This window comes from Pimephales promelas, chromosome 2 (assembly GCF_988280905.1).
Source record: "Pimephales promelas chromosome 2, fPimPro1.hap1.1, whole genome shotgun sequence".
Lineage (NCBI taxonomy): Eukaryota > Metazoa > Chordata > Actinopteri > Cypriniformes > Leuciscidae > Pimephales > Pimephales promelas.
Genome location: NC_142770.1, coordinates 22,731,796 through 22,875,974, shown reverse-complemented (window position 1 = coordinate 22,875,974; position 144,179 = coordinate 22,731,796). Strand labels below are relative to the sequence as shown.

At 42.3% G+C, this 144,179-nt stretch overlaps 1 protein-coding gene, 10 long non-coding RNA genes and 1 pseudogene across 15 annotated transcripts; 10 read left to right on the top strand and 2 right to left on the bottom strand.

The window, feature by feature from the left end:
• The first annotated feature begins 33,469 nt into the window (after window positions 1-33,469).
• On the top strand, window positions 33,470-43,786 carry LOC148995866 (uncharacterized). 3 transcript variants are annotated; one of them, XR_016145802.1, is made up of 8 exons: window positions 33,470-33,789; window positions 33,951-34,078; window positions 36,612-36,648; window positions 38,719-38,909; window positions 39,118-39,228; window positions 39,357-39,708; window positions 42,608-42,767; window positions 43,603-43,786. It is a non-coding gene; the product is annotated as an uncharacterized LOC148995866 (long non-coding RNA). The 3 variants fall into 3 exon arrangements; XR_016145801.1 differs by having other exon boundaries at window positions 33,470-34,078; window positions 38,719-38,968; XR_016145796.1 differs by having other exon boundaries at window positions 33,472-34,078.
• A 6-nt stretch (window positions 43,787-43,792) lies between these two features.
• LOC148995865 (uncharacterized) lies at window positions 43,793-46,215 on the top strand. Its single transcript, XR_016145805.1, has 3 exons — window positions 43,793-44,972; window positions 45,501-45,615; window positions 46,111-46,215. It is a non-coding gene; the product is annotated as an uncharacterized LOC148995865 (long non-coding RNA).
• A 2,502-nt stretch (window positions 46,216-48,717) lies between these two features.
• Window positions 48,718-52,829, top strand: LOC148995864 (uncharacterized; annotated as a pseudogene). The gene is made up of 8 exons (XR_016146402.1): window positions 48,718-51,082; window positions 51,274-51,344; window positions 51,414-51,599; window positions 52,090-52,172; window positions 52,235-52,297; window positions 52,363-52,425; window positions 52,515-52,667; window positions 52,771-52,829. The product of XR_016146402.1 is annotated as an uncharacterized LOC148995864 (transcript).
• Window positions 52,830-57,810: 4,981 nt separating this feature from the next.
• Window positions 57,811-63,015, bottom strand: LOC120475701 (uncharacterized). The gene is made up of 5 exons (XR_016145789.1): window positions 62,671-63,015; window positions 61,745-61,824; window positions 61,485-61,594; window positions 61,107-61,210; window positions 57,811-58,179 (listed from the first exon to the last, which is right to left on the bottom strand). It is a non-coding gene; the product is annotated as an uncharacterized LOC120475701 (long non-coding RNA).
• Window positions 63,016-73,592: 10,577 nt separating this feature from the next.
• LOC148995863 (uncharacterized) lies at window positions 73,593-75,306 on the top strand. Its single transcript, XM_089119158.1, has 3 exons — window positions 73,593-73,669; window positions 73,713-74,224; window positions 74,383-75,306. The coding sequence occupies exons 1-3, from the start codon at window positions 73,593-73,595 to the stop codon at window positions 74,829-74,831; spliced, it is 1,038 nt and encodes a 345-aa protein (XP_088975284.1). The 3' UTR covers window positions 74,832-75,306.
• Window positions 75,307-76,130: 824 nt separating this feature from the next.
• On the top strand, window positions 76,131-76,770 carry LOC120461297 (uncharacterized). The gene is made up of 3 exons (XR_016145795.1): window positions 76,131-76,335; window positions 76,416-76,490; window positions 76,583-76,770. It is a non-coding gene; the product is annotated as an uncharacterized LOC120461297 (long non-coding RNA).
• Window position 76,771: 1 nt separating this feature from the next.
• Window positions 76,772-77,974, top strand: LOC148995862 (uncharacterized). Its single transcript, XR_016145791.1, has 5 exons — window positions 76,772-77,044; window positions 77,174-77,286; window positions 77,374-77,488; window positions 77,625-77,741; window positions 77,823-77,974. It is a non-coding gene; the product is annotated as an uncharacterized LOC148995862 (long non-coding RNA).
• A 134-nt stretch (window positions 77,975-78,108) lies between these two features.
• Window positions 78,109-80,015, top strand: LOC120461271 (uncharacterized). The gene is made up of 7 exons (XR_016168860.1): window positions 78,109-78,288; window positions 78,411-78,527; window positions 78,607-79,097; window positions 79,227-79,339; window positions 79,425-79,539; window positions 79,676-79,792; window positions 79,874-80,015. It is a non-coding gene; the product is annotated as an uncharacterized LOC120461271 (long non-coding RNA).
• A 140-nt stretch (window positions 80,016-80,155) lies between these two features.
• On the top strand, window positions 80,156-80,816 carry LOC148995861 (uncharacterized). The gene is made up of 3 exons (XR_016168859.1): window positions 80,156-80,358; window positions 80,483-80,599; window positions 80,685-80,816. It is a non-coding gene; the product is annotated as an uncharacterized LOC148995861 (long non-coding RNA).
• Window positions 80,817-80,957: 141 nt separating this feature from the next.
• On the top strand, window positions 80,958-81,597 carry LOC120461267 (uncharacterized). Its single transcript, XR_016168854.1, has 3 exons — window positions 80,958-81,146; window positions 81,283-81,399; window positions 81,481-81,597. It is a non-coding gene; the product is annotated as an uncharacterized LOC120461267 (long non-coding RNA).
• A 150-nt stretch (window positions 81,598-81,747) lies between these two features.
• On the top strand, window positions 81,748-86,528 carry LOC148995860 (uncharacterized). 2 transcript variants are annotated; one of them, XR_016145787.1, is made up of 11 exons: window positions 81,748-81,965; window positions 82,086-82,196; window positions 82,285-82,379; window positions 82,528-82,642; window positions 82,754-82,848; window positions 82,997-83,096; window positions 83,172-85,282; window positions 85,375-85,558; window positions 85,629-85,796; window positions 85,899-85,956; window positions 86,157-86,528. It is a non-coding gene; the product is annotated as an uncharacterized LOC148995860 (long non-coding RNA). The 2 variants fall into 2 exon arrangements; XR_016145788.1 differs by lacking the exon at window positions 85,899-85,956.
• Window positions 86,529-126,740: 40,212 nt separating this feature from the next.
• On the bottom strand, window positions 126,741-132,126 carry LOC120477152 (uncharacterized). Its single transcript, XR_016145786.1, has 2 exons — window positions 129,678-132,126; window positions 126,741-128,403 (listed from the first exon to the last, which is right to left on the bottom strand). It is a non-coding gene; the product is annotated as an uncharacterized LOC120477152 (long non-coding RNA).
• Window positions 132,127-144,179: the final 12,053 nt, after the last annotated feature.

Below are 144,179 nucleotides of genomic sequence, written 5' to 3'. Positions count from 1 at the left end.
GCTCTTTTAGTGGTGTTGTTCACACACTCTTAGCTCTTTTAGTGGTGTTGTTCACACACTCTTAGCTCTTTTAGTGGTCTAGTTCATACACTCTTAGCTCTTTTAGTGGTGTTGTTCACACACTCTTAGCTCTTTTAGTGGTGTTGTTCACACACTCTTAGCTCTTTTAGTGGTGTTGTTCACACACTCTTAGCTCTTTTAGTGGGGTTGTTCACACACTCTTAGCTCTTTTACTGGTGTTGTTCACACACTCTTAGCTCTTTTAGTGGTGTTGTTCACACACTCTTAGCTCTTTTAGTGGTCTAGTTCACACACTCTTAGCTCTTTTAGTGGTGTTGTTCACACACTCTTAGCTCTTTTAGTGGTCTAGTTCATACACTCTTAGCTCTTTTAGTGGTCTAGTTCATACACTCTTAGCTCTTTTAGTGGTCTAGTTCACACACTCTTAGCTCTTTTAGTGGTGTTGTTCACACACTCTTAGCTCTTTTAGTGGTGTTGTTCACACACTCTTAGCTCTTTTAGTGGTGTTGTTCACACACTCTTAGCTCTTTTAGTGGTGTTGTTCACACACTCTTAGCTCTTTTAGTGATCTAGTTCACACACTCTTAGCTCTTTTAGTGGTCTAGTTCACACACTCTTAGCTCTTTTAGTGGTGTTGTTCACACACTCTTAGCTCTTTTAGTGGTCTAGTTCATACACTCTTAGCTCTTTTAGTGGTGTTGTTCACACACTCTTAGCTCTTTTAGTGGTGTTGTTCACACACTCTTAGCTCTTTTAGTGATCTAGTTCACACACTCTTAGCTCTTTTAGTGGTCTAGTTCACACACTCTTAGCTCTTTTAGTGGTGTTGTTCACACACTCTTAGCTCTTTTAGTGGTGTTGTTCACACACTCTTAGCTCTTTTAGTGGTGTTGTTCACACACTCTTAGCTCTTTTAGTGGTCTAGTTCACACACTCTTAGCTCTTTTAGTGGTGTTGTTCACACACTCTTAGCTCTTTTAGTGGTCTAGTTCACACACTCTTAGCTCTTTTAGTGGTGTTGTTCACACACTCTTAGCTCTTTTAGTGGTGTTCACACACTCTTAGCTCTTTTAGTGGTGTTGTTCACACACTCTTAGCTCTTTTAGTGGTGTTGTTCACACACTCTTAGCTCTTTTAGTGGTGTTGTTCACACACTCTTAGCTCTTTTAGTGGTGTTCACACACTCTTAGCTCTTTTAGTGGTGTTGTTCACACACTCTTAGCTCTTTTAGTGGTCTAGTTCACACACTCTTAGCTCTTTTAGTGGTGTTCACACACTCTTAGCTCTTTTAGTGGTGTTGTTCCCACACTCTTAGCTCTTTTAGTGGTCTATTTCACACACTCTTAGCTCTTTTAGTGGTGTTGTTCACACACTCTTAGCTCTTTTACTGGTGTTGTTCACACACTCTTAGCTCTTTTAGTGGTGTTGTTCACACACTCTTAGCTCTTTTAGTGGTCTAGTTCACACACTCTTAGCTCTTTTAGTGGTCTAGTTCACACACTCTTAGCTCTTTTAGTGGTGTTGTTCACACACTCTTAGCTCTTTTAGTGGTGTTGTTCACACACTCTTAGCTCTTTTAGTGGTGTTGTTCACACACTCTTAGCTCTTTTAGTGGTCTAGTTCACACACTCTTAGCTCTTTTAGTGGTGTTGTTCACACACTCTTAGCTCTTTTAGTGGTCTAGTTCACACACTCTTAGCTCTTTTAGTGGTGTTGTTCACACACTCTTAGCTCTTTTAGTGATCTAGTTCACACACTCTTAGCTCTTTTAGTGGTCTAGTTCACACACTCTTAGCTCTTTTAGTGGTGTTGTTCACACACTCTTAGCTCTTTTAGTGGTGTTGTTCACACACTCTTAGCTCTTTTAATGGTGTTGTTCACACACTCTTAGCTCTTTTAGTGGTCTAGTTCACACACTCTTAGCTCTTTTAGTGGTGTTGTTCACACACTCTTAGCTCTTTTAGTGGTCTAGTTCACACACTCTTAGCTCTTTTAGTGGTGTTGTTCACACACTCTTAGCTCTTTTAGTGGTGTTCACACACTCTTAGCTCTTTTAGTGGTGTTGTTCACACACTCTTAGCTCTTTTAGTGGTGTTGTTCACACACTCTTAGCTCTTTTAGTGGTGTTGTTCACACACTCTTAGCTCTTTTAGTGGTCTAGTTCACACACTCTTAGCTCTTTTAGTGGTGTTGTTCACACACTCTTAGCTCTTTTAGTGGTGTTGTTCACACACTCTTAGCTCTTTTAGTGGTCTAGTTCACACACTCTTAGCTCTTTTAGTGGTGTTGTTCACACACTCTTAGCTCTTTTAGTGGTCTAGTTCATACACTCTTAGCTCTTTTAGTGGTGTTGTTCACACACTCTTAGCTCTTTTAGTGGTCTAGTTCACACACTCTTAGCTCTTTTAGTGGTGTTGTTCACACACTCTTAGCTCTTTTAGTGGTGTTTTTCACACACTCTTAGCTCTTTTAGTGGTGTTGTTCACACACTCTTAGCTCTTTTAGTGGTGTTGTTCACACACTCTTAGCTCTTTTAGTGGTCTAGTTCATACACTCTTAGCTCTTTTAGTGGTGTTGTTCACACACTCTTAGCTCTTTTAGTGGTGTTGTTCACACACTCTTAGCTCTTTTAGTGGTCTAGTTCATACACTCTTAGCTCTTTTAGTGGTGTTGTTCACACACTCTTAGCTCTTTTAGTGGTGTTGTTCACACACTCTTAGCTCTTTTAGTGGTGTTGTTCACACACTCTTAGCTCTTTTAGTGGTGTTGTTCACACACTCTTAGCTCTTTTAGTGGTGTTCACACACTCTTAGCTCTTTTAGTGGTGTTGTTCACACACTCTTAGCTCTTTTAGTGGTGTTGTGCACACACTCTTAGCTCTTTTAGTGGTGTTGTTCACACACTCTTAGCTCTTTTAGTGGTCTAGTTCACACACTCTTAGCTCTTTTAGTGGTGTTGTTCACACACTCTTAGCTCTTTTAGTGGTGTTGTTCACACACTCATAGCTCTTTTAGTGGTCTAGTTCACACACTCTTAGCTCTTTTAGTGGTGTTGTTCACACACTCTTAGCTCTTTTAGTGGTCTAGTTCATACACTCTTAGCTCTTTTAGTGGTGTTGTTCACACACTCTTAGCTCTTTTAGTGGTGTTGTTCACACACTCTTAGCTCTTTTAGTGGTCTAGTTCACACACTCTTAGCTCTTTTAGTGGTGTTGTTCACACACTCTTAGCTCTTTTAGTGGTCTAGTTCACACACTCTTAGCTCTTTTAGTGGTGTTGTTCACACACTCTTAGCTCTTTTAGTGGTGTTGTTCACACACTCTTAGCTCTTTTAGTGGTCTAGTTCACACACTCTTAGCTCTTTTAGTGGTGTTGTTCACACACTCTTAGCTCTTTTAGTGGTGTTGTTCACACACTCTTAGCTCTTTTAGTGGTGTTGTTCACACACTCTTAGCTCTTTTAGTGGTCTAGTTCACACACTCTTAGCTCTTTTAGTGGTCTAGTTCACACACTCTTAGCTCTTTTAGTGGTCTAGTTCACACACTCTTAGCTCTTTTAGTGGTGTTGTTCACACACTCTTAGCTCTTTTAGTGGTGTTGTTCACACACTCTTAGCTCTTTTAGTGGTCTAGTTCACACACTCTTAGCTCTTTTAGTGGTGTTGTTCACACACTCTTAGCTCTTTTAGTGGTGTTGTTCACACACTCTTAGCTCTTTTAGTGGTCTAGTTCACACACTCTTAGCTCTTTTAGTGGTGTTGTTCACACACTCTTAGCTCTTTTAGTGGTGTTGTTCACACACTCTTAGCTCTTTTAGTGGTGTTGTTCACACACTCTTAGCTCTTTTAGTGGTGTTGTTCACACACTCTTAGCTCTTTTAGTGGTCTAGTTCATACACTCTTAGCTCTTTTAGTGGTGTTGTTCACACACTCTTAGCTCTTTTAGTGGTGTTGTTCACACACTCTTAGCTCTTTTAGTGGTGTTGTTCACACACTCTTAGCTCTTTTAGTGGTGTTGTTCACACACTCTTAGCTCTTTTACTGGTGTTGTTCACACACTCGTAGCTCTTTTAGTGGTGTTGTTCACACACTCTTAGCTCTTTTAGTGGTCTAGTTCACACACTCTTAGCTCTTTTAGTGGTGTTGTTCACACACTCTTAGCTCTTTTAGTGGTGTTGTTCACACACTCTTAGCTCTTTTAGTGGTCTAGTTCATACACTCTTAGCTCTTTTAGTGGTGTTGTTCACACACTCTTAGCTCTTTTAGTGGTGTTGTTCACACACTCTTAGCTCTTTTAGTGGTGTTGTTCACACACTCTTAGCTCTTTTAGTGGTGTTCACACACTCTTAGCTCTTTTAGTGGTGTTGTTCACACACTCTTAGCTCTTTTAGTGGTGTTGTTCACACACTCTTAGCTCTTTTAGTGGTCTAGTTCACACACTCTTAGCTCTTTTAGTGGTGTTGTTCACACACTCTTAGCTCTTTTAGTGGTCTAGTTCACACACTCTTAGCTCTTTTAGTGGTGTTGTTCACACACTCTTAGCTCTTTTAGTGATCTAGTTCACACACTCTTAGCTCTTTTAGTGGTCTAGTTCACACACTCTTAGCTCTTTTAGTGGTGTTGTTCACACACTCTTAGCTCTTTTAGTGGTGTTGTTCACACACTCTTAGCTCTTTTAGTGGTCTAGTTCACACACTCTTAGCTCTTTTAGTGGTGTTGTTCACACACTCTTAGCTCTTTTAGTGGTCTAGTTCACACACTCTTAGCTCTTTTAGTGGTGTTGTTCACACACTCTTAGCTCTTTTAGTGGTGTTGTTCACACACTCTTAGCTCTTTTAGTGGTGTTGTTCACACACTCTTAGCTCTTTTAGTGGTCTAGTTCACACACTCTTAGCTCTTTTAGTGGTCTAGTTCACACACTCTTAGCTCTTTTAGTGGTCTAGTTCACACACTCTTAGCTCTTTTAGTGGTCTAGTTCACACACTCTTAGCTCTTTTAGTGGTGTTGTTCACACACTCTTAGCTCTTTTAGTGGTGTTGTTCACACACTCTTAGCTCTTTTAGTGGTCTAGTTCACACACTCTTAGCTCTTTTAGTGGTGTTGTTCACACACTCTTAGCTCTTTTAGTGGTGTTGTTCACACACTCTTAGCTCTTTTAGTGGTGTTGTTCACACACTCTTAGCTCTTTTAGTGGTCTAGTTCATACACTCTTAGCTCTTTTAGTGGTGTTGTTCACACACTCTTAGCTCTTTTAGTGGTGTTGTTCACACACTCTTAGCTCTTTTAGTGGTCTAGTTCACACACTCTTAGCTCTTTTAGTGGTGTTGTTCACACACTCTTAGCTCTTTTAGTGGTCTAGTTCACACACTCTTAGCTCTTTTAGTGGTGTTGTTCACACACTCTTAGCTCTTTTAGTGGTCTAGTTCACACACTCTTAGCTCTTTTAGTGGTGTTGTTCACACACTCTTAGCTCTTTTAGTGGTGTTGTTCACACACTCTTAGCTCTTTTAGTGGTGTTGTTCACACACTCTTAGCTCTTTTAGTGGTCTAGTTCACACACTCTTAGCTCTTTTAGTGGTCTAGTTCACACACTCTTAGCTCTTTTAGTGGTCTAGTTCACACACTCTTAGCTCTTTTAGTGGTCTAGTTCACACACTCTTAGCTCTTTTAGTGGTGTTGTTCACACACTCTTAGCTCTTTTAGTGGTGTTGTTCACACACTCTTAGCTCTTTTAGTGGTCTAGTTCATACACTCTTAGCTCTTTTAGTGGTGTTGTTCACACACTCTTAGCTCTTTTAGTGGTGTTGTTCACACACTCTTAGCTCTTTTAGTGGTCTAGTTCACACACTCTTAGCTCTTTTAGTGGTGTTGTTCACACACTCTTAGCTCTTTTAGTGGTCTAGTTCACACACTCTTAGCTCTTTTAGTGGTGTTGTTCACACACTCTTAGCTCTTTTAGTGGTCTAGTTCACACACTCTTAGCTCTTTTAGTGGTGTTGTTCACACACTCTTAGCTCTTTTAGTGGTGTTGTTCACACACTCTTAGCTCTTTTAGTGGTGTTGTTCACACACTCTTAGCTCTTTTAGTGGTCTAGTTCACACACTCTTAGCTCTTTTAGTGGTCTAGTTCACACACTCTTAGCTCTTTTAGTGGTCTAGTTCACACACTCTTAGCTCTTTTAGTGGTCTAGTTCACACACTCTTAGCTCTTTTAGTGGTGTTGTTCACACACTCTTAGCTCTTTTAGTGGTGTTGTTCACACACTCTTAGCTCTTTTAGTGGTCTAGTTCACACACTCTTAGCTCTTTTAGTGGTGTTGTTCACACACTCTTAGCTCTTTTAGTGGTGTTGTTCACACACTCTTAGCTCTTTTAGTGGTGTTGTTCACACACTCTTAGCTCTTTTAGTGGTGTTGTTCACACACTCTTAGCTCTTTTAGTGGTGTTGTTCACACACTCTTAGCTCTTTTAGTGGTCTAGTTCACACACTCTTAGCTCTTTTAGTGGTGTTGTTCACACACTCTTAGCTCTTTTAGTGGTCTAGTTCACACACTCTTAGCTCTTTTAGTGGTGTTGTTCACACACTCTTAGCTCTTTTAGTGGTGTTCACACACTCTTAGCTCTTTTAGTGGTGTTGTTCACACACTCTTAGCTCTTTTAGTGGTGTTGTTCACACACTCTTAGCTCTTTTAGTGGTGTTGTTCACACACTCTTAGCTCTTTTAGTGGTGTTCACACACTCTTAGCTCTTTTAGTGGTGTTGTTCACACACTCTTAGCTCTTTTAGTGGTCTAGTTCACACACTCTTAGCTCTTTTAGTGGTGTTGTTCACACACTCTTAGCTCTTTTAGTGGTCTAGTTCACACACTCTTAGCTCTTTTAATGGTGTTGTTCACACACTCTTAGCTCTTTTAGTGGTGTTGTTCACACACTCTTAGCTCTTTTAGTGGTGTTGTTCACACACTCTTAGCTCTTTTAGTGGTGTTGTTCACACACTCTTAGCTCTTTTAGTGGTGTTGTTCACACACTCTTAGCTCTTTTAGTGGTGTTGTTCACACACTCTTAGCTCTTTTAGTGGTCTAGTTCACACACTCTTAGCTCTTTTAGTGGTGTTGTTCACACACTCTTAGCTCTTTTAGTGGTCTAGTTCACACACTCTTAGCTCTTTTAGTGGTGTTGTTCACACACTCTTAGCTCTTTTAGTGGTGTTCACACACTCTTAGCTCTTTTAGTGGTGTTGTTCACACACTCTTAGCTCTTTTAGTGGTGTTGTTCACACACTCTTAGCTCTTTTAGTGGTGTTGTTCACACACTCTTAGCTCTTTTAGTGGTGTTCACACACTCTTAGCTCTTTTAGTGGTGTTGTTCACACACTCTTAGCTCTTTTAGTAGTCTAGTTCACACACTCTTAGCTCTTTTAGTGGTGTTCACACACTCTTAGCTCTTTTAGTGGTGTTGTTCACACACTCTTAGCTCTTTTAGTGGTCTAGTTCACACACTCTTAGCTCTTTTAGTGGTGTTGTTCACACACTCTTAGCTCTTTTAGTGGTCTAGTTCACACACTCTTAGCTCTTTTAGTGGTGTTGTTCACACACTCTTAGCTCTTTTAGTGGTGTTGTTCACACACTCTTAGCTCTTTTAGTGGTCTAGTTCATACACTCTTAGCTCTTTTAGTGGTGTTGTTCACACACTCTTAGCTCTTTTAGTGGTGTTGTTCACACACTCTTAGCTCTTTTAGTGGTGTTGTTCACACACTCTTAGCTCTTTTAGTGGTGTTGTTCACACACTCTTAGCTCTTTTACTGGTGTTGTTCACACACTCTTAGCTCTTTTAGTGGTGTTGTTCACACACTCTTAGCTCTTTTAGTGGTCTAGTTCACACACTCTTAGCTCTTTTAGTGGTGTTGTTCACACACTCTTAGCTCTTTTAGTGGTGTTGTTCACACACTCTTAGCTCTTTTAGTGGTCTAGTTCATACACTCTTAGCTCTTTTAGTGGTGTTGTTCACACACTCTTAGCTCTTTTAGTGGTGTTGTTCACACACTCTTAGCTCTTTTAGTGGTGTTGTTCACACACTCTTAGCTCTTTTAGTGGTGTTCACACACTCTTAGCTCTTTTAGTGGTGTTGTTCACACACTCTTAGCTCTTTTAGTGGTGTTGTTCACACACTCTTAGCTCTTTTAGTGGTCTAGTTCACACACTCTTAGCTCTTTTAGTGGTGTTGTTCACACACTCTTAGCTCTTTTAGTGGTGTTGTTCACACACTCATAGCTCTTTTAGTGGTCTAGTTCACACACTCTTAGCTCTTTTAGTGGTGTTGTTCACACACTCTTAGCTCTTTTAGTGGTCTAGTTCATACACTCTTAGCTCTTTTAGTGGTGTTGTTCACACACTCTTAGCTCTTTTAGTGGTCTAGTTCACACACTCTTAGCTCTTTTAGTGGTGTTGTTCACACACTCTTAGCTCTTTTAGTGGTCTAGTTCACACACTCTTAGCTCTTTTAGTGGTGTTGTTCACACACTCTTAGCTCTTTTAGTGGTGTTGTTCACACACTCTTAGCTCTTTTAGTGGTCTAGTTCACACACTCTTAGCTCTTTTAGTGGTGTTGTTCACACACTCTTAGCTCTTTTAGTGGTGTTGTTCACACACTCTTAGCTCTTTTAGTGGTGTTGTTCACACACTCTTAGCTCTTTTAGTGGTCTAGTTCACACACTCTTAGCTCTTTTAGTGGTCTAGTTCACACACTCTTAGCTCTTTTAGTGGTCTAGTTCACACACTCTTAGCTCTTTTAGTGGTGTTGTTCACACACTCTTAGCTCTTTTAGTGGTGTTGTTCACACACTCTTAGCTCTTTTAGTGGTCTAGTTCACACACTCTTAGCTCTTTTAGTGGTGTTGTTCACACACTCTTAGCTCTTTTAGTGGTGTTGTTCACACACTCTTAGCTCTTTTAGTGGTGTTGTTCACACACTCTTAGCTCTTTTAGTGGTGTTGTTCACACACTCTTAGCTCTTTTAGTGGTCTAGTTCATACACTCTTAGCTCTTTTAGTGGTGTTGTTCACACACTCTTAGCTCTTTTAGTGGTGTTGTTCACACACTCTTAGCTCTTTTAGTGGTGTTGTTCACACACTCTTAGCTCTTTTAGTGGTGTTGTTCACACACTCTTAGCTCTTTTAGTGGTGTTGTTCACACACTCTTAGCTCTTTTAGTGGTCTAGTTCATACACTCTTAGCTCTTTTAGTGGTGTTGTTCACACACTCTTAGCTCTTTTAGTGGTGTTGTTCACACACTCTTAGCTCTTTTAGTGGTGTTGTTCACACACTCTTAGCTCTTTTAGTGGTCTAGTTCACACACTCTTAGCTCTTTTAGTGGTGTTGTTCACACACTCTTAGCTCTTTTAGTGGTCTAGTTCATACACTCTTAGCTCTTTTAGTGGTGTTGTTCACACACTCTTAGCTCTTTTAGTGGTGTTGTTCACACACTCTTAGCTCTTTTAGTGGTCTAGTTCATACACTCTTAGCTCTTTTAGTGGTGTTGTTCACACACTCTTAGCTCTTTTAGTGGTGTTGTTCACACACTCTTAGCTCTTTTAGTGGTGTTGTTCACACACTCTTAGCTCTTTCAGTGGTGTTGTTCACACACTCTTAGCTCTTTTAGTGGTGTTCACACACTCTTAGCTCTTTTAGTGGTGTTGTTCACACACTCTTAGCTCTTTTAGTGGTGTTGTTCACACACTCTTAGCTCTTTTAGTGGTGTTGTTCACACACTCTTAGCTCTTTTAGTGGTCTAGTTCACACACTCTTAGCTCTTTTAGTGGTGTTGTTCACACACTCTTAGCTCTTTTAGTGGTGTTGTTCACACACTCATAGCTCTTTTAGTGGTCTAGTTCACACACTCTTAGCTCTTTTAGTGGTGTTGTTCACACACTCTTAGCTCTTTTAGTGGTCTAGTTAATACACTCTTAGCTCTTTTAGTGGTGTTGTTCACACACTCTTAGCTCTTTTAGTGGTGTTGTTCACACACTCTTAGCTCTTTTAGTGGTCTAGTTCACACACTCTTAGCTCTTTTAGTGGTGTTGTTCACACACTCTTAGCTCTTTTAGTGGTCTAGTTCACACACTCTTAGCTCTTTTAGTGGTGTTGTTCACACACTCTTAGCTCTTTTAGTGGTGTTGTTCACACACTCTTAGCTCTTTTAGTGGTCTAGTTCACACACTCTTAGCTCTTTTAGTGGTGTTGTTCACACACTCTTAGCTCTTTTAGTGGTGTTGTTCACACACTCTTAGCTCTTTTAGTGGTGTTGTTCACACACTCTTAGCTCTTTTAGTGGTCTAGTTCACACACTCTTAGCTCTTTTAGTGGTCTAGTTCACACACTCTTAGCTCTTTTAGTGGTCTAGTTCACACACTCTTAGCTCTTTTAGTGGTCTAGTTCACACACTCTTAGCTCTTTTAGTGGTGTTGTTCACACACTCTTAGCTCTTTTAGTGGTGTTGTTCACACACTCTTAGCTCTTTTAGTGGTCTAGTTCACACACTCTTAGCTCTTTTAGTGGTGTTGTTCACACACTCTTAGCTCTTTTAGTGGTGTTGTTCACACACTCTTAGCTCTTTTAGTGGTGTTGTTCACACACTCTTAGCTCTTTTAGTGGTCTAGTTCACACACTCTTAGCTCTTTTAGTGGTCTAGTTCACACACTCTTAGCTCTTTTAGTGGTGTTGTTCACACACTCTTAGCTCTTTTAGTGGTCTAGTTCACACACTCTTAGCTCTTTTAGTGGTGTTGTTCACACACTCTTAGCTCTTTTAGTGGTGTTGTTCACACACTCTTAGCTCTTTTAGTGGTGTTGTTCACACACTCTTAGCTCTTTTAGTGGTGTTGTTCACACACTCTTAGCTCTTTTAGTGGTGTTGTTCACACACTCTTAGCTCTTTTAGTGGTGTTGTTCACACACTCTTAGCTCTTTTAGTGGTGTTGTTCACACACTCTTAGCTCTTTTAGTGGTCTAGTTCATACACTCTTAGCTCTTTTAGTGGTGTTGTTCACACACTCTTAGCTCTTTTAGTGGTGTTGTTCACACACTCTTAGCTCTTTTAGTGGTGTTGTTCACACACTCTTAGCTCTTTTAGTGGTGTTGTTCACACACTCTTAGCTCTTTTACTGGTGTTGTTCACACACTCTTAGCTCTTTTAGTGGTGTTGTTCACACACTCTTAGCTCTTTTAGTGGTCTAGTTCACACACTCTTAGCTCTTTTAGTGGTGTTGTTCACACACTCTTAGCTCTTCTAGTGGTGTTGTTCACACACTCTTAGCTCTTTTAGTGGTCTAGTTCATACACTCTTAGCTCTTTTAGTGGTGTTGTTCACACACTCTTAGCTCTTTTAGTGGTGTTGTTCACACACTCTTAGCTCTTTTAGTGGTGTTGTTCACACACTCTTAGCTCTTTTAGTGGTGTTCACACACTCTTAGCTCTTTTAGTGGTGTTGTTCACACACTCTTAGCTCTTTTAGTGGTGTTGTTCACACACTCTTAGCTCTTTTAGTGGTGTTGTTCACACACTCTTAGCTCTTTTAGTGGTCTAGTTCACACACTCTTAGCTCTTTTAGTGGTGTTGTTCACACACTCTTAGCTCTTTTAGTGGTGTTGTTCACACACTCATAGCTCTTTTAGTGGTCTAGTTCACACACTCTTAGCTCTTTTAGTGGTGTTGTTCACACACTCTTAGCTCTTTTAGTGGTCTAGTTCATACACTCTTAGCTCTTTTAGTGGTGTTGTTCACACACTCTTAGCTCTTTTAGTGGTGTTGTTCACACACTCTTAGCTCTTTTAGTGGTCTAGTTCACACACTCTTAGCTCTTTTAGTGGTGTTGTTCACACACTCTTAGCTCTTTTAGTGGTCTAGTTCACACACTCTTAGCTCTTTTAGTGGTGTTGTTCACACACTCTTAGCTCTTTTAGTGGTGTTGTTCACACACTCTTAGCTCTTTTAGTGGTCTAGTTCACACACTCTTAGCTCTTTTAGTGGTGTTGTTCACACACTCTTAGCTCTTTTAGTGGTGTTGTTCACACACTCTTAGCTCTTTTAGTGGTGTTGTTCACACACTCTTAGCTCTTTTAGTGGTCTAGTTCACACACTCTTAGCTCTTTTAGTGGTGTTGTTCACACACTCTTAGCTCTTTTAGTGGTGTTGTTCACACACTCTTAGCTCTTTTAGTGGTCTAGTTCACACACTCTTAGCTCTTTTAGTGGTGTTGTTCACACACTCTTAGCTCTTTTAGTGGTGTTGTTCACACACTCTTAGCTCTTTTACTTGAGTTGTGAACCTGGCTCAGTGTACGCGCTTCTTGATCTAGCTAAATGGCTCGATTTCGAATCCTGGTGCCAGGATCCAGAGAGCTTTGGTGGATGGAAGCCTCAGAAAGATAGAGCCCGTTCCCGAGCGGATCAACAGAAGGAAACCGAAGCCAGGGTCAGACGGACCATACCATCCTTCATGGCTCAAATGAATTGTCTTCCTCAGTGTGCTAGCCTTTTCCTTGTCCTTTCTTGCAAAAAGCGATCACTGTCGGCTGAGCTGGATATAGCTTGACGCGTGCAGGTGATGAGTGAGAAGAATGATCCAGCTTATCCAATGAACATTTATTGTTACTTGTATGAAAGTCACAGAAAGCAAATAAAACATGAATAGAAGTCTCTTATATGGCAACAAACGGCTTGTCACGTCATGGAACCATACGGCACACCACCACACGGTCAAAAGACTGTTTGCCCTCTCAGCCACCCCGGATACTGTGGCTTCCTGTCTTTAAAGCCCATCCCCTTGGGTTCCACCTTCAGCCTCTCAACCGTCCTTTAGGTGGCGGTAGACATACCTGTGGTCACATATAATCACTCACTCACTCGCTCACTCATTCATCCACAAACACACAACCCACTATTCACCAAAAAGAAACATTAAATCAACTCAAAAGCTCAACTTGGCTCCTACATACCGGCCCCTAATTGTGTTTGTAGAGGCAAAAACAATTACTTTTTTTTTTTTTAAATCATAAAGGAGCCATTTCCATTTGCAGTTTAACGTAAAAAAAAAAAAAGAAAATACACATATATTTTAATTTATATCTGATAGTAAATTCAAACTTATCTTCGATGTTCTAAAATGCTCAGGACCTCTGTTCCGAACCTTCGTCACACTCTAACACCAAGCAGATTTTGGACACTGGCCTCTCTAGTATACTAGTCTTTGTTTTCAGCTTCACAACCCGGACTTGACCTCTGGCGTCAGGTTTGGCCTCAACAATTCTTCCCGGTAGCCACGAACTGCGAGGAGCAGTATTGTCTGCGATCAAGACAATGTCCCCTGGGATGAAATTTCTTCTTGCTCTTGACCATTTTTGTCGTTCTTGAAGAAGAGGGAGGTATTCCAGAAGCCACCTTTTCCAAAACAGCTCGGCCATATACTGGACCTGTCTCCAGCGTCTTCTGTGGTATAGATCTGACCTTGAAAAGACTCCAGGAGGCAGAATTGGGTTAGTTCTGAGCAACAGAATATGATTTGGTGTTAGGGCTTCTAGATCTTGTGGGTCACCAGATACCGTTGTAATGGGACGGCTGTTAAGGATTGCCTCAACTTCACAGAAAACAGTCTGTAGACCTTCATCTTCTAAGGTTTGTTGTTTTAAGACCGAGCATAAGACATGCCTTACCATTCTAATAAGGCGCTCCCAGAACCCACCATGATGAGAGGCTGTAGGGGGGTTGAAGCTCCACTGAACTCTTTCCTTCATCAGCGTTTGGTGGATCTTCCTTTGATCTAAAGTTCTGAGTGCTTCTCTTAGCTCTCTTTCTGCACCTACAAGGTTAGTTCCGTTATCTGATCTTAGGTGTTGTACCTGTCCTCTTCGACACAGAAACCTTCTGATGGCACTGATGCATGAGTCTGTACTTAAAGAACAGGCTACCTCTAGATGTACTGCTCGGCTGGTCATGCAGGTAAAAATGACGCCATATCTCTTCACTGTGCTTCTTCCTCTTCTTACCTCGAAAGGGCCGAAGTAGTCAAGGCCAACGTTAGAGAATGGTGGTAAGTCTGGGACCAGTCTTTCACTTGGCAGGTCAGCCATCTTTTGTTCGCCAGCTTTACCTCTGTGTTTTCTACAAGTCACGCAGTGAGAGAGAACCTTTCTTGCAGCAGAGTTACCATTTGTTATCCAGTATGTTTTTCGTGCCCGAGATAGCATATGGTTCCTTCCCCCGTGTCCAGTTTGAACATGAAAGTTGCGCGGAATCAGAGAGGACACGTGGTGATTTTTGTCCAAAATGGCAGGGTGTTTTCTTTCCTCAGGCATTGCTGTTCTTCTGAGACGTCCACCTACTCTGAGGATTCCATTGTCCAGCACTGGATCCAATCTATATATGCTACTGCCTTTTTTCACATTGGAAGCGCCCTTTTGCAGCATGTCGATTTCCTCAGGGAACATAGGAAAGAATAGCCTTTTCTGCCATTATCAGGTTATCAACTGTTATTGCTTCTTTTATGTTGTCTTTGACATATCCTTTTGTCATTCTGGTTACCATTTGAGTCTGCTGGCCTCCCCTCATTGAGTCATTTCCTTTCTGCAGAATGAGTTTTAGTGCATTTTTAATTTTTAGGATCCATGCAACTGCTACCCTCAACTTCAGCCAGTCTGAAAAGTGATTGAGCAACTTGTCTGTGGGCCTTTCCTCACCTGCCTGCACGGTTGTATTCACTGTTGCAGATTTCCTCACCTCTGGATCATCTTCACGGAGTTCAACTTTGTTCACAGGTTCATTTGGCCAGTCCTCTTCTGATGACCAAAGGAACCCTGGTCCAGAGATCCATCTTGGGTTCCTTCTGAACCTTCTGCATTGGTCATTCTGAGATAGCTGACTGTTCCATATATGTACTGACTCACCAAAATGATTTGGCTTAAAGCAGCGTGGAACTTTAAAGTCTGCAAGTTGTGAGAGACTGATGATCCATTTGGTCCACTGGTCAGAAAGTGTGTTGGGAATGGTTATGTCCCATCCAAGGTCCTGTCGGCACAACTCCTGCAACAACAGTTTAGCTGGCAAGGTAAGCGGAGCCAGAAAGCCTAATGGATCATATATAGAGCTTACCATTGATGGGATGCCCCTTCTGGTAAGTGCACGCTGACTGATGGCGATATTGAACTTGAAGGAGTCACTTTGGACACACCATTGAAGTCCTAAGGCTCGTTCCATGGGCAATTGATCTTTGCTCAAGTCCAAGTCCTTTATCCTTTTGGCTCCGTCTTCTTGTGGAACGGCATCAAGGACGGCTCTACTGTCGCTTATCCGCTTTAACAAACGGAAGCCTCCTCTATGACAGACTTCGGTGAGGTTTGAGATTAGTTCTATTGCTTCTAGTTCTGTGGGCATCGATTTGAAACAATCATCTACATAAGAGTGCTCCATGATTGTGTTTGTTACCTCAGGAGGGAAGTTGCTCGCATTGTCCTGTGCAGTTTCTCTGAGAGCAAAATTAGCTATGCTCGGTGAAGAGACCGCACCAAACAAATGAACAGTCGTACGATATTCCACTGGAGCGTCATCCGTGTCTCCTTGTGGCCACCATAAGAAGCGCAGGAAGTCTGTGTCGGTTTCAGTCACCTTAACTTGGTGGAACGTGGCCTGTATGTCCGCCGTCAGAGCTACTGGTTCTTTTCTGAAACGTGTCAACACTCCAATCAGTGTGTTTGTCAAATTTGGGCCTCGGAGTAGTTCAGAGTTAAGGGATGTTCCACGAAAGGTTGCACCACAATCAAACACTACTCTAATTGTCTTCTTTTTTGGGTGGTATACCCCATGATGAGGGATATACCAAACCTTTCCATCTGTCCTATTCAGTGGTGCAAAGGGAACAATTTCAGCGTAGCCCTTGTGAATGACATCACTGAGAAACTCCGTATACTCCCTTTGATAGTTCGGATCTCTTTCGAACTTCCTTTTCAGATTCAACAAGCGCTGTTCTGCCACTACGCGATTGTTGGGCATTGTGATATGATCTGCTTTGAAAGGTAAGTTGATGCAGTAGTGACCCTCCTTCACCTTTACAGATTCATTGACGATGTTCAGGAACTTCTTGTCATTCAGTGACGTTTCACTTTTTTCTTCATAAGCTTTCTCATTGAAGTCTGTGTTGTATTGACTCACCAGACGCTCTTGCAGGTCATCCAAGGAGAGCCGGTTTGCGGTCACCGTGGCCATTTCCACACCTTTGCTGCTACCTCCCAATGGACCGTTGATTACCCAACCTAGCAATGTTCTTACAGCATACGGTCCATCTCCTTGTGAGTTGATTACCTGCCAAGGTTCCATAACATTTGCTGCATTCATTCCTATGAGTTAGTCAATGTCACAATCTATGTGAGGTAATTTGATTTCACTAAGGTAAGGCCATTGCTTTAAGTCTTCTTGTGTTGTGAATGTGATGTTCTCTTTCGTTGCAGGCATAGAATTTTGTGTGTGGACATCAGGTAAAGGAATGAATTTTTGTACCATTAAGTTCACTGATTTCTAAACCTGCTATTAACACACTTTTTATGGGTTTCTCATATGCCATTGTTCTCAGCATTACGGTCGTTTGTTTCCCCTCTAGACCCAACTGCTGCACCAGCCTCTTCGTGCAGAATGTTGCTGAACTGCCAGGATCAAGAAGAGCATAAGTTTGAATGATTTTGTTGCCTTTGACAGACTTAACTTGCACAGGAAGGATTGACGGTGCACATTTACTGTTCCCGGCCCCTGTATGTCCGTAAGCGTTCGATGACACTTTGCTGATGCCTTTCTGTGATTGTTCTGCTAACTTTGAAGCGTGACCTTTAGCCTCAAAGTTGATGTGCAGCACTTTGGGATGTGATCGATTGCAGATGTTGCATGTAAGACGGTTTTTGCAGTCTTTGCTCATGTGTCCTTTACACAAACAACCAAAGCAGAGTCCTTTTTCCTTTAAAAGATTTATCTTTTCCCTGTGCGTTTTCTTCTTGAAGCGAGAGCAGTTTTCCAGACAATGAGCACCATCACACCAGAGGCATGGGATTTTCACATCACACAGTGTTGTTACATTAGTTGCGTAGGTAGACTTGGGCCTAAAAAGAGTCTTACTTACTTTGGGTCCTTTATTCCTGCTTGAAGCCTGTTGTTGTATATTTCCAAATATCGGGTTGGAACGTATCTTGGCCTGTTCCTTAATGAACTGTACAAGGTCTGTAAAAGTTATCCTGCTGTTATTGTCCTCCAGTTTATTTTGAGCTTTAGTCCGCCATCTATCCCGCAGCTTGTAGGGTAATTTCATAACAATAGCTTTCAAGGTAGAGGCTACGTTCAATTCTTCCATGTAGTTGATCTTTGCCATAGCATTACAACATCCTTTGAGGTACAGGAAGTACTCATTCAAGGCTTTAGGATCTTCTGGTTTTATATTTGGCCAATTGAGAACCTTTTCAATATAGGCCGTGGAGATTTTATACTCATTGCCAAATTGTTCAAGCAACAAGCGCTTTGCCCTGAGATAACCCTGATTTCCATCCATATGCTGGCAACTTCTTACTAGATCTCTAGCTTGCCCTCTAGTAAATTGCTCAAGGTAAAATAATCTTGTCCACTGTCCGTGTTCATCTCAATGTTGTGTTCAAAAGATGTCATGAATGACCTAAACTGTAAAATGTCCCCATCAAATACAGTAACACTTTTAGGTGGCAATAATGACAATTGCTGCTGTTTGAGAAGCGTAGATGTAATTTCATTTTGTCTGTTTAAGACGGCAATGAGACTATTGGAAGCTACACTGCCCTCTAATGGTAGAATCATAGAATCTGCAATATCTGCAGGTGATGGAACAGGAACATCAGGAACATCAACCGCCAGCTGTCTATATTCTGTACTGAGCTCCACTCTGTCGTATTGATCATAGGACTTTTCAACGCCACCAGAACTCTTTCGAGCTATACTATCTGCCTGCAGAGATTGTTCCTGCCCTTGTGTTACCCCTTTAACATCCTGACTCTCACGTAATGACCAGTGCTCCCTCCGATCACCATTGGAACTTTCTTGGGGGCATGGTAGTCTATATACGGCAGCTGATGCATTAGATGCTGTACCCCTTCCTTTGGACGCACACTCCTACGTTCTTGCATATTGGTTGCCGGAGCAACCCCTGTTTGCAGAGTTTCCATGTTGGCGAGTTCCATGTTCCTCTCCTGAAAGTATGAGTTCATGCCATCGACTGGTGTGGAATAAACTTGTTCTTCCGCATCCAAGACTGCGAGTTTTGCATTTGCAGCAGACAACTCGGCTGCGACATTCAAAGTCTCCCTTTGCCTTCTTATTCCCTCTCTTTCTTTAGATAAGCGCTCTTCCTTTTCTTCCAAAGCATGCATTTCCTTCAAAGCAGCGGCTTTACCTAAAAGTGCTGCCTTCTCTGCCTGTGCCGCCAGACGAGCTGATGCTGAGCTTGTATATGAACTTTTACATGAAATCTGACTTACCAAAGATATATACTATCTTTAGGATCAATTTCATCTCCTTTTTCTGACAGTGGTTTAACAGGACAGGATGGAATCCACTCATCAACCATCAATCTTAAACTCATTGATGTTTATCAACTTTGGCTCATACCATTGTTCCGTGTCTGCAGCACACTCATCCTTTGACAATAACCGTTGGTATTGTTTGTGCAGGTTATTAAAGTCTTCTAGTGTTTCTGTGTGTTTCTGAACATTCCTCTCTACCTCCTCCAGATTGACTGGATCACACATAAGTTCAGTTGCTTTGTTCATTCTACGAGTCAACACAGCACACTTAATCTTTCTAGCCGTTTTTGTTTCTTTCTTCTTCTTTTCTAGTTCAAGGAACTCTTCCTCAGCAGGTGTAACATCAGTGTCAGTGACATCCGTATTGACTGAGGCTCTTTGTTCCATGTGACAAACTCAAAAGTCCCTTTTCTTCCAAATATAACTCGATATTCATCAAAATGAATTCTTAAACATGCACAGAGCAAGATTGCTTTAAAAGTTCTTTGTTTTACATGCCGATTCTTTTGGATTCACTCGGATTCACTTTGGCCTTCAAAAAAGCCAAGATGGCACTTGCACTTCATAACTTCCTTTTCTGGTATTCCTTTGCTCCCAGTATACCCATCCAGAGAAGTCTTTTGACAAAATTGTGCTAGCCTTTTCCTTGTCCTTTCTTGCAAAAAGCGATCACTGTCGGCTGAGCTGGACATAGCTTGACGCGTGCAGGTGATGAGTGAGAAGAATGATCCAGCTTATCCAATGAACGTTTATTGTCACTTGTATGAAAGTTACAGAAAGCAAATAAAACATGAATAGAAGTCTCTTATATGGCAACAAACGGCTTGTCACGTCATGGAACCACGCGGCACACCACCACACGGTCAAAAGACTGTTTGCCCTCTCAGCCACCCCGGATACTGTGGCTTCCTGTCTTTAAAGCCCATCCCCTTGGGTTCCACCTTCACCCTCTCAACCGTCCTTTAGGTGGCGGTAGACGTACCTGTGGTCACATATAATCACTCACTCGCTCACTCATTCATCCACAAACACACAACCCACTATTCACCAAAAAGAAACATTAAATCAACTCAAAAGGTCAACTTGGCTCCTACACTCAGTACCACCAGTGTCGACCAAGAGTCGAGATGAAACCTTTGCCTTCTGTCCGTACTGTGACGGCGAAGAACATCACCTTAGTCGATGTGCCGCATTCCAGTCCTTAACCGAAGACCAAGTGATCGACCGGATTAAGACTAATAACGGATGCTGGAAGTGTGGACGCGACCGTGGAGCTGCACAGTGTGCTCTAAAGAAACTCTGCCGTCTGTGCGAGGGAAAGCACCTCCAGATCGTTCACGGGGTCAACTTTAAGCCGACGAAAGAAGGGACACGTTTAGTCGGCTCGACTGGCAAAACGCTGTGCCTCGACCGCCCTCAAGGACTCGGCAGTGTCCTCCCGAAGCATAAGGGACAAAGCCTAGATGCTCGCGCTGTGCTCGATGATGGTTCTGAACGGACTACGCCGTTACCAGCAGCAGCCCGGAGACCGGGACTCACTGGCCAGGCGGAGGACTCGGCCTCGAGAACCGTAAGGCAAGAACATTACTGAGCTTTGCGGTACTTCGGTGTCCTTTCAAATTTCAACTCCATCCCAACCTGGCAGGAGTCGTAAAAATAACGGGAGCCTTCACAGCAGAACCACTTAGCTTAGCTGGACATTCCTACCCCGTTGCGGACCTTCAACAAAGATGCCGGCATTTGAAAGGCTCACCGTTACGGCCCATTCGCAAAGCCTGTCCCCAGTTACCGATTGGAGCAGATCATCCTCGCCTCATCACTCCGATCGAACCGGTCCGTCTCGGTCCGCCCGGAGGTCCGGCAGCTGTCGGGACGAGACCGGGTTGGTCTTTGCGAGGCCCAGCGAGAGTATTTGGAGATAATGTTGAATCCCAGCAGGGTCTGCACGTTGCCACTAATCCCTCGATGACAGAGTCGTTCCGGAACGTTCCGGCGAGCAGACGTGATTCCCAACAGAAACGAGAAGTCTGTCACTCGGTCCGAGCAGGACCGAGCGGCCCTCGACTCGCTTGAGTCGCAGACCGTTTCGGAGTAATGATCGATGGCGCGAGTCGCTACGCCGCTCCTCTCCTGCGTGAGAAGGATACGCCCATACTCCGTGCTCCTACGGAGGCAGTTCTTCCGAACCTTAGGAACACAGAGAAACGTCTGGAGAAAGACCCCAGTAAAGCAGCCGCCTACCAACGGGAGATAGAAAAATCAGAGACCTCGGGCTATGTTGTCAAACTCCCACCTGAAGCGGTTAATTCACAAAGTGAGTCATGGTTCGTCCCTCACCACCTCGTGCAGCGCAACGGTAAGAACCGTGTGGTTTTGAACCGTTCATTTGACTTTGAAGGCCACAACCCGAATAACCATCCGCTGCCAGGACCGGCCTCGGGTCCGTCATCGCTCGGTGTGTTCCTGCGCTTTCGTGAGCGTCCAGCGGGGATATGAAAGGGATGTTCCACCAAGTTCGTCTCCTCCCTGAAGATGGGCGTCTCCTCTGTTTCTCTAATGGCGAGACACGGACCGATCTGAACCACCAGGCGTTTACGAACGGCAAGTGCTACCTTTTGGCACGACTCGCAGTCCGCGTTGTGCCGTTTATGCCGTCCGGCGACGTGTTGCGGATCATTGCGCTCCTGATGACGATATTTCAGAACTACGGTAGAAAAGGAATTTCTACGTGGACAGTCGCTCGAAGAGCCTACCGTCAGCTCAAGAGGCAAGAGGCCGCTGCTTGTGGACGGACTCCGCGCCCTCTTTGCCGGTGGTGGGTTGGAACTTCGCCAGTGGGCAAGTAACGATCCCAGTGTGGTGGACCACCTTCCGGCAGACGCGAGATCCAGTAGTACTGAGTTGTGGCTGGATCTCAAGATCGTTCCGATGCTCGAGAATCCGCACCGGGTTTGAGGTGGCACCGCAAATCAGACCACCTTGGGTATAAACAAAAAAACCCGTCCCGTCGAGGCCGGACCGTGCGCTCTCGGACATGTTTACGAGGTACTTGCAACCCAGTGTGACCCCTTAGGCTTCACGCTCCCCTTCACCGCCCGAGGCAAGGTTTTAGTTCAGCGATTATGGGACGGGCGACGAGACCGGGACGACCCAAACCTACCTGACGACCTTTTGAGATCCCGGAGAGAATGGGAGGCGGAACTTCCTACGGTAGCAAGTATTTCAGTACCCACGCTGTGTCACATCTTCAGACATTAATCGTTCCCACGACACCGGACAGATTGGCATCTTTCGCGACGCTTCCGAGCAAGCTTACGGATCCGTCGCCTGCCTACGTACTAATGATGACGGTGGTCGTATTCAGTTAGCCTTTGTACCAGCGAGGTCCAAGGTCGCCCCAAAACGACGTCTGACGATTCCTCGACCAGAGCTTCGTGCTGCCCTGAACGGTGCCCGATTGGCCAAACCGTTGAAAAAACCGAGCTCACCCTCGAGATGAATACAGCGACGCCACGGACCGAGTCCACCACCGTGTTTCAAGGTGTTTGTTGGAACCGGGATAGCCGAAATTCGAGAGCCGACAACTGAATGTTCCTGGCGACGTGTGGATTCCGGCAGTAATCCAGCTGATGACCTGACCCGAGGTAAAACTCCTCTTCTTCAACCGTCAGTGCCCGACAGATGGAGCCGAGGACCGTCCTTCCTGCTTGAGTCTGAGTCAGTGTGGCCTGTCTGTCCTTCTATTCAACCAGCAGAAATCAAAACAAAGAGCAGCGCAAAGGAATCTTCTGTGGACTCAGGACGGAAGTAGACGTTCCTGACGTTCCCGATCCCGTCACACGCAACACCTGGAGCGAGTTAGTGGAGTTAGCCACAGTTCAAGGTCTAATTGATACAGGACCACCTTCAGCAGTGGACCACCAAACTGCAGAATGGCACATCCTGCAGAAATGTCAAATGGATGGTTTTCCAGATGAATACAAACTCCCAAGAGCTGGTTAAGGAGAAGCTTTTGGATGGCGAGAGGACGAGAAGCAATGTACGAAAACAACAACAACAACAACGTTTGTGCAAAGACTGCCAAACACGGAAGAACAAAGCAGTCACTCCCCGAATGGCAGATCTACCTCCGGCTCGACTCGGACCGCTCAAACCCCCCTTCCGCAGCACGGGCATGGACCGTTTCGGGCCGTTCCAAATTAATTAAGATTGGCGGACGACGTGAGAAAAGGTGGGGAATCATCTTTAAGTGCCTCGCGACGCGAAGTGTTCATCGAGACCTTCTCACAGCTATCGATGCTGATTCCCGGTGTTCTGAACACCTCGCGAGTTACGTTCGGACAACGGCACTGACTTTCACGGAGGACGGAAAGAGTTGCGGGAAGCCTTTGCGTCGCTCGCTCCGTCACAGATCCAGCTGCATTTAGCTAAACAAACGATTTCTTTCCACTTTAACCCACCTGGAGCCCCACACTTTGGTGGTGTGTGTGGGAAAGAGAAATGAGGTCAGTCAAGACTGCTCTTCGCATCACAGTCAGCTCCCAAGTCGTAAGTGAGGAAGTTCTCCAAACGGTCCTCGTTGAGGTGGAGGGAATGCTTAATGGCAAGCCCTTGGGTTACGCTTCCGGCAATGTAGCCGACCTTGACCCTGTTGCAGCGAACGATTTGCCGACGGGGCGGCCAGATAGCTCACTGCCACTCGTGGTCTATCCCGCTACGGAGCTCGTGGGTCGGAGGAGGTGGAAACGGAGTCAAGTTCTGTCCGATCAGTTCTGGTCAAGTTTCACCCGGCATTACCCGCCCACGCCACAGACCCGCGACAAGTGGCACACAGATGCCGGTGACATTTCTATCGGAACAGTGGCGACGCTCGTCGATCCACAACTACCACGGGCATTGTGGTTGGTAGGCAAAGTTGCGAAGACCTTCCCAAGTTCGGATGGCCGTACCAGATCTGCTGAGATTCAAGTCGAGGATGAGACCTACATCCGGCCCGTTTGTCGCTTGATCCCCCTTCCTGCGTTTACAGATCAAAAGGAACTTGTCTTAGCCCCTCATACTGATCAATTTATAGAGTTCAAATACGCTTGAGAAGGTTTCAGCCAATCAGAGAGTCGTGTTTATTGAATGACGTCAGTCAGTCAGTCAGTGCCCAGTCGGTGAGAGACGAACGAAATGTGAATTGTGAAATATCATCTGGGAACTGCGATACATTGAGTAATGTTACCAGTTCTATTGCCTTGATGAATGTTGTCGATTTAGCCGCATCTCTAATGTTATTGTTATTCTGTATTATTGTTATTCTGTATTCAGACCACTTACCGTTACCACTCGCTGTTCCCATTCGACTCGAATCAAGAGTAAACCACAAACTCTGCCGCAAACTCTGAGTCGTACGTGTTCTTACCGACACACCAGTGCGGATACAAATCCACCTGCTCCAGTGATGTACGGTCCTTAACCCTTTAACGTGCATCGGAACCGTGCGGTTGACCTTTTTTCCGCGGTCAAATTCCTGTTATTGATACTCGCCAAACTCCATTTTTAGCCGTTTGTTCTTATTCCTCTCACTGAGTAGAATGTGTAATGACAATTATATCCACTGGGTGGCAATGTTGTACTAAAATATCTCTTCAGCTGGGCCAGGTTCCTAGTTGTTTTGAGCATGCTATAGTTCAGCCTTTCTTGAAAAAGAGCAAACTCGATGCAGCTTCATACAAAAATTATAGGCCTATTTCTAAATTGCCATTTATTTCTAAAATTCTAGAAAAGGTTGTGGCGGACCAGCTGAATAATGCTCTAAATCTACATGATATTCATGATAAATTTCAGTCTGGGTTTCGTAAAAAAACATTCAACTGAGACTGCCCTCCTTAGGGTCTCAAATGATATTCTGATGGCTGCTGATGGAGGTAAATGCTCTGTGCTGGTTCTATTAGATCTAAGTGCAGCGTTTGACACTGTAGATCACTGCACTCTGATCAATAGACTAAGAACAACTGTGGGCATTACTGGATCTGCTCTGGATTGGTTTTCCTCCTATCTTACAGACCGGAGTTTCTCTGTATCCATAGGGCCTTATGTGTCAGACTCTGCACCTTTAACCTGTGGCGTGCCCCAAGGTTCTGTGCTCGGCCCCCTGCCGTTTGGTCTATGTATGCTTCCTCTCGGAAAGATTATTGCTAGTTTTGGAGAGATATCTTACCACTGCTATGCTGATGATATTCAGCTTTATTTATCAACTTTTAGCCCTGACAGGCTGGATAAACTGTCACTGTTGCACAATTGTTTAGCCTCCATCAATAAATGGATGTCTGATAACTTTTCGCAGCTAAATTCGGACAAAACCGAGGCGTTGATTATGGCTCCTGATAAAATTACTCCAAAGATTAGGCAGGCCATTGGGGCTTTATCATCCTCAGATGGTGATGTGCTACGAAATGTAGGTGTACTTTTTGATAAATCGATGAGTTTTAGCAGTCGTGTTAAATCCGTGGTTCGTTCCTGTTTTTTTTTTCATCTCAGAAACATCGCTAAGATTAGATCGGTGGTTTCTAAAGAAGAGTTGGAGATGCTTGTTCATGCTTTTATTTCCTCTCGTCTGGACTACTGCAATGCACTGTACGCTTGCTTAAACAAATCCTCCATGGAAAAATTGCAAGTTGTGCAGAATGCTGCTGCACGACTGTTGTCAAAGACAAACAGGAGATCACATATCACTCCTGTGCTTAAGGCTCTTCGCTGGCTCCCAATTAGTTTTAGAGTGCAGTTTAAAATTTGAACCATTACCTACAGAGCTCTCCACCATCAAGCTCCTGCGTACATCCAGGACCTTTTTCACATTCACTCTCCCAGTCGCTCCTTGAGGTCTTCAGGCCAAGACCTTTTTACTGTTCCTAGAACTCGTTTTAAAACAAGAGGCGATCGTGCGTTTTGTGTGGTGGCTCAAAGGCTATGGAATTCTCTTCCATTAGTCTTGAGAGCTTTGGACACTGTAGAAAATTGTAGTAAACACCTTAAAACACATCTTTTTAGACAAGCTTTTAACTAGCTATATGGTGGTGTTGTAATGCGTGTAGTGGTTTTTATTTCTTTTATTATTTGTTTTTTTTTTTTAATGTAAAGCACTTTGTGACCCTTCATGTCTGTGAAAAGTGCTATATAAATAAAGTTTACTTACTTACTAAAATATGTGTTGCTGAGACGAGCTGAATCTGAACCGGAAGATTATTGTCGTGATCTCTCTCTTCGAACAGTGGCTGCCAGTGACGCGAAAATGTAAGGCAAGACATTTTTCGGTTGGATTTCATGTTCTAGACTTCCTAATGATTATCTTTTTGTTGAACGGAAGAAACGTGATGACAAAATGTATCTCTCTCTGTTGCCTCAGAAAAGTTGTGCGACCGCTCGGTCGAGTTGCCCAGTTAGGGTAAACGCTGAACTGGACACTAGCTAAATTAGCACAGCAGCGCGATAATACAGCCCGCAGGATCATGCGGCCTATTTCTTTGCTAGACTATATTTATTTTACCCTTATTCATACGGCCTGTGGTTTACCTTCGGATTCTAAATGTGATACTGTTTACTCTTTGCAGGCTTATTGACTAACACTACGTTACGCATCGAATAGTCTCGATGGGAATAAACGTTACATTTTCTGTGACAAACGTGACACGATAATGAGACTGAATTGATGGTTGAACATTTTTGGCTTTATTTAGCACAGTAAACTTACCTTATCAGTCACACTTGAACATTTTCTGTCTCTCGTCTAATTTTCTGACTCTCGATCTAATTTCATGGTTGAGTGTTATCCGGTTTGTCATACGTAGTACAAAGAGTATTTTTTAGCATATTTAATGTTTTCTTAACAAATTAAAATAAATCATAATGTGCCTGTGTGTTGGGTGTTGATCAGTTTGTCAATATGACCATTGTGCATTTATTATGGATAGATGTACCTGATGCACTGAAGACACAGTTTGCGACCCTACACTGTACAGTAATGTTTACTACGTTCCATCTCTTTCAGACATAATGGACTGCCGTACATTTTATGGACACCCCAGATCTACCTCTAGCACCCGCTGATCCATGTGACTCAGAAGCGGAAGACCTCAGTGATCCGGACGATGGAGAGAATGAAGATGCTGTCCCTCCACGCAGTATAGATTTACCGCCCCCTTCAAAGAAATCGAGGAATAGAAACAGGCTTGTTGAGGTGTCTTCAGACCTCAATCAAACTCCCTCCCCTCCCGCAAAGTCCAGGAAGACCAAATGGGTCGAAAAGGACATCCCGACCTTCACTCTGCCCGAGCCCGTCTTCGAGCTTCCAGAGTCGGTCCAGACGCCGTTTCTGTATTTTAAGAAGCTCTTTACTGACCGGACGATTGTGCGCATGACTGAGCGTACCGACCGGTACTCGGTTCAACGGACCGAAAAAAACGAAAAAAAAAAACACAGAAAAGAACCGATAAGAATACCGTTAAAGTACCGGATCGATAAGCGGTATCGGTAAGAGTAGTAATACCGATAAAACCTTAACGATACCCATCCCTAGTCATTACAGTTCAGTGGGCCTGATGTACAGAGTGACGCTCATGTAGTCGTAGATAGTCACAGCCCAAATTCAGATCCATTGGGTTTTGAGGGCCCATCTGCGAGTTATGATTCAGAAAATCCGAGACAGCAACAGGGTGTGTTTTCGTCTACTCCATACCCTAACGCACAGCCCCCAAAATGTAGTCACCGCTATGACTGACTGACATAATCAGCCAGGTTGGTCAGCAGATTGCTGATAGCATAGTCAACAGACTAAGTCCGACACACAAAGTTGACTCACCTTTAGTTGATGATTCCACCAGAAGTGTAACTGCTGATGGTGCAGCTTCACAGATGATGGACCTGACGCGAAGCCAGTTGTCTTTTTCCAAAAATGTGAGAGAACCTCCTAGCTTCGGGGGAGGAGTTTCTGATGCTGTTGACTTAAATGAGTGGATAGACATCATGAGAGACTGTATCAAACGCAATAATTTGAAAAAAAAGAGCATCAAGCGGAAGAGATTATGATTCACCTAAGAGGCAAAGCAAGGGACGTGGTCAAGTTTGGCATGAGAAACTGTGACATTGACATTGAGTGCATAACCCTGATGCGATCTTTAGCATTCTCAGGAAACACTTCGAAGCTGCTCCTTGCTCTCCTCTCCCGCTGGCTGACTTTCATTCCACCTTACCCAGACCAGATGAAGATGCCTTCGAGTACCGGATCAGGCTAAACCGTGCTGTTGACATCGCTGCTGAGCGTTTGAGGGAACAGGGTAAAGTACTGGATTGTCCTGGAACAGAGGTAACCCGCATGTTCATCAGACACTGCCCATGTAAAGAGCTTGCAATCACCTTTCGGTCTGAGACAATTGACGCATGGACTGTGCGAGAAGTTCAGGATATTTTGAATGAGTATCACTCAGATTCCAGTCTTGTATCCACAGTAAGAAAAACAGCACCCACTAAAATACCTGTGAACAGAACCGAAGTGGAACTGTCATCTGCAGCACTTCCAGCTCCTTATGATGTTCGGCAGTCCAAGTCTCTGGAAGCATCTGCATTGGAGCGTGTCATGAGCTTACTGGGAAAAAGTCCTGTTAAGAGAATCTGACAGCAAAAAGCCAGGTACACGTTTGAAGCCCAAAGTGAGTCTTGCGAGAGTGAAAGGCCTCAATGATCTGCCCTGCACTGTCTGTTCGAGCCCTGATCATTAGCGACGGGAAGTCCGGTTCTTTTCCGCGAACCGGTTCTTTCGGACGGTTCGTTTTAATGAACCGGTTCAAAAAACCGGTTCACCAGTTCTTTTACGTCATCACGTAATGACGTCAATTCTATCATCCTGGCGGATAAAACTACTTCAAATTACAGGCATTTTTAATCATAACTTCAGTTAAATAATAGTACGCATCGTCATGATCATCTTGGATACGTTTCTTACATTTACATTTTGAAAACGAACCCGCTGCAGCCTAGGCGATGTGCTAACGCGGATGTTTTACATGTTTTAAATGTAGAAAATGCATAAATGGTCTTCGTCATTTTATTTGTTATTAAATAAACTTACATTTCGCCGATTCGCCCTCTCATTTAAGTCCTGGGTTCACCCGTACTACTGCGTGCTCGTATATCAGCACGGGATCGGCCGGCCGAAAGAAAGTTCTGTTCAGAGACGGTGCCATCACGCATGCGCAGTACCTCCAGCTCATCGGTTCTCCGTATCGAACGTGTCCGAAAGAAACAGTTCTCAGTTCTGTTCTAGTGATTCAAGAACTGCAACAACCAGTTCTCAACTCGAGAACCATAGCATAGGCCTGTGTGTGCTGAGCTGAAACCTGAACATACAGTCAAAACTAAAAAAATCGATGCACGTCTGTCTCCAATAGCCTTCTGTAGCCTATGTAGGTAACAGTAGCCTAGATATACGTCGTGTTTACAATGTGTTAACATAACGCATTAAACGTGTTTGTTTAATGTTTCCGCCTGCGCGTCATATTAGATTGCAGGTTTTCCAGTGTTAATAATTTTCTTCACAATTAATTTCGGTGGACAACATTTTTAAAAATTACATTCATGTCATTTTGTGTTCTAATTCATATGATTTGTCATAATTATTTCTTAAAACAGAACATCATACAATACAATAGCATTCAATGCAATAAAATGAGTGAACCAAAACTTACAGGCTATAAAAATGACATCTGATTAAATTACACAATACGATACTAAATTATTTCAACTGAATTATGAGATGTAATGGATTATATTGTTATTAACACAGAACTACAAGCAAAATGAACATTTACATGGACATTTATAGAGCTTTTTAAAATGCACAACAATACAAAACAGCTTTAAACAGACTATAGGAAACTTTCATTTCCCAAATACTTTTGTGATAATCCTTCTGGCTATACAGTGTAAAGATCGAATGAAAATATCTTCATAGCTGTGTTAACAATGTTGAATGAACTGTAAGGTTAAATATTTTGAGAGACAGTGTTTTTTTTTTTTTTTAGGTCCATCCTGGATTAACCAATTATACTCAAATAGATGCAGTGTCTTTTGCTGTATGTAAAGTTAAATCTGTAATTGATTCATATTGTATGTGCAGTCAATTGTTTTTCTTGAGGCCTCGATGATGCAGTCAGGTCATGAGACGTGGAGGCTGAGGAACTCTGAAAAACACACAAACATGCTGTAACACAGCAAGAGAAAGTATCCTGTCAATTGTATCCTAACCAGGGGTGTTACTGGAACCCTGTGGAAGAGCAGTATATTGTCCATTTTGAAGTGCATACTTCAGTGTTTCCCAACCCTGTTCCTGGCGGCACACCACTGCGCGTATTCTTTGTCTCCTCAATCAAACACACCTGATTCAACTCATCAGCTCATTAACCCACCTGATTATGAGCTGATGAGTTGAATCAGGTGTGTTTGATTAGGGAGACAAAGAATACGCGCAGTGTTGGTGTGCCGCCAGGAACAGGGTTGGGAAACACTGGCATACTTCATTATGGACAACATTTTTTTTATTGTGTATGCGTCCATTTTTAATGCAGTAGATATAGGCTACAAGGATTTTTTTTTGTTTGAAAAGTTTGGTGGCCCTGGGACCTCGTTCAGGGGCCGAAAGGCCGAAAAAGGCCCATCTGCGAAACCGCTACGCCTTTTTAATGGCCCGTGGGACAGCCCCTGTATGCAGACGCAGGGTCGTGGTAACTTGGGATATCAGATTCCAACTCTCTAGGGGCCCCTGACGCAGGGCCCCGAAGCATGGAACTCTAGGGCCTTTGCTAAAAATCGCCCCTCCCCCTTCATCAAATCAGTTAAGAGCCTGAAAGGCTCTTTCAGGGTGGGATTGAAACATCCTTGAGCAAGAAATTTTGCACAGAGGCTAAAAAACATTTGCCTTGGCTCTAGAGCCCGGTGCTTTCGGTATGTCGCTCGGGACGAAAAGTTTGGTGGCCCTAGGACCTCGTTCAGGGGTCACAAGGTCAAAGAAGCGGCCGTGAGTTAGGGTTAGCGTAAGGGTTAGAGGCTGACAATGTTTTGACTTCACTCAAGAGCCTGGCGCTTTCAGTATGTCGCTCGGGGAGGGCCCAATGGTCAGCTTGCTGAATTTGGAGCCCCTGGGACGTTTCTGTAAAAATCCTACTCGCCCATTAATTTAATGTATTTTTCCATAGTGGTTTCGCGGGCACCTCTTCGAAATGGCCGATCAACTAGGGGGCGCCGTTTTTCTGCCACGCCCCCCTGGTGCGGGCGGAAACGTTTGGTGGTGGTCGAAAGATCGAAAAAGGGAAACTTGTCTGCGAAATCGCTATGCCGATAAGTGGCCCGTGGGACGGCCCCCGTACGCAGATGCAGGGTCATGGTACATTGAGATTTGAGATTTGGACCCTCCATGGGTCCCCGATGCACGGCGAAGGGTGAAAACCTAGAACCTTCCTGTAGCAAGTGTGCCACTTTTAACCAACTTTCACTCAAAAGGCTCTTAAGGTACATGAGTCAAAGAGACTGTAGGGCTGAGATTAGGGTTAAAGGGTAAAAAAGTGTTGTCTTAGCCCTAGAGCCCAGCGCTTTCGGTATGTCACTTGGGTAGGGCCCAAGGGTCAGCTTGCTGAATTTGGGGCCCCTGGGGACCTTTCTGTCAAAATCCCACTCGCCCATTTAATGACTGTATTTGCCATAGTGGTTTCGTGGACACCGCTTCGCAATGGCCTTGCGACTAGGGGGGCAACATTTGTCATCTTGCCATGGACCCCTGGTGCGGGTGGGAAAGTTTGGTGGCCCTGGGACCTCGTTCAATAGTCGAAAGGTTGAAAAAGGCTGAAAAAAAGCTAATTTTAAAACTGACAGGGGTCAAAAAGGTCAAACTAACGAAACGAGCTGCCATAAGGACACGGAAGGTCACAGGACCCCGAAACTTGGCGAGTACCGTCGTCTAGGGACCTTGAGTCAGGCCCCCGAGTTTGAGGGCCCTAGCCGCTTTCTAAGCGTTTCCTAACCCCCGTTCGTGATGAGCCTATTCATTGTGGATGGCGACAGAAAAATGTCTGATTCTGATGAGGGCAATGAGACAAGTCCTGGCTCTCTACACCTCTCCTGACCTGAGCTATGGACATCCCACGTAGCACATATTCCATTGTACTAAATAGTGGGTTCATGGACAGTGGAATATCCACGGTTGTGCGCATCTGTCTCTGTGTGGTGTGTTAGGACAGACAGCGAAATCTCTTCAGTTTTGTCGGACTTGTATGGTTTAAAATTAAAAAAAAAAAAAAAAAAGTTTTTCCCACTTTTACACAAGTGTCTGAAAATTGTGTCCAACATTATTTAGTAAACACGGCAAGAGAAAGTATCCTGTCAATTGTATCCTAACCAGGGGTGTTTCTGTCCCTCTGTGGAAGTGCAGCATATCTGTCCATCATGAAAAACAAACTTTGATAATTTTTTTGCCAAAATTTAATCTTCGCCCCCTCTTCTTGTGTCTTACATTTCTGACATCAGTAATGTGCTTGCTTCCATTTTTAATGCAGTAGATAGGCTAGGATTTTTTCGTCTATTATAGGAAATAAAGTCGTATGAGCCTAGTAAAATATTTTATTCATTGTAGAACTGAACACCACGTTCACACCATGTTTACAGCGTTAAGTTGATAAAATAGCATAAACTATGTACAAAAAGATTAAAAACAATGGATCATCAAAATACATTTACATCTATTCACCACTGCTGAAACCACACAAATGAGTGCCACAGAATCCCATCCTAACTATGATACAGAAAACAGATTTGATATTTATATTATTAATGATTATTATAATTGTCTTGCTCTTTCCTGTACATGTCTCTATCATGTATCATGTTCTTATTAAAGAAGATGTGATCAGTCACTGGTGTTGCTTTTTCTCAAAAGACAGAAAAAGAAGTGGTGACATCCCATTCTTCAGTATTCTACTAGTAATGAATCAAGTGTTACTAAAGACATTTCCTAAAAGTTACTAAAGTTCACCAAAAATCTCAAACGGTTGCACAAATCATGACTAGATCGTGTAGTAACACTTGAGTCATTACTAGTTAGTTCCAATGATCTTCACTTTATAATACGAATCCAAATGATTAGTAATTCCCACAGAAGTATCTAATAACACTTTCATCTGTGAGCTATTACTTACTAATTCGTTAATAAGAGTTTCTTTTAGTTAATAGTAGTTACTAGATTGTTAATAAACTTTTTCAGTAGTTCTCTGGGAAGTTTTAAAAACATTGTAGTTATTAATTACCTAATAGTGAACTACCACTTTCGTCTGTGCGCTATAGTTCGTTAATCAGAGTTTCTTGTTAGTTAATAATAGTTACTAGATTGTTAATATTGTGTTACTCATTAGTTCTTGTGTAGTTATTCACCAACCGTATTCTAAAGTGTTATCAAAAATTCTTATATAAGGTACATGAAATAATATGACACAATCCTGTCACTTTTAGTTAAATTTCAGTTTTATTGATCAATAATAGACATTATTAATAAGTAGCCTAAAAGGTAAAATAAGCTCATACAAGTCAAGAAATAAAACAAGTTAAAAGATTCAGTCAATAAGTCAGCAGGCTACAGAACAAATCTAAATCAGAACAATGTTTTAAAAAGGCGCTATCTTTATAAATAAACCACAGATTTGAGCTTTAAAAAACTATTTTATCGACTTTTAAACTCTTAAAATTACATTTCATGACAAAATAACAGTAATATTTATTAATATTTATACAATTTCGCGAACTTTCTCCTCTGCTGTTGACGCAACCTACTATGAAAAGCGCTTAAAGGTTTTATTTGAAAAGCGCTAAACAAATAAACGTATTACTTGAGGGCAACAAACTGCTTTTATCAAGTTATCGCGAGAACATATTTTGATCAGGCATACTACTGGCATACTATGGGGTCCTAAGGTGGGACTCATCTCTTCAGGGGGACCCAGGCATCTCTTCACCACACCGGTTCCCTCGCTCTGTTTTCACGACGCGTCATCAATACGGAAGTCGACCATTTTGGAGGCACAGAACATAAACAATGCCATTGAACTGACTCGCAAATTTGGCTGATTATTTGAAAAATGGTCGAGTTTTGGTCTGTACATATCGGTCGCATCGGGAAAATATCTTGTGAGTTCTATAGACTGCCAAAAGTTAAAGAGAAGAGTGCAAAAATTATGAAATAAGGCGTTTGTGGTTGAGAGAGGCACAGCATCAGCTCAGATGGCCATCACGGCGCACAGTCTGCGCCGCCGCTATATGTTTCTGAAATAATATTTTTCTGCTCGCAGCTGGCACTTTGCAACAACACAGCATTGTTTCAGCGGCGACTTGCAGCATGTCTCCTCTAACAACCACGTTTACATTTTATGCGGCGTGAGAATCGCCCACCAGCCGAAATCCGATCGTTCAGACTGAGGTATGTCCTGGTATTTGAATAAGATTTCAAACCACATAATGGATGTAGCTTGAAACGGATTTCATGTGCTTTTTGGACTGACATATCTGAGCGTAGTTTTTCTGTGTTTTTTTAGTGTAACAATGTGTTCAGTAGTACATAAACAGTGCAATCCATGCTGTTGTTTACATCCGAGTGCCTCTATAATGGCTGCTCATCCGGGTTACCGCCCAGAATGTGACGTCGGTGAAAACCCTCTGTTTTCGGGTTTTGAATGGGTTTTTGCTAAATCGCCTGAAATAATGTCTGTGGTGAACAAAAGCCTCTGCATATTTTCATGTTTTGATCTATGACATAGAATACACAGTTATAACCCGCTTGTGGTTTTTTATTGTGCTTGTGTTTAAAAAAAAAAAAAAAAAAAAAAAACTTTATATAGGCTTCAAACTGTATACATTTTGGATTAACTTGTAAAGATTATCTTGGTAGACAAAACGTGTAAGGGTCACAACTCTTTGTTGACCACAGATTTTATTTTTTGTGATTTTTCCAAAAGTCTACAGGGGAAATGCATATCGATTGAGAATGAGGAGTCACGTGTATGGCAAGCCATTTTAGCTTAAATTGTACCCAGCCTTACTCGTCATTATTGCATTTTTACCAGTAAGAATTCAATTAGAGAGCTTTACAAATTCAATTCCTACTAGTAGCAATTACAATTATAGAGCTCTCTAATTAAATTCGTACTAATAACAATTACGATTAGAGAGCTCTTTAATTCGATTTTTACTAGTAAGAATTACATTAAGAGAGCTCTTTAATACAATTATTACTAGTAAAAACTGATTTAGAGAGCTCTACAATTCAATTCTTACTAGTAAGAATGCAATTGCAGAGCTTTGGAATTCAATTCGAGAGCTCTTTAATGCAATTGTTACTAGTAACAATTCAACTAGAGAGCTCTACAATTCAATTCTTACTAGTAGCAATTACAATTAGAGAGCTCTCTAATTCAATTCTTACTAGTGAAAATACAATTTCAGAGCTCTCTAATTCAAGTATTACTAGTAACAAATAGAATTGCAGAGCTCTCCAATTCAATTGTTACTAGTAACAATTACAATTAGAGAGCTCAATAAAAGAATTTTTACTAGTCATATGTCTCCATTGACTTCCATTCATTTTTAATTACAGAGCTCTCAAATTGAATTGTTACTAGTAAGAATCACAATTAGAGAGCTCTCTAATCCAATTGTGACTAGTGACAATTGCAATTAGAGAGCTCTTGAATTTAATTAAAGAGCTCTTCAATTGGATTCTTACTAATAGCAATTCATTTAGAGAGCTCTCTAGTGCAATTGTTACTAGTAAGAATTAATATTATTGAGCTCTCTAATTCAATTGTTACTAGTAACAACTCAATTGCAGAGCTCTTTAATTGTAAGTCTTACTAGTAACAATTCAATTGTAAAAATGAATGGAAGTCAATGGAGACATATGACTAGTACAAATTAATTTGTAGAGCTCTCTAATTGCAATTGTTACTAGTAAAAATGCAATTCTGACGAGTAAGGCTGGGTACAATTTAAGCCAAAACGGCTTGTCATACACGTGCCTATTTGGGCGGGGTCTGAGCCGGTCGGCCATGATGGTAGGAGACGCTATCAGTTACCAGGGGCAACGCCTTTGGAACCCATAGTAAAAGTAATGAACAAGGCACTCAAACAACTTTTGCGTATGTTCGTTAAGGCACGGCAAACAGTGAAAATCGTATATACTAAAGGCATCAGCAAACCAAGCAATCCGGCGTCTCCTCGTCAGGTCAGACTCTCCCTGCTGTGTCAATTTGTGTAACCCCAAAAACTTAATTCCATTGTTCCTATGTTTTCCATATGTATCGTGTGAGTTACTGGAGGAGTTTTTTAACGCAGCAGTGACTTTCAGGCATGGTAAAACAGTGCGGCACTGCGAGAAACGCCTCTACTACCGAGCTAAAAACACACATATACAAATACTGTTTTGCCGTGGGAATCCAACCAACATGGCGGAGAGGGGAGGGGCTCTGTAAAATGACGTCAACTCCTCATTTTCAATCGAGGGAACCCATGTCATCACTTCTGCACTCTAGTGTGTCTGTATATAAGTGTCTGTTATGCGGTGACAAATGATTGCGTGGGAAAATTAATTAGGCCTATAGGCTAGTAGCCTATGGAATTAACAATTAAAGTAGGCCTTCCCAATCACAACTTCACTGTGCTTCCTGGTCACATGTCCGCTCCAAACTATTCCGCAGACCCTTAACCAATAGTATTTACTTATAAGATACACTTCAAAATACAACTAATGCAATTTAATGCACTGCATGGTGTCCCTGAAAAAAAAAAATCATTTCTATTTTTTAATTGTTTGAAGAGAAAAGCTACTTTACTTGCACTACACTATACTACACTACATATTTCTCAAAGTAGCTGTCGCAGTGTTTACCAAGGTCTAAGATGTGAATCTTTTGTGTAGATAAAAAATGTGTCTCATTTCTCTGTACTGTGCCCTTTAGGTTTTGTCCAGGTCCTGCTCCCTTTGCTAACTGCAATGTAAGTTGTCTGTTTTTTTGTTTGTTTGTTTGTTTGTTTGTTTGTTTGTTTGTTTAATTGCATTTGACACATGGTCTCCACCACACGTGTACTCTCGATTAAGGATTCTTTTCAACAGCTCGTGAGGGATGGATTCGAGAAAAACGGTCCTCTCTGGGGCCGCCATTAGATGGAGAGCACGTAGAGAAGTTCAGAAAGGGCTTCAACAAATTAGGGAAATGCACAATGAAAGTTTTGCTTCCCAGTGTTGTAATGTAATGGAAGGACAACCTGGATGTAGGGAAAACGTAGCAGAGACAGTCTTTGAGAATATGCAGGGTGACATGGAGGAGATTGGAAATGAACAGATGATAGAGGAGGACGCTGGAGAGGAGGGAAAAAAAAAAAAAAAAAGTCTACGCAACTGGGCGTTAACTTTTGGAGTTTCCCTGGTGGCTCTTACAGCTCTTCTTGGCCTGCTGAGATTCCATTTCCCTGACCTGCCAAAGGATGCCAGAACCCTCCTTAAGACCAAAATCACATATAGCATAGCAAAAAAAATGTGAAGGACTCTATTACTATATTGGCATCCTGTCCTCCTTTAAGCAGAAGCTACTACAGGCGGTTGAGTCATTTGTAGATGGCTGTACACTAAAACTACAAGTCAATATGGATGGTTTGCCCTTATTCAAGAGTAGTGGGGTTCAGGTGTGGCCAATTTTAGGATGTTTACTAAGTTTCCCAATTAAAGAACCTGTTGTGATTGCATTGTTCTGTGGGCCACATAAACCAAAGCCAGCTGAAGTTTTTTTTGGAAGATTTTGTTACGGAGTCGAAAGAGTTGGAGAGTGGTATTGACTTTGAGGGCAAAAGGATTTTTGTTAAGTTAGATTCTGTCATATGCGATACACCTGCCCGGGCTTTCGTAAAAAACGTTAAGAGTCACAATGGATAGTTTGGAGGTGATAAATGTGCCCAGAAAGGAGAGTATCTATCTGGCAGAATGACCTTTCCCTTAGTCTCTTGCCCACTCAGGACAGATGAATCATTTGCCCAAAAAACATAATGAAGAACATCATCAGGGCCCTAACCCATTCCATGGGTTGAACGTAGGGATGATATCTCAGTTTCCTGGTGATTATATGCATTCAGTTTGTTTAGGTGTTGTTAGGAAGCTTCTGAACATGTGGCTTAGAGGACCTCTCAGATTCCGTTGACCAGACAGTTTATAATATATTCCATTGGAATTTGCAAGAAAACCCAGAACATTGAGGGACATTGACAGGTGGAAAGCAACGGAATTCAGGATGTTTTTGTTGTACATTGGACCTGTCATTCTGCCTTCATACTTGGACACAAATATCTACAAGAATTTCACGCTGCTGTTTTCCAGCATTGCTATTTTAGTCAGCCCAACCTTGTCCTCGATGCACTGGCAGTATGCCGAAAGATTGCTCCATACATTTGTGACGCACTTTGGCGTTCACTAGTACACTTAGCACAAGAGGTGAGACAGCACGGTTGTAGGATTGACGATATTGTTGAGTGTCATGATGGCATCTATTTAGTTTATAGAAGGTTTTCTGATAAGTCCATCTTCTTTACCTATCCATTCAGCTCAGACTTTCTGAATATCTACAGTGTCTCTCAATTATCAGAACAATACATGTATGCCGAAGTGTGTGCAGTTGCATATAAATGTGTATTGCTCCCCCATAGAAGAGGTTTTGTATCCATACCAATTGTACATTCTGTGAAACGATAAAGTAGTTTGCTTGTTTTGAATCAGGATGAGTTGTTTGATCAATTCTAGTTTAAAATGTTTGGGTAGGGTGGCATTACAGCTGATAGTCTATTCTTAGGTGTGGATAGATTTGAGTTTCTGGAGCATCATCTTCTACGTTACTTCACATTTTTATGTACACGTAAGTACACTTTCATGACACCAGTAGACACACCAGCAAATACAATGTTTCTGAAAAGTACTCGCCAATCATACTTGAAACCTGATGATTTTTTTTTTCAGGGGGCTTTTTTAAGGCACAGTAAATGGTAATGCTATTTTCTCTCTCTTTCTCTCTCTCTCAAAAGAATGTTCTGTGTTGTGCAATTTTTTGATGGCAAGAAGTCTGTGTCTGTGGTGCCTCAATCATGGTACAATGATGGTTTTACTTTCTGGCCAAATTACACAAGCGATGAGAGGATCAACAAAGCTGTGAAGTTTGCCGAGGTGCCAGGCCACAACTGGTCGAAGCGTCCCGTCAGACTTTTGAAGACGTGTGGTATTCAATTTTGAGTTGTTGTTATTATTACCTTTTACTGTGTCTCCCGATAGCCAACGGTAACTATTTTGTTAATATTTTGATTCAAGATTAATGCATGTGATTTATCTTTGTAAATGTTATTTTAGGTGACTTGATGTTTTATGTAGTTTTCTGTGTGAACGTGTAAGTGTCAGTCTAAGTGAAATGTGTCTCTCCTAAAAATTAGGCACCATTATGGCGACACTGAAGACAGTGATCGAGAGCCTGCACCCAAGAAGGCACCAAGACCATCGATTCTAAATCGGCCTACTTCAGGATCCTCATTAACATCACGATGGTAAATATAACCAGTATTTGTCCTGTTAAGGAAATCAATTGTTAAACTATTAAATTGCTGTTTTTTTTTAGTCACTATAAAATAGTTCCATTATAACCCTTCGCTTATGTTTTATGATTATTGTTTAGCGACCAACCAGCTCCGGGGCCATCCTACTTCACCCAACCTCCACTACTACCCCCTCCAGTGCCATCCTCCTGTTCTCCACTTTCCAACACTCACTTCTCCAATGCCAACATCATTTTCTCCACCTCCACCACAATCTCCTTCAAGGCCCCCCCTCTTTTTCTACACCTCCTCTGCAATTATTCCAATCTTCTTACGACTGTTCATCTCAGATCAACAATGCAGATCTGTCTCTACCCCGTCCACCTCTCGGGATGTCTTCTGATGGTTTGGCATCTAGCAACAGAGCAACGGAAGTATTTGTGCCCAGTCTGAATATGGGGCGTTCTGGGAAGGAGCCAATCATCTGTACACGTGAGTGAATTATTCCGCAGACATCACAACATAGCATTAACAACTTAAAATATAAGTTCGGCACGAGGCTTTCGGTTCCATTTTCGGTACGCATTTTTTTAACCGAATGGTTCGTTGGGCCATTTTTCCATCAAAATGTAGGTGCGTCACGCGTAGCAAGCGCGCTCATAGTGTAAGAGACGCAGGCATGACCACAACATTGCCCGACATCAAATGGCAAATGTAATGTGAGCGGAACGAAACTGAGCTACTCGTTATTGTGTGGATGACGGACCATTTATCAGTTTGGACCCAGGAAGAAACATTGTGCCACGAATGAACTATCCAGTGTCCACAGATCAGCAACATTCACCATGGATTCATGGTAGTAACACTAACTGTAACCATTGAAGTTTGGCAGGAAAAGTAGGCTATATAATGCTTTTGTTTATAACGTTTGTTTAAAATAAACGTTTGTTTAACTGCTACAATAGTACATTTCATTTTGTCCAAGGAGCTGTTTTGTTTTACAAGCTCCTAAGAAAAGACAAGTACGGCTCCATCATTGCTCAAAGTTAAAAAAAAATATCATACTTTATGATGTTAGTTTTAATAAAAAATAATTCAAAAAAAATAAAGCAAGGAAATTTCTCTGGCATTTCTTTCTTTTTGCTGTATCGGAAACGTACTGAACCGTGACACAAGTGTATCGTATCGAACCGAACAGTGAATTTTGTGAATTTTGTGAGTGAGGTTGATCAGTTTGAAGGGTGGTTGAAAAACCCAGGCAACACAGTCAAAAAACAGCACTTGGTATTTATGGTTATAAAACATCTAAGTCCACTAACACTTGGTATTCACACTTTTTTTGTTGTTGTCAAGGAGCATCTCAATAAGATTTGGAGAGGGTGCCTGGTGATATTGGGCAATTTAATATATTTGTCTTCAAAATACATTTTTCCATTAGAATTAATGGGATTTGATGGATTTAGATGGTAAATGTTTACAGCTAACACATTTTAGCTTGTCCTATTAAAGGCAGGGGCGAAAATTTCATCAAAATGTTGGGGGGGGGGGGGGGACAATAAACACAACAATTCTCAAGAGCAAATTTTGAAGGGGACACCAATAATACAGTTAAAAAAATACAGAGGAAAGCCTTACTACTATTATTAGTGTAGCATGGAGACCATTTCATACTTGTTAAAATTTCTTTCTGGTTTAAGCCAGCGGCGAATCTGTTTACATACTCTCCTCCTCACGCAGCGCAGCGATTACATTTCATTCATTGACTCATTCTTTAACTATATGAAATGATACCAACTAAATCACAGTGAAAGCGTTACAATCTAAATGTACAGCGCACCCGGACTTTCTCACCAGTGTATGGCCAGCAATATTGTAATGTTTAATGACATGAAGATAATGTCTGTTCTAAGTTATTATTGTACTGTACAATTAAATACAATCGTTCCTGAGTCTGCAGTCTGAAAACTTCACCTCAGAGCATCCGTTTACTGAATGAATTGAGAATCTCACCTGAAAAATCCAATAACACCAGCAATTGTCATTCAAGCAGCTGATTTCTGTAAATAAATGCAAAACTAAATGCATATTGCAGCACAGGGCGAAGTCAGGATCCGTCAGCACCGATTTGAGACAAAAAATAATTTAAATTGTATATAAAACTATGTAAATGGCGCTCTGTGGCGCAGCAGGGTTTTGAACACGGTCGTGACTCGTGAGTGAACCGTTGCTGGGCGCCGCCGGTGTGTAGTACACTCATAGAGAATAATGTGTTGGAATTTTAAAGACGTGGCGCGACGCGACGCTTCCCGTCCGGTGTGCGACCCCTTTACTGGAGTTCCACAACTACTCAACAACTATGTTTTTTCTCTCCCGCCACCGGAATGTGTGTGTCTGAGGTAAAAGGGACGGAGGCGTCTGAGGTAAAAGGGGGAGGCAGTGAGTGGACCAATGCACTGTGAGGCAAGGGAGGGAGGTCTCAAAATGTTTAGAACGCTTTTTTCGATATTGCCCCGTTTGCATTTGTGTTATTTTATTTCTTAATTATTTTAAGCCGAATATATGATTACATTATTTACAATACACATATTTTAATGTTTTTTTTTGGGGGGGGGACAACCCTCAGATAGGGGGGGTCCTGACCCCCCCGACCCCCCCGCGATTTCCGCCTATGATTAAAGGGATACTCCACCGGGTTTTCATATTAAACTATGTTATTCCCTTAATTAAGACGAGCTGATGCACACCTCTCTCGTCTCAGCACTCTATCGCTCTGTATTGCCGCAAAACTATGTTAGCACTTAGCTTAGCCCAGTGCATTAAATATGGGCCAGAAAGAGAAGCGTTAAACACAGTTACTCGATTAGTGTAACTCGACCTAGGCTGGTGACACAAAATGTGGTGACACGTTGTGTTTTTCTAAGCGTTTAAAATTGATGACTATATTGTATGGCGGAATACCATAAAAAAGTGCTTTAGAGCACTTCGACTTGGCGCAATAATACCTTCACTCGTGAAAGGTCCTCTTACCGGCTCCCGCTTCCTTTCACGAGTGAAGGTATTATTGCGCCAAGTCGAAGTGCTCTAAAGCACTTTTTTATGGTATTCCGCCATACAATATAGTCATCAATGTTAAACGCTTAGAAAAACACAACGTTTTATTTTGTGTCACCAGCCTAGGTCGAGTTACACTAATCGAGTAGCTGTGTTTAAATGGGGAAAACGAGGAAGTGTTTTGTCACCTCTCTTTCTGGCCCATATTTAATGCACTGGGCTAAGCTAAGATGTAATTCATGACACGAGATATGTCCCACACTTATTGCTATGTTGCCCACACCTCTTTATCATTTATCAATCTCTTACTTGTCACTAATTTAGTCTCTTGTTTCCACAGGTGGGAATGCTGGCCTCCGTTGGTGGAAGAGATACCAAAAGCGTAATATTTAACAGTTTGGCACACATTTTTGCTGACAGTGCAGCAAAATCAATCAATTGGAAGGGGATGAATAATAAAAAGAAATTCAGCGAGATGGCAACCAAGGCCATTATGGCTCGTAAGTATACATAGATGCCTTTCGCTTTACTTAGGGGGCTTTCACACTAGCACTTTTGGTCCGCACCGGGTTCGAATGACGTCAGAGTTCGGTTCGTTCGGATGACGTGAACGCCGTCTCCCGAACTCGGGTGCGCACCAGCGAACCATACTCTGGTCCGCTTATGGCGGAAAAATTCGGGTCCATCCCTAATCTTTTCTTTGAAAACAAAACAAAACCAAAGGTAAAAAAAAAAAGAAGAACAAATGTGAAGCGAGCTATTCTATTCTATCCATTTTGATGCCACGGTTTGGATACAAATATATAATGTGAACACAGTCCATCGGGGGGAGGGGGGACCAATCGAACTCAGTTCGGAACAGGCCGAACAAACCAAGTGTGAAAGCACCCTAAGCACCACTCACTCACTCACTCACTCACTCATTCATTCACTCACTTTTTATGAAGGTGAAAAAGTAGCAAAACTCGATAGCAGGTGGATGTGAATTGGAGAACTTGTACAATAAATATCCATTCTTTTATGTGAAGTTTTATACTCTCATTTCTGATACTTATCTGTGACTTGAACATTCAACCTCAGATTTTTATTGGACAGGTTTTTTTTCACATTGGACATGCGAGTATAAAAGTATGAATATTGTACAAGTTCTCTAATTCACATCTTCCTCCTATCCAGTTTTCATACTCTTTTACCGAATTCTATCACTCCACACCACTTTAGTCGCATTTATTATTATTTATGTGTGCAAGCATTTTACTATAATGTAACAAATAATATTTGAATATTGAATCTAATATTTACTCTTTGTTTCTTTGCTTTTTGCATGAATTACAGGAGCAGTGAGGAAGAATCGCACGTCTGACAAAGCCACCGACACCGAGATGAACCATTATGCCATCAGGTGGTTTAATCTGGCATGCGACCGTGGGGGTGGCCGCCGTGCCCGGTCACACCCAACTAATGAGCAATAGCTACATGAAAGTGCAGTGTTCACATTATGGGTTCTGTTTTTTTTTTTGTTTTTTTTTGTATTGGTTTTGTATTAATTGCCTCAAATAAATTTTTGTTTGAAAATGACAAATTGTCTGGGTGTTTGTGCCTTTTAGCCTAAATATGAATCACAGACCAGGGCCAGATGAGCCCCAGATGTAAAATATGAGTCACGGATCTGGGCCAGATCTGCACCACATGTCATGGCATTAATAACTGTACTGGGCCGGTGCTGGCCCGGATCTGCGCCAAATGCTAGTGAAGACCTGGCCCAAATACATTTTGCTGTCTGGGATTGCTTTTGACTTGTAAAGCTGCAAATGGTTTAGCTCCAGTCTATCGAACAGATCTTTAGGAGATTTGAGGACACCATCGCTCATCATACCATCATACCAATCTTGAGTGTGTGTGTGTGTGTTTTTTGTTTTGTTTTTACGAATAAACAAACACTGTGATGTTGTCTTGATTGAATGATTGAATCTGTATTACGTAAATATATGTGACTTGACAAAAAAGGGAGTTATTTCAGCAGCAGGACCAAATGGGGTAAAGCCACGTATTTTGTAAGAATCCAATTGTGTTTGTGATGGGAATTGTACGTTTACATTTTTGAGATGTGTTGCGTGCGCGCAACGCAGGGAAACTGTGTACGAACCAGATGCGGCCTACATAGAATGATTTATAACCTGGGCGAAAAGGGACAACAGTGTCAAAGATGAATACGATGGACTTGATGGGTTGGAATTCATTATGATTTCTATTAATAGAGATTCATTCACCCTGTTGGGTACGTATTACAGTGATTAGTTTTGGGGCGTTGCTTGCGGTTGTTGCGTTACAGGTGACGTGGCTTCCGTAATCATTCCAGCAGCTGATTGGTGTTTCGACGGCTGATTGGATCTTGGAACTCCTCCTACTCGTCAGTGGCTGCAGCTGGCTGGGCTGTTTAAAAAGGCAAGGTTTGGATCTGTTTGGTGTCCGAAGCCGTCGTCTTCAAATGCATTCCGCAATCTATGCGAGTTTGTTTGGGTCTTTGCAGGTGATTTCAGAGCTTTGTCCATGTGAAATGTGAAGTTGAAGGTAAGGGCAATTGAATGACGCATGTGATGAGTCGTTTATCTCGTACTTTTGTTTCCCAGATACACACGGCCAACCCGTGGAAGTGTGCCGTGATCCGTGATTTGAGGAGACCGTGCCTGACTGAAAGCGCAAAGGTGTGTGTGTGTGTGTGTGTGTGTGTGTGTGTGTATGTGTGTGTGTGACTCCTGCCGTACTGCTGAGGGCTTAATTGTCCGTTTTCCTTACGACCGGATGAACGGCACAGGCTGTTTCTCTCTTACGGTTGACGTGTTTGCTCTCCAAATGTAGCATTGAAAAACAATGACGCAAGAGACGCGTGAATGTTACTCGGGAGGGAACAGGTGAGCTTTTCCACTTGAAGCCACAAAGTTGATATTGTCCACTGTTTGTGTAAGAGCAATGCAATGACTGACGTGATCCGTCGTTCATCTCGTACTTGTGTTTCCCAGATACACACGGCCAACCCGTACCCGGTCGAGCCTCGGTGGAAGCGTGCCGTGATCCGTTGGAATCCATTCTGCTTGGTGATTTGAGCAGACCGTGCCTGACTGAAAGCGCAAAGGTGTGTGTGTGTGTGTGTGTGTGTGACTCCTGCCGTACCGTTGAGTGTTTTTCCTTATGTCTGTGCTTGACTTAATTTTCCATCCATGTTTTCCTGCCAGACGAATGCCACGGGCTGCGTCTCTGTTGCGGTTGACGCGTCATTGTTTTTCAACGGCAAAATTGAAGAGCGAACGCAAGAGACGCGTCTCGTGGATGTTACTTGGGAGGGAACAGGTGAGCTATCAAGCATGTATTGTTTATGCTCTTTACAAGACATCCACTTTAAGACACAAAGTTGATATCGTCCACCGTTTGTGTAAGGGCAATTGAATGATGGATGTGATGAAACAGTGGAAAATATCAACTTTGTGTGTTAAAGTGGACGTCTCGTAAAGAGCATAAAGAATGCATGCTTGATGGCTCACCCGTAAGTGGGAAACGCAAGTACCAGATAAAGTGATCGGATCCAGTTACACAGTTTAGCTGAGGGTTTTTCTTACGAGCAGATGAACGGCACAGGCTGTTTCTCTCTTACGGTTGACGTGTTTGCTCTCCAAATGTAGCATTGGAAAACAATGACGCAAGAGACGCGTCTCGTGAATGTCACTCGGGAGGGAACAGGTGAGCTTTTCCACTTGAAGCCACAAAGTTGATATTGTCCACTGTTTGTGTAAGAGCAATGCAATGACTGACGTGATCCGTCGTTCATCTCGTACTTGTGTTTCCCAGATACACACGGCCAACCCGTACCCGGTCGAGCCTCGGTGGAAGCGTGCCGCGATCCGTTGGAATCCATTCTGCTTGGCGATTTGAGGAGACCGTGCCTGACAAAGCGCAAAGGTGGGTGTGTGTGTGTGTGACTCCTGCCGTACCGTTGAGTGTTTTTCCTTATGTCTTTGCTTGACTTAATTTTCCATCCATGTTTTCCTGCCAGACGAATGCCACGGGCTGCGTCTCTGTTGCGGTTGACGCGTCATTGTTTTTCAAGGTCAAAGTTGAAGAGCGAACGCGAGAGACGCGTCTCGTGGATGTTACTTGGGAGGGAACAGGTGAGCTATCAAGCATGTATTGTTTATGCTCTTTACGAGACATCCACTTTAAGACACAAAGTTGATATCGTCCACCGTTTGTGTAAGGGCAATTGAGTGACGGATGTGATGAAACGGTGGACAATATGAACTTTGTGTGTTAAAGTGGACGTCTCGTAAAGAGCATAAAGAATACATGCTTGATGGCTCACCCATAAGTGGGAAACGCAAGTACCAGATAAAGTGATCGGATCCAGTTACACAGTTTAGCTGAGGGTTTTTCTTACGAGCAGATGAACGGCACAGGCTGTTTGTCTCTTACGGTTGACGTGTTTGCTCGCCAAATGTAGCATTGAAAAACAATGACGCAAGAGACGCGTCTCGTGAATGTCACTTGGGAGGGAACGGGTGAGCTATCAAGCACGTATTCTTTATGCTCTTTACGAGACATCCACTTTAAGACAAATTTCATATTTTCCACTGTTTGTGTAAGGGCAATTGAATGATGGATGTGATCAGTTTATGTGGTAATTATGTTTCCCAGATACACACACGTGGCCAACCCGTACCCGGTCGAGCCTAAGTGGAAGCGTGGCGTGATCCGTTCGAATCCATTCTGCTTGGTGATTTGAGCAGACCGTGCCTGACTGAAAGCGCAAAGGTGCGTGTGTGAGACTCCTGCCGTTTTGTTGAGATTTTTCCTTATGCCTGTGCTTGACTTAATTTTCCATCTATGTTTTCCTGCCAGACGAATGCCACGGGCTGTTGCGGTTGACGCGTCATTGTTTTTCAACGGCAAATTTGAAGAGCGAACGCGAGAGACGCGTCTCGTGAATGTTACTTGGGAGGGAACGGGTGAGCTATCGAGCACGTATCGTTTATGCTCTTTACGAGACATCTACTTTAAGACACAAAGTTGATATCGTCCACCGTTTGTGTAAGGGCAATTTAATGATGGATGTGATGAAACGGTGGAAAATATCAACTTTGTGCGTTAAAGTGGGTGTCTTGTAAAGAGCATAAAGAATACGTGCTCGACGGCTCACCCATAAGTACCAGATAAACTGATGGGATCCAGTTACACAGTTTAGCAGAGGGTTTTCCTTACGACCGGATGAACGGCACAGGCTGTTTCTCTCTTACGGTTGACGTGTTTGCTCTTCAAATGTAGCATTGAAAAACAATGACGCAAGAGACGCGTCTTGTGAATGTCACTCGGGAGGGAACAGGTGAGCTTTCTTTACGCTCTTTACGCGACATCCACTTGAAGGCACAAAGTTGATATCGGCCACCGTTTGTGTAAGAGCAATTCGATGACTGATGTGATCCGTCGTTTATCTCGTACTTGTGTTTCCCAGATACACGCGGCCAACCCGTACCCGGTCGAGCCTCGGTGGAAGGGTGCCGCGATCCGTTCGAATCCATTCTGCTTGGTGATTTGAGGAGACCGTGCCTGACTGAAAGCGCAAAGGTGTGTGTGTGTGTGACTCCTGCCGTACCGTTGAGTTTTCCTTATGTCTTTGCTTGACTTAATTGTCCATCTATGTTCTCCTGCCAGACGAATGCCACGGGCTGCGTCTCTGTCGCGGTTGACGCGTCATTGTTTTTCAACGGCAAAATTGAAGAGCGAACGCAAGAGACGCGTCTTGTGGTAGGCAAAGTTGCGAAGACCTTCCCAAGTTCGGATGGCCGTACCAGATCTGCTGAGATTCAAGTCGAGGATGAGACCTACATCCGGCCCGTTTGTCGCTTGATCCCCCCTTCCCGCGTTTACAGATCAAAAGGAACTTGTCTTAGCCCCTCATACTGATCAATTTATAGAGTTCAAATACGCTTGAGGAGGTTTCAGCCGATCAGAGAGTCGTGTTTATCGAATGACGTCAGTCAGTCGGTCGGTCGGTCGGTGCCCAGTCGGTGAGAGACGAACGAAATGTGAATTGTGAAATATTATCTGGGAACTGCAATACATTGAGTAATGTCACCAGTTCTATTGCCTTGATGAATGTTGTCGATTTAGCCGCATCTCTAATGTTATTGTTATTCTGTATTATTGTTATTCTGTATTCAGACCACTTACCGTTACCGCTCGCTGTTCCCATTCGACTCGAATCAAGAGTAAACCACAAACTCTGCCGCAAACTCTGAGTCGTACGTGTTCTTACCGACACACCAGTGCGGATACAAATCCACCTGCTCCAGTGATGTACGGTCCTTAACCCTTTAACGTGCATCGGAACCGTGCGGTTGACCTTTTTTCCGCGGTCAAATTCCTGTTGTTGATACTCGCCAAACTCCGTTTTTAGCCGTTTGTTCTTATTCCTCTCACTGAGTAGAATGTGCAATGACAATTATATCCACTGGGTGGCAATGTTGTACTAAAATATCTCTTCAGCTGGGCCAGGTTCCTAGTTGTTTTGAGCATGCTATAGTTCAGCCTTTCTTGAAAAAGAGCAAACTCGATGCAGCTTCATACAAAAATGATGGGCCTATTTCTAAATTGCCATTTATTTCTAAAATTCTAGAAAAGGTTGTGGCGGACCAGCTGAATAATGCTCTAAATCTACATGATATTCATGATGAATTTCAGTCTGGGTTTCGTAAAAAAAACATTCAACTGAGACTGCCCTCCTTAGGGTCTCAAATGATATTCTGATGGCTGCTGATGGAGGTAAATGCTCTGTGCTGGTTCTATTAGATCTAAGTGCAGCGTTCGACACTGTAGATCACTGCACTGCACTGATCAATAGACTAAGAACAACTGTGGGCATTACTGGATCTGCTCTGGATTGGTTTTCCTCCTATCTTACAGACCGGAGTTTCTCTGTATCCATAGGGCCTTATGTGTCAGACTCCGCACCTTTAACCTGTGGCGTGCCCCAAGGTTCTGTGCTCGGCCCCCTGCCGTTTGGTCTATGTGTGCTTCCTCTCGGAAAGATTATTGCTAGTTTTGGAGAGATATCTTACCACTGCTATGCTGATGATATTCAGCTTTATTTATCAACTTTTAGCCCTGACAGGCTGGATAAACTGTCACTGTTGCACAATTGTTTAGCCTCCGTCAATAAATGGATGTCTGATAACTTTTCGCAGCTAAATTCGGACAAAACCGAGGCGTCGATCATGGCTCCTGATAAAATTACTCCAAAGATTAGGCAGGCCATTGGGGCTTTATCATCCTCAGATGGTGATGTGCTACGAAATGTAGGTGTACTTTTTGATAAATCGATGAGTTTTAGCAGTCGTGTTAAATCCGTGGTTCGTTCCTGTTTTTGTTTTTTTTCATCTCAGAAACATCGCTAAGATTAGATGGGTGGTTTCTAAAGAAGAGTTGGAGATGCTCGTTCACGCTTTTATTTCCTCTCGTCTGGACTACTGCAATGCACTGTACGCTTGCTTAAACAAATCCTCCATGGAAAAATTGCAAGTAGTGCAATTGGTGGTTTTTATTTCTTTTATTATTTGTTTTTTTTTTTTTAATGTAAAGCACTTTGTGACCCTTCATGTCTGTGAAAAGTGCTATATAAATAAAGTTTACTTGCTTACTAAAATATGTGTTGCTGAGACGAGCTGAATCTGAACCGGAAGATTATTGTCGTGATCTCTCTCTCTTCGAACAGTGGCTGCCAGTGACGCGAAAATGTAAGGCAAGACATTTTTCGGTTGGATTTCATGTTCTAGACTTCCCAATGATTATCTTTTTGTTGAACGGAAGAAACGTGATGACAAAATGTATCTCTCTCTGTTGCCTCAGAAAAGTTGTGCGACCGCTCGGTCGAGTTGCCCAGTTAGGGTAAACGCTGAACTGGACACTAGCCAAATTGGCACGGCAGCGCGATAATACAGCCCGCAGGATCATGCGGCCTATTTCTTTGCTAGACCATATTTATTTTACCCTTATTCATACGGCCTGTGGTTTACCTTCGGATTCTAAATGTGATACCGTTTACTCTTTGCAGGCTTATTGACTAACACTACGTTGCGCATCGAATAGTCTCGATGGGAATAAACGTTACATTTTCTGTGACAAACGTGACACGATAATGAGACTGAATTGATGGTTGAACATTTTTGGCTTTATTTAGCACAGTAAACTTACCTTATCAGTCACACTTGAACATTTTCTGTCTCTCGTCTAATTTTCTGACTCTCGATCTAATTTCATGGTTGAGTGTTATCCGGTTTGTCACACGTAGTACAAAGAGTATTTTTTAGCATATTTAATGTTTTCTCAACAAATTAAAATAAATCATAATGCGCCTGTGTGTTGGGTGTTGAACAGTTTGTTGAACAGAACACATCTGCACAAGAACACACCAGGGGTGTATTCCAGAAAGCTGGGTTAATTAACCATCAGATTAACCCTAAACTCTGGGTTGATTAACCCAAAACCTGCTTACTCTGGGTATGTCGGTTCCAAAACACCTGTGTCGAGTTAGTTTAATCAACCTACTGCTAATAACCTCGAGTTAATGCGCGCGCCCGGCGAACATATAAAGGCATTTTCAATGGATCACCGAATTCAGGAGTCACCATGGAAACTAAGGGTGAAAAGTCAAGTTTTAATGTTGGCTTATGAGGAGTACAAGCCCATTATCATGAAAAAAAGCAACACAGCTGCATACGCAAAGGAAAGACAATTGGCTTGGCAAAAAAATAACTGACAGAGTAAATGCGTACGTTTTTATTTTTATTTTTTTTACTTTTTTAATATGCTTGCCTTTCTTTTGTTCATTTGCAAAGTTGAACAATTGTCTTTTTTAGCATGTGGCATTACTTGACAAGCATGTACTTTTCTTTACATCAGTTTCTTAAGAATACAGTACAATGTATATTGTCATGAAATATAGGCCTCTTGTTTTATAAGGTGTAATCCTTCTGGAGCCAAAAGAACTCTTTGCCAAGTCAAAATGAAACACCAAAATATTCTTCAAAAAGGTAATATTTTATTTTAATTGTTTTAAGATCAATGTCTAAAGTTACTTTTACAGTATTCTTTCTATATAGCTAATAGAAAGAAGGCTGAGGCCCGTCTAACTGGCGGGGGTCCACCTCCACCTCCTCTCACTCCATCGGAGGAGTTGGCTCTTTCTCTTAATGAAGGTCGCCCTGTGGTCGATGGTATTCCAGATGGGGCACTTCGTCAGAATTTGCTTCCTCCCACAACAACTCAAGTGACTTGGTACAATGTAGGTATACCACAGTACTTGTGATTATTTAATCATATGTTTGGACAAAACAATCCTTAACTCTTGTCATTAGAAAGAAGGCTAAATGCTTCCCAAATGCAGTCATTGTTTCACTTGTGCATTATGGATGCATATGAAGAGTTCAGATGCAAAAGCCTTTAAGTGCCATTTGAAATTTTCTTCTAGAATGATCATTTTTATCAAGCTTGTATATTTAAGTTCAGTGATTTCACTTAAATTGCAATGATAATTACCTATTAATTGTTATTTAAGTGAAATTACTGAACTTAAATATACAAGTGTGATAAAAATCATCATTAAAGAAGAAAATTTCAAATGGCATTTAGAGGCTTTTGCATCTGAACTCTTCATATTCTCTTTTTCAGCATATGCTGTATGTATGCGTATACAGTAATCTGTTTTTATTCTTGCATGTTCCTAATGCCTTTATTCAGTGTCTGTCATACACATTGAGTGTCTTTTTTTTCTTGCAGTTGCTGATGGACGCATTGTATTATTGGATCCTCCTGAAACCACACAGTCTGTCACAATTGTTAGTGATGCATTTTAAGAACCAGTTGCTTTTAGATCTTTCACTATGTCTGCCAGACAAAGTAACCTTGCATATTTCCACTCTAGGATGATGACGAAGAGACCGCATCTGCTGTGACTGAATTAGAAAGTGCTGGGAGACCCACAGAGGTATGATGCATATGTTGGACAATGCACAGCTTTTTAGATGGACTGAAAAATGTGGCCCGTGACAGAACGTAGCTGGGGATGTAAATGCAGATGAGGGTCCAACTACCTCTACATCTAATCTTAGCAGTGTAAGAACTTGTCCCTGGTTGTCCTTATCACACAATGTTACTGTGGCTGATTTTCTTTTTTAACCATCTTATTTACTTTGCCTTCCTAGTTGTCTGCAAAGGAGCTGTATAAGGTCCATCTATTAAGGCAAATTAAAAAAAGTGACATGGACATGGACCTTATACAGCTTCAGCAAGAGGAGAAAAGGCTGGCCATTAAAAAGGCCAAACTTGAAATCAAATTGCTGGAGCATCGCCTTAAGGTGAGAATCATATGTGAACATGAATCTTTTTTTTTTTTTTTTTTTTTTTTCATGTGTGTGTATAAAGCAATGAATACAAATCTGTCATGTCTCTTTATTTCAGGATCTGGAGAAATAAAAGAAATTAAATAAAGTGATTTTGACAAATCATGTCTCTAAGCATTCTGCCATCTCTGTGGTCTGCTAGATTCATTGGGTGTTGTTCTAGGTCCTCTTCATCGGGACAGGGGGGATGCCTCTCTCTCCTCTTATTGTGGCAATGTTGTGAAGTACCGCACAAGCGACTGTGATGTCACATGCCCTATTTGGAGTGACCCTGAGACCACGCAGACACTGAAACCTCGCCTTCAGAATGCCTATTGTCATCTCCACCCTGGCCCGTGTTCGGCTGTGAGACCGGTCGAAGCGTGTCTGTGGTCCGGGCTCAGGATCAGGGTAGGGTGTCATCATATAGGGGAGGCAAGGGTATCCTCTGTCCCCCAGCATGTAACCATAGAAGTGTCCTGTAATGTTTGAGGTGTTTTGTAAATGTAATAAAGACTACAAGCATTTGTCCAACAAAACGTACCCTGCTCAAATTTGTTGCACAGAGATGACTCTCTAAATATTCTGGCGTCATGTACAGAACCAGGCCATTTTGCCTCAACATTAGTGATGAGGTGGGTTGCATCACATATTACCTGTGGAGAACAATAAGTTTATTCTCGGTAACCCCAATATTAAGTAACAAAAAATATAGCTATTACCTGCACATTGATGCTATGCACAGACTTCCTATTAACATAGTCTCCCTCATTGATAGATGGAGCTTTAATAGGAATGTGGGTGCCATCAATGCACCCAATCACGTTTGGGAACCCTGAAATAAAGATTAATTACGAGTTTAAGAAGTCTGTGTAACCTTTTACGTGCATGTCCAGGAAAAAAATAAACCTATTAAGAAATGTCATTTTATTGAAGTAGATGACAGACTTTCTGAGAGTGTACCTGCCACCCTGTGGAATTCTTCTTTAATAACGCGCACAGGTTTATGGCCAGGGAACTGTACAAAAAGTGTGTAGAAACCGTTTCAGTGCCATGCATACTGTACGAACGGCCCTACACACTGTTGCCTTTCCCACATGCTCTGCATCGCCCACATTGTAGAGAAAACTCCCCGTACCAAAAAAGCGCAGAGCAATACAAAGAATATGTTCGGCGCTAATCGCTGACCCGCGGTTTGTCACGTTTGCGATGTGTGGTTTTAGTAAGTTTGTTAAATAAATTAACGACTCCCTAGAAAAACGATAGCGCTCATGCAAATATTCGTCAGGATATGAAAAGACATCGATACGTGGTCTTATCACCCTCTCAGGGCGAAAAAAACCCCGTATAATCTGTGCCTCTACGTCCACAGGATCCTCGTCAAAAGGGCACGCCATGCTCTGAAACCTCTCTGAAACAAACGAACCCTGCAACATAACCTACTCCGGAGCAGGTTATCTTCAGAGAGTCAGTTGCTATGGTTACTTACATAACCCGCAAGTTACTCTCGCTTTTGGAACCGAAAGCAGAGGTTATCCGCTTACTCACTCCTAAACTTACCCGGGTAAGTCACATAACCTGCTTTCTGGAATACACCCCAGTTCACATGTGTATCATGTTTGCTTTTGTGTTTGTTTTGTTTCGTCTCTCACAAAGTTAAACCTGTGAACCACCCCGACTAATATCGGTATCGGCAAAAGCCAAAGGTGCGGCATCGGTGTCGGTATCGGAAGTGAAAAAGTGGTATCGGGACATCCCTAGTCACAGCGTGCATATCTTGAAGTATTGAAGGGGAATTTTGTTACCATATTCCCGAAGACAATAAAGCCAGCTGTCAACTTCCACTTAATGTTCCACTTAATTCCATTCCTTTAGCACCACCATAAAGCACAATTAAAAATTGCTGTAGATTCTACAGCAAAATTCTACAGAAATGTATTGTTTTATCATTTTACAAGTTATTATTACTGTAATTCGCAATGCATTATGGGTCAAAATGAGTATTACAGTTGTTTACTGTATATTTCCCTGTCAACTGTAAATTGATTTACAGGTAAGAGGTGTTTTCACTGTAGTTCATATGTTTTACAACAATTTACTGTGACGTGGCATTATGGGATTGCGCGGGCTGAATACATTTGAAATCTGGTGGACTGGAGCAGGGCAGGATCGAGTTGAAGACAAAAGGCACTATTTACTCAATTTTTGGTAAGTTAACTTAAATTTACGTCCATAAATATTTACAATCTAATGTATTACTTAATCAGCGATTCATATTTTGAACAGAATTCATAACATCGGCATGTCATTATATCATGCAATTATTGATCGACTTGTTGACAACTGCGTGTGTGATGTAAAAGTGTTTGATTCCTATATTTTCCGTCGAAACGTTACGTTTATTTAGTAAAGCAATGTGTCTTTTAAATGTCTTGTTTCAGGCGAGGCAATCGCGACGGCGCGCGCTCAGTGGTGAGGCGATCTGAACTTACAAGCACAAGGTAAAACTATCTTAAATGTTATGGACGAATGCTGCCGTTTGTTACAGTTTTATTTGAGTATTTTAGAGCATTGCAGTTTGCAAGACGACAGATCGGATCCACTTAAGTCTTGGTGAGAGTTAGCTTTCTTGACGAAAACACTGGAATAGGCTATATTAACGTCGTTGGATGCTGCTATTTTTCTCATTTATTTTACCAGTTTTGATGTCGTTTGATTTCGATTTTCGCATGAGAGCACGTAAAACCGGTGTTTAATAAAGGCCTGCATCATAACTATTTAACGCAAATCAATTTGCAGCGCTCAATATGCCTGTTCCTGTTCGTCATGCTCTCCAGAGAGTATTTTTTCGAGCATTTGCAGTTTGGAAAACAAGGCATAGCCTACTGAGGAGTGCTGTTGAGACAGAACGTAAATACGCACGTGCAGTTAGCTTTGCTGATGAAAAACATTAGAATATGATTTTAACATCGTTGCATGATGCTGCTATTTTATCATTTATTTCACTAGTTTGGATTTATTATGGAGAGCAAGTGTTTAACAAATCCCTGCGTCATAACTAAATTCAAAATGACTGGCAAACGATTTGAAAGTTAATTTGATTTTCTGTTCAAAGTTTATCGTTTTCTTAATATAACTTGAACCTAAATCTAAATGAGAAATGTATCACTGTAAATTGTCAATATGATAGCAATATCATTGTAGGTCACATTAATGTTCTAAACTGCTGTTTTACCTGTGGTGTAACGTTACCTGACTTTTCACGTGCATTTAAAAATGTGCAGCTTTTAAGTTTCATTTATAGAGACCATACAGGTTATCAGAAGTCTTGTAAAGGTGCTAGATGTGACCAGACACAACACTGATTTGCAAGATTGGATACCGTCATTTCACATGCATGTGCAACTCTGAATTACTTAATTAGGCATTTTAAAATGCCATATTGATGAGGGCTGGGAAATCTGTCTACTGCATTTACTGCATATACTGCACTTAATTACATTACATTTTTTTTTTCCTTTTATTATTTTTTTTTTATTGTAGATGTCAGCAACAGCAGCTGAAGTGGGAAAAAGTTCTACACTTCCAGACTCTCTGAGACTGATTTGTCTTAGGTAATGTACGTTCCAGAATCTTTAAATTACTTAATACATTTTGCCTGCAACCCAGTGGATGCTGAGTATTGAGGGTCAAGTGGTTCTGAATCAACACCCCGATTTCATGGCTGAATTTGCTGCTTTGTTTGCAACTTACTACAAACATTAATCTGGTGTACCAGCAGCACGAGGCATCCTGCACACTTGAATTTGTCCAAAGGTAACAGATTACTGAAATATAAATTTGTATATGTTAAAGGATTAGTTCATCTAAAAATTAATGTTAGTTCACCTCCCAGCCAACATTTGTATGTGGGGCCCATATGGGTATGAAATGGGCTGAAAAATGGGCCCCATGTAGGATTGTCCGCGGGTTACATAATGGCCCCATGTTAATTGCCCAGATAAATTTCATGTTGGATTGCACTTGGTACTACGCCGGACCCAAGTGGGCAACATGCACAAGACCCATCTCGGTCCCAGCTTTAACCCAGCCGATATTTATATGTGGGGCCCATGTGGGTTTGAAATGGGCTGAAAAATGGGCTTTGATTGGGTTTGTCCGCGGGTTACATAATGGCCCCATGTTAATTGCCCAGATGAATTTCATGTAGGATTGCACTTGGTACTAGGCCGGACCCAAGTGGGCAACATGCACAAGACCCATCTCGGTCCCAGCTTTAACCCAGCCGATATTTATATGTGGGGCCCATGTGGGTTTTAAATGGGCTGAAAAATGGGCTTTGATTGGGATTGTCCGCGGGTTACATAATGGCCCCATGTTAATTGCCCAGATGAATTTCATGTAGGATCGCACTTGGTACTAGGCCGGACCCAAGTGGGCAACATGCACAAGACCCATCTCGGTCCCAGCTTTAACCCAGCCGATATTTATATGTGGGGCCCATGTGGGTTTGAAATGGGCTAAAAAATGGGCTTTGATTGGGATTGTCCACGGGTTACATAATGGCCCTATGTAAATTGCCCAGATGAATTTTATGTAGGATTACACTTGGTACTAGGCCGGACCCAAGTGGGCAACATGCACAAGACCCATCTCGGGCCCAGCTTTAACCCAGCCGACATTTGTATGTGGGTCCCATGTGGCTTTGAAATGAAAAGTGGGCTCTGTATGGGATTGTCCGTGGGTTCCATAATGGTGCCATGTAAATCGCCCAGGTGGGTTTCATGTAGGATCGCACTTATAAACAGGTGGGCCCCAACTGGGCCACATGCACAAGACCTATCTTGGTCCCAGCTTTAGTTTTTTGTGGGTACTACAAGGTTACTATATGGGCTGAAATATGGGCTTTAAGTGGGTTTGTCCATAGGTTCCATGCTGGCCCCAGCAACTTGCTGGATTTCAGGATTCAGGATTTCTTTTATACAGGATTTCACAGGGCTTTAGGTGGGGCCCAACTAGGAATCATGTGCATGTGGCCCAATTAGGGATCATCTGGGCTCCATCTAAATGAGTAGCAACACCACACAAACAAGTTTTAAAGCATTAGAGCACACAGTGATATTGAAATATTTTCAATTTTATTAAAATTACTCATCATCATATTATGCTATATTCTGAAATTCCAGGGACAATATTTAAAGAAGCAGATTTATGTCAGATTAAAGAGTATCTATTTAATACCTATTTGTTAAAATACATATTTTGAACCTGTATTTGACCCAGTCTTTACTGAACATTTGAACAGGATATAAATTGGTGACAGTTAGAAGAAGCAGCAACTATACAGTACATTTATCAGTACAGCTTACACTGCAGACAGTCATTTGCGCATCTAGACACTCTCCTCCTCCATCTCTTGTCCTGGACTATTTTGAGAGTTCCCTCTCAGTTCCTTGCCAGTTGATCTGTGTTGTCTTCTTAAGAGCCTCTGCAAAACATTTTTTTTTTTTTTTTTTTTTTTTTAGGGATTTTGATTTTAGAAAAATCATGTTACTTACACGTCACAATACCTTATGACAGAATAACAATTTCTACTCAGGATAAAAAAAAAAACAGCAAAAAAATTATATAGGAATGGTGACGGTTTTGGAATGTCACTGGAAGGGCATTTAGGAAATCAATAAAAAACAGTTTATAAAGTATGCATAATAAGTATAATGATTTATGATTACTTTTAAAGTAAAATTAGGAATGCTCCGATCAATCGGCCAGATATTAGGGTTAGGTTAACTAAGTAAGTAAGTAAAAGTTTATTTATATAGCACCTTTCACAGGTACAAGGCAACAAAGTGCCTTACAACAAAAACATTAATATCATAAAATACACAAAATAAAAGCATAGACAGTACATGATGACCATATCATGTAACACAGGTACCTAATTAAAAGCCTGAACAAATAAATAAGACTTTAGTCTGCATTTGAAGGCATCAACAGAGTCAAAAGAGCGCATATACAGTGGGAGGGGGTTATTAAACGCCTTCTGAAGCAAAGCCATGAGTTTGTGTAAGAAAAATATTCGGTAACGCTTTAGATTACAGCCCGGAATGTACTATGTAATTAAGATGAATTTACAGTGTAACTTTCTGCAATTATAGTGTACCTATAAAGGACTTGCATGTAAGTATATGGGTAAAGTTTTGGGAATAATGGGGTAACAACCAGGAGAATTAAAAATATATATTAATACTGTAAGTATTATAGAAATAAGGGTTACTTATTCTACTATTATGATACAACAGTCTTACACAGAGTACATACACTGCAAACCTTTTTGTAAAAATTGTGTATCAATACTGTATAGGCTTTTTTTAAAGGACAGGGTACATGTATAGGCATTTATACAATTCTTTAATATTTAAAAAAAAAATTATAGCAAAAGTGCAGATGTTTAAGTTTTGGCTAACATGTTTCAAGGCAAGAAAAGCTAAGACTATTGCAATTTTTTTTAAATACTGGGACATATATTTTGTTTGATGTGGTTACAGGGTAAGTGGTGCTTGTATAATAAATAAAGGTTTCCAAGTCAGTGATATAAAACTGTGTATGTATTTTTATTGTACTTACCCTGTAACTACATGGAACAAGGGGGTAACAAGCACCACCACATGAAACAAGTGTATCTTTCCCCAATATTTAAGCAAAAGTTGCAATAGTTTTTGTTTCAGTGCACTTATGTAAAAAAGATGACTTTATAAATGCATATGTACCCTGTAATTTTTTTTAAAAGCCTGTAATTTTAGAGTAGGTATTGGTTCACCTTTATTTCAAAAAGGTAAGCAGTGTACAATTTTCTGGTGAAATTGCTCCCAAATGTAAGATTGTTATCACAATAGTAGGATAAACACCCTTTAGTCCTTTAATACTTACAGTATAAATAATTGTTTAATTCTCCTGGTTGTTACCTCCTTATTCCCCAAACTTAATATATTGTTCCTTTATACTTATATTGTAAGTATGTTATAGGTACACTATAATTACCAAAGGTTACGCTGTTAAATCGCTTTAATTACGCAGTACTTTCCAGGCTGTAATCTAAAGCATTATCAAATATTCATATTTAAAACTTTATTAAATAAAATAACCAGCTTCCGGCCAAGCGAACATACAGATTGCACTTAAGTGTAAAGTGCAACTTATGTGGTTTTAAGTTGATATTTACTCTACACCATTATGCACTACGCTACTTCTGACGTCACAAATTGACCTATGGCTAAGCCATTCAGTCAAACGCGATGACCAGTGCGCACCTAACCTAATACACTCGGACATTCTCTGCTTCCACGTCCATTGAAATGCATTGCAGTTAGTCAGTTTTCATTAGGTTTTTTTGTCATTTTAAGTTTAAAATGGTCAAACGGTGTGCATGGGGTACATACAACTCCGACACTAGGTTCCCGAGAGACTGGGCGACGGTGTGTATTTCTTTACCCTTTCCCAAGCCACTTCTCAACAGAGATAAGTGTCTGCTCTGGATTAAGTTATGCGATTAAGTCATGCGCCGCGGTAGACCACAACAACAACTAAAGTTAGCCTTCTAGTTGCTTTGTACATCATGTCACTTAGCTTAATTAGCGTATCTGTAAATAACCGAGATAACAAATGTTAACAATGTTGTGCTGAATGATTCATGTAAATACTGTAGCACCAAACGGTGATGGCAACGATATGCGGTATATCACGTTTACATTGTGACCTGTAAATTACATTTTTGCCTGGAGCTGAAGCTTTTCATCGACCTTCTCAACAATAAAATTATTAATATAACCCTCCAATGCATAGTTAAGGCCCTTAAGGTGACTTTGAGATGATATATAATATTTTTGTCTCCAAAAATCACCAATTGCCTCCTGTAAAATGTCTGCCATAGCGCCTGTCCCCGAATGTTGACTGTTTGTCCAAGTGAGTGGAGGGGGCGTGGCTTAGCCACAGGTCAATTGCATAAGTTTGCAAGTAGGCTGCTTATGGCCATTTAGTTGGAAGCTAGTTGTTTTACTTTAAAAAGTTTAAATATGGATATTTTTCAAACAAAATTTTTGCTTCAGAAGGTCTTTATTAACCCCCCTGGAGCCGTGTGGAGTTTATGATGGATGGATGCACTTTTTTGAGCTTTTTTAAACTAATAGTTGCAATCCACTGCCATTACGAAACTTGGAAGCGTCAGGGTGTTTATTAATAAAATTCTGATTGTATTTGTCTGAAAGAAGAACGTGGGCTAATATACACCAAAGGATGGCTTGAGGGTGAGTAAATCATGGGCTAAATACTCTAATTAAATTATGTAAAATCTAATTTTGAAAAATTTATTAAATTAAGTACAATCAAAACACCTCAACAAGGTTAATAAATCCATACCGGAAGTGACAGTACAATGTAGTAGATAAAGAGCAATCCTCCACCAAATTGCCAGTACTCATCTGGATCCTTGGTCAATCTGGGATGGGGTGGGGTGATGCGTCCTTAACAATATTAAAACAAAACGTATCAATATCGTACCAACATTTGCCATTATAAAACATTCAGAGAACATGAAAAATAGCCCAATAGCTCCCCGGTCTCCACTGTGTGTGTTTAATACTCACTGCTGTGTGTGTGTGTGTGTGTGTGCACTTGAATGGATGAAATGAAGAGCACAAATTCCGAGTTTGGGGACACATGTCACATCACATCAATTAAAGCTTTAAAAAAAGAAATTGCTACTCCAAAATCAAACAAACCATCAAACAATTTTACCTGTAGCCACATTTATCCTGTTATGACACGTCTGAGGGTCTTTCCCTTGATGTTCTTCCGTGAACTAAATAAAGGGCTCATGATGGTGACATGTTCTCCTTTCTTTGTCACTTTAGAGGAAGAAAGACATAAAGATAATTAGTTACTCAGATTTGTCACTGGTAGAGGATATGACTTTTGATGATGAGTATAATACTTTTGACAACATAATATATTAATCCCAATGTAAGGTTTAGAAGCAATGGTTAAAACTGACTTACATAATGAAGTTGATAATCATGCCGTGGTGGATTTGTCTCTGTTGGGTGCCTGCTCTCCCCCCAAAAATCTTCTTCCAGTGCTTGATATATAAAAATAATAAAAAAATAAACAAATCTCTTATCATTAGCAGTTATCAGTTTTTTAAGAGGTGATGTCAAAATATTTAGAAACGGGCATCTACTAAAATATAAGAGATTTAACGTTAGACCAATAACATTTCTCAACTCTTCTGTAGATTCCAGTGTTTCAGAGAGTAAATGACCGTTTTATCAGTCAAATCATATTTATATAGCGCTTTTCACAATATATCAGTCACTTTACTCATTTGGATTCTACTTCCCTAGTAAATAAATAAATAACTTCTACCAGAATATATTAGAACACATTTCATACTAATTATACTTCAATTTCATTAACATAATGACACATCACCTAAGAAGACTTTATTACACAATGAACATTTTTTATATATATATATATATATATATATATATATATATATATTACGACAAAAAAATAAAGTAATAACGTTACCACTATTAAGTGTACCAAAAGTATATTTGCAATAGTTCCACTTTAGCACAATCAAATACACTTAGCTACTCAGAAGCACTAACGTTGCTTTCAGATAAATATGGTTAGCTACCCGTTATGTTAACGTTACAAACACAACTGCAGGTAACTTAGTAGCCTACGTCCGTTATCCGTTTATAAAACTCTCGTATGTAACGTTAACGTTAAGTTACACAGAACATTTCTGGGTAGTTAATGAACTCCATTCACATACGTTTTGTTTATCTGCATATTCAACCATGAACTATATTAACACTCTCATCCACTTATTTGAATGTAATACCTAAACGTTTATATTAGTGGATCTCAGTTTTTCTAAAATGATAGTGGAGACAGAAAAATGTTCTCTTACCTGATCGCCAATATTGCAGGATCTCACGCATCCAGTCTGAGCGTCTTCTGTGTGTTCACATCTTCTGTTCTCCTTCGTTTACATGTCACATCGCAAATTAGTTCAAAATAATAATTGAAAGACCGAGTAATCTTGCTGAGCAGCCGTCGTCATCAACTCAAATGTATTTGATTTTTCAAACTTGACCAGTAAAAAGGCGCGCACAGTTGTCATTGGCCAGTTACATAGATGACAGTCAGATTAACCAATCATGATCAAAGAAGGTGAAACAACCGAAGTTACGACGTCACTCTGTAGGCCAAAACGCAGAAGTGAATTTGCATTTTAGCATTACAGTTCCCTCGCTCTAAAGCCTATGGGTTTTTTGAATGGGTTTTTGCTAAATCTCCTGAAATAAGGTCTCTGGTGAACAGAGCCTCTAAATATTTTCACGTTTTGATCTATGACATAGAACACACAATTATAACCTGCGTGTGTTTTTTTTTTTAAACTTTATTGTGTCTGATTGTGTTTTTTAAAATCTTTATATATGCTTCAAAATGTATATAAATTTTGGATTAACTTGTAAAGATTATCTTGCTAGACAAAACGTGTAAGGGTCACAACCCTCTGTTAAACACAGATCTTATTTTTTGCGATTTTCCAAAAGTCTATGGGGAAAATGCATTGCTTTTTTACCGAGGGAACCCATGCGCCGCTAGCTTCCGGGTTGTCCTACAAAGTGACGTCATCACTTCGGCACTCTATTGTTTCAGTGGTAATGATTAAAAAAAAAAAAAAAAAAAAGTGGTAATGATTTTTTTTTTTAAGAAATCCGTGTTTAATTTAATTTGTAGGCTATATTATTTGATTACTGTTTTTATGAAAGTGTGTGAATAAAAATGTAATCCTGCAAGCTAAACTTTAGGCACACACACAAAATTGTAAACCCCAAACAAAATCGCACAAAGCAAAAAAAGTTTATTCTGCACTTGTTGAGATTGAAATTATATCCATTATTTTTATTATTGTTAATAATATACTGATTCTATTTCAACACAAATTTATATTTTTGAAGTGGTGTTTTGATCAAAATATCATAAAATGCTACAATAATAATTAGAAATTAATAATTAGAAATAATAATAATTTAAATGTTATGGATTTCTTGAAGACATGACATGATTCAACAAACAGATAAAAAATAATTCAACTGTTTAGCATTAAAATGTTACATTTGTGTACATTGTGTGCATTCTGTACTCCCGCTGCAAATGTGATTTTTGAATTTAGTTTTGATTTTCCCTTCAAACACTGCATGTTGCATTCTAACTTTTTTTTACTTGGGCTATTTCATCATCTGGACTGAGTCTCTTTCAATAATCAAAACCCTAACCCTAACCCCAATATTTAAAATCTCTAGAATTACATTGTCACTAACTGACTGACCAGAAAACTCTTGAGTATTTCCATTGAATAAGGGCATTTGGCTGATGCTAGGGGTTTGATTTATTCTAGCCATCTCAAGTCATTAGAATATTTTGATAGATAAGTAGCTTCTGTAACCCGTTCTTCATATTGTACAGTGACCATTTTCGGGATATTTTGAACCATTTGTATAACTATATTGAGATAAGCATATTGCAGTAACTCAGAAGTTTGCAGTAACAAAATTAAACCACTAAAAGTTGACACTTTAAATATTTAGTGTCAATGATTAGGGTTGGAACTAATATCTGCTGAACGCCAACACTCCAGGACTGGATTTGAAGAGCCGTGGCCTATACTGTATCCTATTGCCAACAGTATTGGGACACCCATCCAAGTTATTGAATGGGGGTGTTTCAATCACTTCCATGGCCACAGTTGTATAAAATCAAGCACCTAGGTATGCAGGTGCTTCTACAAACATGTGTAAAAACATAGGTTGCTTTCAGGAGCTCAGTGAATTCAAGCGTGGTACCATGATAGGTTTCCACCTGTGGAATAAGTCCATTTGTGAAATTTCCTCACTACTAAATATGGTCAACTGTTAGTGGTATTTTAACAAGGATTATACTGTAAATCATAAATATACTGTATATAAATGTTTTAATGATTGCACAGATATGTTTTTTTTACAAGTGTATAGTTTATGAAGTCATTTACAGATGCACAATTTATATTTATTCCATAGTTCATTATATTCACAATTATACTTGTATATATTTCCGCATTAATGATCCATATAGAGATTACTTATGTGGAAACTACTTTGGGCCCATGTAGGCTATGGGACTGCTTGTGTTTGCCCATGTCTGACCCATGCGGTTTATCAAAATCGGCCCCATATATTTTTCACATTCAGAACCCATATAGAGATTACCTATGAGGGAACTACCTTGGGCCCATGTAGGCAGCCTATATGGGACTGCTTGTGTTTGCCCATGTCTGACCCATGCGGTTTATCAAAATGGGCCCCATATATTTTTCACATTCAGAACCCATATAGAGATTACTTATGTGGAAACTACTTTGGGCCCATGTAGGCAGCCTAAATGGGACTGCTTGTGTTTGCCCATGTCTGACCCATGCGGTTTATCAAAATGGGCCCCATATATTTTTCACATTCAGAACCCATATAGAGATTACCTATGAGGGAACTACCTTGGGCCCATGTAGGCAGCCTATATGGGACTGCTTGTGTTTGCCCATGTCTGACCCATGCGGTTTATCAAAATGGGCCCCATATATTTTTCACATTCAGAACCCATATAGAGATTACCTATGAGGGAACTACCTTGGGCCCATGTAGGCAGCCTATATGGGACTGCTTGTGTTTGCCCATGTCTGACCCATGCGGTTTATCAAAATGGGCCCCATATATTTTTCACATTCAGAACCCATATAGAGATTACTTATGAGGGAACTACCTTGGGCCCATGTAGGCAGCCTATATGGGACTGCTTGTGTTTGCCCATGTCTGACCCATGCGGTTTATCAAAGTGGGCCCCATATGTTTTTCCCATTCAGAACCCATATAGAGATTACTTATGAGGGAACTACCTTGAGCCCATGTAGGCAGCCTATATGGGACTGTTTGTGTTTGCCCATATCTGACCCATGCGGTTTATCAAAATGGGCCCCATATATTTTTCACATTCAGAACCCATATAGAGATTACCTATGAGGGAACTACCTTGGGCCCATGTAGGCAGCCTATATGGGACTGCTTGTGTTTGCCCATATCTGACCCATGCGGTTTATCAAAATGGGCCCCATATATTTTTCACATTCAGAACCCATATAGAGATTACCTATGAGGGAACAACCTTGGGCCCATGTAGGCAGCCTATATGGGACTGCTTGTGTTTGCCCATATCTGACCCATGCGGTTTATCAAAATGGGCCCCATATATTTTTCACATTCAGAACCCATATAGAGATTACTTATGAGGGAACTACCTTGGGCCCATGTAGGCAGCCTATATGGGACTGTTTGTGTTTGCCCATGTCTGACCCATGCGGTTTATCAAAGTGGGCCCCATATGTTTTTCCCATTCAGAACCCATATAGAGATTACTTATGAGGGAACTACCTTGAGCCCATGTAGGCAGCCTATATGGGACTGTTTGTGTTTGCCCATATCTGACCCATGGGGTTTATCAAAATGGGCCCCATATATTTTTCACATTCAGAACCCATATAGAGATTACCTATGAGGGAACTACCTTGGGCCCATGTAGGCAGCCTATATGGGACTGCTTGTGTTTGCCCATGTCTGACCCATGCGGTTTATCAAAATGGGCCCCATATATTTTTCACATTCAGAACCCATATAGAGATTACCTATAAGGGAACTACCTTGGGCCCATGTAGGCAGCCTATATGGGACTGTTTGTGTTTGCCCATATCTGACCCATGCGGTTTATCAAAATGGGCCCCATATATTTTTCACATTCAGAACCCATATAGAGATTACCTATGAGGGAACTACCTTGGGCCCATGTAGGCAGCCTAAATGGGACTGTTTGTGTTTGCCCATGTCTGACCCATGCGGTTTATCAAAGTGGGCCCCATATGTTTTTCCCATTCAGAACCCATATAGAGATTACTTATGAGGGAACTACCTTGGGCCCATGTAGGCAGCCTATATGGGACTGTTTGTGTTTGCCCATATCTGACCCATGCAGTTTATCAAAGTGGGCCCCATATGTTTTTCCCATTCAGAACCCATATAGAGATTACTTATGAGGGAACTACCTTGGGCCCATGTAGGCAGCCTATATGGGACTGTTTGTGTTTGCCCATGTCTGACCCATGCGGTTTATCAAAGTGGGCCCCATATGTTTTTCCCATTCAGAACCCATATAGAGATTACTTATGAGGGAACTACCTTGGGCCCATGTAGGCAGCCTATATGGGACTGTTTGTGTTTGCCCATATCTGACCCATGCGGTTTATCAAAATGGGCCCCATATATTTTTCACATTCAGAACCCATATAGAGATTACCTATGAGGGAACTACCTTGGGCCCATGTAGGCAGCCTATATGGGACTGCTTGTGTTTGCCCATATCTGACCCATGCGGTTTATCAAAATGGGCCCCATATATTTTTCACATTCAGAACCCATATAGAGATTACCTATGAGGGATCTACCTTGGGCCCATGTAGGCAGCCTATATGGGACTGCTTGTGTTTGCCCATATCTGACCCATGCGGTTTATCAAAATGGGCCCCATATATTTTTCACATTCAGAACCCATATAGAGATTACCTATAAGGGAACTACCTTGGGCCCATGTAGGCAGCCTATATGGGACTGTTTGTGTTTGCCCATATCTGACCCATGCGGTTTATCAAAATGGGCCCCATATGTTTTTCACATTCAGAACCCATATAGAGATTACCTATGAGGGAACTACCTTGGGCCCATGTAGGCAGCCTAAATGGGACTGTTTGTGTTTGCCCATGTCTGACCCATGCGGTTTATCAAAGTGGGCCCCATATGTTTTTCCCATTCAGAACCCATATAGAGATTACCTATGAGGGAACTACCTTGGGCCCATGTAGGCAGCCTAAATGGGACTGTTTGTGTTTGCCCATGTCTGACCCATGCGGTTTATCAAAGTGGGACCCATATGTTTTTCCCATTCAGAACCCATATAAAGATTACCTATGAGGGAACTATCTTGGGCCTATATAGGTTGCTTATATGGGATTGATTGTGTTTGCACATGTCTGTCCGATATAGTTTGGCCATGTGGGCCCCATATGTATTGCCCCATTCAAAACCCATATAGAGATTACCAACGTGGGTGCCACATTGGGCTCATGTAGGCAGCCTATATAGGACTGATTGTGTTTGCCCATGTCTGACCCATATGGGTTATGAAAGTGGACCCCATATATTTTTCCCATTCATAACCCATATAGAGATTATCTATGTGGGTACTACCTTGGGCCCACGCAGGCAGCCTATATGGGACTGGTTGTATTTGCCAATGTCTCACCCATTTGATAAACCCAAATGGGCCCCATTTGTGTTCCCCATTTTGAGCCCATGCCCTCATTTCCCATTAGTGACCCAACTAGGACCCACATAGGGAGCCCACCTATTTTTGCCCATGTGGGACCGACGTAGCTGACCCAAGTGGGCCCCAGAAAAGATGCCCATTTTGGGACCATACCCACTTGGTACCCACGTAGCCCAAGCATAAACCATGTGGGGCCCACATATACATGTTGGCTGGGCTGTCATTAATTAACTACTGGCCTTCGTTCATTTTCGGAACACAAATTAAGATATTTTTGATGAAATCTTACAGGGTTTCTGAACCACACATAGGCCACAAAATCATTGCAACTTCCAAGGTCCAGAAAAGCAGTTAAGACAATGTTAAAATATACCATGCGACTACACTGGATCAGCCACGAAATCTCTTCTCTTCTGTGTCGATCTCTGACGCTGTAGTAAACAGTAGGGATGAGCGAGTACAGCATTATCTGTATCTGTATCTGTATCTGTATAACCATATGAATTATCTGTATCTGTATCTGTACTCGGACTGGGCGGGGCCTAAACCCGGAAGTGGGTCGGGTAGTCTTGAAATGGGCGGGGCTTTAACCGGTATGTTATTTTAAGCATGCAATTGATATGGGTTGATCAGAAATTGTTATATTTATTGCTGATAAGAAAACTATTTACATGACAGCATCAGCATTGAGCTTCAGATCAATGGTTTTGATCACGATAACAACGAACTACAGAACAAGTTTTGCAACAATGAATACAACACATGTGGTTGCAAATATGAAGTAAAATGTAACGAACACGAGTTTTCATCTCAACTAGGGCTGGGTGATGTGGACCAATAGTCATATCCCAATATATTTAGGCTGAATTTCAATATACAAAATATATCCCGATATTTTTTCTGCAAAGTGAGAGCAAATGTTCAGTCAAAGCCAAATATGACACGTCACAAGTAGTTTTATTGAAACATGAACATTTGCAAAATCAAATGAATAAATAATTAACAGGTTTCTTCACCTTAGGGCTGCATGATTATGACAAAAATCTTAATTGCAGATTATTCCCTTGGAATTGTAATTGTGATTTATTAATTGGTTTATTTATTTTGTCAATACAACGTTGGTATGAGCCATTACATTCATTTAAAAAATATAAAAAATAACACAAAGAAAAATAGGGGCATTAAGGGGTTAATATAGACATGACAGTTACCTTGGTGAATAGACAATACTGTTAATGAAACATTGAAACTGCTCCTGGTGAATAGAATTAAAATCATACCTGCTTTGTTTTTATTTCGTGTTATTTACAACGCAACAGTCAGTGTTGCATGCTCGTTGTTTCTTTTGCACTTTATATACAGTGAGGCGATCCAGCGCGCGCCGCCGCATTTGCGCGTGCAATTGAGTGTGCGCTACGACTAACGTTACAGTATAACGGCTGACAGGACAAAGTCCGTTTTGCTGAGGTGAAAGACTTTATTTCATGTTATAACATAACATGCTTTAATCAAGCACGCAAAGTGGAAAAGGAGTGACTGGGGCGCGGGGAGCAGTGCAGAGAGCTCTGGGTCAGCACTAAGCAGCTTGCTTGGAGCAAGGCGTGCAGCGCAAACTCTAATTACATATCACATTTAAAATATATATTCTTTATATTGATATATCGCTCAGCCCTAATTTCAACATTACTTTTTTTTTTCACTACCTTTCTGGGCCCCGGACGTCGTAATGACGTTGTGGTCTATGTGTGGTTCAGATACCTCTCTGATTTCATCAAACACATCTTAATGTGCGTTCCTGAAAACGAATGAAGGTCAGTAGTGACAGATTAACGAGTAATTAATTACAGAAATGTCATTTTGTGGTGAACAAATCCTTTTTAGTAGTGCAAATAATGCTTATGGTAAAGTGGTATATTTTCATAAGTCTGCACATGATCCTAAAGCTTCTGCTTGTATTTTTCTGACTGATTTTCGAGCAGATGTTTACCAAGAACATCAATGAAAGTGGAAAGACCTCAGAGAAGAGGAACAACACAGTCAATCGTCATGTGTCTACTCTTTTCATTGGGCTACCCTGTGGACCTTGAGTGGTTAAGCATGTGAGTTGTCAAATGTATATATAAAACCAAAAAACTGAGACGTCTATAATTACACAAAATGTAAAAAAGTACTTTGAAACTAAAATAATAATAATAATAATAATAATAGAAAAGCAGAAATTTGAATTTTAACAAGAGATGAGAGTGAACAATTTTGCCATTCTGTTGTTTGAGCTTAAAGGGATGGTTCACGTTGAAATTAATTTTTGATATGTTTTATCTTACCTCAAGGGGATCCAAGATGTAGGGTGTCTTTGTTTCCACAGCATTTTCAATTTTGACATTTTTCGGTCAAACCGTTCTCGTCCGTCAGTCACACACTGGAGGCTAAGGGGGTCCACCAAAGAGCAGCACAGAAGTCCAAATTAAACATGATTTAATGACTCGTATGTGCAAGTACACATTGATGGCCTAAGACCCGAAACGAGCGGTTTGTTCGAGAAAAGGAACAGTATTTATATCGTTTTTACCTCGTGTAGTCACAGTGACGTCCAAGTGACCCGAATCAGTCGTGCAATGTCCAACTGAACCGAACTGAATCAGTTCAATGTTACGCCGGAAGTGATCGCTTGCGTGTGACGTCACTCAATATTTACACGGAGATTTCGGAAGTTTTACCTTTTACTAAACATGTTTAGATGTACCGAAATGGTCTTTCATTGCGGTTAAATATGTTTAGTGAAAGGTGAAACTTCCGAAATCTCTGTATAAACCAAGGGGGTAATCCATCGAGCGGAAGTTGAAGCCTCGCGGGAGCTGACATCTTGTAGCAGAACTTCACTTATTCCCATTGACTCCCATTCGTGTTGGCGTCACTTTGACGACGAATAACTTTACATCTGAGGCGTTTGAAGACCCCGTTCGTCCTTTATTTATTTCTAAAGAAACACGACAATGTATAAATAGCTCCATTACCTTGTAGCTTATGTTATGGCCCCGTAGATGCAGTCTTAGTGAAAGTAGGCTAACGATTGCGTCATACCCACGCGACTCTCTGCAATCGGGGAAACGTGGAGGCAAAAAGACAAAATAATTAATTAGCAAATACCCAGCAAAAGTTTCTCCTGCTCCTCGCTCATGGACGGCTCCTATTCACACTCTCCGCCTCTGCATGTATCGGAAGGGAACGATTCAGATCTCACATGCCACTGCACTAGAAGACAGACGGTTTGCTCTCGTCACATCTACGCCGTCAAGCTCTGTTTGAGTCTGCGCGTCAGGGACGGAAGTGCTAACAAATGGCCAAAAACGGGCTTCGATCGTCTCAATGGAGTTCCAATGAGATCGCTCTGTCCATTTCTTTTACCGTCTATGGTATAAACGAAGAGTGACGTAGGCGCGCAAGCGCAGACCGAAGCGCCCGTGCCGGCAGATCATTTTGTCATGGCTATGATTACAAGAGGTAAAAACGATATAAATCCTGTTCGTTTTCTCACACAAACCGCTCGTTTCGTGTCTTAGGCCATCAATGTGTGCTCGCACGTACGAGTCATGAAATCATGTTTAATTTGGACTTCTCTGTGCATGCTCTTTGGTGGACCCCCTTAGCCTCCGGTGTGTGACTGACGGACGAGAACGGTTTGACCGAAAAATGTCAAAATTGAAAATGCCGTGGAAACAAAGACACCCTACATCTTGGATCCCCTTGAGGTAAGATAAAACGTATCAAAAATTAATTTCAAAGTGAACTATCACCCAAAAATGGAAAACCATTCACCATTTCCTCACCCCCGTGTTGTTAAAAACCTGTATGAGTTTCTTTCTTCTGCTGAACTTAGACATTTTGAAAAATGTTGGTAATCGAACAGTTGGTGGTAGCCATTTACTTTCGATTGTCTGGTTAGCAAAATTCTTTAAGATATCATCTTTCGTGTTCAACAAAGAAAGAAACTCATACAGATTTGGAACAACTTGAGGGTGAGTAAATGATGACAGAATTTTCATTTTTGGATGATCTATCCCTTTTATTAATTTTGTAATAATACAATTTTAATTTTATCGAACCCAGTATCTTGGTGTTAAGCCTTATTTGTAGTTATTTTGTGACTGATTTTGAAAAGATTTTCTGTACTTGAAAAAGTAAAATTGTTGTTACCAGTCTTGTAGTAATTTGCTGATTATTGTAATAAATATTTGTTTTATTAAAATAGATGTTTATTTTAATGCGTCTACATCAATATAATGGTAAATAATTGAGTACAGTTTAGTTTACTGTTAAAATGATTCTTTTCAGCTTTTTAAACGTTAAACTATTAGAGCATCTACTTGAATTTTGGGGGTATTTACAGGATTTTATTGGCAACTTTATTGCCAGGTAAATACTGTACTTTAGTGAAATTGCAAAATATCGCTGTAAAATAAAATAGAGGTTTAATTCAATGTTACTGTAAAAAACCCTATAAATTACTGTATACCTATACATTTCATATACAACAATTAACTGTAAATTGCTTTACAGTATTACACTGTAATCAATTTTACAGCAATTTCCAACATTTTGACAGGATTTTATTGGCAACTTTTTTTGCCAGTAAATTCCTGTAAATTCTACAGGAAATTTTTTACAGTGAACGTTTCAACCTGTGAGGTGAATATATTTTATTATACTTTTAATTTTTTTATACTGACCTTGTCAGTTTTTACTATCAAATGGCGAAAATGTCAACTTGTATTTGATTAGCACATCCCACGGGGATAGTACCAGTGTTGAACTAGTAGTAGTAAAAAATAACTGTTTGCATTTATACTTTCAGTAAAAAAAAAACTAAGTTTTTAATAATGAGTAAATGTAACTTTAAAATACACTAACATTAAAAAAAAAAAGAAAAAAAAAAAATAGATCCCACTTGAAATGTGTAATATGGAAATGTAAAAAGCTTGTTGGATTCAATCAAAATTACTCGTTCAGAACTCTTAAAGTTATGTAGATCACACACATAAATAAATAAATTACTAGAGCGATGCTAAAATTAAGTTAACTTTATGTGAAAATTCTATTTCAACAAACAGAAAAATTAAGTAGTTTCTACAAAGACTTGTCTCGTTGGATCTACGTGATAAAGTTATGCCAAAAAAATCATTATGTTTTGTAAGTAAATCAAGCAGATTGTTTTCATCAGTGTATGTTGGGTGAACGGTTTGTCAATATGACCATTGTGCATTTATTATGGATAGATGTACCTGATGCACTGAAGACACAGTTTGCGACCCCACACTGTACAGTAACGTTTACTACGTTCCGTCTCTTTCAGACACGACGGACTGCCGTACATTTCATGGACACCCCAGATGGACCGGGACGTCCGTCAACGCCGCTGCCGCAGAAATGGAGGTTTTCTTGTCCGTTTTGCTCTACGCGGACGTTTTTGAATTTCCCTCTTTGGAAGATGACCGGGCCTGCGAGTCACGCTTCCCGCCGGTGGCCGCGGATACCGCGTCGGTGAAGCGCTTCGAACCGCTCCGAAGATACGTCCGCTTCAACGACGACTTCCAGATGGGGGGCTGCCCTGACCGCTTCCGTGAGACGCGCCCTCTTTTTGACCAAAGAACAACGCCCCCTTATTCCACCTACCAACAGGCGAAGTGTCGATGAAGTGCCGGTGGCTTACAAGGGCACCAGAGCTGGCAAACTCGGGCAGTGCGTTCAGAACGAGCCGGACAAGTGGGGGTTTGAGATCTTCTGTCGTGGCAGTGACTCTGGCGTCATCCACGACTTCGTGTCGTACCGAGGGTCCGCAACGGTCTTCGACATTCAAGAGGAAGAGCGTGCACATCCGGGCTCGAAAGACCTCCTCCTCGGCGCCAAGGTTGTCTCGATACTCCGCAACACTATCGCAGTACGCAAAGAGGCAACTGTGGTGTTCTGCGACAACTTCTTTACCAGCTTCAACTCGGTGAAGACGCTGCGCACCAACCCGGGACTGAGAAGTGTGGGTACCGTCAGGGTAAATCGCGCAGGTAATGCGCTAATCGTGTCAGTTGCACAATCACGACCAAATCGAACCATGCACGCACACGCATTTTTCTTCTGATGCAGATAGACTGCACACGTGCCTTCCATTTGTTACAGGTATTATATTAGTGTTATCGTGAAAACAAATGTCCACGTCTTTCAGGTGGTGCGACATTGATGAGCGATAAGGAGACGGCGAAGCGAGGCCGAGGTTTTGTCGATTTCCGTTCGTCAGAGGGAGTCGTCGCAGCGAAGCGGTTTTGTGCATGGCTCATGTACAAAAGGGACCGCCGCAGCATTCTCAAACAGAAACCGATGCCTGTCGGTCTGTCGGTGGCGGCTACGTCGAAGGGAGCCGACGAGGTACCCGCCGGGGTCGGCCGACCCCCGGGTGCAAAGCGCAAGCCACAAGTCCTTAGCCCCAACCCCCGAGTTCTCCACCCCACCCAGGAAGTCCGACACGACGGCGTTGGACACCGGCCTACATTTGGCGCTCGGAGAGGGAGGTGCAACTTGCGCAAAAGTGGAGTGTCGCGTTGGCGACGTTCCAAATGTGGAGATGGGAAGTTGTTGTACAAAAACCAGCGCTTTGTTGCATATCACCAGAGATGAGTTAAGAGTAAGGCAAGGATGAGACCTATGCACGATGAGATTATTTATTTATTTATTTATTTATTCATTCATTTATTATATTTATAGTATATATTTAGAGTTATTTATTGATTACAGTTGTAATTATTTATTCGGTATTGTGTTTTTACAATGTTTTTATTTTATGCGTTATAATAAGAACATGATTTTAAAATAAATGGATTATATTGGTAACATATTCTACTGTCTGTACTGTTTTTATATGAAACAATATTCAACTTGTTCATTTAAATATCAGTCAATTGTGTGTGAGAGGGGGAAAGTTTGGATAAACGATAGGCCACCCCAGACAGCCCGGAGAGGGGCGCTGGTGCAAGAGCCGTGCACGTGGAGCGAGAGTGGCATGGTGCCACAAACCAGCAATTGGCCTAAAAGTGATTTGTTTTATGTTACGATGCATGTTTATTTTTGATTGAATAAACTTGAGTTATTTGTTTGTGACATCGATTCGTGGTACTTTGCACGCGTCGGAAATAAAGCATCGGCATCTCCCGCAGTGGACCAGAAACGTGTTTTTGGAAAGTGTTTTTGAAAAGCATATTTCGTACGTTAAAAAACAGCCTTTTTCCACCGTATTAATTGCAAGGTATTGCTTTTGACTTCTAAAGCTGCAAATGGTTTATCGAACAGATCTTCAGGAGATTTTAGGACACCATCGCTCATCATAACGTCATACCAATCTTGAGTGTGTGTTTTGTTTTTTGTTTTGTTTTTTACGAATAAACAAACACTGTGACGTTGTCTCGATTGATTGATTGAATCTGTATTATATAAATATATGTGACTTGACGTATGGATGAAAAAGGGAGTTATTTCAGCGGCAGGACCAAATGGGGTAAAGCCATGTATTTTGTAAGAATCCAATTGTGTTTTTGATGGGAATTGTACATTGACATTTTTGAGATGTGTTGCGTGCAACGCAGGGAAACTGTGCGCGAACCAGATGCAGCCTACATAGAATGATTTGGGACAACGGCGTCAAAGGTGAATTTGTGTCAAGTACCGAGCAGACAATGAAGTGAATGAAATGAAACGCCAGTCGGATATGATGGACTTGATGGGTTGGAATTCGTTATGACGTCTATTAATAGAGATTTATTCACCCTGTTGGGTGCGTATTATAGTGATTAGTTTTGGGGCGTTGCTTGCGGTTGTTGTGTTACAGGTGACGTGGCTTCCGTAATCGTTCCGGCAGCTGATTGGTGTTTCGACGGCTGATTGGATCTTGGAACTCCTCCTACTCGTCAGTGGCTGCAGCTGGCTGGGCTGTTTAAAAAGCCGAGGTTTGGGTCTGTTTGGTGTCTGCTTTTGTGGGGAAGTAGTGATCCTCGGTGGAAGCCATCGTCTTCGAACGCATTCTGCAATAGATGTGAGTTTGTTTGCAGGTCTTTGCAGGTGATTTCAGAGCTTTGTCCATGTGAAACGTGAAGTTGAATGACCGCTTTTAAATATGGTCGTGGTGGAGGTGAGTTAGTTTAAAAGATGTGAGGGCAATTGAATGACTCATGTGATCAGTCGTTTATCTCCTATACTTTTGTTTCCCAGATACACACGGCCAACCCGTGGAAGTGTGCCGTGATCCGTGATTTGAGGAGACCGTGCCTGACTGAAAGCGCAAAGGTGTGTGTGTGTGTGTGTGTGACTCCTGCCTAGGGTCATTGATTCCTTATGCCTGTGCTTGACTTAATCGTCCATCTTTGTTCTCCTGCCAGACGAATGCCACGGGCTTTTGCGGTTGACGCGTCATTGTTTTTCAACGGCAAAATTGAAGAGCGAACGCGAGAGACGCGTCTCGTGGATGTTACTCGGGAGGGAACGGGTGAGCGATCGAGCACGTATCGTGTACGCTCTTTTCGAGACGTCTTCTTTAAGACACAAAGTTGATATCGTCCACCGTTTGTGTAAGGGCAATTGAGTGATGGATGTGATGAAACGGTGGACAATATGAACTTTGTGTCTTAAAGTGGATGTCTTGTAAAGAGCATAAAGAATGCATGCTTAATAGCTGACCCATAAGTACCAGATAAACAGTTTAGCTGAGGGTTTTATTTACGAGCGGATGAACGGCACAGGCTGTTTGTCTCTTACGGTTGACGTGTTTGCTCTTCAAATGTAGCATTGAAAAACAATGACGCAAGAGACGCGTCTTGTGAATGTCACTCGGGAGGGAACAGGTGAGCTTTCTTTACGCTCTTTACGCGACATCCACTTGAAGGCACAAAGTTGATATCGTCCACTGTTTGTGTAAGAGCAATTCGATGACTGATGCGATCAGTGGTTTATCTCGTACTTGTGTTTCCCAGATACACGCGGCCAACCCGTACCCGGTCGAGCCTCGGTGGAAGCGTGCCGCGATCCGTTCGAATGAATTCTGCTTGGTGATTTGAGGAGACCGTGCCTGACCGAAAGGGCAAAGGTGTGTGTGTGTGTGTGACCTGCCGTACTGTTGAGTTTTCCTTATGTCTTTGCTCGACTTAATCGTCCATCTATGTTCTCCTGCCAGACGAATGCCACGGGCTGCGTCTCTGTTGCGGTTGACGCGTCATTGTTTTTCAAGGTCAAAGTTGAAGAGCGAACGCAAGAGATGCGTCTCGTGAATGTTACTTGGGAGGGAACAGGTGAGCTATCAAGCACGTATTCTTTACGCTCTTTACGAGACGTCCACTTTAAGACAAATTTCATATTTTCCACTGTTTGTGTAAGGGCAATTGAATGATGGATGTGATCAGTTTATGTGGTAATTACGTTTCCCAGATACACACACGTGGCCAACCCGTACCCGGTCGAGCCTAAGTGGAAGCGTGCCGCGATCCGTTCGAATCCATTCTGCTTGGTGATTTGAGCAGACCGTGCCTGACTGAAAGCGTAAAGGTGTGTGTGTGTGACTCCTGCCGTACTGTTGAGTTTTCCTTATGTCTTTGCTTGACTTAATTTTCCATCTATGTTTTCCAGCCAGACGAATGCCACGGGCTGTCGCGGTTGACGCGTCATTGTTTTTCAACGGCAAAATTGAAGAGCGAACGCAAGAGACGCGTCTCGTGAATGTTACTTGGGAGGGAACAGGTGAGCTGTCGAGCACGTATTGTTTATGCTCTTTACAAGACGTCTACTTTAAGACACAAAGTTGATATCGTCCACCGTTTGTGTAAGGGCAATTTAATGATGGATGTGATGAAACGGTGGACCATATCGACTTTGTGTCTTAAAGTGGGTGTCTCGTAAAGAGCATAAAGAATGCATGCTTAATAGCTCACCCATAAGTACCAGATAAACAGTTTAGCCGAGGGTTTTCTTTACGACCAGATGAACGGCACAGGCTGTTTCTCTCTTACGGTTGACGTGTTTGCTCTTCAAATGTAGCAGTGAAAAACAATGACGCAAGAGACGCGTCTCGTGAATGTCACTCGGGAGGGAACAGGTGAGCTTTCTTTATGCTCTTTACGAGACGTCCACTTTAAGACAAATTTCATATTTTCCACTGTTTGTGTAAGGGCAATATGGATGGATGTGATCAGTTTATGTGGTGATTATGTTTCCCAGATACACACACGTGGCCAACCCGTACCCGGTCGAGCCTAAGTGGAAGCGTGCCGTGATCCGTTCGACTCCATTCTGCTTGGTGATTTGAGCAGACCGCGCCTGACTGAAAGCGCAAAGGTGCGTGTGTGACTCCTGCCGTACTGTTGAGTTTTCCTTATGTCTTTGCTTCACTTAATTTTCCATCTATGTTTTCCAGCCAGACGAATGCCACGGGCTGCGTCTCTGTTGCGGTTGACGCGTCATTGTTTTTCGACGGCAAAATTGAAGCGCGAACGCAAGAGACGCGTCTCGTGAATGTTACTTGGGAGGGAACAGGTGAGCTATCGAGCATGTATTGTTTATGCTCTTTACAAGACGTCTACTTTAAGACACAAAGTTGATATCGTCCACCGTTTGTGTAAGGGCAATTTAATGATGGATGTGATGAAACGGTGGACCATATCGACTTTATACTCTTTACAAGACACCCACTTTAACGCACAAAGAATGCATGCTTGATAGCTCACCCATAAGTACCAGATAAACTGATGGGATCCAGTTACAGTTTAGCAGAGGGTTTTCCTTACGACCAGATGAACGGCACAGGCTGTTTCTCTCTTACGGTTGACGTGTTTGCTCTTCAAATGTAGCAGTGAAAAACAATGACGCAAGAGACGCGTCTCGTGAATGTTACTCGGGAGGGAACAGGTGAGCTTTCTTTACGCTCTTTACGCGACATCCACTTGAAGGCACAAAGTTGATATCGTCCACTGTTTGTGTAAGAGCAATTCGATGGCTGACGCGATCCGTCGTTTATCTCGTACTTGTGTTTCCCAGATACACGCGGCCAACCCGTACCCGGTCGAGCCTCGGTGGAAGCGTGCCGCGATCCGTTCGAATGAATTCTGCTTGGTGATTTGAGGAGACCGTGCCTGACCGAAAGCGCAAAGGTGTGTGTGAGTGACTCCTGCCGTACTGTTGAGTTTTCCTCATGTCTTTGCTCGACTTAATCGTCCATCTATGTTCTCCTGCCAGACGAATGCCACGGGCTGCGTCTCTGTCGCGGTTGACGCGTCATTGTTTTTCAAGGTCAAAGTTGAAGAGGGAACGCAAGAGATGCGTCTCGTGAATGTTACTTGGGAGGGAACAGGTGAGCTATCAAGCACGTATTCTTTACGCTCTTTACGAGACGTCCACTTTAAGACAAATTTCATATTTTCCACCGTTTGTGTAAGGGCAATTGAATGATGGATGTGATCAGTTTATGTGGTGATTACGTTTCCCAGATACACACACACGGCCAACCCGTACCCGGTCGAGCCTAAGTGGAAGCGTGCCGCGATCCGTTCGAATCCATTCTGCTTGGTGATTTGAGCAGACCGCGCCTGACTGAAAGCGCAAAGGTGCGTGTGTGTGACTCCTGCCGTACTGTTGAGTTTTCCTTATGTCTTTGCTTGACTTAATTTTCCATCTATGTTTTCCAGCCAGACGAATGCCACGGGCTGTCGCGGTTGACGCGTCATTGTTTTTCAACGGCAAAATTGAAGAGCGAACGCGAGAGACGCGTCTCGTGAATGTTACTTGGGAGGGAACAGGTGAGCTGTCGAGCACGTGTTGTTTATGCTCTTTACAAGTCGTCTACTTTAAGACACAAAGTTGATATCGTCCACCGTTTGTGTAAGGGCAATTTAATGATGGATGTGATGAAACGGTGGACCATATCGACTTTGTGTCTTAAAGTGGGTGTCTCGTAAAGAGTATAAAGAATGCATGCTTAATAGCTCACCCATAAGTACCAGATAAACTGATGGGATCCAGTTACACAGTTTAGCAGAGGGTTTTCTTTACGACCAGATGAACGGCACAGGCTGTTTCTCTCTTACGGTTGACGTGTTTGCTCTTCAAATGTAGCATTGAAAAACAATGACTCAAGAGACGCGTCTTGTGAATGTTACTCGGGAGGGAACAGGTGAGCTTTCATTACGCTCTTTACGAGACGTCCACTTTAAGACCAATTTCATATTTTCCACTGTTTGTGTAAGGGCAATTGAATGATGGATGTGATCAGTTTATGTGGTGATTACGTTTCCCAGATACACACACGTGGCCAACCCGTACCCGGTGGAGCCTAAGTGGAAGCGTGCCGTGATCCGTTCGACTCCATTCTGCTTGGTGATTTGAGCAGACCGTGCCTGACTGAAAGCGCAAAGGTGCGTGTGTGACTCCTGCCGTATTGTTGAGATATTTCCTTATGCCTGTGCTTGACTTAATTTTCCATCTATGTTTTCCTGCCAGACGAATGCCACGGGCTTTTGCGGTTGACGCGTCATTGTTTTTCAACGGCAAAATTGAAGAGCGAACGCGAGAGACGCGTCTCGTGAATGTTACTCGGGAGGGAACGGGTGAGCGATCGAGCATGTATTGTGTATGCTCTTTACAAGACGTCTTCTTTAAGACACAAAGTTGATATCGTCCACCGTTTGTGTAAGGGCAATTGAGTGATGGATGTGATGAAACGGTGGACAATATGAACTTTGTGTCTTAAAGTGGATGTCTAGTAAAGAGCATAAAGAATGCATGCTTAATAGCTCACCCATAAGTACCAGATAAACAGTTTAGCCGAGGGTTTTCTTTACGACCGGATGAACGGCACAGGCTGTTTCTCTCTTACGGTTGACGTGTTTGCTCTTCAAATGTAGCATTGAAAAACAATGACGCAAGAGACGCGTCTCGTGAATGTTACTTGGGAGGGAACAGGTGAGCTATCAAGCACGTATTCTTTACGCTCTTTACGAGACGTCCACTTTAAGACAAATTTCATATTTTCCACTGTTTGTGTAAGGGCAATTGAATGATGGATGTGATCAGTTTATGTGGTAATTACGTTTCCCAGATACACACACGCGGCCAACCCGTACCCGGTCGAGCCTAAGTGGAAGCGTGCCGCGATCCGTTCGAATCCATTCTGCTTGGTGATTTGAGCAGACCGCGCCTGACTGAAAGCGTAAAGGTGCGTGTGTGTGACTCCTGCCGTACTGTTGAGTTTTCCTTATGTCTTTGCTTGACTTAATTTTCCATCTATGTTTTCCAGCCAGACGAATGCCACGGGCTGTCGCGGTTGACGCGTCATTGTTTTTCAACGGCAAAATTGAAGAGCGAACGCGAGAGACGCGTCTCGTGAATGTTACTCGGGAGGGAACAGGTGAGCTGTCGAGCACGTATTGTTTATGCTCTTTACAAGACGTCTACTTTAAGACACAAAGTTGATATCGTCCACCGTTTGTGTAAGGGCAATTTAATGATGGATGTGATGAAACGGTGGACCATATCGACTTTGTGTCTTAAAGTGGGCGTCTCGTAAAGAGCATAAAGAATGCATGCTTAATAGCTCACCCATAAGTACCAGATAAACTGATGGGATCCAGTGACACAGTTTAGCGGAGGGTTTTCCTTACGACCAGATGAACGGCACAGGCTGTTTCTCTCTTACGGTTGACGTGTTTGCTCGTCAAATGTAGCAGTGAAAAACAATGACGCAAGAGACGCGTCTCGTGAATGTCGCTCGGGAGGGAACAGGTGAGCTTTCTTTACGAGACCTCCACTTGAAGGCACAAAGTTGATATCGTCCACTGTTTCTGTAAGAGCAATTCGATGACTGACGTGATGAGTCGTTTACGTCGTACTTGTGTTTCCCAGGTACACGCGGCCAACCCGTACCCGGTCGAGCCTCGGTGGAAGCGTGCCGCGATCCGTTGGAATCCATTCTGCTTGGTGATTTGAGGAGACCGTGCCTGACAAAGCGCAAAGGTTTGTGTGACTCCTGCCGTACTGCTTGGGGTCATTGATTCCTTATGTGTTTGCTCGACTTAATTGTCCGTCTTTGTTTTCCTACCAGACGAATGCCACGGGCTGCGTCATTGTTTTTGAACGTCAGATTTGAAGAGCGAACGCAAGAGACGCGTCTCGTGAATGTTACTTGGCAGGGAACAGGTGAGCTATTGGCTGATGTTAAGCATGTAGTGTTTGTGCTCTTTACGAGACATCCACTTTAAGACGCAAATTTCATATTTTCCATTGTTTGTGTGAGGGCAAGTCAGTGACGGATGTGATCAGTTTGTGTGGTACTTGTGTTTCCCAGATACACACACACGGCCAACCGGTACCCGGTGAAGCCTCGGTGGAAGCGTGCCGTGATCCGTTGGAATCCATTCTGCTTGGTGATTTGAGCAGACCGTGCCTGACAAAGCGCAAAGGTGTGTGTGTGTGTGTGTGTGTGTGCCTTAATACGACTCGTACGGCAGAAGTCACAGTGTTTTCCATATGCCTGTGCTTGACTTAATTGTCCATCTATGTTCTCCTACCAGATGAATGCCACGGGCTGCGTCATTGTTTTTCAACGGCAAATTTGAAGAGCGAACGCAAGAGACGCGTCTTGTGAATGTTACTTGGGAGGGAACAGGTGAGCTATTGGCTGATGTTAAGTATATATTGTTTATGCTCTTTACGAGACCTCCACTTTAAGACAAAAATGTCATATTTTCCACTGTTTGTGTAAGAGCAATTCAGTGACTGATGTGATCAGTTTATGTGGTGCTTGTGTTTCCCAGATACACACCCGGACGAGCCTCGGTGGAAGCGTGCCGTGATCCGTTGGAATCCATTCTGCTTGGCGATTTGAGGGGACCGTGCCTGACTGAAAGCGCAAAGGTGTGCGTGTGTACCGTGGAGTGTTTTCCTTACGCCTGCGCTCGACTTAATCGTCCATCTTTGTCCTCCCACCAGACGAATGCCACGGGCCCGCGTCTCTGTCGCGGTGGACGCGTCGTTGTTTTTTTCAACGCCAACTTTGAGGAGCGAACGCAAGAGACGCGTCTCGTGAACGTTACTCGGGAGGGAAGGGGTTTTTTGGTTTTGTTTTATCGAAAGGATCCCCATTAGCGACAGCAATGCTGCAGCTATTCTTCCGGGGGTCCTAAAAAAGTATGTAAATTAAAAGGAAACGCACAAACGCGTGATACAAGTACATGTACGATGTGAGCACGTATGAACATGCGTGCAATTTTAGAAAATACACGGAAATATAAAAGCACATTATGCACTCGCACCTATAAACGTACCTACACGCCTACGTAATCGCGCACGCGTATGTAAATAAATATAAACGTATGTTTGTGCGGGTGAGCTTTTAAGCATGTAGTCTTTGTGTCTTAAACTGGATGTTTTGTGAAGAGCGTAAAGTCGACAGCGTCCACCGTTTGATCACATCCCTCGTCGAATTGCCCTTACACGAACGGTGGACGATGTCAAGTTTGTGTCTTGAAGCGGATGTCTTGTAAAGAGCGTAAAGAATACACGCTCGACGGCTCACCCGTAAGCGGGAAACACGAGTACCGGATGAGCCGATCACGTCCGTCGTCGAATTGCCCTCACGCGGTTCGTCCCGTAGTCGTGTGAATAATTGTCCGTCTACGTTCTCCTACCGGACGAATGGCAATGCCGAAGCGCGAGCGTAAGAGTCTTGCGAATGTTACTTGGGAGGGAACAGGTGAGCCATCGAGCACGTGTCGGTTGTGTCTCAACGTGGATGTCTTCTCAAGGGCAGAAAGTTGACGTCGTCCACCGTTCGATCACATCCGTCATAGAATCGCCCTTACACGAACGGTGGACGAAGTCGACTTTGCGTCTTAAAGTGGATGTCTCGTGAAGAGCGTAAACGGTATACGCTTACTAGCTCACCCAATGGTTGCCACAAGTGGGAAACACAAGTAGCAGATGAAGCGATCACATCCGTCAGTGAATTGCCCTTACACGGTTTATCTGGTACTTACGGTTCCCACTCGTGTGTTTTCGTTACGCCCGCGCTCGATTTAATCGTCCGTCTACGTTCTCCTACCGGACGAACGCCACGGGCCGCGTGTCTCTCACGGTCGTCGCGTCATTGGTTTTGGAAGACCGAACGCAAGAGACGTGACTTGGGAGGGAACAGGTGAGCTGTCGAGCACGTGTCGTTTGTGTCTCGAAGCGGATGCGTCGTCAAGAGCGTAAAGTTGACGTCGTCCACCGTTCGATCACATCCGTCATAGAATCGCCCTTACACGAACGGTGGACGATGTCGACTTTGCGTCTTAAAGTGGACGTCTCGTAAAGAGCACGACCGGTATGCGCTCACTAGCTCACCCAATGGTTGCCACAAGTGGGAAACACGAGTAGCAGATAAAGCGATCACATCTGTCGTTGAATTGCCCTTACACGGTTTATCTGGTGCTTACGTTTCCCACTTATGTGTGTTCGTTATGCCCGCGCTCGATTTAATCGTCCATCTACGTTCTCCTACCGGACGAACGCCACGGGTTGCGTGTCTCTCACGGTCGTCGCGTCATTGGTTTTCGGTGGTAAGTTGGAAGAGCGAACGCAAGAGACGTGACTTGGGAGGGAACAGGTGAGCTGTCGAGCACGTGTCGTTTGTGTCTCGAAGCGGATGCGTCGTCAAGAGCGTAAAGTTGACGTCGTCCACCGGTCGATCACATCCGTCATCGAGTCGCCCTTACACGAACGGTGGACGATGGCGAGTTTACGCTCTTTGCGAGACATCCGCTTTAACGCACAAGCGGTATATGCTCACTAGCTCACCCAATATTTCCCCCAAGTGGGAAACGCGAGTACCAGATAAAGCGATCCCGTCCGTCATTGAATTGCCCTTACGCGGTTTGTATCGTACTCGTGTTTCCCGCTTATGCCCGCGCTCGACTTGATCGTCCATCTACGTTCTCCTACCGGACGAATGCCACGGGCCGCGTGTCTCTTGCGGTCGGTGCGTCTTTGTTTTTCAACGGCGAATGTGAAGAGCGAGCGCAAGAGACTCATCTTGTCACCTGTTACTTGGGAGGGAACAGGTGAGCTAGTGAGTCTTTTAAAGAGCGTACAATATATCGTTTACGGTGCGTACAAGTCATCCACGTTTTGTTTGGATGGTTTTTTCTCACAGACGTAACGACGTTGTGTGGGCCTTCTGGATCAATGCTTAATGTTAAAGGTAAGGAAAATGTCATCCCTTATTGCGGAAGCCTCGAAACGGTTTCCCTTCGCCAACCTCGATCGTTCCGAACAGACGTACGTGTCTCGGAGGGAAGCGACTGGCCCGACAAAGCGCAAAGAAGAATGGACTGGCGGTAAGAGTTGTATTTCGTAAAAACGCAGAGTTTCTGTAGCTCGAAACTGATGACGTTTTGTCTTTCCCAGGTAATCCCGAGGTTTTTTTTGTGGTTCTAAACGAGCACACTCGGTCGTCGAGCTACCCGTCGTTTGGTGAAGCTGCTCGAATGTGCTGCTTTGTATGTGTCTGAGAGGCCGGTAGGGGTGCCCGATATATGGAGTCACCACATGTGGACGTCGCTCGACATCCACGCGGTATGTTGTCGTATGACGAGCCTGTAACGTTGTCGTTTTTGGACGGAGTACATGTTACGTATGTGGTGGATTAAATAACGAGGTGCATTCACATGTGTCCAGTTTCAACTGTAACGTGGCCCAGACCACCTCCCGAAGCGGTTGGAGCGATTAGATGGAGGTACGTCACGAATGCGTTTCACAGGGCGTTTTTTCAGGCCTATTTGTTAATATTTTGTCAATATTGCGGTATCGAAACAAATTTCATGTGACCTTTTTGTCAATATGGTGCACCCCTGGCGGCTGTAGTGTTGAGAATGTAAACTGCGAGTGGACGTTAGTTTAGTAGCTAAGTTTACCGGTGTGTTTATCTTCCGTCAGGTCTCATCCAAAGGAGCGACGGTCTTCCAAGGATCGGAGACGGCGAAAGGAAAGGCCGTCGGCTCGGATCCGGCTCCAGCGACGCAGATTGCGGTGTACAGTGTTGTTCCCAGTGAGAATGTAATTGTTGGCAAAGTAATGGTGTGTTTGTAAAAATAAAGGAAAAGAAAGAAAAGGAAAAAAAAAAAGTAGTGTTTAAGATGTATGGTGTTGTGTGTTACAGAATGTAACACAGAATGTTATTGTTTTGTTGTGTTCTGTTGTATTTATTGTGGCGTAGCGTTATTTTGTGGTGTTTGTTTTTGATTGATTTTCTTGTGCTTTTTGATGTGTTGTGGTTTGTTTGTTTTTGATGGTGCTTTTGATTTTTTTTTTTTTTTAGGTAGTGTGTTTTTTGTATATATATAGTTTTTTTTTCGTTTGTTTATCTTTGTTGTTGGGAGGTTTGTCTGTGTTCATTTGTGGTTTCTTTGTGTTTTTTTTTATTAATTTTTTTTTTTTTGTTTAGCTGGTTGTCTGTTGTATTTTTTTTTTCTTTGTTAATCTCTGTTGGTTTTAATATTTTTTGTATGTTTTTAAAATGTGTATTGTATTGTTTCTGTGCTCTTTGGTTTTCTCTTGTGTTTTGTTGTCTTTGTTTGTCTTTCTCTTCTGGTGTTTTTTGTCTGTTTTTTATTTTCTCTGGTTTTTATTGTATCTGGTTTGTAGTTTCTCTGGTTTTATGTTGTCTTGTTGGTTTTTTTGTGGTTTTTAATTTGCGTGGTTGTTATTTTCTCTGGTTTTGTTCTCTGGTAGTTATGTTTTGTGGTTGTTGTGTTTATTTTGTCTGGATGTTGTTTTGTGTGGTTGGTAATTTTTCTGGTTTTGAAGTTATCTGGTTTGTATTTTGTCTGGTTGTTGTTTTCTGGGGAGGTGATTTTCTGTGGTTTTTAGGTTGTCTGGTTTTTATTTTGTCTGGTGTATATTTGCTGTTTTTTTAGTTTCTCTGTTTTATATTTGTTCTTTTATTTTCTCTGGTTATGTTCTCTGGTTATTTTTTTGTGGTTTTTAATTTATCTGTGTTTTTTTTTTTGGGTTTTTTTTTTTCTCTGGTTTTTATGTTCTCTGGTTGTTATGTTCTCTGGTTGTTAATTGTTGTGGTTTTGAAGTTATCTGGTTTGTATTTTGTGTGGTTTTTATTTTGTGTGGTTGTTTTCTGTGGTGGTGATTTTATGTGGTTTTTAGGTTGTCTGGTTTTTATTTTGTGTGGTTTTTTATTTTCTGTGTTATTTTTCTGTTTTTTTTTTTCTTTGGTTATTTTCTGTGGTTTTTATTTTCTCTGGTAGTTAATTTGTCTGGTTTTTAATTTATCTGTTATATTTATTTTTGTGTAAGTGTTAATTTTTTTTTCTGTCATTGTTGTAAGTATTTTTCTGTGATTTGTGTATTTATTTAGTTGTCATTTTTGTAAAAGATTTGTTTCTGCCATTGTTGTAAATTGTTTTCTGTCATTGTTGTAAGTAATTTTCTGTCATTTTTGTATTTATTTAGTTGTCATTTTTGTAAAAGATTTGTTTCTGCCATTGTTGTAAATAGTTTTCTGTCATTGTTGTAATTATTTGTCTGTCATTTTTGTATTTATTTAGCTGTCATTTTTGTAAAATATTTGTTTCTGCCATTGTTGTAAATTGTTTTTTGTCATTTTTGTAACTTTTTTTCTGTCAATGGTGTAATGCCCTTTTTTCCCCCCTTTTTTGTCACTTTTTTGTCCATTTTTGTTCCCCCTTTTTTGTCACTTTTTTGTCACTTTTTCCCCCTTTTTTTGTCACTTTTTCCCCCTTTTTTGTCACTTTTTTGGCCCTTTTTCCCCCTTTTTTTGTCACTTTTTTGGCCCTTTTTCCCCCTTTTTTGTCACTTTTTTGGCCCTTTTTTTCCCCCTTTTTTGTCACTTTGTTGTCACTTTGTTTTCACTTTTTTTTTCCCCCTTTTTTTGTCACTTTGTTGTCCCATTGTTTTGTCACTTTTTTGGCCCTTTTTTTCCCCTTTTTTTGTCACTTTTTTGGCCCTTTTTCCCCCTTTTTTTTGTCACTTTGTTGTCCCTTTTTTCTCCCTTTTTGTCACTTTGTTGTCCCTTTTTTTTGCCCCTTTTTTGTCACTTTTTTGGCCCTTTTTTTCCCCTTTTTTGTCACTTTTTTGGCCCTTTTTCCCCCTTTTTTTGTCACTTTGTTGTCCCTTTTTTTGCCCCTTTTGTGTCACTTTTTTGGCCCTTTTTTTCCCCTTTTTTGTCACTTTGTTCCTTTTTTTTGGCCCTTTTTTGGCCCTTTTTTTCCCCTTTTTTGTCACTTTTTTGGCCATTTTTTTTCCCTTTTGTGTCACTTTTTTGGCCCTTTTTTTCCCTTTTTTTGTCACTTTTTTGGCCCTTTTTTTCCCTTTTTTGTCACTTTTTTGGCCCTTTTTTTCCCTTTTTTTGTCACTTTTTTTGGCCCTTTTTTTTTCCCTTTTTTGTCACTTTTTTGGCCATTTTTTTCCCCTTTCTTGTCACTTTTTTGGCTCTTTTTTTCCCCTTTTTTGTCACTTTTTTGGCCCTTTTTTTCCCTTTTTTGTCACTTGTAAGTATTTTTCTGTGATTTTTGTATTTATTTAGCTGTCAGTTTTGTAAAATATTTGTTTGTGCCATTGTTGTAAATTGTTTTCTGTCATTGTTGTAATTAATTTTGTGTCATTTTGTGTATTTATTTAGTTGTCATTTTTGTAAAAGATTTGTTTCTGCCATTGTTGTAAATTGTTTTCTGTCATTGTTGTGATTATTTGTCTGTCATTTTTGTATTTATTTAGCTGTCATTTTTGTAAAATATTTGTTTGTGCCATTGTTGTAAATTGTTTTCTGTCATTGTTGTAATTAATTTTGTGTCATTTTGTGTATTTATTTAGTTGTCATTTTTGTAAAAGATTTGTTTCTGCCATTGTTGTAAATTGTTTTCTGTCATTGTTGTGATTATTTGTCTGTCATTTTTGTATTTATTTAGCTGTCATTTTTGTAAAAGATTTGTTTCTGCCATTGTTGTAAATTGTTTTCTGTCATTGTTGTGATTATTTGTCTGTCATTTTTGTATTTATTTAGCTGTCATTTTTGTAAAATATTTGTTTCTGCCATTGTTGTAAATTGTTTTTTGTCATTTTTGTAACTTTTTTTCTGTCAATGGTGTAATGCCCTTTTTCCCCCCTTTTTTGTCACTTTTTTGTCCATTTTTGTTCTGCCTTTTTTGTCACTTTTTTGTCCATTTTTGTTCCCCCTTTTTTGTCACTTTTTTGTCACTTTTCCCCCTTTTTTGTCACTTATTTTGGCCCTTTTTCCCCCTTTTTTGTCACTTTTTTGGCCCTTTTTTGTCACTTTTTTGGCCCTTTTTCCCCCTTTTTTGTCACTTTGTTGGCCCTTTTTTGTCTTTTTTTCCCCCTTTTTTGTCACTTTTTTGGCCCCTTTTTTGTCCCTTTTTTTGTCTTTTTTCCCCCCTTTTTTGTCACTTTTTTGGCCCCTTTTTTGTCCCTTTTTTGTCTCTTTGTTGTCCCATTTTTCCCCCCTTTTTTGTCCCTTTTTTGTCTCTTTGTTGTCCCATTTTTTCCCCCCTTTTTTGTCACTTTGTTGGCCCTTTTTTGTCTTTTTTTCCCCCTTTTTTGTCACTTTTTTGGCCCTTTTTTGTCACTTTTTTGTCTTTTTTTCCCCCTTTTTTGTCACTTTTTTGGCCCCTTTTTTGTCCCTTTTTTGTCTCTTTGTTGTCCCATTTTTCCCCCTTTTTTGTCCCTTTTTTGTCTCTTTGTTGTCCCATTTTTCCCCCCTTTTTTGTCACTTTTTTGGCCATTTTTTTTCCCTTTGTTGTCCCATTTTTTTTGCCCCTTTTTTGTCACTTTTTTGGCCCTTTTTTTCCCCTTTTTTGTCACTTTTTTGGCCCTTTTTTCTCCTTTTTTTGTCACTTTGTTGTCACTTTGGCCCTTTTTTTTCCCCTTTTTTGTCACTTTGGCCCTTTTTTTTCCCCTTTTTTGTCACTTTGTTGTCCCATTTTTTTGCCCCTTTTTTGTCACTTTTTTGGCCCTTTTTTTCCCCTTTTTTGTCAGTTTTTTGGCCCTTTTTCCCCCTTTTTTTGTCACTTTGTTGTCCCTTTTTTTGCCCCTTTTGTGTCACTTTTTTGGCCCTTTTTTCCCCTTTTTTGTCACTTTGTTCCTTTTTTTGCCCCTTTTTTGGCCCTTTTTTTCCCCTTTTTTGTCACTTTTTTGTCACTTTTTTTGGCCCTTTTTTGTCACTTTTTGGCCCTTTTTCCCCCCTTTTTTGTCACTTTTTTTGGCCCTTTTTGCCCCCTTTTTTCCCCTTTTTTTCCCCTTTTTTGTCCCTATTTGTATTAAGTTCCTCTTCCTCCTCTTGTTCATTGTCTTCTTTCTCTTCTTCTTCTTTTCCTTCTTCCTTGTTTTAATTTTTGGTTTTTTTCTCTTCTCTTTTTTCCCTTTTTTTCTCTTCATTTGTGTTATGTGTTTGTTTTGTTTCTTTTCTCTTTCTTCTAATCTTCTTTTCTTTTCTTTTCTTTTCTTTTCTCTCTTTCTTCTTTTTTTGGCTTTTTAAGTCCCAAGTTTTAAGTTTTAAGTTTTAAGTTTTAAGTTTTAAGTTTTAAGTTTTAAGTTTTAAGTTTTAAGTTTTAAGTTTTAAGTTTTAAGTTTTAAGTTTTAAGTTTTAAGTTTTAAGTTTTAAGTTTTAAGTTTTAAGTTTTAAGTTTTAAGTTTTAAGTTTTAAGTTTTAAGTTTTAAGTTTTAAGTTTTAAGTTTTAAGTTTTAAGTTTTAAGTTTTAAGTTTTAAGTTTTAAGTTTTAAGTTTTAAGTTTTAAGTTTTAAGTTTTAAGTTTTAAGTTTTAAGTTTTAAGTTTTAAGTTTTAAGTTTTAAGTTTTAAGTTTTAAGTTTTAAGTTTTAAGTTTTAAGTTTTAAGTTTTAAGTTTTAAGTTTTAAGTTTTAAGTTTTAAGTTTTAAGTTTTAAGTTTTAAGTTTTAAGTTTTAAGTTTTAAGTTTTAAGTTTTAAGTTTTAAGTTTTAAGTTTTAAGTTTTAAGTTTTAAGTTTTAAGTTTTAAGTTTTAAGTTTTAAGTTTTAAGTTTTAAGTTTTAAGTTTTAAGTTTTAAGTTTTAAGTTTTAAGTTTTAAGTTTTAAGTTTTAAGTTTTAAGTTTTAAGTTTTAAGTTTTAAGTTTTAAGTTTTAAGTTTTAAGTTTTAAGTTTTAAGTTTTAAGTTTTAAGTTTTAAGTTTTAAGTTTTAAGTTTTAAGTTTTAAGTTTTAAGTTTTAAGTTTTAAGTTTTAAGTTTTAAGTTTTAAGTTTTAAGTTTTAAGTTTTAAGTTTTAAGTTTTAAGTTTTAAGTTTTAAGTTTTAAGTTTTAAGTTTTAAGTTTTAAGTTTTAAGTTTTAAGTTTTAAGTTTTAAGTTTTAAGTTTTAAGTTTTAAGTTTTAAGTTTTAAGTTTTAAGTTTTAAGTTTTAAGTTTTAAGTTTTAAGTTTTAAGTTTTAAGTTTTAAGTTTTAAGTTTTAAGTTTTAAGTTTTAAGTTTTAAGTTTTAAGTTTTAAGTTTTAAGTTTTAAGTTTTAAGTTTTAAGTTTTAAGTTTTAAGTTTTAAGTTTTAAGTTTTAAGTTTTAAGTTTTAAGTTTTAAGTTTTAAGTTTTAAGTTTTAAGTTTTAAGTTTTAAGTTTTAAGTTTTAAGTTTTAAGTTTTAAGTTTTAAGTTTTAAGTTTTAAGTTTTAAGTTTTAAGTTTTAAGTTTTAAGTTTTAAGTTTTAAGTTTTAAGTTTTAAGTTTTAAGTTTTAAGTTTTAAGTTTTAAGTTTTAAGTTTTAAGTTTTAAGTTTTAAGTTTTAAGTTTTAAGTTTTAAGTTTTAAGTTTTAAGTTTTAAGTTTTAAGTTTTAAGTTTTAAGTTTTAAGTTTTAAGTTTTAAGTTTTAAGTTTTAAGTTTTAAGTTTTAAGTTTTAAGTTTTAAGTTTTAAGTTTTAAGTTTTAAGTTTTAAGTTTTAAGTTTTAAGTTTTAAGTTTTAAGTTTTAAGTTTTAAGTTTTAAGTTTTAAGTTTTAAGTTTTAAGTTTTAAGTTTTAAGTTTTAAGTTTTAAGTTTTAAGTTTTAAGTTTTAAGTTTTCCTGGCCACACCATCCTCCTGGCCCACACCACGCTCACACACAAATAAAGACAAAACACAGCCAAAACTGTTTCTCCTTAATAAAGTCCTGATTGCTGGACTGGAGTCCTGATTGCTGGACTGGAGACATCTTATGTTTGTACTCTTGATTTTCTTTATTGTAAACCATATCACGCAAAACTGTTTTGGTTTGGGACATAGGTTTATTGTTTATTCTTTTATTCCAAATTCCTCGTTGACTCTTTTCATTTCTCCCCTAGATGGGGTGTAACAAACATAAGAGGAAAACACTACAATAAACACAAGACACAAAAAATTAACCATTTCACTTTTATTAGAGAGTAAGAAAGGAAAGCACTACAGTAGAGGAAGAGACACTTATTGGTTCTGTCTTTATCTTAATAAATTTCTGTTGTTATCACTTTTGTCACAACCTTGAGACTCAGACCTTTCTGAAAAGGTTTATCATCTTTTTTATTATGACCTTTTAACATAAACACACAAGTTTCAATGAGTACAAGTGGCTGCATCAACTTTTAGTGACAAACGTCAGACCTCCTATTATGATGCACATTTTTTTAGGTGCACTTTTGTCATAAATTCATTATTTCCTACATAATTTTGCACACAAAACATGGGTCAAATATTTTATTACACCCTTTCCACAAATATACAATTTGTCATGATTACATTAGGATTTAATAGAAAAACAGTGAGGTAAAATTAGGCGTCCTAGTACCGGGACATTTAAGGGGTTAGACTAAGGAGAAAAACAAAGAGCAAACACAACAACTAAAATGTACAAATAGCATTTACACTTTTACTACAGAGTAACAAATGCAACAACTAGAGGACCAGAACAGAGTAGAGAGTAAGAACTCAAACTAAAAGAACAGAGTCAAATAGAGTCAGAGTCAGAGAACAGAGTCAAAGAGAGTCAAAGACAGTCACATAAGAAAGTCATAGAGAGTCAAACAGTCAAAGAAGAGTCAGAGAAGAAAGTCAAACACAGTCAAAGAGAGTCAAACAGTCAAAGAAGAGTCAGAGAAGAGAGTCAAAGAAAGTCAAAGAAGAGAGTCAAAGAGGAATCAGAGAAGAGAGTCAAAGAGGAGTCAGAGAAGAAAGTCAGAGAGAGTCAAACAGTCAAAGAAGAGTCAGAGAAGAGAGTCAAAGACAGTCAGAGAAGAGAGTCAAAGACAGTCAAAGAGAGTCAAAGAAAGTCACAGAGAGTCAAAGAAGAAAGCCAAACAGAATCAGAGAAGAGAGTCAAAGAAAGTCAGAGAGAGTCAAAGAGAGTCAAACAGTCAAAGAAGAGTCAGAGAAGAGAGTCAAAGAGAGTCAAAGAGAGTCAGAGACTAGAGTGTGTGTGTCAAGAAGAGTAAGAGTCAAAGACTAGAGTGTGTGTCAAGAAGAGTAAGAGTCAACTACTAGAGTGTGTGTCAAGAAGAGTAAGAGTCAACGACTAGAGTGTGTGTGTCTGAAGAGTAAGAGTCAACGACTAGTGTGTGTGTGTGTCTGAAGAGTAAAAGTCAAAGACTAGAGTGTGTGTGTCAAGAAGAGGAAGAGTCAAACACTAAAGTGTGTGTGTGAAGAAGAGTAAGCATCAAAGACTACAGTGTGTGTGTCAAGAAGAGTAAGAGTCAAAGACTACAGTGTGTGTGTGTGTCTGAAGAGTAAGAGTCAACGACTAGAGTGTGTGTGTGTGTGTGTGTGTGTGTGTGTGTGTGTGAAGAGTAAGCGTCAAAGACTAGAGTGTGTGTGAAGAGTAAGAGTCAACTACTAGAGTGTGTGTGTCAAGAAGAGGAAGAGTCAAACACTAAAGTGTGTGTGTCAAGAAGAGGAAGAGTCAACGACTAGAGTGTGTGTCAAGAAGAGTAAGAGTCAACGACTAGAGTGTGTGTCAAGAAGAGTAAGAGTCAAAGACTAGAGTGTGTGTCAAGAAGAGTAAGAGTCAACTACTAGAGTGTGTGTCAAGAAGAGTAAGAGTCAAAGACTAGAGTGTGTGTCAAGAAGAGTAAGAGTCAACGACTAGAGTGTGTGTGTGTGAAGAGTAAGAGTCAAAGACTACAGTGTGTGTCTGAAGAGTAAGAGTCAACGACTAGTGTGTGTGTGTGTCTGAAGAGTAAAAGTCAAAGACTAGAGTGTGTGTGTGTGTGAAGAGTAAGAGTCAAAGACTACAGTGTGTGTCTGAAGAGTAAGAGTCAACGACTAGTGTGTGTGTGTGTCTGAAGAGTAAAAGTCAAAGACTAGAGTGTGTGTGTGTGTGAAGAGTAAGAGTCAAAGACTAGAGTGTGTGTGTGAAGAGTAAGAGTCAAAGACTAGAGTGTGTGTCAAGAAGAGGAAGAGTCAAAGACTAGAGTGTGTGTCAAGAAGAGTAAGAGTCAAAGACTAGAGTGTGTGTCAAGAAGAGGAAGAGTCAAAGACTAGAGTGTGTGTGTGAAGAGTAAGAGTCAAAGACTAGAGTGTGTGTGTCTGAAAAGTAAGCGTCAAAGACTAGAGTGTGTGTGTGTGTGTGAAGAGTAAAAGTCAAAGACTAGAGTGTGTGTGTGTGTGAAGAGTAAGAGTCAACAACTAAAGTGTGTGTGTGTGAAGAGTAAAAGTCAAACACTAGAGTGTGTGTGTGTGTGTGAAGAGTAAGAGTCAACAACTAAAGTGTGTGTGTGTGAAGAGTAAAAGTCAAAGACTAGAGTGTGTGTGTGTGAGAAGAGTAAGAGTCAAAGACTAGAGTGTGTGTGTGTCTGAAAAGTAAGCGTCAAAGACTAGAGTGTGTGTGTGTGAAGAGTAAAAGTCAAAGACTAGAGTGTGTGTGTGTGTGAAGAGTAAGAGTCAACAACTAAAGTGTGTGTGTGTGAAGAGTAAAAGTCAAACACTAGAGTGTGTGTGTCAAGAAGAGTAAGAGTCAAAGACTAGAGTGTGTGTGTGTGTGAAGAGTAAGAGTCAAAGACTAGAGTGTGTGTCAACAAGAGTAAGAGTCAACTACTAGAGTGTGTGTGTGTGTGTCTGAAGAGTAAGAGTCAACTACTAGAGTGTGTGTGTCAAGAAGAGTAAGAGTCAAACACTAGAGTGTGTGTGTCAAGAAGAGTAAGAGTCAAAGACTAGAGTGTGTGTGTGTCTGAAAAGTAAGCGTCAAAGACTAGAGTGTGTGTGTGTCTGAAAAGTAAGCGTCAAAGACTAGAGTGTGTGTGTGTGAAGAGTAAAAGTCAAAGACTAGAGTGTGTGTGTGTGTGAAGAGTAAGAGTCAAAGACTAGAGTGTGTGTGTGAAGAGTAAGAGTCAAAGACTAGAGTGTGTGTCAAGAAGAGGAAGAGTCAAAGACTAGAGTGTGTGTCAAGAAGAGTAAGAGTCAAAGACTAGAGTGTGTGTCAAGAAGAGGAAGAGTCAAAGACTAGAGTGTGTGTGTCTGAAAAGTAAGAGTCAAAGACTAGAGTGTGTGTGTGTCAAGAAGAGTAAGAGTCAAAGACTAGAGTGTGTGTCAAGAAGAGGAAGAGTCAAAGACTAGAGTGTGTGTCAAGAAGAAGAATAGTCAAAGACTAGAGTGTGTGTGTGAAGAGTAAGAGTCAAAGACTAGAGTGTGTGTGTCTGAAAAGTAAGCGTCAAAGACTAGAGTGTGTGTGTGTGAAGAGTAAAAGTCAAAGACTAGAGTGTGTGTGTGTGTGAAGAGTAAGAGTCAACAACTAAAGTGTGTGTGTGTGAAGAGTAAAAGTCAAACACTAGAGTGTGTGTGTGTGTGAAGAGTAAGAGTCAACAACTAAAGTGTGTGTGTGTGAAGAGTAAAAGTCAAAGACTAGAGTGTGTGTGTGTCAAGAAGAGTAAGAGTCAAAGACTAGAGTGTGTGTGTGAAGAGTAAGAGTCAAAGACTAGAGTGTGTGTCAAGAAGAGGAAGAGTCAAAGACTAGAGTGTGTGTGTCTGAAGAGTAAGAGTCAAAGACTAGAGTGTGTGTGTCAAGAAGAGTAAGAGTCAAAGACTAGAGTGTGTGTGTGTGAAGAGTAAGAGTCAACGACTAGAGTGTGTGTGTCAAGAAGAGTAAGCGTCAAAGACTAGAGTGTGTGTGTCTGAAGAGTAAGAGTCAACGACTAGAGTGTGTGTGTCTGAAGAGTAAGCGTCAACGACTAGAGTGTGTGTGTCAAGAAGAGTAAGCGTCAAAGACTAGAGTGTGTGTGTGTCAAGAAGAGTAAGCGTCAACGACTAGAGTGAGTGTGTGTCAAGAACAGTAAGCGTCAACGACTAGAGTGTGTGTGTCAAGAAGAGTAAGCGTCAAAGACTAGAGTGAGTGTGTGTCAAGAACAGTAAGCGTCAACGACTAGAGTGTGTGTGTCAAGAAGAGTAAGCGTCAAAGACTAGAGTGTGTGTGTGTCAAGAAGAGTAAGCGTCAAAGACTAGAGTGAGTGTGTGTCAAGAACAGTAAGCGTCAACGACTAGAGTGTGTGTGTCAAGAAGAGTAAGCGTCAAAGACTAGAGTGTGTGTGTGTCAAGAAGAGTAAGCGTCAAAGACTACAGTGAGTGTGTGTCAAGAACAGTAAGCGTCAACGACTAGAGTGTGTGTGTCAAGAAGAGTAAGCGTCAAAGACTAGAGTGAGTGTGTGTCAAGAAGAGTAAGCGTCAAAGACTAGAGTGAGTGTGTGTCAAGAACAGTAAGCGTCAACGACTAGAGTGTGTGTGTCAAGAAGAGTAAGCGTCAAAGACTAGAGTGAGTGTGTGTCAAGAAGAGTAAGCGTCAAAGACTAGAGTGAGTGTGTGTCAAGAAGAGTAAGCGTCAAAGACTAGAGTGAGTGTGTGTCAAGAACAGTAAGCGTCAACGACTAGAGTGTGTGTCAAGAAGAGTAAGCGTCAAAGACTAGAGTGTGTGTGTGTGAAGAGTAAAAGTCAACGACTAGAGTGTGTGTGTCAAGAAGAGTAAGAGTCAAAGACTAGAGTGTGTGTCAAGAAGAGTAAACGTCAACAACTAGAGTGTGTGTGTCAAGAAGAGTAAGCGCCAAAGACTAGAGTGTGTGTCAAGAAGAGTAAGAGTCAAAGACTAGAGTGTGTGTGAGAAGAGGAAGAGTCAAAGACTAGAGTGTGTCTGTGTGAAGAGTAAGCGTCAAAGACTAGAGTGTGTGTGTGTCAAGAAGAGTAAGAGTCAAAGACTAGAGTGTGTCTGTGTGAAGAGTAAGCGTCAAAGACTAGAGTGTGTGTGTGTCAAGAAGAGTAAGAGTCAAACACTAGAGTGTGTGTCAAGAAGAGTAAGCGCCAAAGACTAGAGTGTGTGTGTGTGTGTGTGTGTGTGTGTGTGAAGAGTAAGGCCTGTGAACAAACAAGAGCCAGAGTGTGTGAACAAACAAGAGCAAGAGAAACAAAACAAACGGAACAACAAGACAAAGACAAACAAAAACACAAACATTACCATCAGACAAATAAAAAGGACCCATAAAAATAAATAACATAAAATACAGAAAGACAAAAGATAAACATTTCAAAACTGACAGAAAAAAATACTAAAATGACAGAAAAATAATTACACAAATGACAGAAAAAACATTTCAAAAATTACCAAAAAAAAATACAAACACTACTACAATGACAGAAAAATAATTACACAAATGACAGAAAAAACATTTCAAAAATTACCAAAAAAAAAATACAAACACTACTACAATGACAGAAAAATAATTACACAAATGACAGAAAAAACATTTCAAAAATTACCACAAAAATAATACAAAAATTACTAAAATGACAGGAAAATAATTAGCAAACTGACAGAAACAACAATTACAACAATGCCTGAAAAAAAAATACACTATTGACAGAAAAATATTTACAACACTCACAGAAAAAAAAAATTACTAAAATGACAAAAAAATTACAAAACTGAAAGAAAACTATTTACAAAAATCACAGAAAATAAAATTACAAAAATGACAGAAAAATACTTACAAAAGTGACAGAATTTTTTTTTACAAACATTACAAAAACAAAAATTACAACACTGCCACAAAAATATTTACACAATTAACTGAAAAATATTTACACAAATGACAGAAAAAAAAAAACTAAAATGAGAGAGAAAAAAAAAACCACAACAAAATTACACAAACATAATTACACAAATTACAGAAAAACCAATTACAACAATGACAGAAAAAATAAATACAAAAATAACCAAAGAAAACATACAAAAATGACATAACAAAAATACAAAAATAACAGATAAATTATTAAACCAAGACAAAAAAAAAAAACAAAATAAACACCACAGAAAATAACAAAAACGGACAAAATAAAAACACAGCAAATTAAACACAGAAACTAAAAAACACAGAAAATAAAAAACACAGCACAAACACACACAAAATAAAAACCAGACCAATTCAAAACCAGAGCAAATCAAAACCAGACAAAATCAAAACCAGAGAAAAATCAAAACCAGACAGAATCACAACCAGAGAACATCAAAACCAGAGAAAATCAAAACATCAGAACATCAAAACCAGAGGAAATCAAAACCAGACTAAATAAACACCACATAAAATACAAACCAGACAAAATAGAAACCACACAAAATAGAAACCAGAAAAAATACAAACAAGACGCAATAGAAACCAGAGAAAATCAAAACCAGAAAAAAAAAAAACAACCGCAAACACCACAGAAAATAAAAACCAGACAAAATATAAACCAGAGATTTCTGGTTTTTCCACAACCACAAAAAATAACAACCACAGAACATGATTGTTAAAAAAACACCAAATAAAAAAACAGACAAAATAAAACCCACACAAAAAATACAACACCACATAAAATAACAACCAGAAAAATAAACAACCACCGAAAATAACTACCAGAGAATATAACAACCAGAGACAACAACAACAACGACGAAACAGAGAAAATAAAACACAGAGAAAATAAATCCCACAAAAAATAATAACAACCACATAAAACAAAAACCAGAGAAAACGACAACCAGAGAAAACAACCACCAGAGAAAACCACAACCAGAGAAAATAAAAAACAGACAACATAAAAACCCAATAAAAACCACAGAAAATAAAAACCAGACAAAATAAACACCAGAGAAAAACACCAGAAGAGAAAACAAAACACCACAGAAAAACACTACAATAAAAATAAAAAAAACCAACAGAGAATAATAAACAAAAAACAAAACCAGACAACCAGCTAAATAAAAAAAAATACAAAAAGACAAACAACCAAATAACCCAAAACTGAAAACACAGACAAACCAAAACCCACCTAAAACACATATCTCTATATATACAAAAAACCACCATACATAAAAAAAAAAAAAAAAAAAAAAATATCCAAAACACCATAAAAAAACACCATCACAAACAAACACAAACCACAACACATCAAAAAGCATTTACAAAATATAACGCAACAAAACAATAACACGTTCTGTAACACAAAACCCCATACATCATTTTTCCCTTTATTTTTACAAACACGCCATTTCTTGGCCAACAATTACATTCTGCAATCTGCATCTGCATTGCTCTGCAAAGGCCGTCGACTCGGTCGTCCGTCTCCGATCCTTTGGATGAGACCTGACGGAAGATAAACACACCGGTAAACTTAAAAATGTCACATGGACATTAATATCGATACCGCAGTATTTCATTGGAATTATTGGAAAACGCCTCCTAAAATAGTCATAAACAGGCCTGAAAAAACGCATTCGTGACGTACTTCAACCTAATCGCTCAAACCACTTCGGGAGGTGCTCTGGGCCACGTTTCAGCTCAAACTGGACAAACGTACACGCACATGTGAAATGTACTCCTTCCAAAAAACAAAAACAAAACAAAACGTTGCGTGGACGTCGAGCGACGTCCATATGTGGTGACTCCGTATATCGGGCACCCCTACCAGCCTCTCCAACGCACACAAAGCACCACGTTCGAGCAGCCCACCTGGTCGCTTCGCCAAACGACGGGTAGCTCGACGGCCGAGCGTGCTCGTTTAGAACCGCAAAAAAAAACCTCCGTGTTGGATTCGGAATTGGTCATTTGACTTTATCTCTTAAGGACTGAAGGATAAGCAACACTCGCCCTGGATGGGCCTATCAGTCAACTCAGGAACTCAGTCAACCACTGTTATTTCTTTCCATATCTTTACTGGAGTACGTTTGTGTGTGTGGTCTGTATATTTACTTATTGCAATTGTTATTTCACAATTTGTACAGACTTCAGATCCAATCATCTAACAATCCAAGAGTTATAAACAATGATACAATCTGTGTGGAACATAACTCGCAATAAGAGTTAAATACAATAGTGCCACGATTAGCAATATCAGCATCAGAATAGGCCATTTAACTACAATCGCCATCAACTCAACTCTCCTCGGATAAAGGAGGACCAGAAGTGGTCAGCAAGCACCTGGGAGTGCCTCCACCGACGACGACGACGACTTAAGCCTTCTTCTTTAGGGTATATGACCGCAGGCAGGGAGTCATCTAGCCGCCCCATGAGAAGAAGGTTGGGCGTTACCGGATCAGGATCAGCCACATTAGAAGACACATACCCAAGGGCTTTTGAATCAAGGATGTTCTTCTCCACTTCGACTAACACAGTCCCGAGTACTTCTTCTGAGACGGTTTGTGCTCCAATGCTCGCAAATAGTGCCAATTTAATGGATTTTATCTCCCTCTCCCAAACTCCCCCAAAGTGTGGTGGTGCTGCAGGAGGATTGAAATGGAATGCAATCTTCAATGGTGCAAGTCTTTGCTGAAGCTCAGGTGACACACTCTGAAACGCTTCCCAGAGTTCCCTTTCCCCACCTCGGAAATTCGTTCCTTGCTCTGACGGTAATTCTACTGGGGAGCCTCTACGTGCAATAAACCTCCGAAGTGACATCGGAAAGGAATCGGCGTCCAAACTGTACAGAAGGTCCATGTGTACAGCCCGGGTGGTAAGACATTTGTAGAGGACTCGTCGACCAATCTTTACAAGAAAGAGACCAAAGCAATCCATCCCAGTTGAATGAAAGGCTGGCTTGTGGAGACGCAAGCGTGCCAAAGGAAGGTCTGCCATTTGGGGAATTGTAGGTTTGGCTCTCAGACGTTGGCATTTTATGCAGGCATGTTGTACGCTGCGGATAGCTGCTCTTCCTCTTAGGACCCAGAAGTGTCGTCTTATTTCTGCAAATACCCGATCAGGGCCTGGATGTCTTTCATCATAATCCTGGAGGAGTAACTTCACAAGTTCACTTGTTTAAGGGCAGGATCTAATGTTTCAGCACGTCTTAGCCTACCACCGACCCGTATTAGATTGGTAGACGGGTCACACTCTGCAGCTAGGGTGAGTAAGCTCTTCAATTATGTTGAAGAGCCTTGCCTGCTTTCAGTCGTTGTAATTCCTCCGGAAAACTCTCATTTTGCACCTTCTGGAGGATGCATGTCTCTGCTGCTTGATGCATGCTCGCTGTAGGTTCTCCTGACTGTCCAGCCGCCCCACGTAGCTCCTGTGCAGTAGCCTTTACTAATTGCGCCCATGTCCCGTACTTATTTCCAGTTGGTTCCTCTACAGCTACGACTCTTTGTCAATCTCAGGGCGCTCTGTAGGGTTTGTGGGCCAGCTTTCAGGTGGAAGGAGCAGGAATGGGGGCCCTTGGCTCCCCAACTGTTAGGCTTGGCAAGTTCTTTCAGCGTCTTACCCCTTGTGAGGTCATCTGCAGGATTCCGGCCTTGAATTCACATATCGCCAGGCAGTGAAGTTGGTGAGCTCGTGGATTTCTGCCACTCTTGTCCCAACGAAGACTATAAAATGGCAGGACTCTGATTGAATCCAGGACAGCACAGTGGTGGAGTCTGTCCAAAGGACTGTGAGGTTTCAAGAGGTTTCGCCCTTTCAAAACACTGCAGTGGTAGTCCAACCAAGTGTTTGTTGATCATTCTTACCCCATTCCAAAGCTGCAGAAGCAATACAAGGTCAAGCTGTGGGGCAGTAAAGGCTCTGGATATGAGATATCGCTTCTTCGAGTATGGAGAAATGGAGAATGAGACTGAAGCTCCATCAAGGGTTTGCACATCATGACGGATGGTTCTCAGAGCTAAGCTTTCTTGTGTCCCTCTTAAGCCAAGCTTCTGTGCTGCCTCTGGCAGGAGCATCGTACGCTCAGAACCATCATCAAGGATTGCGAATGTATCCAGTGTGCAGTTGCCATGGTGTAAGAGCACTCTGACAATTTTGAGTAAAACCTTATTACTGCTGACTGGTTTGTTCAGGTACAACGTTTGTGTCGCTGAGCTGACTAGGCAACCCTCTGTTTTGGATACCCTTATGACAGGCCTCTCGTTTACCTCATGGAGGATTCGCAGATGCTTTCTCTGACAGATCGGACATGGTTTCTTTAGACCACGGTGGATAGCCTGATGAGCGAGGCCACAACGCCAGCATCTCCTATTAGCACGTATCCACTTCCGAGAGCTGATCTCTGGTGAGGTTTGGAATTTTGGGGCATTGACTGAACGCATGATCAGAGCTCTGACAGTAAGAACAATATACCGAGGGCCTACTCTTAGCTTTCTCATCAACCTTATCAGAAGAATATGTAGCATTTGCTACCTCAGCACTGTTCCCAGACCCAGTCAGAACAGTGGCAGTGGTTCGGCGTGACCGTGGAGCTACCAGAGACTCTCGTTTGGGTCGGCTTTCTCCTCTTGCCGACTGATCATCATAGCTTTGGCACCAAGACTCATATTTTAGCCAGTCGGCCAGATCCATCGATGAGTACGTCACCCCAGGCCGGTGTAACATGTGGCGGCGACAATCAGCCCGTCTTTCAGGTGGCAGCTTACTGAGGAGGCGTGCAACATGCGACCCACGCTGCAACTCAGTGCTACCCGCCTGGCCCAATGTCTTTAGAAGACCAACTAAAGACTGCACTTGAAGGGAGAACCTTTCAAAGGCTGAGGGGTCATTGCGGCTTATGGTCAGGAGAATCAAGAATGGTAGCAATCCTTTTTAATGCTACCTGGTGGGGCTGACCGAACCGTTCATTGAGGGCCATCATGGTAAGGTGTAGGGGAGTGCAAGAAAGAGTCTGCAAGAGTCAAAGGCATGGTCCTTTGTGACGAACCGATGGGTTTACTGGTGTAGAACTGGCTGACATCTCAATCCAGGGAAGTGTATCCGGCTCGAAGGACCATTTGTTGCATCGTCCAATTTCAGATGGTCAACCAGGACTTGATATTTGAACATTTCAGTACTGTCAGGTGGCAAGAGGATTGTTGTCTAAGGCCATTTTTAATCGGGCAAACTCACTTGGATCTTTGTTGCGGAAGAATGGAATGGTGGGGCATGGTCCTTTGTGATATTTCTCAGTCAGCTCCCATGGAAGATGCCATGGAAGGTGCCATATTATAGGATGCCATTCTGTGACGTTCACAATTTGGACGTGTGAACGATTCCCACGGGTGCTCATAAACACACTGAGGACTTGTAGTTTGGGGAGGGTATTGACCATGATCCTCAGACACTCATCATACTGACTTGGATGGTGAAAATCCATAGACTTCTCCATTGAAGTGAGTCGGGAACTGAAAGTTGCTGTTGCCCTTGTACTGCTGTAAAGCCTTTGCTTGTTGTGCTTATTCATAGCTTCGGGCTCTTCACACGCGATTGGTGGAGGAGGCTCTGGCTCAAGTCTTCATCACTCAAATGCTCGGCATGGTGAAATTTAACTGATGGACGATTAGACTGGGCAGATTAGATAAGGGCCTTTGGAGACCACAAGCTCTGTTTAAAAGCTCAATCAACTCATCTTTGGCCGTCTCAAATCGTTCAAGGTCAGCTTTAATGGCCTGCTGTGTTTCATGGAGTCTAGCATTCTCCTCTGAGATCCTTTGCAACTTTACAGAGCTAGCAGTTGACTGATCACCATGTGGAAGGGACTCTGCATTGGATTCAAACTGTAGCTGTCGATTCAGATATTGTGGTAATGACTGGCGAGAAGAGGTTCAGAAATTCAGTCAGCCTCGGAGGGCCAGAAAAGCCGGTAAACTGTGCTCTTTGAGGTTTCGCTTTAGATACTCCAATACGTGATGGAGAGTAATCATCATCATCATCATCATCATCATCATCATCAGACGACTCCACTGCTGCTTCTCTTATACTTACACTGGTAAAGCCGATCTATGAAAACGTGGGAAATCCACCTCATAATCTTGTAAATAGGCTGGACGGCGCTTTGGACGAACCGATGGGTTTACTGGTGTAGAACTGACTGACATCTCAATCCAGGGAAGTGTATCCGGCTCGAAGGACCATTTGTTGGATTTGGAATTGGTCATTTGACTTTATCTCTTAAGGACTGAAGGATAAGCAACACTCGCCCTGGATGGGCCTATCAGTCAACCCAGGAACAACCCAGTCAACCACTGTTATTTCTTTCCATATCTTTACTGGAGTATGTTTGTGTGTGTGGTCTGTACAAATTGGGAAATAACAATTGCAATAAGTAAATATACACACTTCAGATCCAATCATCTAACAATCCAATACAATAAACAATGATACAATCTGTGCGGAACATAACTCGCAATAAGAGTTAAATACAATAGTGCCACGATTAGCAATATTAGCATCAGAATAGGTCATTTAACTATAATCGCCATCAACTCAACCCTATACTTGCAATTTACTACCAACGTATTAAATAAAGAAAACAGTCTGTTTCAACATAAAATATGACAGCGGTATGATCAACGATCGCATAATTCGACGGCAGATATGAATATGATCATGCATGTAACGATCGTTAGAGAGGCACCATAGAACACTCGAATTTATTTTCAATAGCTTCAACAAACAACACTTATATACAAGATTACAACATGAACTTTCTCCTAAGTGTATAATGACAAGAATTAACTCGCACACACATAACACTCCAACTTGGATCAGCTCGCATTTCTTCCTCACAGGAACACTTTGCGTCATCAATTAAACGGGCAACGAGTCTTAAAGCGGCAATGTCTTAAAGGTGCAACGTCTTAAAAGGGCAACACACGCAAATGTTAAGTACAACATAAACTGTGTGAGGGCAATTCACCGACAGATGCGATCAGTTTATCTGGTACTTGTGTTTCCCACTTGGGGGAACTATCGGGTGAGCTACCAACCATACATTGTCTGTGCGTTAAAGTGGATGTCTCGTAAAAAAAGAGCATCGACTTGCCACTGGACAACGTCGACTTCACGCTCTTGACAACACATCCACTTTAGGACACAAACGATGCACGCTTAATAGCTCACCTGTTCCCTCCCAAGTCACGTCTCTTGCGTTCCCTCTTCGAATTTGCCATTGAAAACCAATGACACGCCAACCGTAAGAGACACGCAGCCCGTGGCATTCGAACGTGGACGGTCCGTTAAATCAAGCGCAGGCAGAAGGAAAACCCATAAGTGGGAAACATAACTACCAGATAAACCGCGTGAGGGCAATTCGCTATTAAGCATTTATGCGCTTTATGCTCTTCACAAGACATACACTTTAACACACAAAGTTGACGTCGTCCACCGTTCGTGTGAGGGCGATTCCGTGACGGATGTGATCGAACGGTGGACGACGTCAACTTTGTGTCTTCGATTGGATGTCTTCTCAAGAGCGTAAAGAATACATGCTTAATAGCTCACCTGTTCTCTCGCATTTGCGCTTCGGCATTGCCATTCGTCCGGTAGGAGAACATAGACGGACAATTCAATCAAGCACAGGCAGCTGTAACGCAAGTACCAGATAAACTGCGTAAGGGCAATTCAATGACAGATGTGATCAGTTTATCTGCTACTTATGGGTGAGCTATTAAGCATGCGTTCTTTACGCTCATTACAAGACATCCACTTTAAGACACAAAGTTGATATAGTCCACTGTTCGCGTGAGGGCGATTCGATGACGGATGTGATCAAACGGTGGACGATATCAACTTTGCGTCTTAAACCGGATGTCTCGTAAAGAGCGTAAAGAATATACGCTTAAAAGCTCGCCTATACAAACATGCGTTTACATTTATTTCGCTACACGAGTGCGATTATGTATGCGTGTAGGTATGTTTATAGGTGCGAGTGTATAATGTGCTTTTATATTTGCGTGTATTTTTTACACTTGTACGCACGTCGATACGTGTTCATATCGTACACGTGTATTTGTATCACGTGTTTGTGTATTTTCTTTTAATGTACATACTTTTTTAGTAGAATAGTAAGAATAGCTGCAGCGTCGCTGTAGCTGACGGGGATCCTTTCAATAAAACTAAACAAAAAACCCGTTCCCTCCCGAGTAACATTCACAAAACGCGTCTCTTGCGTTCGCTAAAAGAGCTAAGAGTGCGGGAACTAGACCACTAAAAGAGCTAAGAGTGTGTGAACAGCGTCAACCGTAAGAGAGACACAGCCTGTGCCATTCATCTGGTCATAAGGAAAACGGACAATTAAGCCCTCAGCAGTACGGCAGGAGTCACACACACACACACACACACACACACACACACCTTTGCGCTTTCAGTCAGGCACGGTCTGCTCAAATCACCAAGCAGAATGGATTCAAACGGCACACTTCCGGGTACGGGTTGGCCGCGTGTATCTGGGAAACACAAGTGCGAGAAAAACGACTCATCACATCAGTCATTGAATTCCTCTTACACAAACGGTGGACGATATCAACTTTGTGTCTTAAAGTGGATGTCTTGTAAAGAGCATAAAGAATAATATATGCTTAACAGCTCACCTGTTCCCTCCCGAGTAACATTCACAAAACGCGTCTCTTGCGTTCGCTCTTCAAAGTTGGCGTTGAAAAACAATGACGCGTCCACCGCGACAGAGACGCAGCCCGTGCCTTTCGTCTGGTAGGAAAACAAAGACGGACAATTGAGTCGAGCACAGGCGTAACGAAAAGACTCGATGGTACGGCAGGAGTCACACACACACGCACACCTTTGCGCTTTCGGTCAGGCACGGTCTGCTCAAATCACCAAGCAGAATGGATTCGAACGGCTCACGGCACGCTCCCACCGAGGCTCGACCGGGTACGGGTTGGCCGCGTGTATCTGGGAAACACAAGTACGAGATAAACGACTAATCGCATCCGCCATTGAACTGCTCTTACACAAACAGTGGACAATATCACAGTGTGTGTGAGGCAAAAAGAGCAAGAGAGCTACGAGTAAGAGTGTGTCAACAAACAAGAGCCAGAGAGCTAAGAGTAAGAGTGTGTGAACAAACAAGAGCAAGAGAGCTAAGAGTAAGAGTGTGTGAACAAACAAGAGCCAGAGAACTAAGAGTAAGAGTGTAGACACCACAGCAACAGCGCTAAGAGTAAGAGTGTGTGAACAAACAAGAGCAAGAGAAACAAAACAAACGGAACAACAAGACAAAGACAAACAAAAACACAAAAATTACCATCACACAACTAAAAAGGACCCATAAAAATAAATAACATAAAACACAGAAAGACAAAAGATAAACATTTCAAAAATGACAGAAGAAAAATACTTACAAAACGGACAGAAAAAAAAATACAAAAATGACACAAAAATAATTACACAAATGACTGAAAAAACATTTCAAAAATTACCAAAAAAATGACAGGAAAATAATTAGCAAACTGACAGAAAAAACAATTACAAACATTACAACAATGCCAGAAAAAAAAATTACACAATTGACACAAAAATATTTACAACAATCACAGAACAAAAAAAAAAAAAAATACTACAATGACATAAAAAAAAAAATACAAAACTGAAAGAAAACTACTTACAAAAATCACAGAAAATAAAACTACAAAAAAAAAACATTTACAAACATTACAAAAACAACAATTACAACACTGCCACAAAAATAATTACACAATTAACAGAAAAATATTTACACAAATGACAGAAAAAAAAACAACTAAAATGAGAGACAAAAACCCAGAAAAATAATTACACAATTGACAGAAAAAAAACATACAAAAATGACATAAAAAAAAATACACAAATGACAGAAAACTATTTACACAAATCACAGAAAATAAAATTACAACAATGACAGAAAAATACTTACAAAAGTGACAGAAATTTTTTTTACAAACATTACAAAAACAACAATTACAACACTGCCACAAAAATATTTACACAATTGACTGAAAAATATTTACACAAATGACAGAAAAAAAATAAATAAAATGAGAGAGAAAAAAAACCACAGAAAAACCAATTACAACAATGACAGAAACATAATTACACAAATGACAGAAAAAATAAATACAAAAATGACATAACAAAAATACAAACCTTACAGATAAATAATTAAACCAAGACAAAAAAAACTGACAAAATAAACACCACAGAAAATAAAAAAACAGACAAAATTAAAACCCAGCAAATAAAACAGACACTAAAAAACACAGAAAATAAAAAAACACAGCACAAATACACAGAAAATAAAAACCAGAGAAAATCAAAACCAGACAAAATCAAAACCAGAGAACATCAAAACCAGACAGAATCAAAACCAGAGAACATCAAAACCTCAGAAAATCAAAACCTCAGAACGTCAAAACCAGAGGAAATCAAAACCAGACAAAATAGAAACCACACAAAATAGAAACCAGAAAAAATACAAACAAGACCCAATAGAAACCAGAGAAAATCAAAACCAGAAAAAAAAAAAAAAACAGACAAACTAACAACCACAGACACCCAACACCACAGAAAATATAAACCAGAGAAAACCACAACCAGAAACAACAACAACCACAGAACATGATTGTTCAAAAAACACAAAATAAAAAAACACCACCACATAAAATAACAACCAGAAAAATTAACAACCACAGAAAATAACAACAACAACGAAACAGAGAAAATAAATCCCACCAAAAATAATAACAACCACATAAAATAACTACCAGAAAAAATAACAACCACAGAAAACAACACCCACAGAAAACAACAACCAGAGAAAACGACAACCAGAGAAGAAAACAACCACCAGAGAAAATAAAAAACCCAACAAAATCACAACCAGACAAAATAAAAACCACAGAAAATAAAAACACCAGAGAAAACAAAACACCACAGAAAAACACTACAACACAAATTTGAAAAACATACAAAACAAATTAAAAACAAATAAAACCAACAGAGAATAATAAACAAAAAACAAAACCAGACAACCAGCTAAATAAAAAATAAAAAAAGACAAACAACCAAATAACCCAAAACTGAAAACACAGACAAACCAAAAACCAAGAAAGAAAAAAGGAAGATAAACACACATATATATATATATATATATATATATATATACAAAAAACCACCATACACCATAAAACACCATCACAAACAAACACAAACCACAAAAAATAACGCAAAGACACAATAAATACAATAACACGTTCTGTAACACAAAACCCCATACATCATTTTGCCCTTTATTTTTACAAACACGCCATTTCTTGGCCAACAATTACATTCTGTACACCACAATCTGCATCTGCATTGCTCTGCAAAGGCCGTCGACTCGGTCGTCCGTCTCCGATCCTTTGGATGAGACCTGACGGAAGATAAACACACCGGTAAACTTAAAAATGTCACATGGAAATTAATATCGATACCGCAGTATTTTATTGGAAAACGCCTCAAAAAATATTCATAAACAGGCCTGAAAAAACGCATTCGTGACGTACTTCAATCTAATCGCTCAAACGTAAATGCACCTCGACGACCGAGTGTGCTCGTTTAGAACCGCAAAAAAAACCTCTAGATTACCTGGGGAAGAGTTTCTGTAGCTCCAAACTGATGACAAGTCTTACCGCCACTCCATTCTTCTTTGCGCTTCGTCGGGCCAGTCGCTTCCCTCCGAGAGACGCCCGGCTTTGTCGAGGTTGGCAAAGGGAAACCGTTTCGAGGCTACGGACGACATTTCGCTTACCTTTCAAATTAAGCGTCGATCCGGAAGGGCCACAAACGTCACTTTGCCCGCTACAATATGACGATGTCGACTTTGTGGCTTCACGTGCATGTCTCGCAAAAAGCATAAACGATACGTTGATACTAGCTCACCCGTTCCCTCCCAAATAACATTCACGAGACCCGTCTCTTGCGTTCGTGACGCAAGTGGGAAACACGGGTACCGTACAAACCGTGTAAGGGCAATTCGACGACGGCTGTGATCGGCTCATCTGGTACTTGTGTTTCCCACTCGGGGGAACTATTGGGCGAGCTAGTAAGCGTATATCGTTTATGCCTCGTAAAAAGTTGACGTCGTCCACTCTCTGCGTGAGGGCGATTCGATGACGGATGTGACGGAACAGTGGACGACATCAACTTTGTGTCTCAACGGCTCACCTGTTCCCTCCCCAGTAACGTTCACAAGACGTTCGCTCTCCAAATTTGCCGTCGAAAAACAACTACTGGGTGAGCTACCGACCATACATTGTCTGTGCGTTAAAGTGGAGGTCTCGTAAAAAAGAGCGTCAACTTGCCACCGTCCACTGTTCGTGTAAGGGCGATTCAATGACGGATGTCATCAAACAGTGGACAACGTCGACTTCACGCTCTTGACGACACAAACGATGCATGCTTAACAGCTCACCTGTTCCCTCCCAAGTCACGTCTCTCGCGTTCCCTCTTCAAACCGACGACACGCCGACCGTAAGAGACACGCAGCCCGTGGCATTCGTCTGGTAGGAGAACGTGGACGGTCCATTAAATCGAGCGCGGGCAGAAGGAAAACCCATAAGTGGGAAACATAACTACCGGATAAACCGCGCAAGGGCGATTCGACGACGGACGTCGTCACTTTACCTGGTCCTCGTGTTTCCCACTCGAGTCAGCTATTAAGCATGTATCCTTTATGCTCTTCACAAGACATACACTTTAACGCACAAAGTCGACGTCGTCCACCGTTCGTGTGAGGGCGATTCGATGACGGATGTGATCGAACGGTGGACGACGTCAACTTTGCGTCTTCGATCGGATGTCTTCTCGAGAGCGTAAAGAATACATGCTTAATCGCTCACCCGTTCCCTCCCAAGTAACATTCGCAAGACTCTCGCGTTTGCACTTCGGCATCGCCATTCGTCCGGTAGGAGAACACAGATGGACAATTAAATCGAGCGCAGGCATAAGTACACCCCTCAGCTGTAACGCAAGTACCAGATAAACTGCGTAAGGGCAATTCCATGACAGATGTGATCAGTTTATCTCGTACTTACGGGTGAGCTGTTAAGCTTGCGTTCTTTATGCTCGTTACAAGACATCCACTTTAACACACAAAGTTCATATACCTCGTCCACTGTTCGCGTGAGGGCGATTCGATGACGGATGTGATCGAACGGTGGACGACATCAACTTTGTGTCTTAAACTGGATGTCTCGTAAAGAGCATCAAGAATATACGCTTAAAAGCTCGCCTACACAAACATGCGTTTACATTCATTTCGCTATACGAGTGCGATTGTGTATGCGTGTAGGTATGTTTATAGGTGCGAGTGTATAATGTGCTTTTATATTTGTGTGTATTTTTTAGACTCGTACGCACGTCGACACGTGTTCATATCGTACGTGTATTTGTATCACGTGTTTGTGCATTTTCTTTTAATGTACATACTTTTTTAGTGGAGTAGCTGCAGCATTGCTGTAGCTGATGGGGATCCTTTCAATAAAACTAAACAAAAAACCTGTTCCCTCCCGAGTAACGTTCGTAAAACGCGTCTCTTGCATTCGCTCTTCAAAGTTGGCGTTGAAAAACAATGGCGCGTCCACCGCGACAGAGACGCAGCCCGTGCCATTCGTCTGGTAGGAAAACAAAGACGGACAATTGAGTCGAGCACAGGCGTAACCAAAACACTCGATAGTACGGCAGGAGTCACACACACCTTTGCACTTTCAGTCAGGCACGGTCTGCTCAAATCACCAAGCAGAATGGATTCGAACGGATCACGGCACGCTTCCGGGTACGGGTTGGCCGCGTGTATCTGGGAAACACAAGTACGAGATAAAAGACCGATCACATCAGTCATCGAATTGCTCTTACACAAACCGTGGACAATGTCAACTTTGTGGCTTCAAGTGGATGTCTTGTAAAGAGCATAAAGAAAGCTCACCTGTCCCCTCCCGAGTGACATTCACGAGACGCGTCTCTTGCGTTCGCTCTTCAAATTTGGCGTTGAAAAACAATGACGCGTCAACCGCAACGGAGACGCAGCCCGTGGCATTCGTCTGGTAGGAGAACAAAGATGGACGATTAAGTCAAGCACAGGCGTAAGTAAAACACTCAACGGTACGGCAGGAGTCACACACACACCTTTGCGCTTTCGGTCAGGCACGGTCTCCTCAAATCACCAAGCAGAATGGATTCGAACGGATCACGGCACACTTCCGGGTACGGGTTGGCCGCGTGTATCTGGGAAACACAAGTACGAGATAAACGACTGATCGCGTCGGTCATCGAATTGCTCTTACACAAACGGTGGACGATGTAAACTTTGTGGCTTCAAGTGGATGTCTCGTAAAGAGCGTAAAGAAAGCTCACCCGTTCCCTCCCGAGTGACATTCACGAGACGCGTCTCTTGCGTCATTGTTTTTCAATGCTACATTTGGAGAGCAAACACGTCAATCGTAAGAGAGAAACAGCCTGTGCCGTTCATCCGGTCGTAAGGAAAACCCTCCGCTAAACTGTGTAACTGGATCCGATCAGTTTATCTGGTACTTATGGGTGAGCCGTCGAGCATGCGTTCTTTATGCTCTTTACAAGACACCCACTTTAACGCACAAAGTTGATATTTTCCAGCCGTTTCATCACATCCGTCATTCAATTGCCCTTACACAAACGGTGGACGATATCGACTTTGTGTCTTAAAGTAGACGTCTCGTAAAGAGCATACACGATACGTGCTCGATCGCTCACCCGTTCCCTCCCAAGTAACATTCACGAGACGCGTCTCTCGCGTTCGCTCTTCAATTTTGCCGTTGAAAAACAATGACGCGTCAACCGCAAAAGCCCGTGGCATTCGTCTGGCAGGAAAACATAGATGGAAAATTAAGTCAAGCACAGGCATAAGGAAAAATCTCAACAATACGGCAGGAGTCACACACACGCACCTTTGCGCTTTCAGTCAGGCGCGGTCTGCTCAAATCACCACGCGGAATGGAGTCGAACGGATCACGGCACGCTTCCACTTAGGCTCGACCGGGTACGGGTTGGCCACGTGTGTGTATCTGGGAAACGTAATCACCACATAAACTGATCACATCCATCATTCAATTGCCCTTACACAAACAGTGGAAAATATGAAATTTGTCTTAAAGTGGACGTCTCGTAAAGAGCGTAAAGAATACGTGCTCGATAGCTCACCTGTTCCCTCCCAAGTAACATTCACAAGACGCGTCTCTCGCGTTCGCTCTTCAACTTTGACCTTGAAAAACAATGACGCGTCAACCGCGACAGAGACGCAGCCCGTGGCATTCGTCTGGCAGGAGAACATAGATGGAAGATTAAGTCAAGCAAAGGCATAGGGAAAACTCAACAGTACGGCAGGAGTCACACACACACACCTTTGCGCTTTCAGTCAGGCACGGTCTCCTCAAATCACCACGCAGAATGGATTCGAACGGATCGCGGCACGCTTCCACCGAGGCTCGACCGGGTACGGGTTGGCCGCGTGTATCTGGGAAACACAAGTACGAGATAAACGACGGATCGCGTCGGTCATCGAATTGCTCTTACACAAACGGTGGACGATGTCAACTTTGTGCCTTCAAGTGGATGTCTCGTAAAGAGCGTAAAGAAAGCTCACCCGTTCCCTCCCGAGTGACATTCACGAGACGCGTCTCTTGCGTCATTGTTTTTCAATGCTACATTTGAAGAGCAAACACGTCAACCGTAAGAGAGAAACAGCCTGTGCCGTTCATCCGGTCGTAAAGAAAACCCTCAGCTAAACTGTTTATTTGGTACTTATGGGTGAGCTATTAAGCATGCATTCTTTATGCTCTTTACAAGACATCCACTTTAAGACACAAAGTTCATATTGTCCACCGTTTCATCACATCCATCATTCAATTGCCCTTACACAAACGGTGGACGATATCAACTTTGTGTCTTAAAGTAGACGTCTCGTAAAGAGCATACACGATACGTGCTCGATCGCTCACCCGTTCCCTCCCAAGTAACATCCACGAGACGCGTCTCTCGCGTTCGCTCTTCAATTTTGCCGTTGAAAAACAATGACGCGTCAACCGCAAAAGCCCGTGGCATTCGTCTGGCAGGAAAACATAGATGGAAAATTAAGTCAAGCACAGGCATAAGGAAAAATCTCAACAATACGGCAGGAGTCACACACACGCACCTTTGCGCTTTCAGTCAGGCACGGTCTGCTCAAATCACCACGCAGAATGGAGTCGAACGGATCACGGCACGCTTCCGGGTACGGGTTGGCCGCGTGTGTCTGGGAAACACAAGTACGAGATAAACGACCGATCGCGTCGGTCATCGAATTGCTCTTACACAAACAGTGGACGATATCAACTTTGTGTCTTCAAGTGGAGGTCTTGTAAAGAATATATGCTTAAGATCAGCCAATAGCTCACCTGTTCCCTCCAAAGTAACATTCACGAGACGCGTCTCTTGCGTTCGCTCTTCAAATTTGACCTTGAAAAACAATGACGCGTCAACCGCAACAGAGACGCAGCCCGTGCCATTCGTCTGGTAGGAGAACATAGTTGGAAAATTAAGTCAAGCACAGGCATAAGGACTCAGCAGTACGGCAGGAGTCACACACACACACACACACACACACACACACCTTTGCGCTTTCAGTCAGGCACGGTCTGCTCAAATCACCAAGCAGAAGGGATTCCAACGGATCACGGCACGCTTCCACCGAGGCTCGACCGGGTACGGGTTGGCCGCGTGAATCTGGGAAACACAAGTACGAGATAAACGACTGATCGCGTCGGTCATCGAATTGCTCTAACACAAACAGTGGACGATGTAAACTTTGTGGCTTCAAGTGGATGTCTCGTAAAGAGCATAAAGAATACACGCTTGATAGCTCACCTCTTCCCTCCAGAGTAACATTCACGAGACGCGTCTCTTGCGTTCGCTCTTCAAATTTGACCTTGAAAAACAATGACGCGTCAACCGCAACAAAGACGCAGCCCGTGCCATTCGTCTGGTAGGAGAACATAGATGGAAAATTAAGTCAAGCACAGGCATAAGGACTCAGCAGTACGGCAGGAGTCACACACACACACACACACACACACACCTTTGCGCTTTCAGTCAGGCACGGTCTGCTCAAATCACCAAGCAGAAGGGATTCCAACGGATCACGGCACGCTTCCACCGAGGCTCGACCGGGTACGGGTTGGCCGCGTGAATCTGGGAAACACAAGTACGAGATAAACGACTGATCGCGTCGGTCATCGAATTGCTCTTACACAAACAGTGGACGATGTAAACTTTGTGGCTTCAAGTGGATGTCTCGTAAAGAGCGTAAAGAAAGCTCACCCGTCCCCTCCCGAGTGACATTCACGAGACGCGTCTCTTGCGTCATTGTTTTTCAATGCTCAATTTGAAGAGCAAACACGTCAACCGTAAGAGAGAAACAGCCTGTGCCGTTCATCCGGTCGTAAGGAAAACACTTAGCTAAACTGTGTAACTGGATCCCATCAGTTTATCTGGTACTTACGTTTCCCACTTATGGGCGAGCCATCGAGCACGTATTCTTCATGCTCTTTACGAGACGTCCACTTTAAGACACAAAGTCGATGTGGTCCACCGTTTCATCACATCCGTCATTCAATTGCCCTTACACAAACGGTGGACGATATCAACTTTGTGGCTTAAAGTGGATGTCTCGTAAAGAGCATAAACGATACATGCTTGATAGCTCACCTGTTCCCTCCCAAGTAACATTCACGAGACGCGTCTCTTGCGTTCGCTCTTTAAATTTAGCGTTGAAAAACAATGACGCGTCAACCGCAACGGAGACGCAGCCCGTGGCATTCGTCTGGTAGGAAAACATAGATGGAAAATTAAGTCAAGCACAGGCAAAACAAAAACACTCACCGGTACGGCAGGAGTCACACACACACCTTTGCGCTTTCAGTCAGGCACGGTCTGCTCAAATCACCAAGCAGAATGGATTCGAACGGATCACGGCACGCTTCCGGGTACGGGTTGGCCGCGTGTGTCTGGGAAACACAAGTACGAGATAAACGACCGATCGCATCAGTCATCGAATTGCTCTTACACAAACAGTGGACAATATCAACTTTGTGTCTTCAAGTGGAGGTCTTGTAAAGAATACATGCTTAAGATCAGCCAATAGCTCACCTGTTCCCTCCAAAGTAACATTCACAAGACGGGTCTCTTGCGTTCGCTCTTCAAATTTGACCTTGAAAAACAATGACGCGTCAACCGCGACAGAGACGCAGCCCGTGCCATTCGTCTGGTAGGAGAACATAGTTGGAAAATTAAGTCAAGCACAGGCATAAGGACTCAGCAGTACGGCAGGAGTCACACACACACACACCTTTGCGCTTTCAGTCAGGCACGGTCTCCTCAAATCACCAAGCAGAATGTATTCGAACGGATCGCGGCACACTTCCACCGAGGCTCGACCGGGTACGGGTTGGCCGCGTGTATCTGGGAAACACAAGTACGAGATAAACGACTGATCGCGTCGGTCATCGAATTGCTCTTACACAAACAGTGGACGATGTAAACTTTGTGGCTTCAAGTGGATGTCTCGTAAAGAGCATAAAGAATACACGCTTGATAGCTCACCTCTTCCCTCCAGAGTAACATTCACGAGACGCGTCTCTTGCGTTCGCTCTTCAAATTTGACCTTGAAAAACAATGACGCGTCAACCGCAACAGAGACGCAGCCCGTGCCATTCGTCTGGTAGGAGAACATGGATGGAAAATTAAGTCAAGCACAGGCATAAGGACTCAGCAGTACGCCAGGAGTCACACACACACACACACACACACACACACCTTTGCGCTTTCAGTCAGGCACGGTCTGCTCAAATCACCAAGCAGAATGGATTCGAACGTATCACGGCACGCTTCCACCGAGGCTCGACCGGGTACGGGTTGGCCGCGTGTATCTGGGAAACACAAGTACGAGATAAACGACTGATCGCGTCGGTCATCGAATTGCTCTTACACAAACAGTGGACGATGTAAACTTTGTGGCTTCAAGTGGATGTCTCGTAAAGAGCGTAAAGAAAGCTCACCTGTCCCCTCCCGAGTGACATTCACGAGACGCGTCTCTTGCGTCATTGTTTTTCAATGCTCAATTTGAAGAGCAAACACGTCAACCGTAAGAGAGAAACAGCCTGTGCCGTTCATCCGGTCGTAAGGAAAACACTTAGCTAAACTGTGTAACTGGATCCCATCAGTTTATCTGGTACTTACGTTTCCCACTTATGGGCGAGCCATCGAGCACGTATTCTTCATGCTCTTTACGAGACGTCCACTTTAAGACACAAAGTCGATGTGGTCCACCGTTTCATCACATCCGTCATTCAATTGCCCTTACACAAACGGTGGACGATATCAACTTTGTGGCTTAAAGTGGATGTCTCGTAAAGAGCATAAACGATACATGCTTGATAGCTCACCTGTTCCCTCCCAAGTAACATTCACGAGACGCGTCTCTTGCGTTCGCTCTTCAAATTTAGCGTTGAAAAACAATGACGCGTCAACCGCAACGGAGACGCAGCCCGTGGCATTCGTCTGGTAGGAGAACAAAGATGGACGATTAAGTCAAGCACAGGCGTAAGTAAAACACTCAACGGTACGGCAGGAGTCACACACACACCTTTGCGCTTTCAGTCAGGCACGGTCTCCTCAAATCACCAAGCAGAATGGATTCGAACGGATCACGGCACGCTTCCGGGTACGGGTTGGCCGTGTGTATCTGGGAAACACAAATACGAGATAAAATCAGTCATCGAATTGCTCTTACACAAACAGTGGACGATATCAACTTTGTGTCTTCAAGTGGAGGTCTTGTAAAGAATACATGCTTAAGATCAGCCAATAGCTCACCTGTTCCCTCCAAAGTAACATTCACAAGACGGGTCTCTTGCGTTCGCTCTTCAAATTTGACCTTGAAAAACAATGACGCGTCAACCGCAACAGAGACGCAGCCCGTGCCATTCGTCTGGTAGGAGAACATGGATGGAAAATTAAGTCAAGCACAGGCATAAGGACTCAGCAGTACGGCAGGAGTCACACACACACACACACACACACACACACCTTTGCGCTTTCAGTCAGGCACGGTCTGCTCAAATCACCAAGCAGAATGGATTCGAACGTATCACGGCACGCTTCCACCGAGGCTCGACCGGGTACGGGTTGGCCGCGTGTATCTGGGAAACACAAGTACGAGATAAACGACTGATCGCGTCGGTCATCGAATTGCTCTTACACAAACAGTGGACGATGTAAACTTTGTGGCTTCAAGTGGATGTCTCGTAAAGAGCGTAAAGAAAGCTCACCTGTCCCCTCCCGAGTGACATTCACGAGACGCGTCTCTTGCGTCATTGTTTTTCAATGCTCAATTTGAAGAGCAAACACGTCAACCGTAAGAGAGAAACAGCCTGTGCCGTTCATCCGGTCGTAAGGAAAACACTTAGCTAAACTGTGTAACTGGATCCCATCAGTTTATCTGGTACTTACGTTTCCCACTTATGGGCGAGCCATCGAGCACGTATTCTTCATGCTCTTTACGAGACGTCCACTTTAAGACACAAAGTCGATGTGGTCCACCGTTTCATCACATCCGTCATTCAATTGCCCTTACACAAACGGTGGACGATATCAACTTTGTGGCTTAAAGTGGATGTCTCGTAAAGAGCATGAAGAATACGTGCTTGATAGCTCACCTGTTCCCTCCCAAGTAACATTCACAAGACGCATCTCTTGCGTTCGCTCTTCAAATTTAGCGTTGAAAAACAATGACGCGTCAACCGCAACGGAGACGCAGCCCGTGGCATTCGTCTGGTAGGAGAACAAAGATGGACGATTAAGTCAAGCACAGGCGTAAGTAAAACACTCAACGGTACGGCAGGAGTCACACACACACCTTTGCGCTTTCAGTCAGGCACGGTCTCCTCAAATCACCAAGCAGAATGGATTCGAACGGATCACGGCACGCTTCCGGGTACGGGTTGGCCGTGTGTATCTGGGAAACACAAATACGAGATAAAATCAGTCATCGAATTGCTCTTACACAAACAGTGGACGATATCAACTTTGTGTCTTCAAGTGGAGGTCTTGTAAAGAATACATGCTTAAGATCAGCCAATAGCTCACCTGTTCCCTCCAAAGTAACATTCACAAGACGGGTGTCTTGCGTTCGCTCTTCAAATTTGACCTTGAAAAACAATGACGCGTCAACCGCAACAGAGACGCAGCCCGTGCCATTCGTCTGGTAGGAGAACATAGTTGGAAAATTAAGTCAAGCACAGGCATAAGGACTCAGCAGTACGGCAGGAGTCACACACACACACACCTTTGCGCTTTCGGTCAGGCACGGTCTCCTCAAATCACCAAGCAGAATGGATTCGAACGGATCGCGGCACACTTCCACCGAGGCTCGACCGGGTACGGGTTGGCCGCGTGTATCTGGGAAACACAAGTACGAGATAAACGACTGATCGCGTCGGTCATCGAATTGCTCTAACACAAACGGTGGACGATGTAAACTGTGTGGCTTCAAGTGGATGTCTCGTAAAGAGCATAAAGAATACACGCTTGATAGCTCACCTCTTCCCTCCAGAGTAACATTCACGAGACGCGTCTCTTGCGTTCGCTCTTCAAATTTGACCTTGAAAAACAATGACGCGTCAACCGCAACAAAGACGCAGCCCGTGCCATTCGTCTGGTAGGAGAACATGGATGGAAAATTAAGTCAAGCACAGGCATAAGGACTCAGCAGTACGGCAGGAGTCACACACACACACACACACACACACACCTTTGCGCTTTCAGTCAGGCACGGTCTGCTCAAATCACCAAGCAGAAGGGATTCCAACGGATCACGGCACGCTTCCACCGAGGCTCGACCGGGTACGGGTTGGCCGCGTGTATCTGGGAAACACAAGTACGAGATAAACGACTGATCGCGTCGGTCATCGAATTGCTCTTACACAAACGGCGGACGATGTAAACTTTGTGGCTTCAAGTGGATGTCTTGTAAAGAGCGTAAAGAAAGCTCACCCGTCCCCTCCCGAGTAACATTCACGAGACGCGTCTCTTGCGTCATTGTTTTTCAATGCTACATTTGGAGAGCAAACACGTCAATCGTAAGAGAGAAACAGCCTGTGCCGTTCATCCGGTCGTAAGGAAATGACTCAGCTAAACTGTGTAACTGGATCCCATCAGTTTATCTGGTACTCATGTTTCCCACTTATGGGCGAGCCATCGAGCATGCATTCTTTATGCCATCTGACAAGACGTCCACTTTAAGACAAAGTTGATATGGTCCACCGTTTCATCACATCCGTTTCATAATTGCCCTTACACAAACGGTGGACGATATCAACTTTGTGTCTTAAAGTGGATGTCTCGTAAAGAGCATAAACGATACATGCTTGATAACTCACCTGTTTCCTCCCAAGAAACATTCACAAGACTCTTGCGTTTGCTCTTCAAATTTAGCGTTGAAAAACAATGACGCGTCAACCGCAACGGAGACGCAGCCCGTGGCATTCGTCTGGTAGGAGAACAAAGATGGACGATTAAGTCAAGCACATGCATAAGTAAAACACTCAACGGTACGGCAGGAGTCACACACACACCTTTGCGCTTTCAGTCAGGCACGGTCTGCTCAAATCACCAAGCAGAATGGATTCGAACGGATCACGGCACGCTTCCACCGAGGCTCGACCGGGTACGGGTTGGCCGCGTGTATCTGGGAAACACAAGTACGAGATAAACGACTGATCGCGTCGGTCATCGAATTGCTCTTACACAAACGGTGGACGATGTAAACTTTGTGGCTTCAAGTGGATGTCTCGTAAAGAGCGTAAAGAAAGCTCACCCGTCCCCTCCCGAGTGACATTCACGAGACGCGTCTCTTGCGTCATTGTTTTTCAATGCTCAATTTGAAGAGCAAACACGTCAACCGTAAGAGAGAAACAGCCTGTGCCGTTCATCCGGTCGTAAGGAAAACACTTAGCTAAACTGTGTAACTGGATCCCATCAGTTTATCTGGTACTTACGTTTCCCACTTATGGGCGAGCCATCGAGCACGTATTCTTCATGCTCTTTACGAGACGTCCACTTTAAGACACAAAGTCGATGTGGTCCACCGTTTCATCACATCCGTCATTCAATTGCCCTTACACAAACGGTGGACGATATCAACTTTGTGGCTTAAAGTGGATGTCTCGTAAAGAGCATAAACGATACATGCTTGATAGCTCACCTGTTCCCTCCCAAGTAACATTCACGAGACGCGTCTCTTGCGTTCGCTCTTCAAATTTAGCGTTGAAAAACAATGACGCGTCAACCGCAACGGAGACGCAGCCCGTGGCATTCGTCTGGTAGGAGAACAAAGATGGACGATTAAGTCAAGCACAGGCGTAAGTAAAACACTCAACGGTACGGCAGGAGTCACACACACACACCTTTGCGCTTTCAGTCAGGCACGGTCTCCTCAAATCACCAAGCAGAATGGATTCGAACGGATCACGGCACGCTTCCGGGTACGGGTTGGCCGTGTGTATCTGGGAAACACAAATACGAGATAAAATCAGTCATCGAATTGCTCTTACACAAACAGTGGACAATATCAACTTTGTGTCTTCAAGTGGAGGTCTTGTAAAGAATACATGCTTAAGATCAGCCAATAGCTCACCTGTTCCCTCCAAAGTAACATTCACAAGACGGGTCTCTTGCGTTCGCTCTTCAAATTTGACCTTGAAAAACAATGACGCGTCAACCGCAACAGAGACGCAGCCCGTGCCATTCGTCTGGTAGGAGAACATAGATGGAAAATTAAGTCAAGCACAGGCATAAGGACTCAGCAGTACGGCAGGAGTCACACACACACACACCTTTGCGCTTTCGGTCAGGCACGGTCTCCTCAAATCACCAAGCAGAATGGATTCGAACGGATCGCGGCACGCTTCCACTTAGGCTCGACCGGGTACGGGTTGGCCGCGTGTATCTGGGAAACACAAGTACGAGATAAACGACTGATCGCGTCGGTCATCGAATTGCTCTTACACAAACGGTGGACGATGTAAACTTTGTGGCTTCAAGTGGATGTCTCGTAAAGAGCATAAAGAATACACGCTTGATAGCTCACCTCTTCCCTCCAGAGTAACATTCACGAGACGCGTCTCTTGCGTTCGCTCTTCAAATTTGACCTTGAAAAACAATGACGCGTCAACCGCAACAAAGACGCAGCCCGTGCCATTCGTCTGGTAGGAGAACATGGATGGAAAACTAAGTCAAGCACAGGCATAAGGACTCAGCAGTACGGCAGGAGTCACACACACACACACACACACCTTTGCGCTTTCAGTCAGGCACGGTCTGCTCAAATCACCAAGCAGAATGGATTCGAACGGATCACGGCACGCTTCCACCGAGGCTCGACCGGGTACGGGTTGGCCGCGTGTATCTGGGAAACACAAGTACGAGATAAACGACTGATCGCGTCGGTCATCGAATTGCTCTTACACAAACGGTGGACGATGTAAACTTTGTGGCTTCAAGTGGATGTCTCGTAAAGAGCGTAAAGAAAGCTCACCCGTCCCCTCCCGAGTGACATTCACGAGACGCGTCTCTTGCGTCATTGTTTTTCAATGCTCAATTTGAAGAGCAAACACGTCAACCGTAAGAGAGAAACAGCCTGTGCCGTTCATCCGGTCGTAAGGAAAACACTTAGCTAAACTGTGTAACTGGATCCCATCAGTTTATCTGGTACTTACGTTTCCCACTTATGGGCGAGCCATCGAGCACGTATTCTTCATGCTCTTTACGAGACGTCCACTTTAAGACACAAAGTCGATGTGGTCCACCGTTTCATCACATCCGTCATTCAATTGCCCTTACACAAACGGTGGACGATATCAACTTTGTGGCTTAAAGTGGATGTCTCGTAAAGAGCATAAACGATACATGCTTGATAGCTCACCTGTTCCCTCCCAAGTAACATTCACGAGACGCGTCTCTTGCGTTCGCTCTTCAAATTTAGCGTTGAAAAACAATGACGCGTCAACCGCAACGGAGACGCAGCCCGTGGCATTCGTCTGGTAGGAGAACAAAGATGGACGATTAAGTCAAGCACAGGCGTAAGTAAAACACTCAACGGTACGGCAGGAGTCACACACACACCTTTGCGCTTTCAGTCAGGCACGGTCTCCTCAAATCACCAAGCAGAATGGATTCGAACGGATCACGGCACGCTTCCGGGTACGGGTTGGCCGTGTGTATCTGGGAAACACAAATACGAGATAAAATCAGTCATCGAATTGCTCTTACACAAACAGTGGACAATATCAACTTTGTGTCTTCAAGTGGAGGTCTTGTAAAGAATACATGCTTAAGATCAGCCAATAGCTCACCTGTTCCCTCCAAAGTAACATTCACAAGACGGGTCTCTTGCGTTCGCTCTTCAAATTTGACCTTGAAAAACAATGACGCGTCAACCGCAACAGAGACGCAGCCCGTGCCATTCGTCTGGTAGGAGAACATAGTTGGAAAATTAAGTCAAGCACAGGCATAAGGACTCAGCAGTACGGCAGGAGTCACACACACACACACACACCTTTGCGCTTTCAGTCAGGCACGGTCTCCTCAAATCACCAAGCAGAATGGATTCGAACGGATCGCGGCACACTTCCACCGAGGCTCGACCGGGTACGGGTTGGCCGCGTGTATCTGGGAAACACAAGTACGAGATAAACGACTGATCGCGTCGGTCATCGAATTGCTCTAACACAAACGGTGGACGATGTAAACTGTGTGGCTTCAAGTGGATGTCTCGTAAAGAGCATAAAGAATACACGCTTGATAGCTCACCTCTTCCCTCCAGAGTAACATTCACGAGACGCGTCTCTTGCGTTCGCTCTTCAAATTTGACCTTGAAAAACAATGACGCGTCAACCGCAACAAAGACGCAGCCCGTGCCATTCGTCTGGTAGGAGAACATGGATGGAAAATTAAGTCAAGCACAGGCATAAGGACTCAGCAGTACGGCAGGAGTCACACACACACACACACACACACACACCTTTGCGCTTTCAGTCAGGCACGGTCTGCTCAAATCACCAAGCAGAAGGGATTCCAACGGATCACGGCACGCTTCCACCGAGGCTCGACCGGGTACGGGTTGGCCGCGTGTATCTGGGAAACACAAGTACGAGATAAACGACTGATCGCGTCGGTCATCGAATTGCTCTTACACAAACGGCTGACGATGTAAACTTTGTGGCTTCAAGTGGATGTCTTGTAAAGAGCGTAAAGAAAGCTCACCCGTCCCCTCCCGAGTGACATTCACGAGACGCGTCTCTTGCGTCATTGTTTTTCAATGCTACATTTGGAGAGCAAACACGTCAATCGTAAAAGAGAAACAGCCTGTGCCGTTCATCCGGTCGTAAGGAAATGACTCAGCTAAACTGTGTAACTGGATCCCATCAGTTTATCTGGTACTCATGTTTCCCACTTATGGGCGAGCCATCGAGCATGCATTCTTTATGCCATCTGACAAGACGTCCACTTTAAGACAAAGTTGATATGGTCCACCGTTTCATCACATCCGTTTCATAATTGCCCTTACACAAACGGTGGACGATATCAACTTTGTGGCTTAAAGTGGATGTCTCGTAAAGAGCATAAACGATACATGCTTGATAACTCACCTGTTTCCTCCCAAGAAACATTCACAAGACTCTTGCGTTTGCTCTTCAAATTTAGCGTTGAAAAACAATGACGCGTCAACCGCAACGGAGACGCAGCCCGTGGCATTCGTCTGGTAGGAGAACAAAGATGGACGATTAAGTCAAGCACATGCATAAGTAAAACACTCAACGGTACGGCAGGAGTCACACACAAACCTTTGCGCTTTCAGTCAGGCACGGTCTGCTCAAATCACCAAGCAGAACGGATTCGAACGGATCACGGCACGCTTCCGGGTACGGGTTGGCCGCGTGTATCTGGGAAACACAAGTACGAGATAAACGACCGATCGCATCAGTCATCGAATTGCTCTTACACAAACAGTGGACGATATCAACTTTGTGTCTTCAAGTGGAGATCTTGTAAAGAATACATGCTTAAGATCAGCCAATAGCTCACCTGTTCCCTCCAAAGTAACATTCACAAGACGCGTCTCTTGCGTTCGCTCTTCAAATTTGACCTTGAAAAACAATGACGCGTCGACCGCAACAGAGACGCAGCCCGTGCCATTCGTCTGGTAGGAGAACATAGATGGAAAATTAAGTCAAGCACAGGCATAAGGACTCAGCAGTACGGCAGGAGTCACACACACACACACACCTTTGCGCTTTCAGTCAGGCACGGTCTGCTCAAATCACCAAGCAGAATGGATTCCAACGGATCACGGCACACTTCCACGGGTTGGCCGTGTGTATCTGGGAAACAAAAGTACGAGATAAACGACTGATCACATGCGTCATTCAACTGCCCTCACCATCTTTTAAACTAAACCCCTGGGTTAAACTCACCTCCACCATGACCATATTTAAAAGCGGTCATTCAACTTCACATTTCACATGGACAAAGCTCTGAAATCACCTGCAAAGACCCAAACAAACTCACATATATTGCAGAATGCGTTCAAAGATGCTGGCTTCAACCAAGGATCACTACTTCCCTACAAAAGCAGACACCAAACAGATCCAAACCTTGCCTTTTTAAACAGCCCAGCCAGCTGCAGCCACTGACGAGTAGGAGGAGTTCCAAGATCCAATCAGCCGTCGAAACACCAATCAGCTGCCGGAATGATTACGGAAGCCACGTTACCTGTAACACAACAACCGCAAGCAACGCCCCAAAACTAATCACTATAATACGTACCCAACAGGGTCAAAAAATCTCTATTAATAGACGTCATAATGAATTCCAACCCATCAACTCCATCATATCCGACTGGAGTTTCATTTGATTCACTTCATTGTCTGCTCAGTACTTGACACAAATTCATCTTTGACACCGTTGTCCCAAATCATTCCATGTAGGCCGCATCTGGTTCGTGCACAGTTTCCCTGCGTTGCACGCAACACATCTCAAAAATGTAAATGTACAATTCCCATCACAAACACAATTGGATTCTTACAAAATACATGGCTTTACCCCATTTGGTCCTGCCGCTGAAATAACTCCCTTTTTCATCCATACGTCAAGTCACATATATTTATATAATACAGATTCAATCAATCAATCGAGACAACGTCACAGTGTTTGTTTATTCGTAAAAAACAAAACAAAAAACAAAACACACACTCAAGATTGGTATGACGTTATGATGAGCGATGGTGTCCTAAAATCTCCTGAAGATCTGTTCGATAGACTGGAGCTAAACCATTTGCAGCTTTAGAAGTCAAAAGCAATACCTTGCAATTAATACGGTGGAAAAAGGCTGTTTTTTTAACGTACGAAATATGCTTTTCAAAAACACTTTCAAAAAACACGTTTCTGGTCCACTGCGGGACATGCCGATGCTTTATTTCTGACACGTGCAAAGTACCACGAATCGATGTCACAAACAAATAACTCAAGTTTATTCCATCAAAAATAAAGATGCATCGTAACATAAAACAAATGACTTTTAGGCCAATTGCTGGTTTGTGGCACCGTGCCACTCTCGCTCCACGTGCACGGCTCTTGCACCAGCGCCCCTCTCCGGGCTGTCGGGGGTGGCCTATCATTTATGCAACTTTCCCCCTCTCACACACAATTGACTGATATTTAAATGAACAAATTCATACAAATTAAATAAGGTGGTAAGTATGGCTCCTACACCACCTCTGAGTATTACCTCTGTCTTGTCTGGATTTCTAAAAAAAGAAAATGACATGTTTTTGACGTTTAATTAACCCTTTAACAGTCACACTAAGAAATAAATAGGCCATTTTTTTTTTAATATTTTTTTTATAAAATGGTGTTCCTTAGTCCAAATTTAGCAACTTTTCAGTTGTTTTTTTTTTTTTTTAAATGACCCAATCAGGAAGCAGATACACATGTCAACCAGCCGGTTGACTTGCCCATTTAGGGTAATTCACGGCATGAAGTAACTAGTATTAGGCATTCGTAGATTTTTTTTCTTGTGTGAATCTTAAGTTGAATATTTTTTCATATAAAAACAGTACAGACAGTAGAAAAACTGTTAACAATATAATCCATTTTCATTTTAAAATCATGTTCTTATTATAACGCATAAAATAAAAACATTCTAAAGTGAACAGTAAACAATATAAATCAAGAAATGTAACACACAAATACAATACTAAACAAATAATTACAACTGTAATCAATAAATAACTACAAATATATACTTATAAATATAATAAATGAATAAATAAATAAATAAATAATCTCATCGTGCATAGGTCTCATCCTTGCCTTACTCTTAACTCATCTCTGGTGATATGCAACAAAGCGCTGGTTTTTGTACAACAACTTCCCATCTCCACATTTGGAACGTCGCCAACGCGACACTCCACTTTTGCACAAGTTGCACCTCCCTCTCTGAGTGTAGGCCGGTGTCCAACGCCATCATGTCAGACTTCCTGGGTGGGGTGGAGAACTCGGGGGTTGGGGCCATGCATTCACAATGCTCACATCGATGATGTACCCAAACAATGGCAGGTACCAGCGCCGGGACTTCATCGGTGTTTTATAGAGGTGCACGAGCGAGTATCAGAGAGATCGATGCCCCCCCATGGCTTGATTGTATGCCAAGACGATGGATGGGCAGGGGACGTCGACCTTCTGTTGCGCCTCCTTTGTGTATCTCTTCACCCCATAAGCATTGCTCAGCAAGGTGACACACTTGTCGTCGAACCACTTTACTGCGACGACTCCCTCTGATGAACGGAAATCAACAAAACCTCGGCCTCGCTTCACCGTTGCACCAACTGAAAGACATGGGAATTTGTTTTTGTGACTACAGCATGCGTCACAAATTTCACACCAACACTGATATAATACCTGTAACAAATGGAAGGCATGTGTACAGTATATCTGCATCAGAAGAAAAATGTGTGTACATGTGTAACAAGAGTTACTTAAAACATCAATTAGTATACCACAGTAACCAGAATTAGGTTCGGCTCTTGAAATGAATTGGCTACGACCTCTGTTTGAATAGCAAACGCAGTATCAAAACATTTATTTTAACATTCCAGATGGATTGTGAAACACACAAAAGAAACAATAATAACAAATTTCCCCAAAATAGTCCGTCAGTTAAAAGAAAAGAAAAAAAAAATCAGTCCAGTCAAATAGTTCAATGTTCAACTCACTTGAGTTTCAGTTCCAATCAATTCAGTTCCAATGTGGTTTGTCAAAAGGCCTTGTTTCAAATCACTACCGGCAGTGTGTGATAACGTTGGAGATCTCTTTCAATCTTATCTGTACGACGTATCCGAAAATGTGCGGTCCATCCACTTGGTGAGTTGATGGCCACTGGTTACGGTCACACTCCAGAATCACTGAATCGCTGAATCGCAGGATCGCTGGCTCGCCGTAGAATCTCTCTCTCTCTCTCTCTCTCTCTCTCTCTCAACAGTGGCAAAATATGCACACACACACAAAAAAACCAGTCTGCATACAGCAAATGCAAAATATCGAATTAGTAGCTGTATATGGCTTCATCACTAATCATTCAAAATCAATACAACTCAAACTCTAAATCACTCCGTTTAAACATGAACACAATGCACTTTGTAACATGTCACCTCAAATATGACTTAGAACAGTCAGTAAGAATATATGTGAATAGCGCATATAAGAATGCTTCCTAAGAATAGGAAGGCAAAAATGTGTTACAAACATCCCTTATGCTGGCTCAAAACCTCGTAGCTAAATAAACATACATGAATTCACGTTACGCCATCTCACAATAACAATAGGTTACTGTCGTTGTAGCAGCCCTTCAACTTGGAATAAACAGGCTTGGGAGTGTTTCCATACGGGTGCACTTTTATTCCGACAAGCGTGCATAGCATCAACACCGTGAAAACTTCAAAGGAAAATAACAAAGGCAGTTTAGCTTGATACAAATAATCCTTTGACAAATGCACATAGATAACAGCAAAGCAGGCAACAATCATCACAAAATGAATCTCATTTCCATTTACATAAACATATGAATTAGTATGCAAAATGTACATTACAATGAACCACATACCTCGCTCCGCATATCAAAGGGTGCTAATAGTGATCCAGGGGGGTTTCTGCCACCATTTAACTTAAACTTGGACAAACTTCGTGAATTAGCTTTACTGCCAAACAAAGGAATAACACTTAATATTTTTCGACCTCAGACATGCATCGTCTCATATCATACCTTCCCGCGTTTACACCGTTCATGAGTGAGCGCGTGAGTGTGCGAACACAGAGAAAATATAGTCCCCCCTACAGATAGCATGTCAAAATAAAAGTCTCATAAAATAGAATATAAAAAACAGGATAATCATAATAAAACACTGATACTGGCCAACTACACTCCCACCACTCATGTTATGAAGAGTGAAGAAAAGGATCAACCTGGCTGAACGGCTCATACTCGAGTCTTAAATCTGTATCAGTGTTTCTAGATATGTGCAGATAAGTACTACTTGGCTCTGAGAGTAACCTACGTCACGAGGGGATAAACAGTGTAAACAGTAAGACTGATCAATCACTCTCGAGGAGGAGAACTAGTTTCTGAATGGGCCTTTCTATTATCAAAGGTTTGGTAGGGCGATCTTGTTTCACTGACGTCCTTTCTCCTACTAACACCTTGACACGACGCACTAGTCCATCACTCTCCTGTGTGGCTTCAACCACTCGTCCCAGGTGCCACTGATTTCTAGGGGTATCTTCCTTTACAATGACCAAGTCATCCACCTTAAGGTTCCGTCGAGTCGTATGCCACTTTTGGCGTGTGGAGATGTTCGTGAGATATTCTCTTTTCCACCGGCTCCAGAACTGTTCGACGAGGTACTGGACTCTTCGCCACCTTTTAGCTGCATAGACATCCTCCTTCTCAAATTTGCCAGGCGGTGGAAGGGCAATCTTGGACTTCATCAGTATGAGGTTGTTACGTGGTTGTACGTTGGGGACACTGTTTGTGTTGTTCTTGTTCGTTTTGTTGTTTTCTGTTTCCTGCCTTATAGGTCACGTGACGTCTCCCCGGTTGCGAGTGGGCGGGGCCGACTGTTTTTAAAAGGACGGAGATTCACATTCTCTCTCTCTCTCACTGGGTTTAGACCTCGCTCTCCCTCTGGTGCGGTCGGACGCCGTGCTCTCTCCCATGTTCCCTCCTCGCCGTGGTTGCTCATGTCGGAGCGGATGCTGTACCCAAAAGCTCCCGTGGGCTTGGCCGATGTTGCCTTTGAGCTAGATGGCGTCGGAACGGTGTAAACAGACCATGCATTAACCCCAGTACCTGTCCTGACATTTGTGTGGGTGTTATGACGAAGTCGTTTATTTTTGTTTTGAGTTGGTGGTATTGGTGACGGGTTTTTCACTGTTTAGTCTAAGATTATTTTAGAGCAGCAGTCAGTGGACCCGGAAGACTCACCGAGAACTTGTCTTTGTTTTGAACGGGAGGCAGACAAGTGTGTTGGATTCGGTAGATATTAGTGAGCAGGGTTCTTCTTTCTGTTTTCTTTGTTACCGTCCTACCTGTCTTTCTTGTTAACCACTGACAATAAATTACTTTTATATCGTCAACGAACGTTCTTGTGGTTTCTTTATATGTTAGGATGTCCCCGATTAAACTCAGTTAGGGGGCACGTAACATATAAATGGGGGCTCGTTTTGCCGGGTTTTGGACCTTATTTATTGATTCATTTCGATTTTTCCTTAGTAAAAATCTTTTTCAGTGGGGGGTCGTCCTGCACGCTGTGAGAGAGCGCTTCTTTTTTTTTGTAGGCTTCTGTGGAAGTTCGCTGATGTATTTATTTATTTTTCCTCTCTTTTCCTTATTGACTGCGGCCCGTTTAGGGAATTTTGTATCATTCGAAATGTTTGATTTAGACGCGTTTATTCTCGCTCCTTCGCAAGAACTGTTGTTATCGATCACACGTGATGACCTTGTTAGAGTTGCCGGGCACTATAAACTTGAAGTGAGTGGTGGCCCTTCCAAGGCTGATTTGCAGGAGATGCTTGTGAAAAGGTTGCGAGAACTGGGAGAGTTTGGAAAAGTGGTTCCTGATATTCCTACATCGCCTGATCAGGGTAAGCGTCTTCCTATTGATCCTTCACCTAGTAAAGCAGCACTAGAATTGAAACGTTTACAGTTAAGAGAGAAGGAGATTGAATGGGAACGGGAGAAAAATAAACTAGAGGCTGATAGGCGGTTAGTAAGAGAACGAGAACAAAGAGAACACGAATTTAGGTTAAAAGATCTTGAACTTGCGCAAGCATTACGCATTAAAGAGCTCGAAGTGAAGGCTCGTGAGGCTGGTGTAGCGTTTAAGCCAGATCAGTTTGACATAACTCGTAACATTCGTCTTGTTCCACCCTTTAATGAGAGCGAAGTGGATAAGTTCTTTGCACATTTTGAGCGTGTGGCAACAACATTTAAATGGCCTAAGGAAATTTGGACCATGACGTTACAATGTGTCTTTACTGGGAAAGCGCAGGAAGCGTATTCCTCTTTAACTCTGGAAGACGCAGCAGATTATGAAAAAGTTAAACATGCTGTCTTACGCATTTATGCTCTTGTGCCCGAGGCTTATCGACAAAAGTTTCGTAGTTATCTAAAACCTGAAGCTCTTACATTTGTCGAATATGTTCGAGAGAAAGAAATGTTATTTGATCGCTGGCTTAGTTCACAAGAAGTAACAACTTTTCAATCTCTTCGTGATTTGATTATTCTTGAAGATTTTAAAAACGGTCTTCCTCAGACAGTCGCTACTCATGTTAGTGAGCATAAAAATCTGACACCTGCTCGCGCAGCTGTGTTGGCCGACGAGTATGTGCTCACACATAAGCGTGTCCTGCCTAATTTAAAACTTTCTCAGAACGTCCCGGGTCATTCAAATGCGTCTAAAATGTCTAAAGAAATCGTGCCTGTCCCTGCTCGTTCTCCAGACCACCGTCCGTCGCGGTCTAGTGGTATCGTTCCGACCTGCGCCTACTGTAAGAAACGTGGTCATGTTTTGTCTGAGTGCTATACTCTAAAACGTAAAAACAAGACGGCAAGTCAGCCAGCTTCTTATAGATCAGAGGTGGGGTTGTGTGTTTCAAATTTGCCTGTGAGTAGTAACGACCCGATTTCTGATAAACACGGTTTTGCGCCGTTTATAATGGATGGTTTCGTCTCTTTGCCTGGGGAGCACTTAAAAACTCCAGTGAAAATTCTGCGGGATACTGGTGCTTCACAGAGCTTTATTTTGCGAGATGCATTACCTTTCTGTGATGAGACTTTTACTGGTGATAGTATCCTGGTACGTGGATTTGAAATGGGTCATGTTAGTGTCCCTTTGCATGAGATCTCTCTTATGACTGATTTAGTTACCGGTAACGTTATCGTGGGGGTACGCCCCTCCTTGCCCATTGAAAATGTATCGATGTTACTTGGTAATGATTTGTGTGGGGGAAAAGTTTTACCTTGCCCCATAGTGTCTCCTGCCCTTCCAAAAACGTGTACTGATGATCTGTCTATTAGCTTCCCTGAAGTTTTTTCCTCTAGTGTCGTTACTCGGGCCATGGCGAGAAAGGAACTAGAACAGGAGACTGAGGAACAGTTTGATCTTAGCGATACTTTTATTGCTCGACCTTCACCCCTTAGCGATAGTGAGTTACGGTTGAATTCGGATTCACTGTCGTTTTCTTCCGAGGTTCCTAAATTTTCTATGAGTCGAGAGGAGCTTATTAAGGAACAGGAAAGTGACCCATCTCTGTCTTCTTTTTTTTTCAGAAGTTTTGTCTGAAGAAGATATTGAGCATACGCCGCATGGCTATTTTTTACGAGATGGTGTCTTAATGCGCAAGTGGAGACCTCTTGTGGCTTCAGCGCAAGATGAGTGGAGAGTTCTTTTTCAAGTTGTTGTCCCAGTTGCTTTTCGTGATAAGGTGCTGAGTTTAGCTCATGACCATCACTTGGCAGGTCATCTTGGCGTTAATAAAACTACGGATAGAGTGTTGCGTCATTTTTTTTGGCCGGGTATTAAGAGAGACGTTGTGAGATACTGTCGAACATGTCACGTGTGTCAGGTTACGGGAAAACCTAATCAGGTGATTCCGCCTGCACCGTTACAGCCGATTCCCGTTGCTTTTGAGCCTTTTGAGAATATTATACTAGACTGTGTGGGCCCATTGCCTCGAACAAAGACTGGGAATCAATGGTTGCTTACCATCATGTGCAGCTCAACTCGTTTTCCAGAAGCTGTTCCGCTCCGTAAAATCACTGCCCCGGTCATTATAAAAGCCCTGATGGGTTTTTTCTCTCTTTTCGGCCTTCCAAAAACAGTTCAGACAGACCGCGGCACTAATTTTATGTCTCGCGTGTTTGCACAAGTTATGCGTCAGCTCGCGGTCCGCCATGTGACATCCACCCCGTACCGACCACAGACTCAAGGTGCATTCGAGGAGTGTCCACCAGACTTTGAAAAGTATACTCAAGTGTTTTTGTCTCGAGTTTCAACGTGATTGGGATGAAGGGGTTCCATCTGCTCTTTTTGCGGTACGAGAGGTTGTACAAGAAAGTTTGGGTTTTAGCCCTTCAGAGCTGGTTTTCGGGCACACGGTTCGTGGACCTTTAAAACTGTTAAAGGAGTCTTGGCTTGCTGAGCCTAAAGATTCCCTCAGTTTGTCGGATTATGTGTCTAAAATGCGTAGTAGACTCAGTCGCGCATGTCAGTTGGCTAGAGATAATTTAGGGCTCCGTCAGAAGAGAATGAAGCAGAGATTTGATCAGAAGGCTGTCTCACGAAGTTTCAGTCCTGGGGATAAAGTTCTTGTGCTGATTCCCGGGTTTGGTTCTGCTTTGCAGGCTCGTTACAGCGGTCCCTATTGTGTCCAACGACGAGTGAGTGACTTAAACTATGTTATCTCTACCCCAGATCGAAAGAGAAAAACTACGCTGTGTCACATCAATCGACTGAAGCGTTTTTGTGATCGAGGAGAAGGTTCAATTTCGGAGCTCAAGTCGCTTTGCCCTTTGGGTAACAGAAATGATGAGCGTGCGTCAAAAGTGGCGCTGTCCAAGAAAGGTGGTGCTGAAGTTGCTGTATCGCTGACTGTGGCGACACCTGCTGAAAATGCGTTTCTATCAGAACAGCTGGGTCCGGTGTTTAGTCCTTTGCTGGAAGATGAGGGTCGTATTCCTTCAAGGGAGATTATTGAAGGGAGAATGGAGAATTCTGAGGTTCTTAATGATTTAGATTTATTTCTGTCTAATTTATCCACCTTAGAACGTAATGATTTAATCTCTCTGTTCAAGCAATATGAGAATCTGTTTCCTGATGTGCCTCGTCGGACAACGAAAATCGAGCATGACATTGATGTGGGCGCTACGCGTCCAATTAAACAACAGCCTTATCGTGTAAATCCACATAAAAGAATGTTGTTTTTAGAAGAGGTGAAGTTCATGCTGAGGAACGGCATTGCAGAGTCTAGTAATAGTCCATGGAGTTCGCCCTGTCTTCTTATTCCAAAGAGTGATGGTACCACGCGGTTTTGCACAGATTTTCGTAGAGTGAACGCTGTTACCAAGCCTGACAGTTATCCCTTGCCACGTGTTGACGATTGTGTTGATCGTTTGGGTTCTGCTGTATTCGTCAGTAAAATTGACCTATTGAAGGGATACTGGCAGGTTCCGTTGACGCTCCGTGCCAGGGAAATCTCCGCTTTTGTGACCCCAGATCACTTCCTGCAGTACACTGCTATGGCCTTCGGTCTTCGAAACGCTCCTGCCACCTTTCAGAGGCTTATCAACAGCGTTCTGGAAGGAGTGTCCAACTGCGAGGCCTATTTAGATGACTTGATCATTTATAGTGATACCTGGGTCTCACATCTGGCCCATCTTTCTACTGTCTTTGACCGATTGTCAGAAGCTAATTTGACCATTAACCTGGCTAAGTGTGAGTTTGGCCAGGCCACCGTGGTATATTTGGGCAAAGTGGTTGGTCGGGGACAGGTGCGTCCTGTCCAGTCTAAAGTTGAGGCGATTCTGAATTATCCTCCTCCAACTACTCGTCGTGAACTCCGTCGTTTCCTCGGCATGGTCGGTTACTACCGATCGTTTTGTAAAAAATTTTCTGTTTTTGCTTCACCTCTCACTGATTTGCTGAGTCCGAAGGTGTCTTTTTCCTGGACTTCACGGAGTCAAGCTGCCTTTGACTCTATTAAAGCACTGTTGACTACTGCGCCTGTGCTAGCGGCCCCTAATTTTTCTTTGCCTTTTGCCATCGCCGTTGACGCGAGTGATCTGGGAGCGGGAGCTGTTCTTCTGCAAAATGACGCGGATGGACTGGAACACCCTGTCTGTTTTTTTTCGCGTAAGTTCACCCGCTGTCAGCGTGCTTATTCGACAATAGAAAAGGAGGCTCTTGCGCTAGTGCTTGCCGTCCAGCACTTCGAGGTTTATGTCGGAGGTGCTTTGTCTCCAGTGGTGGTCTATACAGACCACAATCCCTTGGTTTTTCTTGATCGCATGAGAAATTCCAACCAGCGATTAATGCGGTGGAGTTTGATTCTCCAAGGTTGTAACTTGGAGATTAAGCACATTCGAGGACGTGACAATGTAGTTGCAGATGCATTGTCTCGTGCTTGATGTAAATGAGTTAAATAAATTGGGATCAGAGATTTAAATGTATATTTGTTGTACTTAATTTTTTTTTTTTTCTTTCTCCTGTTCAGCAGGTTTTGGAGATCCTGCGGCCTGCGAGTTTGTAGATGTTTATGGATGATTTTTCCTTTGTTGACTGAAACCCCAATTTATTTTCTTTAAGGGTGGGGGTGTTACGTGGTTGTACGTTGGGGACACTGTTTGTGTTGTTCTTGTTCGTTTTGTTGTTTTCTGTTTCCTGCCTTATAGGTCACGTGACGTCTCCCCGGTTGCGAGTGGGCGGGGCCGACTGTTTTTAAAAGGACGGAGATTCACATTCTCTCTCTCTCTCTCACTGGGTTTAGACCTCGCTCTCCCTCTGGTGCGGTCGGACGCCGTGCTCTCTCCCATGTTCCCTCCTCGCCGTGGTTGCTCATGTCGGAGCGGATGCTGTACCCAAAAGCTCCCGTGGGCTTGGCCGATGTTGCCTTTGAGCTAGATGGCGTCGGAACGGTGTAAACAGACCATGCATTAACCCCAGTACCTGTCCTGACATTTGTGTGGGTGTTATGACGAAGTCGTTTATTTTTGTTTTGAGTTGGTGGTATTGGTGACGGGTTTTTCACTGTTTAGTCTAAGATTATTTTAGAGCAGCAGTCAGTGGACCCGGAAGACTCACCGAGAACTTGTCTTTGTTTTGAACGGGAGGCAGACAAGTGTGTTGGATTCGGTAGATATTAGTGAGCAGGGTTCTTCTTTCTGTTTGCTTTATGTTTATTTTTACCACCAGACTTTGTTACCGTCCTACCTGTCTTTCTTGTTAACCACTGACAATAAATTACTTTCATATCGTCAACGAACGTTCTTGTGGTTTCTTTATATGTTAGGATGTCCCCGATTAAACTCAGTTAGGGGGCACGTAACAGAGGTGGTTTGGAGTTAATGGCTCGAGCGAGGTAGGATCATTTACCCCATTTACAGTTAGTGGACGGCTGTTCACAATGGCCATTGCTTCATAAAACAGAGTTCGAAGGGAAGAGTCATCGAGTCTGCCTGAGTATTGACATAATGTGACATTTAGGACATTACGGACAGTCCGAATCTGGCGCTCCCAGACGCCGCCAGCGTGACTTGCTGAGGGAGCATTGAAGATGAACTCACGTTGGCTTTCTGCGAGGAAGCTCTCGATAGTTTTAGTGTCACACTGCTTCAGTGCTTCTTTGAATTCATTTTTAGCTCCCACAAAATTAGTTCCATGATCGCGATGGAGTTGACGAACGGCTCCTCTGAGGCTGATGAAGCGTCTTAAGGCAAATGGGTAAATGAATCTGTGGATAAGTCCTCAAGCATCTCAATGTGAACAGATCGAGAGGCAAGGCAAGTGAAGATTAAGCCATAGCGCTTTTGCTCTTTGCGGGCTTTCTTAGTGATGAATGGGCCGAAGCAATCGATGCCGCAGTATGTAAAGCAGTGGTGTAGTCTACTTTTTTGTAGTGAGTATACTGTGATATACCAGCGTACCCCCCCCCCCCCCCCCCCCGCTACCACCGCCACCCATTTGCGAAAAATTTGTAAAACTTGTGTGATATTCCTTTAGAATTCTGTTTTAATAGATTTGATTATTATTTTTAAAATTACATTTTATTATGCAATTTCTTTCATAATTCTATCGAGTTACTTTATTTATCTCTATAAACTGTTGTAAATTTGAGCTTCAATGTGTTTTAATAAACTATTATTAGTATTATTGGGCCTACTTGAAATAGGCCTATACTCTACTGTGCAATAGTAATATATTTTTTTTTATATTTTCTTCAAGTGATACAAAACGTTGATTTTGACAGGTTGCATGAAGCAGGGGCGTCATAGGATTTTGATCATTACTTAGGATTTGTTCTAAAAAAAAGGTAACACTTTAGTTTAGGATCTAATGCTCACTATTAACCAGTTTCATTACATGCAAAGGCAGGGTTTTATAATCACTGTTGTCCCAAATGTGAGGTGGGTTAGTTATGGGGATTCAGGGTTTCCCTGAGAAAATTTTTATTTCTCTGATCTACATATGTGCATTTTAGGATGTTTTGAAGGCCAAAAAAAAAAAAAAATAGATAACAGCTTTAAAACCATGTCAGTGGGCACTGGGCAGCTGATTATTTCTCTCTCCTCATCAGCATCACCCTCTTTTTCTCTTTGTTTTTATCTTGCCCTGTTTCTTCCCCTCCTAAAGATGAGCTTTGACTAATATAGGCTTTTCATTTTTATCAGTCAATGAAGACAGTAAACATGGGGTCAACTGATAGGTGGATTTTCCCTATGAATAATTTTTCTCTGACACGTTTATTCACTGAAAGCTACTAAAGCTAGGTAATTAAGTTTATTAAATGCATTCAAAACATATAGGCTACACGTTCATTATTGATCTTACAGGGCCATAGACAGGGCTTTATAATCACAGAGGTCCTAAATTTGAGGTTGAGGCTTCAAATTTTTTTTAATTTCTCTGATGTGCATTTCAAGACGTTTGAAGACCAAAAAAAGAATAAGAAATAGCTTTAAAACCATGTCAGTGGGCAGTAGATTCTCTTCCTCGCTGAGCTTTTTTAATGTACTAAAGGCTACAATTTTTATTATATTCTCAATATGTACACATTCGTTATTACTCTTGTGGCAAAAATGATGAAAAGGTCTTTGTTAATGTTTCTTGTCCCCTCGCAATGACAGTAAACTATTAAATTGCATGAGTCACGTTACAGGCCTATTTATTTCAGTTCAAAATGGCGAAATTAGACAAAACTATATTAGTTTGCCTGGTTATTTTTTGTCATTCGTTTAACATTTATGACCTAAAAAATGTAAAATATGAAGTTTAGCCATGCACTTACATCTTATCTCGCACTTGCCCGTAAACTGAAGCGTCGAGTTGCTCTGCTGAAATTTCGCGCTCAGCGTCTATATAAAGCCCGCCTACTTTGATTTGATTTGTCATCTCAAATATTCTGACATTGACGAGCAGTGACAGACCAATGAGGCTCAGATGAACACGAACACACACACACACACACACACACACACACACACACACACACTACACACACTCTGTGCTCTCTGCTCGCGCGCTGAATCTGATAACAGAACTTACTTAGGGAACACGGAATTCTGTCGCCAACGTTTAGGGGGGCTGATGTCGTAGGAAATGTATTTCACAAAACGATGTTGTTACGAATCCTCACGCTTTTTAAAGTGGGCATACGGAGATCTTTGACATTTCCTAGTGGGCATACGCAAATCCTTGACATTTTCTAGTGGGTATATACGGCGTATACCTGCGTATCACGTAGACTACACCACTGATGTAAAGGGAGCAGAGGCATCTACCCGTTCCTTAGGAAGCTCTGCCATGCGTTGTTCTTCCACAGGCCGCCTGAGTCTTCTGCATTTCACACATCTGTGTATCAGCTTAGCAACAGACTTACTTCCACCGATGACCCAAAACCCATTGGCTCGAAGTTCTGTTAGCGTTTGATTCCGTCCTTGGTGACAGATCCTCTCGTGGTAGTGAGTCAAGATCAGCTTGGTAATATGTCCTCCTTTGGGTAGAATCAAAGGGTGTTTGACTTCAAGGCTTAAGGATGACTGACCTAGTCTCCCACCAACACGAAGTGCTCCGCCTTCTAAGATGGGATCCAAGTGAAACAGAGGGCTGGACTTTTGAAGACCCTTTCCCTTTTGAAGTATCTCAATCTCTTGGGAGAATGCTTCTTCTTGTACAAGCCTCATTACTGATTCGGCAGCTCTCTCACGCTCTTCCACACTCACAGGTTCACCAGGACGAGTTTGCTTTGAATTCAGCCTCTTGATTCTTGCAATGACTTTCAGGAGTTTTGACCAAGAGGAGAATCGATTTAGACTCTCCTGAGAAAGTCAGACTTAGAAGGTTCTACTTTAGTTGTAAACGCCTGCATTGACCTGACCTCAGGATCACCAACAAGCAACTCAGGAGTGAGCTGAAACTCTGGACGTATTTCTTGTTCCCACAGGAATTTGGGTCCTGGTAGCCAGTTTGTTGTGGAGATGTCCACTGCATTGAGACCCCTCGACGCGTGGTCAGCAGGGTTTTCTATTGTGTCTATGTAATGCCACTGGCTGGGGCTGGTGTGTTCTCCGATCATTTGCACACGATTGGCAACGAAGACATGGAACCTTCTGGCTTCACTGTTAATATAAGCCAGGACAACTTGCGAGTCAGTCCAGAAAAATTCTGCATCGATTGGCATATCCAGCTCGTTTCTCAGCATGACACTTGATCTTGCAGCGACCACTGCTGCTGAAAGTTCCAATCTCGGAATGCTTGTAAGTTTTGTAGGTGCAACTCTAGCCTTTGCCATCACAAGGCTGCAGTGAACTTCACCAACTTCATTCTTGCTCCTCAGATAGGAACACGAGCCGTATCCTATATTGCTGGCATCTGAGAAGTGGTGTAGTTCCCTCGAGACAATTCTGCAAAAACCTTGCGGTTGGTAGCATCTTGGTATTGAGACTTCATTAAGCCTTTGTAGGTCGCTCTTCCATCTCTCCCACCGTGGGCTTAAGTCTTCGGGAAGTGGGTCATCCCACCCAATGTCTCGACGGCACAGCTCCTGGAGGATGCACTTTCCGGTTAAGATGAACGGAGCTACGAATCCGACTGGATCGTACAAAGAAGCAATGACAGATAATATGCCGCGACGTGTGGGGGGCCTGGTCTGTGGATTTACATTGAAGCCAAAGGTGTCAGGGACCACTGGATACCAAGAGCACGTTCTGCTGGAGCTGTCCAGATCGAGGGGTTCAGATGTGACTGCTCTCTCAGTTGGGTCCACAGAGTCCAGAACTGACCTTTCGTTTGAATTGAACTTATGTAGACGCAAACCTCCTCTCTCGCACAGCTCTCGTGCTTCAGCGATCAACTTCTTTGCTTCTTCTACGGAGGGGACGCTGATAAGCCCATCATCGACGTAGAAGTTCTTTTCAATGAAGGCTGATGCTAATGGATACTCTTCCTTGTGTTGGCGTGCCAGGTACTTCAGACCAAAGTTGGCGCATCCGGGTGACGAAGCGGCGCCAAACAGGTGCACAGCCATTTGATACTCTTGAGGCTCTGCTTCAAGGTCTCCATCCTCCCACCAGAGAAACCGTAAGTAGTTCCGTAGTTCAGGTGAAACGTAAAACTGATGGAACATTTTCTCTAGGTCACAAATTATGGCTACAGCCTCTTTCCTGAAACGACAGAGCACTCCAAGGAGAGAGTTGATCAGGTCAGGACCTGTTAGAAGTGTATCATTTAGTGAGACACCACGGAACTTCGCTGAACAATCAAATGCGACCCGTAGCTTCTCTGGCTTCTTGGGGTGGAACGCCCCATGGTGTGGTATGTACCACGTAGTCTGCTGTCCTGTTGCAGGAGAGGCTGGCTCTGCGTCACCTTTCTCTATCATATCTTTCATGAAGGCCTTGTACTGTTCTTTATATCGCTCGTTATTTTTCAATCTTTTCTTTAGATGCTGCAGTCGAACTGTTGCAAGCTTCTTATTGTCTGGTAACAGAGGAGGCTCTGTGCTCTTGAAAGGGAGGGGCATTTCATAGTGTCCATCTTTCCTTTGAGTTATGTTGTTGCTCAGGAGCTGAATGAAGCGAATGTCATCTTGTGACACATACTTGTCTACATCTGCACGCTTCCCTTCATTGAAGTCTGATTCCAAGACCTTCAGCAGGTCAGTGGTTGATGGCGCTGGTATTTCCTTCACTGTCACTCGATGGACGAACCTCTGGTTTCCCTGGCGATCCAGATGTGGATTGGATGAGCCTATGATGCTCCAACCGAGTTCCGTTCTCTGAGCAAAAGGATCGTTTTCGCCTCCTATGACGACTTCCTGGGGGGCTAACGCCAAAGGGCAATCACTTCCAATTAACAGTCCTGCCTCACAGTCCTTCAACAGCGGGAGTTTGTTTGCTAAATGCTTTAGATGAGGCCACAGCAGCGCTGTTTCTGAAGTTGGGATGTAGGACTTGTCGACCGGAATGAAGCCACGAGTGTAGGCTTGGCGTAGCAGAATCTGTTTTCCGGACTGTAGTCCTCGAACTTGTAGACCGCAGACACTTTTACTTGCGATGGGCGTGTCAACAGCTGTCATGGTGCTCAGTTTGAGTCGTACTGGTTTAGTCTCCACGTTCAGTTCTTCTAGAAGGTCTTCCAAGACGAATGTAGAATCACTCTGCGTATCTAGAAGAGCATACGTTATAACTTCTTTCTCTGGTTCATTTGCAGATGACATGAACACAGGGACGATGCTTGATGTGGCGAAGATGCGCCGTGTCACCGCATGGGACGTCACCTTGATCTCCTCCTGACTAGTGCCTTTATCTGTGGAAGTGGACTGTTTCTCCTTTGCTTCCACAGACCGGTTCTCTCTCTCTTCATGTAGACAGGTGGGGTGACGTCTGCTGCATATGCCACAAGAGTGTCGCGTTTTGCAATCCTTACTGTTATGTCCCTTTCTCAAACATCCGTGGCACAAATTGTTTTCCCGTATGAAGGTCCTCTTATCTTCCAGAGATTTTGCTGCAAAGGTAGGGCACTTTACGACGCCGTGCATCTCATCTTTGCAGATAGGACAAGGTGGCCTTGACTTGGTGCTGAACACTCTCTCAACCTTTTCCGTGGGATAACTCCCTTTAATGTTTGTGTGAAGTGCTCTAGCTCTCTTGGGCTGTCTGTCATCTGTGGCCTTGATCAGAAGTGGAGAGGCGACAGGGTTACAGGCTATCCGAGCCTCCTTCTGGATGAAAGCTTGGATAATCACCGGATTCGTCCAGTCTTTCCGTGACGACTCTGCTCCATCTTCGTGTGATCCAGTCTGGTAATTTCTTCAGCAATTTGTGGTTCTCTTCACAGTCATCCAAGATGGATAATCCTTTCACATGAGGCACCGCTTCAACGCGTCCTTGCAGAAAGTCAGCAAACTCTCGAAGTGCAGCAGGATCACTGGGACCAACCTTGGGCCATTTCATAAAGGCCTTCTGCACAATGAAGTGGTTTCCGTATCTTTCCTCCAGGACTCTTAAGGCCCCCTGATATGCTTCTTGTGAGTTTCTAAAGAAGAATCCCTCTACAGCCTTACGTGCTTCTCCACTCGGATAGTTTTTTAAATAGAACACATTTTTTCATGAGCTGGGAGAGGCTGGTGGTCTATGAGGGCCATGAAGGACATCTTCCAGTCCACATACTTTAGGGCTTCGCCAGAGAACTTTGGTGGCTCAGGAGCAGGCAGGCGATTCATACTGAGTGAGTTAATGAGTGCTCGAGTGAGGTCATCTTTCTCAGGAGATGCTAGCACATTAGCATGTGCTTGAGGAGGCTGGTACGCGATGGCTTTTGGATTAAGCTGGCCTTTGAATCCAACTGTGAGATCCGTCTCCTTTGGCCAGTCTCTGGAATCGTGTTCAGGGCTCTCGTATGCGTTTACTCTAGCCTCTGCTATTCTTACTTCTGACTCTGCTTGAATTTGCTGTAATCTCCTTTTCTCCTGACGCATGTTTGTCTCTATTCTTTTAAGAGCTACTTGCCTTTCTTCTTCCAACCTTTTAAGAACCAGCTGCTTCTCTTCTTCTCACTTGCTAAGAACTTCTTCTTGAGCTTGTATTTGGTATACAGCTTTAACCTTCTCTTGTTGAGCTGCGAGTTCTGCTTCCGCATCTACATGTTTGCTTGAGCCCTGTGAGTGGATTGAATTTTCTGGAGAGAGCACAGTGTCTGTTTTTGTGTGTCCGAAAACGGATCCATACTCATCCTTCTTAAGCGCCATCCTCACTCGTAGTTTCTCAAGTTCTGGATTGAAGACCTCATCTACAGTTTTTAGCCGTATTTCTATTATTTCACTGATCTCCACCGTG

Coding starts and splice junctions, on each gene's coding strand:
- LOC148995863 (XM_089119158.1), top strand. CDS start 73,593: ATGGAGGTTTTCTTGTCCGTTTTGCTCTACGCGGACGTTTTTGAATTT. Junction 73,670..73,712: donor GAAGATGACCGGGCCTGCGA/GTCACGCTTCCC, acceptor GCGTCGGTGAAG/CGCTTCGAACCGCTCCGAAG. Junction 74,225..74,382: donor CGTCAGGGTAAATCGCGCAG/GTAATGCGCTAA, acceptor CACGTCTTTCAG/GTGGTGCGACATTGATGAGC.